Genomic DNA, 127,940 nt, shown 5'->3' on the forward strand with positions numbered 1-127,940 from the left:
CACAGTACAGGGATAATACACACAGTGATGTCACAGTACAGGGATAATAAACACAGTGATGTCACAGTACAGGGATAATAAACACAGTGATGTCACAGTACAGGGATAATACACACAGTGATGTCACAGTACAGGGATAATAAACACAGTGATGTCACAGTACAGGGATAATACACACAGTGATGTCACAGTACAGGGATAATAAACACAGTTATGTCACAGTACGGGATAATAAACACAGTGATGGCACAGTACAGGGATAATATACACAGTGATGTCACAGTACAGGGATAATAAACACAGTGATGTCACAGTACAGGGATAATAAACACAGTGATGTCACAGTACAGGGATAATAAACATAGAGATGTCACAGTACAGGGATAATAAACACAGTGCTGTCACAGTACAGGGATAATACACACAGTGATGTCACAGTACAGGGATAATAAACACAGTGATGTCACAGTACAGAGATAATAAACACAGTGATGTCACAGTACAGGGATAATAAACACAGTGATGTCACAGTACAGGGATAATAAACACAGTGCTGTCACAGTACAGGGATAATAAACACAGTGATGTCACAGTACAGGGATAATGTCACAGTACAGAGATAATAAACACAATGATGTCACAGTACAGGATAATAAACATAGAGATGTCACAGTACAGGGATAATAAACACAGTGATGTCACAGAATAGGGATAATATACACAGTGATGTCACAGTACAGGGATAATAAACACAGTGATGTCACAGTACAGGGATAATAAACACAGTGATGTCACAGAATAGGGATAATATACACAGTGATGTCACAGTACAGGGATAATAAACACAGTGATGTCACAGAACAGGGATAATACACACAGTGATGTCACAGTACAGGGATAATAAACACAGTGATGTCACAGAATAGGGATAATATACACAGTGATGTCACAGTACAGGGATAATGTCACAGTACAGAGATAATAAACACAATGATGTCACAGTACAGGATAATAAACATAGAGATGTCACAGTACAGGGATAATAAACACAGTGATGCCACAGTACAGGGATAATAAACACAGTGATGTCACAGAACAGGGATAATACACACAGTGATGTCACAGTACAGGGATAATAAACACAGTGATGTCACAGAACAGGGATAATACCACGTGATGTCACTACAGGGATAATAACACAGTGATGTCACAGTACAGGGATAATAAACACAGTGATGTCACAGAATAGGGATAATATACACAGTGATGTCACAGTACAGGGATAATAAACACAGTGATGTCACAGTACAGGATAATAAACACAGTGATGTCACAGTACAGGGATAATACACAGTGATGTCACAGTACAGATAATAAACACAGTGATGTCACAGTACAGGATAATACACAGTGATGTCACAGTACAGGAATGTCACAGTACAGAGATAATAACACAGTGATGTCACAGTACAGATAATAAACACAGTGATGTCACAGTACAGGTAATAAACACAGTGATGTCACAGTACAGGGATAATAAACACAGTGATGTCACAGTACAGGGATAATAAACACAGTGATGTCACAGTACAGGGATAATAACACAGTGATGTCACAGTACAGGGATAATAAACACAGTGATGTCACAGTACAGGGATAATACACAGTGATGTCACAGTACAGGGATAATAAACACAGTGATGTCACAGTACAGGGATAATAAACACAGTGATGTCACAGTACAGGATAATAACACAGTGATGTCACAGTACAGGGATAATAAACACAGTGATGTCACAGTACAGGGATAATACACACAGTGATGTCACAGTACAGGGATAAAACAGTGATGTCAGAATAGGATAATATACACAGTGATGTCACAGTACAGGGATAATAAACACAGTGATGTCACAGTACAGGGATAATAAACACAGTGATGTCACAGTACAGGGATAATAACACAGTGATGTCACAGTACAGGGATAATAAAACACAGTGATGTCACAGTACAGGGATAATAACACAGTGATGTCACAGTACAGGGATAATAAACACAGTGATGTCACAGTACAGGGATAATAAACACAGTGATGTCACAGTACAGGGATAATAAACACAGTGATGTCACAGTACAGGGATAATAAACACAGTGATGTCACAGTACAGGGATAATAAACACAGTGATGTCACAGTACAGGGATAATAAACACAGTGATGTCACAGTACAGGGATAATAAACACAGTGATGTCACAGTACAGGGATAATAAACACAGTGATGTCACAGTACAGGGATAATAAACACAGTGATGTCACAGTACAGGGATAATAAACACAGTGATGTCACAGTACAGGGATAATAAACACAGTGATGTCACAGTACAGGATAATAAACACAGTGATGTCACAGTACAGGGATAATAAACACAGTGATGTCACAGTACAGGGATAATAAACACAGTGATGTCACAGTACAGGGATAATAAACACAGTGATGTCACAGTACAGGGATAATAAACACAGTGATGTCACAGTACAGGGATAATAAACACAGTGATGTCACAGTACAGGGATAATAAACACAGTGATGTCACAGTACAGGGATAATAAACACAGTGATGTCACAGTACAGGGATAATAAACACAGTGATGTCACAGTACAGGGATAATAAACACAGTGATGTCACAGTACAGGGATAATAAACACAGTGATGTCACAGTACAGGGATAATAACACAGTGATGTCACAGTACAGGATAATAACACAGTGATGTCACAGTACAGGGATAATAAACACAGTGATGTCACAGTACAGGGATAATAAACACAGTGATGTCACAGTACAGGGATAATAAACACAGTGATGTCACAGTACAGGGATAATAAACACAGTGATGTCACAGTACAGGGATAATAAACACAGTGATGTCACAGTACAGGATAAAAACACAGTGATGTCACAGTACAGGGATAATAAACACAGTGATGTCACAGTACAGGATAATAAACACAGTGATGTCACAGCACAGGGATAATAACACAGTGATGTCACAGTACAGGGATAATAAACACAGTGATGTCACAGCACAGGGATAATAAACACAGTGATGTCACAGTACAGGGATAATAAACACAGTGATGTCACAGCACAGGATAATAAACACAGTGATGTCACAGCACAGGGATAATAAACACAGTGATGTCACAGCACAGGGATAATAAACACAGTGATGTCACGCACATGGATAATAAACACAGTGATGTCACAGTACAGGGATAATACACACAGTGATGTCACAGTACAGGGATAATAAACACAGTGATGTCACAGTACAGGGATAATAAACACAGTGATGTCCCAGTACAGGGATAATAAACACAGTGATGTCACAGTACAGGGATAATAAACACAGTGATGTCACAGTACAGGGATAATAAACACAGTGATGTCACAGTCACAGGGATAATAAACACAGTGATGTCACAGTACAGGGATAATAAACACAGTGATGTCACAGTAAAGGGATAATAAACACAGTGATGTCACAGTAAAGGGATAATAAACACAGTGATGTCACAGCACAGGGATAATAAACACATTGATGTCACAGTACAAGGGTTATGAACAAATCTAAAAGATAATTTCCACATTTGCCAAGCTGGGGTGCCAACCTAAATTTGTATTTTTTTCTGGATCATTTATCCCAAAATCACGGACAGCCAACATTTTTATGAACAAATTGGAAAACGATATGAACTATAAAGATTATAAGTAAAAATGAGCTGCTCAAGTACCCCCAGCCTTAAAAAAAAAAAAAAAAAAATCACAGACACATCTAATTTTTTTACGGACTTTCCAGGAATTCCTGGACAGTTGACAGCCCTGTTACCATCTCTGTCCAGGGCTGCAGTATATGTGAGCGCTGAATAAATATATACAATAGAAAGAAGAGGTAAACACTGTTCACTCATAGTAAGTGGTTGACGTCACATCATGGGTATAAAGCGCACAGTGACGTCACAGATCACGGATGAATTCATATAATTATGTTTCACTTGTCAGCTTAGATATTGCTCTAAAAGTAGTGATTTTACCTCGCATCGACCTTTTTGTACTGTGGAGGAACTACAAGGCGCCACTCGGTCATACTGTCTACATGCACTTACTAAGGGTGTCCACTAGAGTGCAGTATGGTACATTTATTCTTTAGCTGCAGTACTAAAGGAACGTCAGGAAGAAGGTTACAGTTTCCGAGGGAAGGAGTACAGAGCGCAAAGATAGAGGACACACGGTAACCATTATGATGTCTTCACGATCCGCGCCATTTTTGCTGAGGCAAATAATCGCTTCTCTTTAAGTTTTGGTCTTCTGAAATATGGCTGCCAACCCTAAACTACTACCCAAAACTTCCTGTATTGTACATGTTCCTCTTCTGGGGAGTCTCGGAGGTACATGAGGTTGGAGAGATTGTGTGGGGTTGGTTTCGCAGGGAATATGCTGGTAAGTATTATAAGGGTGCACTGGCCTGTAAATAACATTGGTGGCTGGTAATGTTTAGTGGCACTGAACGTTCCAGGGAGTCTTATTCCGGGTTGTCACAGTATATATAGTCCTGCTGCTCATTACAGCTACAGCCATAGTTTGCAAGACTAAGTTGCTGCTTCCAATTAAAGGGGTTGTCTGGGGGTGTTAAATATCGATGGCCTATCTTCAGGATAGGTCATCAATCGCAGATCAGTGGGGGTCCGACACCCAGCACCCTGCTGATCAGCTGTTTGAGGAGGCCATGTGATGGACATGATGTCACTGGCCCAGGAAGAGGCCACAGTCTCCTCACACAGCTGATCGGAGGGGGTGACAGGTCTCAGACTCCCACCAATCTGATTAGGGTTGTCACAATACCAAAATTTTGATTTGATTTCGATACCTTAAAAAAGTATTGCGATACTTAATACCATTCGATACCACGTGAAAAAAATAAAACACCAAAAAAGCCGCGTGCATTCCGCATTTTATGGAACGTCCGGCCCATAATAGAACAGTCCGATCCTGTTTTTTGGGGGGAGAACGTGACTAAAAAATGGTGAATTGCGCAGTTTTGATTATTTTTTATTTTTTTCCTGTTACGGCATTCACCGCATAGGAGATATTTTTTTATATTTTAATAGTTTGGACATTTTGGACGTGGCGATATGTAATATTTTATTTATTTATTGTTTTATATATTTAATAACTATTTCCCCCTTTTAATCCCTTGTCCTATTCAGCCTGATAGAGCTCTATTAGGGTGAATAGGATCACACCCTGTCCCTGCTGCCCTGTGCATAGTACACACAGCAGCAGGGAGATTACCATGGCAGCCAGGGCTTCAGTACCGTCCTGGCTGCCATAGTACATAACTCGCATAAGTCCAGCCCTTTAGCAGCAGCACTCTGCTGTATCTAATGGAGGGGGAACTGCCTATAACATCCTCCAAAAACCCACTTGCAAAAATAGGAAAAAGTGAGAAAATTTAGAAGAGTGCTACAAAGTTACAATAAATGTATGGCCATTGTTATACAAGAAGAATTACAAATAAATAGAGCTGCTGACATGGTGAGGCAGTGCACAGTTCCCTATGGAAGCCTTTATCGGTGTCAGCTGCGCCCCCGCACCATGACGCAGTTCACATTGCAACTTTTGAGCTCTAGGTTTTCTTTTTCTACTAAAGCCTTGTTGCTAATACAAAGAAATGTAATTTCATCCAACATTATTGTAACCTGATAGTTGCTGGATATTTTGGATGATCAAATAGACATTGGAGACTATATCTAAGGGCTCATGCATACGACCGTAGCCTGTTTTGCGGTCTGCAAGTTGCGGATCTGTAAAACAGGTGCGACACGGAACGTCCGGCCCTCTACAGAACTGTCTTGTACTTGTTCGTTAAATGGACAAGAGTAGGACATGTTCTATGTTTTTGCAGCAGAACGGACATATGGATGAGGACAGCACACAGTGTTTTTACACCGTCTTTGCCACTTGGGAGTGGTGGGGGCCAGTACTTCAGCTTCGGCAAAGGTACTAATATTTATATAAAAGAGGAATAAAAAGGGACTGGAGTAGTTTTTACTTCAGGCGCATGGATTGCCAGAGGTGAGCCTAATTTATGAAGCCTCGTCATAAATTAGGTGAATCCTCCGGCAGCACAGGAGAGAAACAAAGACCAGCGTAAAAGGCAGATCTTTGTAAATGACCCCCCCCATTGTCTTCCAGTTCAGGAAACCTGTGTGACAACCACTATGGGCTGTAATAGCTGCTGTTAGTGGTTGTCACTGTGAGAGTTTTGCAGCTGACGTCCTAATATTCCTTCTTTTCCTTAAGCTGATTGTACAACCATGAAGGAGAGACCCAAGACTGGAGAACCTGCCTCCTACACCAGGGTCGTGCTGAAGAACTTCTCTGAGTATCATTACCTGAAGGTCCAGCTGTGAGTATCCGTGTCCTGCTGCAGCTGCACTGAATAAGGCGACTTTCACACTGGTGTTTGGTGCGGATCCGTCATGGATCTGCACAGACGGATCCGCTCAGATAATACAACCGTCTGCATCCGTTCAGAACGGATCCGTTTGTATTATCTTTAACATAGCCAAGACGTCTCGAACACCATTGAAAGTCAATAGAGGACGGATCCATTTTCTATTGTGTCAGTGAAAACCGATCCGTCCCCATTGACTTACATTGTTTGCCAGGACGGATCCGTTAGGCTCAGTGTTGTCAGACAGACACCAAAACGCTGCAAGCGTGTCCGCCTCCAGAGCAGAATGGTGACTGATCGGAGGCAAACTGATGCATTCTGAGCGGATCCTTTTCCATTCAGAATGCATTAGGGCAAAACTGGTCCGTTTTGGACCGCGTGTGAGAGCCCTGAACGGATCTCGCAAACGGAAAGCCAAAACGCCAGTGTGAAAGTAGCCTAAATCACAGACCGCAAGTAACGGATAAAACTGTGTTGTTGTTTTTTTTTCTGCAGAGTATTTGAAGACAAGGTTGTCAAGATTTCTGCAGCTCAGTTCAAGTCATTTATTCTCTCAGCTTTAAAGGAATTGCACGGAGAGGTAATTTATGATACCGTTACTCCCCTCACTCTCACCGTGTGATATGCAGGTCCACTCCTCGGTGGCATCAGATCTCCCTCTACGTCAGACACGCACAAGCAGCTGACACTGGTGCTGAACACATTAGATGGAGCTTGAAGTTATGAGCCATAGTGTATATATACCATGGGGGCCGGATTCAGGTTAGGCTTCATGTCAACGGTCGTGTCTGTATTGCAATCCGCAAACTACGGATCTGCAAAATACGGACATGTTCCATGTGCATTCCGCATTTTTCTCAGTCCCATTCTTGTCTGCAACACGGACAAGATCCGTATCTGCCTCCGTGTGCTTACTGTTTTCTTTGTTTTTTGCTGACCCATAGACATGAATGGATATGGGTGCAATCTGTAAAAAAAGCAGATCGGACATGGATACAATATACGGTCATGTGCATGAAGCCTTAACCTTCTAACGGTGCATTCACATGACTGTTTGTTTTTTCGATCCGAAAAACCCATTGCGACAATGCCTATTCTTGTCCACAAAATGGGCAAAGAATAGGACATGTTCTATCTTTTTTGCGGGGCTGCAGAACGGACATATGAATGCGGACAGCACAAAACGCGCTGTCTGTATTTTTTGTGGCCCCATTGAAATGAATGGGTCTGTATCCGATCTGCAAAAAATGTGGATCGGAAGCGGAGCAAAATGAAGCCTAAGGCTCCTTGCAGACAAGCCTGAGCGGATTAGGTCCAGATGCGTTCAGGAAAACTCGCACCATTTCGCAAGCAATTGCAGTCAGTTTTGTCTGTGATTGCATTCCGTTTTTATCGCGCGGGTGAAATGCGCATTGATGCGTTTTTCACGCACGTGATAAAAAACGGAATGTTTACAAACAATATCTCTTAGCAACCATCAGTGAAAAACGCATCGCATCCGCACTTGCTGGCGGATGCGATGCATTTCTCACGCAGCCCCATTCTCTTCTATGGGGCCTGCGTTGCGTGGAAAAATGCAGAATATAGAACATGCTGCACAAGTGATGCGGGAAAAACAACGCTCATGTACACAGACCCATTGAAATGAATGGGTCCGGATTCCGTGCGGGCGCAATGCGTTTTCGTCACGCATTGCACCCGCCCGGAAAACTCGCTCGTGTGAAAGGGGCCTAAGGACTGGAAAGTCAGGGGCAAATTTGCTGTGCGCTGCCCCTAGAGGTAAAGTTGTGAAGCACACCTGTAAGGAACTCCATCATATTCTAGCGCCCCCCTCAAATCTGCTAAAGACTGTGCTGATAACTGCTTGTTTCCAGGTGGGTGCTTCTATCCCATTGGACCTGTTGAAGTTTGATGGACAGACGTTGTATGCCATACTGAGAATTAAAAGCAGGTATGTTGAGGTTTGTCAGTCAGCACATACATGTATGATACGCTGTCAGTATTTCTGAATAACGCCCCATGTTCTACTGAAAAAAATGCAGCGACCACATTGTGTATGTGTACAGTATATCTCCGTCTATTTGAAGGTGGCCTTGTCTTCATAAATCAGGAATGAGCCTTGGCTCTTGGTGGCTCTCTGCCAAGGATCAGCCATCACGTTAAAGTCTTGGAATCCCCTTTAACATTGACGCTTCTCCTTCAGGAATGTTCTGCGTGTTTGTAGATAAGGCAGAATATCCAGGTGTGGACAGATGTATTACCAGCAGAATCTGATCTTTCCTTTCAGTGGCCTCGTGAAGCTGTGGACCTCTCTGACCCTGCTGGGACAATACCAGGGCCACCAGTGCAGCGTTCGCGTGTTACAGGTAAACGTGCAGAGTGGCGACTCTTTGAAACACGTACAGGACCTCGAGAAACCATGATACTGGATGGACTTGTTTTTGTGGTCTTGCTACATACCTGAGGGAACATTTTATGTAGCGCGATAGTACGGCTTTAGGCACGAGGACCTTGTACCGGCTAAATACACATTCTCTCTCTATATAATCATATTTAGGAAGCTGCTCATGTTTGTTTTTTGTTTTCTTTCCTTCTATGTCGTTTCTAGGGACTGAGAAGACATTAGTACTAGGCTTGAGCGAATCCACCTTCGGATCTTAGATTCGAAGTTGATTCGTTCAAATACTTCGATTTTAATGCTGTTTCTGTACAGTATTAAAATGTATTGGATCCGTGGAGCCAAAGTCACGTGAGACTTCGGCGAATTACTGCTGTATTTATAGCTACGTCTTTAAAAACTATTTAAAATAGCAATCCGTAGCGGCCTTTGTTGCTGGCTGGTACCTAATTATACATTGAATTATTTTCTTTGTATTACTTGCAGGACTTGTACATTGACGGCTGTGTGCCTGCAAATGGGCCGCGCGGGGCGTAATGGGAGGACTCGGTCTAAGCAGACATGCACCGCTCGGCCCGTTTGTTGCTGCACAATTGGGAAATACAAGCGAATATAAAGATAAAGGTTCCGGATTGGTATCACCGTCCTTTAAGCTCTTCACTGGTCACGGTACAGTTAGGGCTGTTTCACATGAGCGAGTCCATCGCATTAATCGCGCTCCGTGTGTAAGTGCGATCCTCCGCTCTGGACTTGCAGGAGCACACGGCATTATCATGATTCTGTAGAAATAACAAAACTTAAAAATCCTGTAGATTATTTCTGTACAAGTGACATTTTGTTTTTCACAATTGAAAGCCCCTGTTAAAGATGACTACCAACACGCTGATCTCCACCTTTCTTTCAGACCTCTCCTTTCCTGTTGGCATTGGCTGGTAACAGCAGAGAACTGGTGGTAGACTAGATATTCCTAAGGATGCTCCATCACTTGGTCACCAGTGGCAGGGCACTTGGCGTCTCCTCCAACGTATCCAGGTTAAGTTGCTTCCATAAAGTAGCACGTGGGCTGTCACATCTGCAGGTTGGCGACTGCGCTGAGATCTCCAGGACCTTCACTCAGAATGACGTTAAGCTCTTCTCTGAACTGACTGGTGACACTAACCCTCTGCATCTGGATGAGGCCTTTGCTAAAAACACAAGATTTGGAAAACCCGTCATACATGGGGTACTTCTCAACGGCCTGGTGTCCGCAGTGTTGGGTACAAAGCTGCCAGGGGGTGGCTGTGTGCTGCTCTCTCAGGACATTCGCTTCCCAGCACCTCTGCATGCTGGAGAAGAGGTCGTAGCAAGAGCGCAAGTGACTGCATTAAAGAGATCGTTGGCCTTCATCAGTGTATCATGTATAACCGCTGAAAGCGGCCGGACCGTCATGGAAGGGATAGTTAAAGTGCTGATTCCTGGCGAGTGACCTTATGACATTTTTTAAAGGGGTTGTGCAGGCTACAGATATTAAAGGGCATCTGTCAACTGACCTGTTACATGTGCGCTCGGCAGCTGAAGGCATCTGTGTTGGTCCCATGTTCATATGTGTCCGCATGGCTGAGATATATGAAGTTTTAATATATGCAAATGAGCCTCTAGGAGCAACGGGGGCGTTACCATTACTCCTAGAGGCTCTGCTCTCTCTGCAACTGCCACACCCAATCTACTTTGATAGACAGGGCCAGGCATTGCAAATGTGATCATGTCTAGCCAATTAAAGTGCAGAGGACGCGGCAGTTGCAGAGAACGCTGAACCTCTAGGTGTAATGGTAACGCCCCTGTTGCCCCTAGAGGCTCATTTGCATATATTAAAACATCATTTTTCTCAGCAATGCGGACACATATGAACATGGGACCAACACAGATGCCTTCAGCTGCCGAGCGCACATGTAACAGGTCAGCCAGTGTCATAGGCACAAATCTTCTGACAGATGCCCTTTAATGACCATTCGTCATCAGTATCAGATTGTGGGGATTAGGCGCCTGGCACCCCCACCAATCGGCTGTTTTGGGCAGCCACGGCGCTGGAAGTTGTACAGTGGACATAGCTGGAGGCAGATGGCTCCTTACACTGCCTAGTGGCCATGCCGGGGTACTGCAGCTCAGCTCTAGCTGCAGGACGCCTGTGCTGAAATCTACAATGTATAGAGCCCTCTGCTTCCGCCCCGTACACTGAAGCTTCCAGTGCCCGAACCAGGTGATCATCTGTTGGATTCCCACCAATCTAATATTGACCTATTCTGAGGATTGGTCATTAATATCTGGAGTGCGGATAACCACTATGTTTATTTTAGGATTTTGTCTTTTCTTGATGTCTTTGTATACAGGTCATTGTCGGAGAGTCATACATTACAGAGACCCGCTCTCTTGTACTATTGCTGGATACGTACAGTCAGTCGTGATTGACAATTATAATAGTTTTCTGTTCATTTATGTAAAAACAGGAATCAGGCCGATAAAACCATCAAAGAGAAGACAACCTGTTGAGTGTATTGTACTTAAGGGGGTTGTCCAAGTTATATTTATTGATGACCTATCCTTAGGATAGGTCATCAATATCAGATCATCTGGGGTCCGACACCCGGCACCCCCGCCGATCAGCTGTTTGAAGAGAAGGCGCGCGCCGTGCCATCGCTGCCACCTCTTCACTGTTTACATCTGCATCTGCAGCAGTGAGCAGGTGTAATTACACCCAACCCGTCCCATTCATTTCAATAGGACGGATCGTTCCCATACACTTGTATAGGAGCAATCAGTACCATTGAAATGAATGGGACGGTTTGGGTGTAATTACACCTGCTCAGCGCTGCAGACGCGACGGCTAGAAGGTAAACAGTGAAGAGCTGGCACGGCGCGCGCCTTCTCTTCAAACAGCTGATCGCCGGGGGTGCCGGGTGTCGGACCCCAGCCGATCTGATTCTGATGACCCATCCTGATGATAGGTCATCAATAAATATAACTTGGACAACCCCTTTAATATGGTATCGTTGGCTTAGTAGCTGTTTACTGGTTATCGAGAGAACTAGACCAGTCATCGGGGTCCATCCCTCTAACGTAAACCACACAGATGGAGCAGAGCTGAGTGTGATATTTTTCAAAATTTCTGGTAATCTGTTCTGCAGGTAAAGGTCCGACATTACCTTCCCTCAGTGTTATCACAATGCAACACAGAGGGTTAACTGAACAATTCAGCTCTGCTGCATCTGTACAGTGTATTTAATATACAGATTATAATTAGGGATGAGCGAATCGACTTTGGATGCTTCATCCGAAGTAGATTCGCATAAAACTTAGTTGTAATACATTACGGAGCGGGCGCTTCATACAGTATTAGAATGTATTGGCTCCGATGAGCCGAAGTTATTACTTCACCGAAGTCTCGCCAGACTTTGTGTAATAAATTTGTGAATTAATTCTTACTGTAAAAAACCTTGATACCGAACTCTGGTACCACTTGGAACTAAACCCGAGTTCGGTATCAATTTTTTTTCCTGTAAATGGCAGAAAATGTAGGCTGGGGGGATTCTAATATTAAAGGGGTTTTCCGCATATTGATAGTCCATCTGCTATTAGGTAGACTGCATGCAGACCGCAAACTACACCCGGTTGTGTGAATGCCTCTGAGATCTGCACCTACAACATGAATGGAGCTGGGAGAGCGGTGACTGGAGGACCCCAGGTCTTCCGGGGTCCGGCCACTGCCAAGTGCTCTCCCCATACAAGTGCGCTTGCGTGGCCACCACTCCAAGCACTGGCTCGGCTATTTCCGTTGGCCCCATAGACATGAATGGGGGGCGGCTGCGCATGCGCAGTGCGCCCTCCACCACCTTTCCCCACTCTTGGTGTAAGTGCGGGTCCCAGAGAACCTATCAGAACATATCCTAGCTATATGCCCCCATTGTCTGTGATGGGAAAACCCCTTTAAATAGGACCTTCACCGGTTCTGACACTACCATATATAAATACCTGTCGGGGTAGGGCATACTGATGAGATGTGATATCGCTTATTTTTTTCCCGATGTGCTGCTCTGTTCCCCCTGTATGCTAATCCATACCATTGTTACAGGGAGGAGGAGTCATCCGTGTTTCTCAGGGGGCGTCACCTTCTCCCTGTGACGTGCTCCGCTGCGATTGGCCAGCTCACAGCCAGGGAGAAGGAGACGCCCTCGAGAAACACGGCCGTCTCCTCCTCCCTTTACCAATGGTATGGATTAGCATACAGGGTGGGAAACCAGAAAGGGGGCACAGCGGGGGGACGGAGTAGCGCATAGAAAACATAGTAAGCGCTGTAACATGACTTCAGTGTGCCCTACACAGCCAACTAGTTATATGATCATGTCAGGACCCGTGAAAGGTCCTCTTTATTGCAACATCCATTACTCACAGGATTGGTAATAAATGTTGCTTCCTTGGGCGATGCTTGACTGCTGGAGGCCCCAATGACCCTGAGAACAAGGGGGTCCCGAAGTCCTCTGCACTTCCATTTCTACATAACTCCCATAGAAGTTAATTCGACATGAAGACCTGTCTTGTGTAAGGGTGACACTTAGGGCTCTTTCACACGAGCGGATCCCGTGCGGGTAATCCGCTACGTGAAAGAGAGCCAAGCCCCGCTCCGGACACAGAGACACGGAGCATTCACATGATTGATGATGCTCTGTGCTTCTCTGTGATCTTTTTACTACAAAATCACGGTGGGCCCCATCTGCCTGGGGCTTCTGAGCAGAGTATAAATGTAGCAAGTTCCTGCACTGCCCTGAATATTGTAGCCTTAGGTAAGTCCAAGAGAGGCGGTATATTAGTATTAGGTACCCGTCTGTGGAAGCCACCTTGATGCCTGGTAGATGGGCCCTACACATGTTTGATCAAAAATGTTTGTATGTATGTGAAATGTTGCGCAGCCATTTTTTTTTTATCAACCATGTTTGCTTGATGGATATGCACCTATGAATGTGCTAGTCTAAATCTTCTTGTGTTGAGATAAAGTTGTCACCGTGATTTTGTAGTAAAAAGATCACAGAGAAGCACGGAGCATCATCAATCATGTTACTGCTCCGTGTCTCTGCTGTCTGGAGCAGGGCTTGGCTCTCTTTCACGCCGCGGATTCCACGCATGGGATCTACTCGTGTGAAAGAGACCTTAGGCCCCTTTCACACGGGCGAAATTTCCACACGGGTGCAATGCGTTCACCTCACGCATTGCACGCGCACTGAATCCGGACCCATTCACTTCAATGGGACTGTGCAGATGAGCAGTGATTTTCACGCATCACTTGTGCGTTGCGTGAAAATCGCAGCATGTTCTATATTCTGTGTTTTTCACACAACGCAGGCCCCATAGAAATGAATGGGGCTGCGTGAAAATCGCAAGCATCCACAAGCAAGTGCGGTGCAATTTTCACGCATGGTTGCTAGGAGACGATAGGGATGAGCAGCCCCGGACCCCATTAAAGTAAATTCACGGTATTATTTTCCCTTATAACATGGTTATAAAGGGAAAATAATAGCATTCTTAAAGGGATTCTGTCACCTCCCCTAAGGCAAAAAACGATTTAAAACCAGCCATGCAGCACAGCTTACCTGGATTAGGCTGTGCTCTTCTATCTTGAAATCCGTCCAGCAGTTACTTCAAAAAACGAGTTTGATCAATAAGGAAATGCGTCCTGAAGGTGCCCAGAGGGGCGTTTTTTTCTTCCTAGTGAGCCCAGTACCGCCCCTCTTACAGTGCCCACCCCGCCTTCCTTGTATTTTCTAACCGCCGCCCCCAGCCTGCCACAGCCTCCCCTCCCTCTCCTCCCCCTCCCTCATGCCGAACGAAGTCTCGCACAGGCGCAGTACCCACTGAGGGCTGCGCCTGTGCGATCATCAGGAGACTGAGGGCGGCAGCTTCATCTTCGTCACTGGGCATGCGCCGAGCCCAGTGACGTCCGATGCTCGCTCTTCCCTCAGTCAGCAGGGAAGAGCGAGCATCGGACGTCACTGGGCTCGGCGCATGCCCAGTGACGAAGATGAAGCTGCCGCCCTCAGTCTCCTGATGATCGCACAGGCGCAGCCCTCAGTGGGTACTGCGCCTGTGCGAGACTTCGTTCGGCATGAGGGAGGGGGAGGAGAGGGAGAGGAGGCTGTGGCAGGCTGGGGGCGGCGGTTAGAAAATACAAGGAAGGCGGGGTGGGCACTGAAAGAGGGGCGGTACTGGGCTCACTCAGAAGAAAAAAACGCCCCTCTGGGCACCTTCAGGACGCATTTCCTTATTGATCAAACTCGTTTTTTGAAGTAACTGCTGGACGGATTTCAAGATAGAACAGCACAGCCTAATCCAGGTAAGCTGTGCTGCATGGCTGCTTTTAAATCGTTTTTTGCCTTAGGGGAGGTGACAGAATCCCTTTAATACAGAATGCTTTCTAAAATGTGGCTTGAGGGGTTAAAAAATAGCACATTTTTTACTCACCTCATCCTCTTGATCGCGCAGCCGGCATAGTCTTCTTTCTTCTTTCAGGACCTGCAAAAGGACCTTTTTGATGACGTAATCGCGCTCAACACGTGGTTAGCGCAGGTCCTGCTAAATGAAGATAGAAGGATCACCACCACGATTACATCATCAAAGGTCCTTTTGCAGGTCCTGAAAGAAGACGATGCCGGCTGCGCGAACAAGTGGATGAGGTGAGTAATTTTCTTTTATTTTTTAACCCCTCAATCAATATTTTAGTGAGCATTCTGTATTAAGAATGCTATTATTTTCCCTTTATAACCATGGTATAAGGGAAAATAATAAAATCTACACAACACCGAACCCGAACTTCATTGAAGAAGTTGGGTTCTGGGTACCACATTCAGTTTTTTTTCACGCGTGTGCAATGTTGCTTTATTTCTTTACTTTAAAAAGAACCGTTCTATGACTCAGACCTGAATCGGTCGAAACACATCAGGAAATCATGGGACTACTACGGAAGAAATAAAGTGACATTGGATTTTTCTCGATCACTTTTTTTTCCCCACCCATGCTCCACAAAAGCCAGTATACCCCAAAAAATGGGCAGTAGATTCAGCGGGCCCTGCCAGGGGATAAATTAGGGCCCAGGTATTTGCTTTGAGCCCAGCGCTCCTGCACCAAACACTTCACGTCACGGGTAGAGAGCACACAATTCGGATCACACAGCAAGCCGTGCGTTAGATCCTTGTATGTATGGGGGTCACTTACAGCTCCCGGGAGCCCCCTCCCCGCCCACCATGTGCCAGTTATCATGCTGGTGCTGCCTTATGTCTCTTCACACGGGTTCACACTTGTTGAATGTGACTATGACGATCTACGAGGCTGATCCTGGGATGTGCCGCAGATCCCCAGGAGGATGAGGTGGCTCCAGTGGGGCTGTCCACCAAGCTCTGAGAATATGCAGCATGCTCCTTTATTCTTGCAGGGTTTTCTTTTTTCCTGCGGCACAGACAAAAATCTTTATTATTTTTTATTTTTTCCCCAGTGCATGTGAACAGGACTTGTTAGCATTTGTTCACATGGTTGTATTAGCGAGCTCGTATTGTTGGCACTGAAGACGTGCGTTTTCTTTGTGGATCTTTTTTTATTTTGCTTTTGAGGCATTTCTTGGTGTGGATTTTTATGCATTTTTTAGACCGCCCATTGGTTTCAATAGGAGTTTTCAGGTGCAAGAATTCACTTTTCCGTATGAACTACGCCGCAGGTGGCGGATTGAGACCAGCAGAAAATGCGCCAAAATCCATGCGGAAAATCCACTGCATAAACATGGCCTTATCTGATCTGTCAAGGATTTACTTGTGGTCTCCATTAAACTCCTCATCTCATCCTGAACCTGTGGACGCGTCCTATGGCTGCACCCCTGCATGCATGTTCCCTAGCTTCTTCCAGAGACCCCCAAAAAATGTTCATGTTTAAAATTCCAGTGAATGGGCAATACTCCCGATTCCTGTGGGTTGGTGAGAAGGCGCCTGTCGTCTAGACCCTGGTCCTTAGTCCTCCCTCTCATGGTGTGGAGGTGCCTGTCGCCTAGACCCTGGTCCTCAGTCATCCCTCTCATGGTGAGGAGGCGCCTGTCGCCTAGACCCTGGTCCTCAGTCATCCCTCTCATGGTGAGGAGGCACCTGTCACCTAGACCCTGGTCCTCAGTCATCCCTCTGATGGTGAGGAGGCGCCTGTCACCTAGACCCTGGTCCTCAGTCCTCCCTCATGGTGAGGAGGCGCCTGTCACTTACACCCTGGTCCTTAGTCCTCCCTCTCATGGTGAGGAGGTGCCTGTTGCCTAGACCCTGGTCCTCACTCCTCCCTCTCATGGTAAGGAGGTGCCTGTCGCCTAGACCCTGGTCCTCAGTCATCCCTCTCATGGTAAGGAGGCTCCTGTCACCTAGACCCTGGTCCTCAGTCCTCCCTCTCATGGTAAGGAGGTGCCTGTCGCCTAGACCCCGGTCCTCAGTCATCCCTCTCATGGTGAGGAGGCGCCTGTCGCCTAGACCCTGGTCCTCAGTCATCCCTCTCATGGTGAAGAGGCGCCTGTCACCTAGACCCTGGTCCTCAGTCATCCCTCTCATGGTGAGGAGGCTCCTGTCACCTAGACCCTGGTCCTCAGTCCTCCCTATCATGCTGAGGAGGCGCCTGTCACTTACACCCTGGTCCTCAGTCCTCCCTCTCATGGTGAGGAGGTGCCTGTCGTCTAGACCCTGGTACTTGGTCATCCCTCTCATGGTAAGGAGGCGCCTGTTGCTTAGACCCTGGTACTTGCTCATCCCTCTCATGGTAAGGAGGCGCCTGTCACCTAGACCCTGGTCCTCAGTCATCCCTCTCATGGTAAGGAGGCGCCTGTCACTTAGACCCTGGTCCTCAGTCCTCCCTCTCATGGTAAGGAGGCGCCTGTCACCTAGAACCTGGTCCTCAGTCATCCCTCTCATGGTGCGGAGGCGCCTGTCACCTAGACCCTGGTCCTCAGTCATCCCTCTCATGGTGAGGAGGCGCCTGTCACTTACACCCTGGTCCTTAGTCCTCCCTCTCAGGTGAGGAGGTGCCTGTCGCCTAGACCCTGGTACTCAGTCATCCCTCTCATGGTAAGGAGGCGCCTGTCACCTAGACCCTGGTACTTGGTCATCCCTCTCATGGTAAGGAGGCGCCTGTCGCTTAGACCCCGGTCCTCAGTCCTCCTTCTCATGGTGAGGAGGCACCTGTCACCTAGACCCTGGTCCTCAGTCCTTCCTCTCATGATGAGGAGGCGCCTGTCACCTAGACCCTGGTCCTCAGTCATCCCTCTCATGGTGAGGAGGCACCTGTCACCTAGACCCTGGTCCTCAGTCCTCCCTCTCATGATGAGGAGGCGCCTGTCACCTAGACCCTGGTCCTCAGTCATCCCTCTCATGGTGAGGAGGCACCTGTCACCTAGACCCTGGTCCTCAGTCATCACTCTCATGGTGAGGAGGTGCCTGTCACCTAGACCCTGGTCCTCAGTCATCCCTCTCATGGTGAGGAGGTGCCTGTCACCTAGACCCTGGTCCTCAGTCCTCCCTCTCATGGTAATGAGGTGCCTGTCACCTAGACCCTGGACCTCAGTCATCCCTCTCATGGTAATGAGGCGCCTGTCACCTAGACCCTGGTCCTCAGTCATCCCTCTCATGGTGAGGAGGCGCCTGTCACCTAGACCCTGGTCCTCAGTCCTCCCTCTCATGGTGAGGAGGCGCCTGTCACCTAGACCCTGGTCCTCAGTCATCCCTCTCATGGTGAGGATGTGCCTGTCACCTAGACCCTGGTCCTCAGTCATCCCTCTCATGGTGAGGAGGCGCCTGTCACCTAGACCCCGGTCTTCAGTCCTCCCTCTCATGGTGAGGAGGCGCCTGTCACCTAGACCCTGGTCCTCAGTCCTCCCTCTTATGGTGAGAAGGCGCCTGTCACCTAGATCCTGGTCCTCAGTCATCCCTCTCATGGTGAGGAGGCGCCTGTCACCTAGACCCTGGTCCTCAGTCATCCCTCTCATGGTGAGAAGGCGCCTGTCACCTAGACCCTGGTGCCCCGTCCTCCCTCTCATGGTGAGGAGGCGCCTGTCACCTAGACCCTGGTCCTCAGTCATCCCTCTCATGGTGAGGAGGCGCCTGTCACCTAGACCCTGGTCCTTAGTCCTCCCTCTCATGGTGAGGAGGTGCCTGTCGCCTAGACCCTGGTCCTCAGTCATCCCTCTCATGGAAGCCATTAGTCACTGACACTTCCTATGACTATTTACTTGGTGACCCGGCTGTCACAACTCTCCTTTTCCACGCCCCCTTCAGTGGAAACCACGCCCCTCTCGCATGACAACTCGGCCTTTCGCCCACCCCGTTTGTCACTGCGGCCCCGCCCACGTCCCCGTGGCCCCGCCCCTCTGCACTGCCGGGCCTGCGCTCAGTAGTGACTGCCTGCTTCTGCCGGGATGGCGTTCATGGACAAACCGCCGGCCAGCAGGCTCTTCCTGGATGACACGGTACCGCTCTCCGCTGTGATAGAGGCCAGCCAGAGCCTGCAGTCCCACACGGTGCGTACTGACCGGGGGTGCCTGTGTGTACACGGCTGTGTGTGAGGTGCTGACACATGTGACATGTATGTGCTGCAGCCCTGTGCGGTGTGGGCTTCATGTTGTGCCATCCCCTGTGTGTAGATATCACTGTATGTGCAGGACTGTATCCATAGAGAGCAGTATAAAACCCGTCTATAGATGGTAATATATGTGTGTGTATAACCTGTATCTACCTGTCTATAGAGAGCAGTATACATGTGTGTGTGTGTGTGTATATCCTGTATCTACCTGTATATAGATGGTAATATGTGTTTAAATAGACATCAATATATATATATATATATATATATATATATCTCTATCCTGCATCTACCTGTCTATAGAGAGCAGTATACATGTGTGTGTATATATATATATATAATCTTCTGTATCTACCTGTCTATAGAGAGCAGTATACATGTGTGTGTGTGTGTATATATATATATATATATATAATCTTCTGTATCTACCGGTCTATAGAGAGCAGTATACATGTGTGTGTGTGTATATATATATATAATCTTCTGTATCTACCTGTCTATAGATAGCAGTATACGTGTGTGTGTGTGTATATATCCTGTATATAGATGGTAATATGTGTTTAAATAGACATAAAAAAATATATATATATCTCCTGCATCTACCTGTTTATAGAGATCAGTATACATATGTATTGTGTGTGTGTGTGTGTATATATATATATCTATATCCTGTATCTACTGGTCTATAAATAAAAGTATGTATTTTACTTGTATATAGATAATATTTATATATGTATATAACTTGTATCTACTGGTCTATAGATGGCAGTATATATGTATGACTTGTATATACTGTAGATATCAACATATATAACTTGTATTTACCAGTCTATAAATCTTAATATACATGTATATGACTTGTATCCATCTATCTATCAATCTATCGTGTATCTTCTTGTCTATAGATGTCAATATACGTGTGTATTACTTGTATATAGACGTTACTATATATGTCAGACTACTGGATTTGATAAAGATGCAGATTTACCCATTGATCTCTTAGAGGGAAGCTGATGACATCGGTGCCCATACCCCTCCATACCCTATAGCAGGGGGCCTGTAGCAGTTATTTTGCCCCCTATGTTAGGACCCTATAGGTCGCTATATTGTTGCTGTGCCCGTCTTCATGATGAGGACCCACCGGACAGATCACCCTGACGTCTTTATCAATAGACAGTTATAGTTATAGTCATCAGGGTTGGGATTAGGGCTGCAGTAAACGATTATTTTAGAAATCGAGTATTCTAATAAGAAAAAATGAATTAATACACTGTTTTCCTTTATAAAAACTCATCAGACCCCCTGCCATCAGTCCCCAACGCCCTTCATTCTCCCCCAGTGCCATCAGCTCTCTCCCCTTGTGCCATCAGCTCAGCAGGGATAGTGCACACAGTGATGTCACAGTGCAGGGATAGTGCACACAGTGATGTCACAGTGCAGGGATAGTGCACTCGGTGATGTCACAGTGCAGGGATAGTGTGCTCGGTGATGTCACAGTGCAGGGATAGTGTGCTCGGTGATGTCACAGTGCAGGGATAGTGTGCTCGGTGATGTCACAGTGCAGGGATAGTGTGCTCGGTGATGTCACAGTGCAGGGATAGTGTGCTCGGTGATGTCACAGTGCAGGGATAGTGTGCTCGGTGATGTCACAGTGCAGGGATAGTGTGCTCGGTGATGTCACAGTGCAGGGATAGTGTGCACGGTGATGTCACAGTGCAGGGATAGTGTGCACGGTGATGTCACAGTGCAGGGATAGTGTGCACGGTGATGTCACAGTGCAGGGATAGTGTGCACGGTGATGTCACAGTGCAGGGATAGTGTGCACGGTGATGTCACAGTGCAGGGATAGTGTGCACGGTGATGTCACAGTGCAGGGATAGTGTGCACGGTGATGTCACAGTGCAGGGATAGTGTGCTCGGTGATGTCACAGTGCAGGGATAGTGTGCTCGGTGAGGTCACAGTGCAGGGATAGTGCGCTCGGTGAGGTCACAGTGCAGGGATAGTGCGTTCGGTGATGTCACAGTGCAGGGATAGTGCGCTCGGTGATGTCACAGTGCAGGGATAGTGTGCTCGGTGATGTCACAGTGCAGGGATAGTGTGCTCGGTGATGTCACAGTGCAGGGATAGTGTGCTCGGTGATGTCACAGTGCAGGGATAGTGTGCTCGGTGAGGTCACAGTGCAGGGATAGTGTGCTCGGTGAGGTCACAGTGCAGGGATAGTGTGCTCGGTGAGGTCACAGTGCAGGGATAGTGCGTTCGGTGATGTCACAGTGCAGGGATAGTGTGCACAGTGATGTCACAGTGCAGGGATATACCCACATCAGAGACTAAAAGGAAACAAAACCCAAACCACCCTGAACCAGCCACTAACGACGGGGTGCTCTAACACCCTATGCTGCCAATCATCAGCCCCTCTAAACTAGGCCAGTGAGCACTACTACCCCTATCATCCTCTGGCCATTCCGGCACAGGTGACACAGCTCTAACTAGACAGCCATGCTCCACCACTGGGTGGTAAACGTGTTATCATAGGGGTTCTCCGTGCTGGGACACACATGGCGAGCACTAATCACACAGTGCCCCTCCACACATGCAACCACTTACCAGCCTTCCGCCGACAACCAGCAGCCAGCAGTTCTGATCTGTACCGCCACTCGCGCCCCGCCTCCTCCGCCTCCTCAGCACACAGCGTCTGGTCACACAGCGCTTACGTGCAGTATGACCTGACGATGTGTCAGGATCCAGTACAGCGCGTTGCGGGCCGTCGGGTGACAACGGAGCGGTGAGTAATAGCAAGCGCTTCACTCCCGCTCCATGGTCACATGACACAAACGAATCCTCGATGCAAAAAATTTGCATCGAGGATTATTTTGTGTCGAATTACTCGATTAAATCGAGTAATCGTTTCAGCCCTAGTTGGGATTATTTTTGTCACCCTTTGGCCTCATGCACACGACCGTTGTGTTTTGCGGTCAGCAAATTGCGAATCCGAAAAACACGAATGGCATCCGTGTGTGTTCTGCAAATTGCAGAACGATTCGGACAGCCATTGATATAACGGACAAGAATAGGACAGGTTATATATATTTTTTTTTGCGGACCACTGAACGGAGCAAGAGATGCGGACAGCACACGGAGTGCTGTCCGCATCTTTTGCTGCCCCATTGAAGTGAATGGGTCCGCGTCCAAGCCGCAAATACTGCGGCTCGGATGCGTACCAAAGCAACGGTCGTGTGCATGAGGCCTTTGATCCATTTCTATTACCGAGCAATGAACTCTTACTGTATACACAGAAATAATGTGTGTTGTGTATGTACAGGAGCGGAGTGGTCATTTCTGGGGCCCCAAGCAAAGTTCTGTTATGTAGGTTGAAAACAAAAGACACGTCCTTTTAAGTACAACCCTTTTCAGACCAATTATCCTACAGTTAAAGGGGTCGTCGGCAAATGGCATTTATCATGTAGAGAAAGTAAATACAAGCCACTTACTAATGTATTGTGATTGTCCATATTGCCTCCTTTGCTGGCTTGATTTATTTTTCTACGCTGCTCATTTCCATGGTTACGACCACCCTGCAGTCCATTAGTGGTGGTCGTGCTTGCACACTATAGGAAAAAAAAAAGCCCAGGACCGCGGGAGCATGCATAGGCAGCTCTAGTCCCGGCCACCTGGTATCTGCGCTGCAGCTGTGGTCGTAAGCCCTGGAAACGAGCAGTGCATAATGTGATGAAAAAATGACTCCAGCCAGTAAAGGAGGCAATATGGACAATCACAATACATTAGTAGGTGCCTCGTATTAACTTTCTCTACATGATAAATGCCATTTTCTGAAGTGACACAACCCCTTTAATTATAACCCTCAATGCTGGGTGTCATTGCACCGCTAAGATCTGTGTTGTCACCCTGCTAAACTCCACCCCGTCTGCCCAGTCTCAGCTCAGCTGTGTGGCCTGGGCATTTCTGCCTCTGCTCTACAACGGGGGAGGGCACCCCTGGGCTCCTGTGCGGCTGTCTCTTTACCCTGGGTTCACACCTGAGCGTTGCGCAAACGCGCGTTTTACGCGCGTTTTTGTCGCGCGTTTTTATGCGCGTTTTTTGTAATAGTAAACGCGCGTTTGACGCGCGTTTGTGTCATTGACTGCAGTGTCCTATGGCCACAAACGCGCGTCAAAACGCCCCAAAGAAGCTCAAGTACTTGTTTGAGCGTCGGGCGTTTTACAGCGCGTTCGTACGCGCTGTAAAACGCCCAGGTGTGAACCATTCCCATAGGGAAGCATTGGATTTCATGTCTTGAGCGTTTTACAGCGCGTTTGAACGCGCTGTAAAACGCTCAGGTGTGAACCCAGGGTTAGGGTGTGTTCACACTGTCAGTGATTGTGAGTCAAAAGCAATTAATAATCTTTATAAAGCGCCAACATATTCCACAGTGCTTTACAATCTGATATAGTGCCAAAAAATATTACCGCTATACCTTATCTCTGTGTAAGCGCCACTCCTGGTTTTGACACCGTGAACGCACCCTTACAATTTTTTTTTCCAGCCAAACGCTTGTGGCTAACAGGCCCCCCCCCCCCCCGATCTGTGGGGCCCCAGGCCTCCGCTCAGTGTGTCTGGTAATAAAGTCCGCCCCGTGTGTATATACTGCATATATCTTTAGTATTAGGCTACTTTCACACCAGCGTTTTTGGTGGATCCGTCATGGATCAGCAAAAACGCTTCCGTCACGATAATGCAACCATCTGCATCCGTTAAAAATACATTGTGAGTCATGACGGATCCGTCTTGCTCCGCACCACATCACGGACAGCGTTAATCTGTCCGTGATGGGAACGCAACCAAACAGAGCGGAATGCATTCTGTTTCGTTCATTTCAGTTTTGTCTCCATTGACAATGAATGGGGATAACACGGAAGCGTTTAACCCCCGCTATTCAGATCCTATGATCGATCTCAATAGCGGAAAGGTAAAGCGCTGATGTTCACGGTAAAGTGCGGAAGGGCACGGACAGCCTTTAATATAACTGCCTATTCTTGTCCGCAAACTGCGGGCAAGAATAGGACATGTTGTTTTTTTTTTTCTGCGGAGCAACGGATGCGGACAGCACACGGAGTGCTGTCCGCATCTTTTGCGGCCCCATTAAAGTGAATGGGTCCGCATCCGAGCCGCCACAACTGCGTCTCGGATGCGGACCAAAACAACGGCCGTGTGCATGAGGCCTTAGACGCATCATGTCCTGTAATGTTCTTTATCAATTGTGACTGGTGAAGATCATTTCTGCTTTTTCTTGGCGCCAAACTTGTTCTCTTTGTGAAACCGGCTCCATTGTCTTCCCAGGAACAGGTATCGTCTGTGTAGGGAAATGAGATTGGTAATGACCCCGCTGCGGTGGCACGTGACGGCAGAGCTGTGTATGTTGGCACTGTGAAAGGACAGATAATAAATGACGACATATCGGGAATAATGGGAATCGGTCACCTGTGCTGGTTACAGGATGTTCTTCTCCGTTCATGGCTAAAACTCCGATTTCTGGATCACTCCATTGAAGTGATTTAAAGGGAAACCGTCACGTGATATTCATCCACCAATAGGTTACTAGCGCGCTGTTATATGACCTGTCTGATACTGAATAAGGTACGAAATGAACTTCTATTCATGCAGGAGTTGTAGGCACTTCACAGGTCACCTGGGGGGGGTGTTGTGTCCGTGAACCCTCATGCAGCCCGGGCAGTAATCGCACCCATTGTAGCGGGATCGGCGTCACCAGAATCTCTGCTGTAATCTCCATTAGGCCCCATGCGTATGACCGTGTCCGTTTTTCAGCCCGCAACTGGAGGATCCGTAAAACACCGTTACTGGCTGTGTCTGTTCTGCAATTTCCCGGACAAGAATAGGACTTGTTTACAATTTTTTGGGGGACGACGACGAGACAAGTGTGCTGTCCACAATTATTTTTTTTTAAGGCCCCATTGAAATGAATGAGTCCTAATCCAATTCGCAAAAAAATACGGTCATGTACATGGCGCCTAACGTTGTCCTCTGCCTTATAGTACATTCACAGTTGAGGCCTCTTTCACCCTTCATTGAATCTCGGACGTGCGCTGTCCATGGTCTCCACAGACCGCTCACCTATCCGTTGACTTTAATGTGTGGATCCACACATCAGTGGTTTTTCCACGGACCGTGGGTTCATGGTGATGCTCTATTTTTGTCCGTAATTACGGATCACTCAGGTACGTTATAGTCTATGGGTCCGTAAAAAAACACTGATACAGCACGGAGGCCATCTGTGTTTGGTCCATGCTGCTTACCGACCATTGGTAGGAGATGCTCTGAAAGACACTTTTCAGCCTTGCAGTGTCCGTGTAATACGCATGACACACGGAGGGGAAAAGCGGACACACGGGCGAAACACAAGTCCCTCACGGACATCTACATAGACTGGTCCGTGGGTGTGAATGAGACCTAAAGATGGGGCATGTCTGTAGGAGGCGCCAAAATTACTAGCCGCGGGTAATTTGTATAAACTTGCACACGAATATACATTACTTAGTATCAGACAGGGTATATAAAGCATGCTAGCAAAGCTATTAAAACCGCTATATAGTGTGTTTGTGGTGGTTTAGTTCCCTTTAAGGGCCTATTCACATGAAGGTATTGTGGACTTGTTGTATGTCCGTATTACTCCGCAGCACTGACCGAACTCGCGGGATTATAAGGACATGTGATGCCGCGAGTTTGTGGTCAGGCTGTAATTGAGACATATAATATGTTTGGAGTTCGTTCATGTGAATAGCCCCGAACAGAACAGTCAGCAGAATTCTGTATTTAGCTTTAGGCATGAACGGAGAAGAAGACGTCACGTGACTCAAAATCCACACAGGATCACTGAAGTATTCACACGGTTACTTCATGGTTTCCAGTATGAACAGGGTGCTGGGTGCAAATGAATGAGATGGGAAAACTCTTTAAAGGGGTTGTGCAAAAAGTGGGGGGGCGGGGGGGTTTGGCCAGACCTTTAAAGGGAAGATGACTTACCTGCTTCCCGGGGCTTTCTCTCCACGCGTCTTCTCCTCCAGGCCTGCGATGCTTCGCTGCGCTCCAGAGATTTCAAAATCCGGTTTGACATCAGGCCGCAGCGGTGTCTGGATCCCCTAGTGACTATTTGTCATGGCATAAAGGGAGCTGGACACTGCTGCAGCCAGTGCCAGTGATTGGCTACAGTGATGTCCAACCGGGTGTTGTCATCGCTGGACTGCAGCAGAGCATCGCGAGCGGGGAGCCAGCGCCGGGAAGCAGGTAAGTCATCTTCCCTTTGCGGGTCCATCCAAACCCCGCTCCCCTTCTTGCACAGCCCCTTTAAGGGTGGCTGCACACAGTGTGGATTATGTAAAAATTGCAACGTATTACAGTATCGGCCAAGTGAGTGAGATTTGACAAATCCTATCTACACTTAGCTTTTTTTCTTAGGTTCGGAACTTGACCTGCCGTGTGGATTTAGAAATCGGCAGGCATGTCAAGTGTTGCATTTTTTGTGCAGATTTCTTCGTTTTCAATGCAAAAATGAGATCCACATCGACTTCGAAAATCGCACAAAAAACGCACCAAAAATGCAATAAATAGTGCAGCCACTCTTAGAATGGTTTTTGTAATTTCAGATTCTGACTGGTGATCCAACTTCTGGGACCCGCACTGACTCCAGCATTGAAGGTGGCTCTGAACTCCTTTCTTGGAGGACTTTATGAAAACTTCCATAGACATGCATTGACTTTAGCGTACATCCACACGGGACGTAATTTGGTAACAAACCCCAGAATCCTCAGGATAGGCCATCAGTATCTGATCAGTGCAGTGCACAGAAAGGCTGAATCAACGCAGCATCATCTTCATTTTCAGGGTCAGTGAGGGTCCCAGAGGTTAGGCCACCCACTGATTAAGAAGTGATGGAATATCCTAGCAGTGTCACCCCTCTAAGAGATGGGAATACCCCTTTAATATCCTCATATACCGTAGCGCTCATTTCTTCAAGTTTTTTTTTTTAATGTAGAGCAAATGCACTGATGTTTTTTTTTTTTTTCCTTATTCAGTTACAAGGCCTCCAGTGAGCCATCTATAGAGTTTGCACATTTGAGTAATGATGCAGGCATGAAAGAGTTACACTCATTGAAATGCAGTGAATAGGGCGCCAGAGACCTTCAGGGGGTCTGAGGAATCTCTGTGCAGATGAGCACTGTGGGGGTCTTCCATTGGCTTCCTGTGCATTATTTTTTTTAAGTAGAGTCTCACTTTTTCAGTACAAACTTGAATCCTTTGGTGCATAAAGTTCGCTGGCTTGTGGTGGAAACGGTCAGTAGCATCAGCCTACAAGAGCTTGAAATAACAAAGGGTTAAAGATGTGTCCTGGGATTTCAAGTGAATTGAATCTGAATCTGTCCAAACGTGAGCAGATTCATTTCTTAATGTATCTTCCTAAAGCTCGGAGCTGCTTTTTCTTGACACAAATCTCAGATGGACATAGAATGAAATGATAACGTTCCGGCTTCCTGCTGCCACCACTAGAGGGAGCTTCTTGTATATGGTTCTCACAATAGACAGTATTCAGTAAACTGCCCCTAGTGGTGGTTGCCGGCGGCCAGAATGTCATTTAAAGGGATTGTCCTAGTTTATTTTTATTTATTTATTTTTGTAAAAGGCAGGGAAGTTATTGAAATAATAATATATATAAAAATAATAAAGAATACGTATACTCTCTTCCAAAGCGTCTCCATTCCACAACCACCACTCTGATCCTCCTCACCAGGCTCTGGTTTAATCTCTGCAGCTGTAAGGGGGCGGTATACTATATGTGACCACTGCAGCCAATCACTTGCTTCAGTGGTCTTGTGCCGTATACCTCTGAGGCTGCTGCGATTACACATATTATACAGGCACGTCATGGCTGCAGTGGCGGGGAGGATAGAAGCAGCAGCGCTGGGGTGTAGGGGGTTTGGGATGATAAGTAATTACTTCTCTTATTTTAATAGCATCCCAGCCTTTTTTTATTTAAATTAATTCTGACAACCCCTTCAAAGTATTGCGGAATATTTTTATTCTACACTAGCGGGAAATGAAAATAGGACACCGGGGAAATTTTAAAGGGGTTGTCCAGTGCTGCAATATTAATAACCTACCGTCCAGATAGGTCATCAATATAAGATCGGCCGGGGTTCAACTCCTGGCACCCACCGCTGATCAGCTGCGTCCTCTTCCTAGGCCAGTGATGTCACGTTCATGGCCTAGGTGCAGCTCTGTCCCATTCAAGTTCCCGTTCAAGGGAATCGGTCTGAGCGGCAATGGTTACCAAGCACAGCCGCTATCCACTGGACAACGCTCTGGGTGGCATCTGCCCTTGCTGTGGTACAGGCGGCCACTCTGGCGTGGTAACCGTCATCAAGATGCTGGATATCCTCCTGTGGTTTGTCCTTCCAAGCTCTTTTAGCTTGGACCTGTAGATCAGCCAAGGTTGTTGCATGGGAGATCCATCGCCACATCCAGTCCCAGACATCTTTGATGGGGGAGAGATCTGGTGATGGAGCTGCTTGAACATCTAACTGAGTCAACGGTAGGACTGGTTCCACAATGTCCTCGACATACCAAAGGCTGGTAAATGCTCCTTCCACCAATACTAGACAGAAATGGCCATGGTAGCTAATTGTGCCCCACATCATGCCACCTGGTTTTGGTCCTGTGTGTCTTCACATTATACATGATGGTAGTAGGCGCTCTCCTGCCAACTGTAATGTGGTCACCACAAAAAATCTGACAATGTCCCTGGCCTTCAAAAGTTTAGCAGACTGACTAAGGGGTTGTCCACACTGAACAATTCTAATTTGTTAGAAGAGTCCTCCAACCTAAGCTGGTCAAAAGGCGTTATAATGCAAAGAGAGCTGTAAAATATATGGAAAACTTAGTAAGTGTTCATCTCCCCTGCAGCGCCTCCGCAGGGGAAATCAAGTATTACATTGAAATCAATGCGCAGAGTCCTGCGGAGAGTAGATGGTTTTGTAAACCGGATACGGCCCCTTTAAAAAAAAAACATATCCATCCTAGTTACTGATCATGTGAAGTTTCCCGTTATAATTGATTGTCCTGATATGATGCGGCAGAAAAAATTCTGTTTCTGTAATTCGGACATGTCTCAGCCTGTGACTGAAGCAGATGGGAATAGTTGGATATTGCGACACATCCTCTGTCTGGGCCATGAATGCGGTTTTCACTGACACAGTACATCTTTTCTTGGAGGTAGCACATGAGCTCCGGGGCTTTGTAACTGAATATATGCAATCGTAACACATGTTCTGAAAAGGTTGTATAACCGCCTTGTATGAGAGAGGCGCTGTATTTCTGTGCCTCGCTTACAGCCCTGTAACTGGCCTAAGTGTATCTCAGTAATATTTTTGATCAGTCCTTCATTTTTAAAGGGCAGGTTCACATCCGAAATAGCGGCTGAGCCGGTCACTGGCTGTACCTGCGGGTCAAGCCACCATACCTACCTAAAACATTGCAGGGGTTTCCCAGGAGTAAAATATGGATTGTCTAACGCCAGGGTGGGTCATAAATATCTGATCAGTGGAGGTCCGGCACTGTCCGCCCATCAGCTGTTTGATGAGGCCATGACACTCTGCTGAGCGCTGTTGCCCATCCTAGGTCAGTGACGTCACGTTGGTGCAGCTCAGTCCCATTGAAGTGAGTAGTCCTGAGCTGCAACACCAAGCACAGCCACTGTACAATGCATGGCGCTGTGCTTGGTCCGAGCGATTTGGCCCTTTCATACAGCTGAACGGAGGTGGTGGTAGGTGTCGGACCCCCCCACCAATCTAATGTTGATGGCCTGTACTGTGGCAACAGGTGGACAGCTGCCTATAGGTGGCACAACTGCATCCTTCCTTCTAAATAGAGGAGCTACCTATAGGCGGTGTTAGACACATCTTCCTTCTAGAGGAGGCCAGTTACCTATAGGTGGCACTAGAGACAGCATCCTACCTTCTAGAGGAGGCCAGTTACCTATAGGTGGCACTAGAGACAGCATCCTACCTTCTAGAGGAGGCCAGTTACCTATAGGTGGCACTAGAGACAGCATCCTACCTTCTAGAGGAGGCCAGTTACCTATAGGTGGCACTAGAGACAGCATCCTACCTTCTAGAGGAGGCCAGTTACCTATAGGTGGCACTAGAGACAGCATCCTACCTTCTAGAGGAAGGCATCTACATATAGGTGACGCTAGAGACATTATCCTTCCTTCTAGAGGAGGCCAGTTACCTATAGGTGGTGCTAGAGACATCTTGTAGAGGAGGACAGCTACTTATAGATGGTGCTAGAGACAGCATCCTACCTTCTAGAGAAGGGCAGCTACCTATAGGTGGCACTAGAGACATCCTTCCTTCTAGAGGAGGGCAGCTACCTATAGGTGGTGCTAGAGACATCTTCTTGTAGAGGACGACAGCTACTTAATGATGGTGCTAGAGACAGCATCCTACCTTCTAGAGGAGGGCATCTACCTATAGGTGGCACTAGAGACAGCATCCTTCCTTCTAGCGGAGGGCAGCTACCTATAGGTGGCACTAGAGAGACATTCTTTCTTATAGAGGAGGGCAGCTACCCAACGTAGGTGCTTGAGACAGCATCCTTCCTTCTAGAGGAGGGCATCTACCTATACGTGGTGCTTGAGACAGCATCCTTCCTTCTAGAGGAGGGCAGCTACCTATAGGTGGCACTAGAGACATCCTTTTTTCTACAGGAGGGCAGCTACCTATAGGAGGCATTAGAGAGACCTCCTTTCTTCTAGAGTAGGGCAGCTACCTTTAGGTGGCCCTAGTGACAGCATCCTTCCTTCTATTTTGCATGCTTTTCCCAGGCAGCATGGCCATACACCAGCTGGGCTTCTGCAAGGAGAAACTGTACCATCCAACAGTTTGACGCTTTTACAATACAAGTAGCGCAATATCCTGCAGTGCAGCATAACCGATATTACAGCAGTATGCTATAAAGACTAGGATGAGGTGAAGTTCCTGCAGTTGTATTTTCAAGATGTTGTAGAGGAGAAAAACTGTGGAAAGTCAATAACCTTAAGCTATTACGTGTCTGCATTGTATTGACCTCCGCTCATGTGGAGATCTGATGCTTGACCTTGATATAACTTGATTTATCTCTACGAGCTATGGAGGAAGCAGCTGTAAACTCCTGCAGACCTGCCATAATACTGATCGCAATGATTAACACATTTTGCAGCCTGTTCTATCACAGTCTGATGACAACAGCTCTTTTGTGTACTGTTCCATATTCATGTTTGTGATCCGGCTTTTGGGCTAAGCGCACAGCTCCTCTTTGTCTCGAATGTTCCAGTGTTAGAATAAGAGTTAGCTGACTGTGGATTGACGCTTTTCTGGCTTGCTGGCGGTGGAAGAGACTTGTGCAAGACAAGTGAATAAGAGTTAGAGCACACAGCAGTTGTGGGAGATGTTGACCGATGTAAACCTCTAGTGCAATGAATTGTGTATTAACAGGATTCCGTGTAAATGGAAACCAGTGAAAGTTGAGTCGAATGTTTTCAATTATGGACAAAAATGCACCTATATATGTCTGAATGTTCACCAGATAATGCCATGATAGCTTAGAAGTAAGTAAATGTCATCATCTTGCCCAGCTCTGTGCAGCACAGTTGTTTTAATGTTGCTTGGGCTTGCTGGGGGTGGGATTACCAAAGTAATGGACTATAGTTCCTATCATTGCTCTCCCTTCTTACCTACATTACCTATTTGTACAGCTGCTTGCATGCTTCTCTCTAACAAGGTCTAATGTAGTGTAGAGATTACAGAGAACACACAGGGTGCTCTTCTCCTGCAGGATTTGCTGCCCAATGAAACATCACCTCCAGAGACCAGGAGGGGAAGAGATAGCAGGCAGAGAAGAGAACGGGTCGTGTGACATATCACATCAGGAGGAAACCTGTTTTAACATATATTGGTTCTTGTTTTGACTCAGAATTACTCCCAAATGCTTGTCAAGTTGTGTTTGCCCTTAGGCTAACCATATCTGGCCTAACCGGACTCCATTGACTGTAATGCCTTATCCACACAGTCAGTGTTCAGTATTGGAACTTACACAGAAACGAGGTATAATGGAAAGATCTGCACCTGTTTTGTGTTTAGAGCCTCACCTGGTTTTGGCTCAAAATCACTGACTGTGTGACTAAGGCCCCCTGCACACGAACGTGTGCTTCCCGTTGCCGTATTGCGGACCACATTTGCGGACATTGGTGACATTGGTGAACGGAACCCTATGGAAGCACCACGGAGTGCTTCCGTGGGGTTTCGTCCTGTACTTCCGTTCCGCAAAAAGATAGAACATGTCTTATCTTTTTGCGGAACGGCTGGATCGCGGACCCATTAAAGTGAATGGGTCTGTGATCTGCTGCGGCTGCCCACGGACTGTGTTCGTGCATTGCGGCCCGCAGCATGAGCACTGGGTGCACATGTTCGTGTGCAGGGGGCCTAAGGCTAAATGGGATCCAGCGGGATTTCAGCCGGCCAAAAACTGGTACATGCACTGGTTTTTATCCATCCGAAACCCGGTGTTTATATAGGAAGCCAGATGAATCCCTGTTGAGTTTCATTATGGTCAGTTGGCTCCGAAGGTGCACAGCCCTATCCTTCTAGGCTGGACACAGTAAACTCTTATAGCTTTACAGTAGTTGTGGAACTTAAAGGGAACCGGTCATCACCTTTATGCTGCCCGTACTAACTAAGTAGAGACAGGCAAGTTGATTTCAGCGCTCTGTCATTTCTAAGTTAAAAGTAAGTGGTTGCCGAGAACCAACATCACAATCATTGCAGACTGGGCCTGGAAAAGAGTCCCGGCCGCCTGAGAAGAGTCCTGGTTAGTCATGAATTCCTGCTCTCCTGCTGATGGCTGACAGTCTTCTACCAAGTTTTCTCCCTTTCCCTCTAGGAGAGAACTGCCAATCATCAGCAGATGGGCGAGAGAGCAGGAGATTATGGATAACCAGGACTCTTCTCAGGTAGATTTGACTCTTTTCTAGGCCTGGGCTGCAATGATTATGATGCTGGTTCTCAGCAACCACTTACTTCATGTTCATGAGTGACACACCGCTGACATCAGCATGTCTGTCACTACTTTGTGGCCCTAAGTGAGGTCAGCATAAAATCTATGACATGAATGCTGCATCTTCAAATGCAAGCAGCAGTTGTTTTCCTTGGGAGGTCCTGGACTTTTTCTGGATCAAAACTTCTAGAAAAGGAACATTTGGGAGCATCTCTGGCAGAGGGTCAAATTATGTTAAATGACCCATACAGGTCTATTTTGCAAGAAAACTATAACTGATTTTCAAGGTTCTAGTTATTATGGGACATAAATGTATTGATAGGAAGGAAAGGGGATCTACTACTAGTTGACCACTGCTGGAGTAGCCAGGCAAAAAACTCCAGAGACGCCAGTAGGGAAGCAAAACAATTAGTTTGACTCCATCATAAAATTTCCAGAGCGTTGTCTACCTGCCTGCTGGGGTTTGATTAGGCCTGGAACACGTTGGTATGTATCTCTCATAAGTGCATCCCCTGAATTGACCAGGAGCCCAAACCGCCCAGTGTATTCCTCAGAGTTATCATTGTCGTGAGCGACCTCTGTCAGGTCTTTTTGTGTAGCTCTTCTAGAGAGATGTTTCTATAAACGCTTCCAGGATATGGAAATGCAACTTTACTTCTAGCAATAATTAAGCAGAAGTTGTGGTGTCCACCACAATGTTTCTTTCACCCTGGACACTGGAAGGTAACTGAAACGGATGCGACTCTTGTAATTTTCTGGTTTTCTACGTGGATCGGCTGCCCACGCCATAGCTTGTTACATCTCATTGGAGGTTCAGTATGCTGCGAGGTTCCAGGAAACCAGCACGTGTCCTGTATGAATGTATTCTAAGAATACATGGGACTACCCTTTAATGTTAGAGGGGGAAAAAGCACTGATATTGGGAACATCTGTTGAGTAAATGCTAAGCACGGCTTGTATTTATCCCAGCTGTAAACACATAGGAGAAATGACCATTCATCATCAGGAGACCTTGCTGGGTCATGAATGGAGTCACCTTAAAATACTTTGCATTCATGTTGCATTCTTTTATTTGTATTGGTCTTCTTATTGCTCTTTGTCTTTTAGTATTTCGAAGCTACAATTTTTTTTTGAATAATCAATGGTTGTAAAAAAAAATATATAAGAATATTGGACAAATCTCCTTTCTAGGTTGATCAAACATGATGCCTCATAGGGTGTAGGTACCACAAGAAAGCGCGGACTGACCGTGGTATTTCATGGGGATTTCCCACTATTAGAAGTGATGTCATTGCTAAAATATGACATCACTTCTGGACTGTGAGGTTCGAGCGCTGGGACCTCCACCGATCATCAGAATGAAGGGCAGGGGAGAAGCAAAAGGGGCTTCGGTCCCTATAGTCAGGTAAGTGGCGGGGAAGGCTAGGCTTCATCAGTGATGAAGTGATGGATATCCTAGGTTTATGACCTGACTTTTCACCTTTTAAGATGGTTATTGCACAAAAAACGATAGCTGTAAATATAGTAATGGACACTATAATTTATTGTCTATTAATGCAAAAAAAAAGCCTCTTCTCTCCGGTGTAGTTTCCACATTTTTCTCTTTTCTTTATTCACATAGCTATCTCTTTCCTTTCTGTGGGTCGGCAGCAGCTCGTGGCTTGTAATAATAAAGTGCCGACATCTCCCAGGAGTGCATTGCAGGCAACTCTTGTTAACCCCTTCCTCCCCTATATAGAAAATAGTCCCTCACACGCAGCCCAAAAAGATTCCACTAAGGCCTCCTGCACACGACTGTATGGCTTTTTCAGTGTTTTGCGGTCCGTTTTTCACGGATCCTTTGTTCAGTTTTTTTGTTTCTGTTCTGTTTTTTCCGTATGACATATACAGTAAACATTAATCACATAGAAAAAATTGGGCTGGGCATAACATTTTTAATAGATGGTTCCGCAAAAAACGGAACAGATACGGAAGACATACGGAGTATATTCCGTATGTGTTCTGTTTTTTGTGCGGACCTATTGTCTTGAATGGAGCCACGGAACGTGATTTGCGGGCAAAAATAGGACATGTTCTATCTTTCAACAGAGCGGAAAAACGGAAATGGAATCCATACAGAGTACATTATTTTTTTAATTTATTTTTGCGGAACCATTGAAATGAATGGTTCCGTATACAGAACGCAAAAAACGGCACGTAAACGAAAAAAAAAAATGGTCATGTGCGGGAGGTCTAACAGCGCTATGCTATGTAGTTCAGTTTTCTTCTTCGCCACGGTCTTGAGAGCAAGAGAGGTAAGTAAAAAATTAGGCTGCATGCACACGACCGTATGCCCCCCCCCTTGGCCGTATTGCGGCCCGCATACAGCGGGTCCGCAATACACGGGCACCGGCCTTGTGCATTCCGCATCACGGATTGCGGACCCATTCAAATGGGTCGGCAATCACAGAGATGCGAAACGGAGGCACGGATCGGAACCCCACGGAAGCATTACAGCGTGCTTCCGTGGTGTTTCTGGCCGTGCCTCCACACAGCAAAAAAGTAGCGATCCGCATGCGGCTGCCCCATGGTCTGTGCCCGTGCATTTCGGACCGTAATTTTCGGTCCGCAGCATGGGCAAGGAGCCCTAACGTTTATGTGCATGTAGCCTTATTCACACTCTGGCTGTAGAATTAATTTTAATCAATTTTTAGAAAAGACAAATACATAATTTTTCGACCTAATCTCCGCTGCCACTGTTGTGCGCTCACGAATGTGTTACTTCAGTTCATTTGTAACCGCGGTGTGAGAAACAATGGCCGCCTCACTTGTGACCTGCACATAAGAAGAGGGATTTTTTATTTTTTTGTGATCTGTGGTTGTTGTGCACAGTATTGCGAACGTGTTTAGTTCCTAAGGCTACTTTCACACTAGCGCTTTTATTTTCCGGAATAGAGTTCCGCCCTAGGGGCTCAATACCGGAAAAGAACTGATCAGGTATATCCCCATGCATTCTGAATGGAGAGCAATCCGCTCAGGATGCATCAGGATGTCTTCAGTTCAGTCTTTTTGACTGATCAGGACAGAGATAAAACCACAGCATGCTACGGTTTTATCTCCGGCCAAAAATCCGGAACACTTGCCGGAATTTTTTTCCATAGGAATGTATTAGTGCCGGATCCGGCATTCAAAATACGGGAAAAATATGTATAAAAAAAATAAATGCCGGATCCGTTTTTCCGGATGACACCAGAGAGACTGATCCGGTATTTCATTGCATTTGTAAGACGGGTCAGGATCCTGATCAGTTGGCATACGCTTTGACGGATCCGGCAGGCAGTTCTGGTGACAGAAATGCCTACCGGATTCCTCTTCCGCAAGTGTGAAAGTAGCCTAAGAAGGGTGTATGAATGGATAGAGAAGTTCAAGGAAGGTCGTACAAGGGTCAGCCATGAAGAAGGAGCCGGATGCCTGTCCACAACTGACAGCATTGAGCGTGCACATAAACTGGTTCTGTTGGACGAGTGACAGAGGAATAGGTGGCAAATCATTTGCAAATAAGTCCCAGCAGTGATGCAGTCATCCACGACGGTGCATTTGGGGCTCTCAGCTCAGCCTAAAACATTTTTTGAATATATAAATGAAAACGCGTTGACTGACGGACAAAGTGCGTTTAAAAGCAGGGAGATGGTGTTGAAAAACGATGTATTTGTCTTTTCTGAAAGTTGAAATAAATTCTATAGCCAGAGTGCGGATATTTTTATGAATTTAGAAGTTGGAATGACTGAAAGCTATTTAGGCTTCTGAAAGAGAAATGGAGAGGGGTCCTGGGGAAGCTACTAGGCGTGTCGGTCTGGTGAAGCACTATCTATGAGTCGGCAGAGGTAAAGTCCACCATCTTTGTAACGTTTTGTCTTTCGCTTATTATTCAGTTTGATATTTTACAATGTAGAAACTGTCACCATTCTGGACGGCTGTTCAACGGATCTTAAAGGGCTTCTGTCACCCCCCAAAAGTCATTTTTCGTTTTTTTGGCTACTTAAAATCCTTAGGCCTCTTTCACACGAGCGTGGCGGATTAGGTCTGTTCAGTGAAACTAGCACTATTTTGCAAGCAAGTTCAGTCAGTTTTGTCTGCGATTGCGTTCAGTTGTTCATTTTTTTTCCGCGCGGGTGCAATGCGTTTTGATGCGTTTTTTTTATGCGCGTGATAAAAAACATAAGCTTTACAAACAACATCTCCTAGCAACCATCAGTGAAAAACGCATTGCACCCGCACTTGCTTGCGGATGCAATGCGTTTTTCACGCAGCCCCATTCACTTCTATGGGGCCAGGGCTGCGTGAAAAACGCAGAATATAGAACATGCTGTGATTTTCACGCAACGCAGAACTGATGTGTGAAAAACAACGCTCATGTACACAGACCCATTGAAATGAATGGGTCAGGATTCAGTGCGGGTGCTATGCGTTCACATCACGCATTGCACCCGCACGGAAAACTCGCTCGTGTGAAAGGGGCCTTATACTGCGATTTTTTTTTTTTTTTTATATATATAGGGCTCTTAGTCTTTTTTGTTCACTAGTTTCTTTAAAAAACGGACTTTTATAATATGTAAATTACCTCTCTACCAGCAAGTAGGGAGGTTACTTGCTGGTAGCAGCCGCATCCTGCTTTAAAAAAAACGCCCCCTCCTCCTGTTGATTGATAGGGCCAGCGATCGCTCTCATCCTCTGGCTGGCCCTGTCTGCGTTATAAATCTCGCGCCTCGCGCACTGAGGAAGGAGCGGCCGAGCGAGCGTCCTCCTCTCAGCGCGCCTGCGCCGACTGAAGACAGCGCGATGCTAATGTCGGTAGTGCGCTGCGGAATATGTCAGGTAAGTGCGTAAAATATATAAATAAAAAATAAATATGGCATTTTCTAATTGGCAATGCCACGTAGCATTACTAGTTTTGTCCAGGATGCATAGAGTAAAAAGTAAATCTGAGGAATAAAAAACTAAAATGTTACATTAATGGTGGAGTTCCCCTTTAAGCAAGTTGTCATTCTGTATGGGATATGTCGATATGCTATCTCTTAATCGCACTGACATTTTGGACTCTTGAGATTGTAAAATGTCAGTCATGTGGTCGGACCTCGTGTTTTTGTAGTCATGTGTTTTCCTTAAGGTATTTTTATTACTAGGTAAAGATAAAATCTTCCTGAGCGGTCTGTGACCATGGCCCGGATTACTGTGCCGGTGTCTGATCCTGCTGCCTGTTTATTCATTGCCTAGGCTCGGCGGGTGACCATAGCTACTTTCACATCTGCGATTCCCTTTCCGCTATAGATATCCGTCAGAGGATCTGAATAGCGGGGGAGGGGGCGCTTCAGTTTTGTCCCCATTCATTGTCAATGGGGACAAAACTGAGCTGAAGGGAACGGAGCGCACCAGAATGCATTCCGTTCCTTTTCATTGTGTTCCCATGACGCACAGAAAAGCGCTGCAAGCGCGGAGCAAGACGGATCCGTCGTGACTCACAATGTAACTCAATGGTGAAGGATCCGATTTTTTTTTCTTGCACAAAAAAAAACAGATCTGTCCTCCATCGACTTACAATGATTTTAGTGCTGGATCCGTCTTGGCTATTTTAAAGATAATACAACCGGATCCGGTCATAACGGATGCAGACGGTTGTATTATCGTGACAGAAGCGTGTAACTTTTTGTCGCGCGGCAAATGTCGTCGTGTAGACCTAGCCTAAGGGTCCATTTACATGGACAGAAAAACTGCCAGTAACGAGGACCGGCTGATGTTATAGCTAGGCCCTTGGCAATTATCTCCAGGGGTTTGCAGGAATGGTCATTTGTCCAATAGTTCCTCCACTATTCAGAGATACTGTATCTCCTTATGGACAGCGCCTAGGTGGGGGTCTTATAGGCTGGGCAGTATTCCTCTGGGATAAGGATATGCGAATCAGCTCTTAGCACACTGAGCCTCTAAGGCTACTTTCACACGTGCGGCAGAGTGCCGGATCCATCAAAACGTATGCAAACTGATGGCATTTGTAAGACTGATCAGGATCCTGATCAATCTTAAAATGCATTGAAATGCCGGATCAGTCTTTCCGGTGTCATCCGGAAAAACGGATCTGGTATTTAATTTTTTTCACATTTTTTCCGGTCTGCAAGTGTTCTGGAATTTTGGCCGGAGATAAAACCGTAGCACGCTGTGGTATTATCTCCGTCCTGATCAGTCAAAATGACTGAACCGAAGACATCCTGATGCATCCTGAATAGATTGCTCTCCGTTCAGAATGCATGGGGATAAAACTGATCAGTTCTTTTCCGGTATTGAGCCCCTAAGACGGAACTCAGCGCCGGAAAAGAAAAACGCTAGTGTGAAAGTACCCTTATGCCACCAGATACAATTAACATTTTTGTCAGAATCACACTCCCTGCTAACACGAGGGGGCGTACTGTCAAGAAACAGTCATTTTTGTCTGCTTAAAGGATCGTTCTGGTGACCATTGACCTGTGTAAAAGAACCTAAAAGGGGTTTTCCTACAAAAAAATTCTAGTTTTGAAACCAGCACCTGGATCTGAACCCTTTTGTAATTGCATGTAATTAAAAACTTAGCATAGCCACTAAGTTATTCAGTGAAATCTGTCTGTATAGCGCCACCTGCTTTTTTTTTTCCCTTTTTTTTTTTTTTTTTTTTTAAATCTCTCTGTCCTGCTCACTGGGATGGCCGCACATGCTCAGTTCCATCCTTCAACTGCCACCAGCTGCAGCAGAAAGGGCATGCCCCCGACAGCATAAAATAAATCTAGCAGAACAATGGAAGCAATGAATGGAGAGATCTCTGGACCCATGTGAGGTCCTACCTTTTGCCAATATCTGATCAGCGGGGGTCCGACACCCCTCCCACCCAATCAGCTGTTCGACCCTAGCTCCAGCCTTGGTAGTAACTGCAGCGCTGCTTCCATTGAAGTGAATAGGAACAGTGCTGCAGTAACCAACTCTGTCCACTACGCAGCGCCGTAGCTACCCCAGAACAGCTGATCAACGGAGGTGTGGGGTGTCGGACCCCCACCGATTAGATATGCATAGCCTATCATTTGGATAGGCCATCAGTAGTAAAATCCTGGACAACCCCTTTAAGGGTCCATTCACACATCCGCAATTCCATTCCGCATTTTGCGGAACGGAATTGTGGACCCATACATTTCTATGGGGCCGCACAACGTGCGGCCCCGATCTGTAATTGCGCACTTCCGGGTCTGCAATTCCGATCCTGAAAAAAAATAGAACATGTCCTATTCTTCTCCGCAATAGCGGACAAGAATAGGCATATTCTCTTAGTGCCGGCAATGTGCGGTCCGCAAAATGCGGAACGCACATTGCCGCTGTCCGTGTTTTGTGGATCTGCAAAACGCACACGGATGTGTGAATGGACCCTAACAACGGGGCTCGAGTATTTTCATGGCGGCCTGGTGAGCTATTTTTGTGACTTTCTTCTCACGTCCTATGCTCTCACCCAGCGCTCATAAATCTCCCCCGTGTGTTATATCTGCCGCTCGCCCGCTCTCTGTACTTAGACGGTAAACAACATTCTTGTTATAGTCGCTGGTGTTTTTTTTTTTTTACCTTTTGGGTATTGTCACTGATGCCGCCAGCCGTTATCCGGTAGGATGTCACATTAATAGCTTTGTAAATACGTTACATTAATTATCTTGTACTAATTCTGAGTTACATCCTGTAGAGTTCTCCAGTGCTGCATTCACAAGTCTGCAGACTTCAGAGCTGAAATCTCCTAATCTGATATAGGATAAACTTTAATTTTTTAGGTCCAGCTAAATATTTTTTTTTCCATTAGCAGCCACAATTTAGTGGCATTCAAAAATTAAAATATACATTAAAGGGGGTTTTCTCACTTCAGCAAGTGGCATTTATTATGTAGAGAAAGTTAATACAAGGCCCTTACTAATGTAATGTGATTGTCCATATTGCCTCCTTTGCTGGCTGGCGTCATTTTTCCATCACGTTATACCCTGCTCGCTTCCATGATTATGACCACTGCTGCAGCGCAGATACCAGGTGACCAGGACAGGAGCTGCCGCGTGTGTCTGCCTGTTCACGCTCCTACATACCCCTTTAAGGCCTCATGCACACGGCCGTTGTTTTGGTCTGCATCCGAGCTGTAGTTTTGACGGCTCTAATTCGGACCCATTAACTTCAATGAGGCCGCAAAAGATGTGGACAGCACTCCGTGTGCTGTCCGCATCCGTTGCTCCGTTCCGTCGTCCGCAATTATAATTTTTTTTAACTTGTCCTATTCTTGTCCACGTTTTGCGGACAAGAATAGGCAGTTATATTAATGGCTGTCTGTGCCGTTCCGCAAATTGCGGAATGCACACGGACGCCATCTGTGTTTGGCGGATCCGTGATTTGGTGGTGTGCAAGAGGCCTAAGGAGAAGGTTCCTTCGACCCCTCGAGATTCTCATTATGTAATTGTGTTGAATGCAGTCATAGCAATCTCTTCCGTATAGTACTTCTGCCACCTCTATATGAATGATGTTATCGTCTCCGCCATGATTTACACTGCTTTATCTCTTCATTACTATTTTGCACGTTTAAGAAATTCTTACAAACGTTGCATTTTCTTTTCCCGACAAAGAGTCCGGTTGCTCAACCTGCATAGGAAATAACGACGAGTTGTAAGACGCGGTCACAAGTTTCCTGCGCTTTTCCTATTTTTGTGAAGTATATCAAGTGCCGTTTGTTCTGTTTTTGTAGCCTTTCGCTCTCTTCCTCTGTGACCAGATTTCTCTCCAACTACCTGACTCAGCAGAAGTAGCAGTTTATAACCCCAGCATTTCCTGCATTTTCCCTGCGCCAGGATTTCACAATCTCTGGTCCATGTAACCCCCGGGAGGACAATGACCAGATGATCCACATCAGCTTTGGCCTCTTCTCGTAACATCACAGTCCATATAATATCTGCACGTTCTTAGGGAATTTAGACCTATATAGTAGGTGGAGGCGTCGTCTGTGTAGAAATGATATTTCTTTACATTTCCTCCCACGCGCTTTAGACCTTTGCTTCCCCCGGAACTGTGGGGCGGGAGTTCCCCAGAACAGTCTATGACCTCATACTTCTACAGGAAACGCGATCAGCAAATATACAATCTCTGAAAACGTTTTACCTGTCTGTATCCTTCGTAGAACTGGGAGTAGGGGGTTCATATGTAGCACACAAAGTGTCGGGTTCCCTTTGGAAATATGATGGGTGTCACTCCTTTAGACAATACAATTGTGGCGGCTGTAGCAGTGTGTATACAGTATATTTCGGCCTATATTTGTGCCGGAAAAGTGGCGTCAGGAAGTCGCTCATGGCTGGACCAGATATAACGTTCTGGTTCATGTTATTCCCATTGATCAGCTGTAGATTGTGGAGGGATCTGGCGGAAAGTGTTCAGTTTTCCTGCAGCTCCCCCGCAGGAGAAATGAGGCATTACACAGTTCTCACTGAAATTAAAGGGCATCTGTCAGCAGTTTTGTACCTATGACACTGGCTGACCTGTTACATGTGCGCTCGGCAGCTGAAGGCATCTGTGTTGGTCCCATGTTCATATGTGCCTGCATAGCTGATGTTTTATTATACGGAAATGAGCCTCTAGGTGCAATGGGGGCGTTGCCGTTACCGTCTCTGCAACCGCTGCGCCCTCTGCACTTTGATTTAGGCCTCATGCACACGACTGTTGTGTGCATCCGTGGCCGTTGTGCCGTTCTCCGTTTTTTTTGCGGACCCATTGACTTTCAATGGGTCCGTGGAAAAATCGGAAAATGCACCGTTTGGCAGCCGCATCCGTGATCCGTTTTTCCTGGCCGTGAAAAAAATATGACCTGTCCTATTTTTTTCACGGCCAACGGTTCACGGACCCATTCAAGTCAATGGGTCCGTGAAAAAACACGGATGCACACAAGATTGTCATCCGCGTCCGTGATCCGTGTCCGTGATCCGTGTCTGTTTTTTCCTATCATTTCAATGGCAAAATGACAAACATTTTTTTTTCATTTTTCATGTCCGTGGATCCTCCAAAAATCAAGGAAGACCCACGGACGAAAAAACGGTCACTGATCACGGACCTACGGACCCCGTTTTTGCGGACCTTAAAAAAAAACGGTCGTGTGTATGAGGCCTTAAGGAGATGCCAGGGCCACGTTTAGGCCTAGTTCAGACGAATGTTTTTTTTGCGAGTGTATGGGCCGTTTTTTTGTGTTCCATTCATTTCAATAGTTCCACAAAAAAAACATAATGTACTCCGTGTGCATTCAGTTTCCGTATTTCCGTTTTTCCGTTCCGTTGAAAGATATAACATGTCCTATATTTGGCCGCAAATCATGTTCCGTGGCTCCATTCAAGTCAATGGGTCCGCAAAAAAAACAGAACATATACGGAAATGCATCCGTATGTCTTCCGTATCCGTTCCGTTTTTTCTGAACCATCTATTGAAAATGTTATGCCCAGCCCAATTTTTTCTATGTAATTGCTGTATACTGTACATGGCATACGGAAAAATGGAACAGAAAAACTGAAACACAACGGAACTCAAAAACGGAACAACGGATCCGTAAAAAACGGACCGCAAAAAACTATAAAAGCCATACGTTCGTGTGAACTAGGCCTTACACTGCTTGGCTCTGACAATCAAAGTGGAGGGCACAGCAGCTGCAGAGAGAGCAGAGCCTCTAGGTGTAACGGTAACGCCCCCGTTGCACCTAGAGGCTCATTTCCATATAATAAAACTTCATTATTTCTCAGCAATGCGGACACATATGAACATGGGACCAACACAGATGCCTTCAGCTGCCAGGCGCACATGTAACAGGTCAGCCAGTGTCATAGGGACAAATCCCTTTAAAGGGGTATGGTTTGTGATGTCGTATAGCTAGTAAATACCCTCTATATTTATGATTGGTGTGGGTCTGACCCCTGGGGCCCCCAGCAATTCTTAGAATGAAGGAACAGCATTGCCCCTTCTAACTTTTTGATGCACAGTGGCTGTTCACTTGAATGGGACTAAGCTTCACTGCACCGCGGGTGACGGGGGAGGCTTTACAGGGGAAAAACAGTCACTGTGGCCCCTGAAGGCCTCATGATCTACGTGCTGGTTTAAAAAAAAAAATAAATGGAATATTTCTCATGGGACAAGACCTTTTAAGTTTAGAATTTGAAATTCGGATTTTTGGATTGTTACATGTGCTGGTATCTTGTAGCATTGTTTCTATGGTGTTTTTTCCCTTCTGTATCATTATACACCTACAATATGCAAAGACCTCGCTGTATTCCTGCCATAGAGCGGCTCTGTAGAAGCGAACACTTTGCATTCGGTGAAGCCGTGTTACAGCCCTGAAGGTTTGTGTTGTGCTTGGGCGTCCTTGGTGATGTATTTGCATTCTTACAAGATTTACCTGCTGGAATTCAATAACTTGTTATTTCAGCTTAAGAACATCGTGTTACAAGCAGTTGAGATTGAGCTGCTTTGCTCTGGGCGACCGGGGGTGGACTGGGAACTTAAAGGGCCCCTGGGGGGAAAAAAATAAACTAAAAGTGGCCCCATATTGTAGGCAAGTTCAAATTGACAGAAGGCAACAAAAGTAGGCGGGGCTAACATATGTAGGCGGGGCCTACAATACCGTGATGCAGCACACTATACTGCCCCAGCAGAACCAAACACCACAGTGCAGCACAATATACTGCCCCAGCAGAACCAAACACCACAGTGCAGCACAATATACTGCCCCAGCAGAACCAAACACCACAGTGCAGCACAATATACTGCCCCAGCAGAACCAAACACCACAGTGCAGCACAATATACTGCCCCAGCAGAACCAAACACCACAGTGCAGCACAATATACTGCCCCAGCAGAACCAAACACCACAGTGCAGCACAATATACTGCCCCAGCAGAACCAAACACCACAGTGCAGCACAATATACTGCCCCAGCAGAACCGAACAACACGGTGCAGCACAATATTCTGCCCCAGCAGAACCAAACACCACAGTGCAGCACAATATACTGCCCCAGCAGAAACAAGCAACACGGTGCAGCACAATATACTGCCCCAGCAGAACCAAACACCACAGTGCAGCACAATATACTGCCCCAGCAGAACCAAACAACACGGTGCAGCACAATATACTGCCCCAGCAGAACCAAACACCACAGTGCAGCACAATATACTGCCCCAGCAGAACCAAACAACACAGTTCAGCACAATATACTGCCCCAGCAGAAACAAGCAACACAGTGCAGCACAATATGCTGCCCCAGCAGAAACAAGCAACACAGTGCAGCACAATATGCTGCCCCAGCAGAAACAAGCAACACAGTGCAGCACAATATGCTGCCCCAGCAGAAACAAGCAACACAGTGCAGCACAATATGCTGCCCCAGCAGAAACAAGCAACACAGTGCAGCACAATATGCTGCCCCAGCAGAAACAAGCAACACCGTGCCGCACAATATGCTGCCCCATCACCATACTGAGGACAGTGATGCAGTTGAATTACAGATGTCTAATCTCCTGAGTCTGTTAATTACATTTCATGAAGTTTGTTACATCCCATTGCGGGTCCAAGCTGATAAGGTTGGGGATGCAGCCGCCTGGCGGTGCTGTGTACAATACGTCTATAGGTCCCCATATAGCCAATCTATAGAAGTGTTACATGGATAGATTCAAAAGGGTATCCAGAAACAGCGCCACTATCTTCTAATGGTCGTGTCTGGTATTAAAGGGAGTCTGTCACCAAGATATGACGATATACCCCACTTACATGGCTCTCTAGCACACCTATCCATGATTTAAATGGTGCCTTTGTAAGTTTATTCCATACGCAAATGAGGGCTCGCAAGTGCTCAGGGGCGGCTTTCGGTGTGTAGGAGCCCAGGCTGCTCTGCCTTTTTTTACATTACTCCTCCCCAGCAGTGATGGCCAGTTCGCAGTGTTCGCCAGCAAACACATGCGGGCTGCCATCTTGACTCACCCGTCCGGCGATGCACAGGTAAGCGCGAGCCGGTCTGAAATCAAATGCGGTCACCGGGAGCAGGCAGTTCCGAGAACAGCCGCCGGGGTCCTTCATCGGGTTGTTCTTGGAACTGCCTGCTCCCGGTGACCGCATTTGATTTCAGACCGGCACGGGCACAGGTAAGAGCTTACCTGTGCATCGCCGGACTTGTGAGTCAAGGTGGCAGCCGCTGGCGAACACTGCGAACTGGCCATCACTGCTCCCCAGCATCTTTCTTAGCCCGCCCTGCAAGTCCCTTGCGTCATCCACAGGACCGGGCGATATCCCACACGTGCACAGTGCACCTCTGGTGCTGGCATGAGCACTGTGATGCCCATTGTGGGAATGGCATCGCTACATGTAGTGCACATGCACTGGCATGAAACCAGTGACTAGGGGGTGGACCAGAAGCAAACTGGAGGCCGGCGCATGCACACTACATGTAGCGATGCCGTGCCCACAATGCTCGCTCCGGCGGTGCACTGCGCACGCGCGGGATATTGTCCGGTCCTGTGGATGACGCAAGGGACTTGCAGGGCGGCCAAGGAAGATGCTGGGGAAGAGTATTGTAAAAAGAAGGCAGAGCAGCCTGGGCTCCTACACACCGAACGCCGCCCCCGGGCACTTGCGAGTGCTCATTAGCGTATGGAATAAACAGCGTTTTTCCTGCTTGTGAAAGTCAGAAGAAAATTAGAAAGGTACCATTTGAATCCTGGATAGATGTGCTAGAGAGCCATGTAAGTGGGTATAACGTCATATTTGGTGACAGACTCCCTTTAACATAGTAACATAGTACATAAGGCTGGAAAAAGACATTTGTCCATCCAGTTCGGCCTGTTATCCTGCAAGTTGATCCAGAGGAAGGCAAAAAAAACCAGTGAGGTAGAAGCCAATATTCCCCACTTAAGGGGGAAACAATTCCTTCCCGCCTCCAATCAGGCAATCAGAATAACTCCCTGGATCAACGACCCCTCTCTAGAAGCTATAGCCTGTAATATTATTACGCTCCAGAAATACATCCAGGCCCCTCTTGAATTCCTTTATTGTACTCACCATCACCACCTCCTCAGGCAGAGAGTCCATAGTCTCACTGCTCTTACCGTAAAGAATCCTCTTCTATGTTTGTGTACAAACCTTGGGGGTCATTTACTAACAGATATACGCCACTTTTTGGCCTATATCTGTTGCAAATAACCTTTGCTTCACAATCTGTGACTTTCCCCCCTCTCACACCAGGTCTAAAAAAATAAGGGGGCATGGTATGGGTGGGGAAGGGGGCAGTCTGGCTGGCTCTTTTATTTACTATTTTTGACGCCTGTTTTAGGCTTAGAAAATTGTCGAAATCTACACCAGCAAGGGATCCGCTGAAGTTATCTAGAGGCCGGTGCACCCACCTGCAGCTAAAGGGGTATCAGCCTACAGCTGGGCATTGTGGGAGTTGTAGTTTTACAACAGCTGGAGGGCCGCAGGTTGAGCATGGCTGCTCTAGATGTACTGGATGTCCCCTTGTATTGCAGCTCCCAGCGGTTGGACCTCTACCGATTAGATACTTATTTCCTATCCTGTGGATAAGATCTCTTAATGGGACCTGCACACGGGTGGCGGTAGTGAAACAGAATTTCCCGCATGGATTTCTCTGTGATTCTGCAACAAAAACCGCATGTGTTACTTGGATTTTGCTGCAGATTTGCTGCAGATCATCCCCTTTAAAAATCCACAGAAACAATTGACATGCTGCATATTTTAAAATCCGCACCGTCGGTCAGTTTCCACAATCTCGCTCACCGTGCTGGTACTGTATTACGCTGCGGTTTTTCTACACAAAAAATCTGATATCCGCATAATTTGCAGTTACTCTAAAAGGGATCTGCTCTGAATTATAGACAAAAACGGAGGGAACCAGCGGCGAGGGTGTCCTGGTAGTGCCATGAAATATAAGGTCAAGTTTCCTTCCCTCTACGCCACCATCGCTATCTAGCGAGCGTCGCCTTTCTCTTTTCTTTGCCCTGTATATGCTTGCTCCATGGTGTAATTTCGGCGTTGGCTCTGCCTCTGACAGTGTCGTTTGTGGATAATTATGGCGCATTACTCAATTCTGCTGTTTTTTCTCTGAACAGGAGTACATCATACGTGTCCAGCGAGGCATATCCATGGAGAACAGCTGGCAGGTAACCCATTAATTTATTTGCTCCCGTCTTCTACATTGCAAACACGTCCCAGAGTCACAGCTAAAAAAAAACAGGAGACCATTAATAATGCAGCCCGCTAGAACATTGTGTATCGACGTGATGGCGGAAACGTAGCTACATAAAAAAATAAGAAACGGCTGATGCAAACTGCACAGGGGGGCACGAAGGGTTAATGTGGTCGCTTGTCGTCTGATCGCTGCGGGGCTTATACGGATCAGAGTGGACGTTCCCTTTAAGCCATAGGCGTAATAATAATCACGTTATTATACAGTTATGGCTCCGACCAGTCAAAACTTTTAAAAAATTTGATGTAGTCGCTTCAATCACAGCATCTAATCAGTGACAATCGGTCCGATTATTATTATTTTTTGCACCTGAAGCGATCCACTTTCAAGCGATGAAAGGTATCAGACTATTGGCCTGTGTGTGACCAGTTCAACTGGAACAAAACATCTAGAACTGCAAGTCCCAGCATGCTCAGACCCAATCAGACATTCCCGTGTGAGAGTGACACTCGACACCGTGCAGCCTCTATGCGATGCGACCACGCCGAGACGGTACGGAAGTTCTTAGGACCTTAGTGGTCGCTGCAGTACATTACAGCTTCTAGGTAGTTTCTTGTACACGCTTGTTACATATGAACCCATGAGGCCTATAGGGATCAGTGCACAAATTCCGCAGATGCAGGGTATAGCTGTGTGGGTTATACTGCAGTAGACCGTCTCGGCGTCTTTTCCTCTGAAGCGTAAAATTAGAGGGGCCGGTTTGGTAAATGTAATAGGAGCAAGCAGGCTGGTAGATGTAGTGGCCGTGACCGGGCCGCAGCTCCTTTGATATATTTTTAATGGAGGCATGCTCTAACCTTCTAATCCCCCAGGCTACTCTGTCTTCTAGCTAAGAAACTTTAGGCCTCATGCACACGACTGTATCTGTTTTGCGGTCCGCGCGTCGTCCGCATTGACTCCAGTGGTTCCGTGCTCCATATTTTACGGACATGTTCTTTCTTTTTGCGGAACGGACATACGGATGCGGAAAGCACATGGATGGATGATCGGCGTGTTTTCCGCATCCGTATGTCCATTCTGCAAAAAGAACATGTCCTATATTTGGCCACACAAGGCAGACCACGGAGCCGTTAAAGCCAATTAGTCCACAAAAAATGAGGATCTAACACGAGGGGTATCCTTAGTTTGCGGATCCACAATTTGCAGACTGCAAAATACATAGTTGTGTGCATGAGGCCTTCCATGGCCTCTGTTTCTGTGTAGCTGAAGCTAGAGGGGTCCGCTTGTACCATAGATGGCCCGGTGCCCGGTGTTTCGCACTTTCATGTATGATTTGTGTTATGTCTTGCAGATAATTAGACGATACAGTGACTTTGACATGCTCAACAACAGCCTGCAGGTAACGTGTGCCTCATGTTGTGTTACAGGGTTTTCTTCTGCTCTTTATGGATTCTTTTTACAAGCCCTCTCCACCTCCCCTCTTGGGATCCCTCTCCACCTCCCCTCTTGGGATCCCTCTCCACCTCCCTCTTGGGATCCCTCTCCACCTCCCTTCTTGGGATCCCTCTCCACTCCCCCTCTTGGGATCCCTCTCCGCCTCCCCTCTTGGGATCCCTCTCCGCCTCCCCTCTTGGGATCCCTCTCCGCCTCCCCTCTTGGGATCCCTCTCCACCTCCCCTCTTGGGATCCCTCTCCGCCTCCCCTCTTGGGATCCCTCTCCGCCTCCCCTCTTGGGATCCCTCTCCGCCTCCCCTCTTGGGATCCCTCTCCGCCTCCCCTCTTGGGATCCCTCTCCGCCTCCCCTCTTGGGATCCCTCTCCGCCTCCCCTCTTGGGATCCCTCTCCGCCTCCCCTCTTGGGATCCCTCTCCGCCTCCCCTCTTGGGATCCCTCTCCGCCTCCCCTCTTGGGATCCCTCTCCGCCTCCCCTCTTGGGATCCCTCTCCGCCTCCCCTCTTGGGATCCCTCTCCGCCTCCCCTCTTGGGATCCCTCTCCGCCTCCCCTAAGGCCTATTGCACACGGCCGTTTTTTTTTCCCGTTTACTGGCCGTTTTTTGCGTTCCGTATACGGTCCGTATACGGAACCATTCATTTCAATGGTTCCGCAAAAAAAACGGAATGTACTCCGTATGCATTCCGTTTCCGTATTTCCGTTCCGTTTTAACATAGAACATGTCCTATTATTGCCCGCAAATCACAGTCCGTGGCTCCATTCAAGTCAATGGATCCGCAAAAAAAACGGAACACATACGGAAATGCATCCGTATGTCTTCCGTTTCCGTTCCGTTTTTTCCTGAACCATCTATTGAAAATGTTATGCCCAGCCCTATATGCCATACGGAAAAACGGAGCGGAAAAACGGAACAGAAACGGAAACACAACGGAAACAAAAAACGGAACAACGGATCCATGAAAAACGGACCGCAAAACACTGAAAAAGCCATACGGTCGTGTGCAATAGGCCTAAAGAGGATGTTCTAGATGCCCCGCTCCTTAATTTTTAATCTTATCACTCGTCTTCTGTACTTCGGAAACTGCGTCGTCCTAATCGTCTTGGTACATGAGCAGAGTCCTACAAATCCTAAAGAGACAGAGATGTGTGCAGAGCAGTGGATCTTGGCTCTGTCACTTAAGACGCAGATTACCTTGCCACGTGTGGTATAACCCTAGAAACTCCATAATGACTGGGATGTTACTTTAGAGTCTTTTTCTAAGGATTTTTCTTCAGTATCCCGACTTTACTTTCAAACCTGCCCCAATCTGACATTGCAGCGGTGCCCATGCCGATCCCCGTTCTTCTCCCATAGCTCGCCGTCTCATTTACCACCATGTTCGCTCTCCAATGTGCCTCATTCCGGGTGTAATTGGATTTTCGGTCGCTTGTCAGAACTGATCATTTCCTTGGCTCAGATCCGGCGTGTAGCCGCTGCTCCATGCTTCCTATCCTCTGCATTAGAGCGCCCTGGCTTTTCTTCGCTTAATGTGCACAAATTGGATTTTTTAGGACAGATGGTTAGGAAATGGAGCACAAATGCATGAAAGCGGGACGCGCGATCTCGCAGGCAGTTCAGGTTACAAGCTGGTGGAGAACATAATGGTTTTTTTCATATCAGATGGGACAGTTTATTTTAAGGTCTGTCCCCGCAGACACGCGTCTCTTCAGCTCCTCTTGAAGCTGTCCTCGCCGACGCTCATTAAACTGGAAGAACGCTTTCATCCGATATATTTTTTTAATGAGAATGAAGCCTGGAATCGGCTGTTATGGAGCAGTCACAGGGTCCGGGGCGGCAGCGGGTCATAATCCTATCAAACAGTCATTTGTGATGTGCTTACAGTACATTATCTCTGCGCGCTCTGTCCCCTCTCTGATCAAAAGACTCTCTTTATTCCAGCGATCCGGTTTTCTGATTGAGTTGTGACTGTGAAATCAGATGTTAAAAAGTCTATTGACACCTTTTTTAAATGAAGCACACGGGCGGCTTGTAGGGTTCAACTCTGTGATTAAAGGGAACCTGTCAGCGGGATTTTGTGTATAGAGCTGAGGACATGGGTTGCTAGATGGCCGCTAGCACATCCGCAATATCCAGTCCCCATAGCTCTGTGTGCTTTTATTGTGTAAAAAAATGATTTTATAGATAGATAGATATATATATATATATATATATATATATATATATATATATATGTGTAAATGAGAGGCTACTAACGTTTCCGCAGCCGAACCACACCCACTGTGAAGGAGCCCAGCACTGCCCCGCATCCTCCGAATTTCCTCCTTGCTCCCCTACGTCAAGAAAGAGCGCCGTAATCTGGCAATACGCGAGCTAGCGCATGCGCAGTTTCGGCATAGTGTTCCTTCCCTGTGCTGGCATCAGCCTCAGGGAACGAACTGCGCATGCGCTAGTTCGCACATCGCGAGATTACGGCGCTCTAGCTTTGTGACGTCGGGGACCAAGGAGGAGATTCGGAGGACGCGGGGCGGTGCTAGGCTCACAGTGGGCGGGCTGGGCTCACAGTGGGTGGTGCTGGGCTCACAGTGGGCGTGGCTGGGCTCACAGTGGGCGTGGCTGGGCTCAGAGTCGGAGAACGCTGGACTCATCTCTGAAGCATGGAGGAGACAGGACTCATCAAAGGTTCATTTACATATCTATAAAATCGTTTTTTTTTTTACACAATAAAAGCACACAGAGCTTTGGGGACTGGGTATTGCGGATGTGCTAGTGGCCATCTAGCAACCCATGTCCTCAGCTCTATACACAAAATTCCGCTGACAGGTTCCCTTTAAATCCAAGACTCGCTCAAAACTTGAAATTTTGATTTGCACTTCACTCGCCCGATGTCTGTTTTAGTAGATACTTGCATTGTCGGTTAAAAAAACACAAAAAAACTGCAGTGTTTTTTAGAATTTTGTCGTTCCTCTGTTATTCTTCTTGGAAATCTAAACATAAATGGACCAGGGGATATTACTATTTCCTCTGTCAATAATGTGGGTGTATCAGAACCAATGAATCAGAGTATGTGGGGACACCCCCTTTAGACACGTAGATTGGCAGCTCCTAATTGTCAATTTATTTCCAGAAAACATTACAGAAGAAGGGCACAGTGCTGAGCTTTAAGGGAATCTGTCATCGACCTCTGTCATCGGCACGTGGCCGTGCTTCACCTGATCAAAACTCCATTCCCAAACTATGACACTTTTTCTTAATACGCAAATCAGGCATTTGATGCAATGAGGGCGTCACCATTGCTCTCGTTGCACCCAAGCTCCGCTCCTTTCTGTGACCAGCCCCTCCCTCTCTGTTTTGATTGACAGGGCCAGGCAGCCAGAGAGGGAGCTGGCCACAGTAAGGGGCGGAGCTTGGATAAAACGAGAGCAATGGTGACTCCCTCATTGCACCAAAGGCCTAATTTGCATATTAAGAAAATGTGTCATAACTCTGGAATGGAGCCTCAGATCAACAAAAGGAAAAACAGCGTTTTGATCAGGTGAATAGGTACGGTTTCAATAGTCTGAGACTATAATCCTGTTTCTGGACGTTTTTTTTATTTTTTAAATATAACTTTTATTTCTATTTTAATAAACAATATAGCCACAAAAACATATAAATTTAAAACAGCATATGGAGGGCAAAGTGCTGTTAGGGGACTATAGGTTTAGCAACCACTGCTCAGGTTGATCAGGTGAAAGCACAGCTGTGTGTCTATGCCAGGAATGGCCAACCTGCGGCTCTCCAGCTGTTGCAAAACTACAACTCCCATCGTTCCCGGACAGCCTACATCTTTCAGCCTACAGCAGGGCATGGTGGGAATTGTAGTTTTGCAACAGCTGGAGAGCCGCAGGTTGAGCATCCCTGGTCTATGCAAACAGCTGGATGGGGAGGTCGCTGGGGGCCGACTCCACTGCTCTAGAATTTATTTCACAAAACATGTCCGGAATGATGAGGCGAGTGAATATTTATAGTCTTCATGAAATAGCATTTCTGGAGTATCTCCATATTGCACTGCTCCCCTGTTATTTCTCCTAGAAGCAGCTTGACGTCATCCTTTGTGCCTGCGTGGGCGCCTGCACAGTCTGATGATGTCCAATCAGTATTGTCAGTGCCAGACTGTGCAGACTTTGACAAGGGGAATGGAAGCGCCCAGTTGTTAATTTATTCATACCTTTCTAGTAGGAATAACAGAGGGACAACACTTCACAGAGTTATGAGAAATGATGCTCCAGAATTTATGGGGTATACAAGTATTTATTGAAGCTGACATATCAGAAGAGGCGACCAGTCCTCTTTAAAGGGGTTGTCTTGTCTACTGAAAGGAAATCCCTTACTCACCGTCACTGCAGAAGCAGGGAGCAGCAACCTTCGCCGCTCCAGCTGCGGTAAAACTACAACTCCCAGCATGCACACTTGACAGGTTTTTTTTGTAACTCCCATAGAAGTGAAAGGAGGATTGCTGTTTACTGCTTGGAGGAACCAGTAGCTAAAGTTAACTGGATAGCTGGGGGTCCCACCTCTGGGACCTGCAGATATCTCAGGAGTGGTGGTCCTCTCTCCTTTCATTTCAATGGGAGTAAGCATGCTCTCTAATCACAGCAGCCATGAGGCAGGGGTTGGGGGACCCCCGTTATTGAGATAGATGGAGGTCCCACCTCTGGACCTGAATGCAGAGCACGCAGAACCTCTGCCCACAAACACCCCCTGGTCCCAGCCGATCTCATTGCACAACTTTGGAGGTTTGTTTTTCTAGGTTCTTTTTTCGGTTTACTCTGATTTTTCTTTCCAGATCTCAGGTTTAAGTCTACCTCTGCCGCCCAAGAAATTAATAGGGAACATGGATCGGGAATTCATTGCCGAGAGGCAGAAAGGACTTCAGAATTATCTGAACTACATCACCTCCAATCATATCCTTAGCAATTACGAACCAGTGAAGAAATTCCTTGACCCCAGCAACTATTCCGCAAACTACACTGGTACGTGATCAAGCCGATTGCGCTTTACTAGAATTGCACTATACTTTACTTACTGGTGGCGTGTTGCAAGGACACACCATCAATCGGGTCCAACTCGGTGTATCCTTGCACAGCGGCGCTCTTGGCCGCCCATCACTTGGCTGGCGCTATATTGCACTTCCATGCACAGCAGGTGTCAGGCGGCACCGCCGTGAAGGAGAAGAGTCCAGAGTCTGAGCGCTACAAATCAGAACGTTATCGCATTCTGTGGTAGGAGTACCCCTTTACGTTCATACAAATGGTGGAGATCACTGAGGACTCCTCTGGCCAAGTAATGGCAGAAGGCCCCAGTCCATGTGGTTTTACACAAGTGACAGAGCCTCGAGGTGACCTCAGGTACTCACAACAAGACAGAATTTGGTGCTTTGCACTTTTCAAAACAGAATTCAGCTCCTGCAGAACCTCTTTTTAGAGGAATGGAGGGTGAGCAGTCGGTGGCTGACCTAAATCTTCATTTTTATTTTTTTTGAAGAATAAAAAAAATGTCAGCAACTGAGGTGGAAATAATGGGATTCTGTAGTAAATGGGATTACGACCCTCATAATGCACGGACCAGCTGCTGCAGAAGCTCTTTGAAGGGCATCTGTCAGTAGATTTGTACCTATGACACTGGCTGACCTGTTACATGTGCACTTGGCAGCTGAAGGCATCTGTGTTGGTACCATGTTCCTATGTGTCCACATTGCTGAGAAAAAAGAAGTTTGAATATATGCAAATGAGCCAACAAGAGCAACAGGGGTGTTGCCATTACACCTAGAGGCTCCGCTCTCTCTGCAACTGCCACGCCCTTTGCACTTTGATAGGCAGGACCAGGCATGATGATGTTTTCACTGCTTGGCCCTGTCAAAGTACAGAGGGCACAGCAGTTGCAGAGAGAGCAGAGCCTGTAGGTGTAATGACAACTCCCCTGTTGCTCCTAGGGGCTCATTTGCATATATTAAAACAATTTTTCTCAGGTGTAACGGCAACGCCCTTGTTGCTCCCAGAGACTTATTTGCATATAATAAAACGTGACTTTTCTCAGCAATGCGGGGACATATGAACATGGGACCAACACAGATGCCTTCAGCTGCCAAGTGCACATGTAACACGTCAGCCAGTGTCATAGGGACAAGTCCGCTGAGCCTCTTCAGGGTATGTCCACAAGGGGCGTAATTTGCAGCAGCAGAATCTGCATGAGTTATGTGCGAATTTTGCACCTTGCAGAGAGTGAGATCGAAAGCAAAAATTTACATCCTGTGGATTTAAAGTCCATTCCGCAGATAAATTTTTGCCGTGGATACCCAGTCCCCATAGCTCTGTGTGCTTTTATTGTATAAAAAAAACGATTTGATGCATATGCAAATTAACCTGAGATGAGTCCTGTCCCTGACTCATCTCACATACAGGACTCATCTCAGGTTAATTTGCATATGCATCAAATCGTTTTTTTTTTTACACAATGAAAGCACACAGAGCTATGGGGACTGGGTATTGCGGATGTGCTAGCGGCCATCTAGCAACCCATGTCCTCGGCTCTATGCACAAAATCCCGGTGACAGGTTCCCTTTAAACACTCATGCCACTTGCAGTGCTTCAGTCCCGAGGACACACCCTTAAAGGGGACCTAAACCTTTTCTGAAACCGCTAAGGTGCAGCAGTGATTCTTGGAGCGCTCTACACCTTCAAGTTTCATCAGCTCTGCTATGTTTTCCCAGTGTGCGGAGTATGAATCCCGTATACCTTAATGGATCTGTACTCTGCAAGCTGGAAAATCCAAGCAGAGGACGATGCAAGCCAAAGGTGCTGAGCAGAAGCGCTTGGTCACAATACATTTCTGATAAGCAGCATTGTATTTGCAGTCGGTTCCTGAGAACACGTGGATTTCAGCTGCTCACTATATAAAGGGCCTGTCTGTTCCATTCCTCACCACACGATGCTATGGGAATACTAGAGGAACAAGAACAGATGATGCAGCTGCCTCTGGTCTGCAAACAATCCCTTTTCAGACGCCGAAATATCTTGTTTTCATTATCAACATTTGTCTGTCTGACTATTCCATAGAGCACCCTAATAACAAGTCATGTTTTATAAGGCAGGTGGCTGACATGGAAGATGTGAGAATGCTTCCTCCACCCACAACATTTTTGAGTTGAATATTACTGAGCTGCAATATCACAGGCAACCTGTAAAAAGGGTGTGGCGCTGTTTTAAAAAGAAAGCAATCGTGTTTATCTAATCCTGAGCAGTACTACGAATGGGAAGGAGCTGAAGTCAAGAGCAGTAATAAAATGAGGTCTCAGAAGTGGCAAAGGTCTTAAAGGGAGACTGTCACTTCAAAGTCAGTAAGCATACCGCTATGTAGGGTAGGTGCCCTGTAACATTTTCTTGTGAAGATCTGGTCCTCCAATCCTTAGAGAGGATTCATTTTATTTTTATGCAAATAACTTTTTGGTGCACCTTGGGAGGAGCTTTCCCTATTTTGTGCGTTTTTCACGCAACGCAGGCCCCATAGAAGTGAATGGGGCTGCGTGAAAATCGCAAGCATCCGCAAGAAAGTGCGGATGTGGTGCGATTTTCACGCACAGTTGCTAGGAGACGATCGGGATGGGGACCCGATCATTATTATTTTCCCTTATAACATGGTTATAAGGGAAAATAATAGCATTCTTTATACAGAATGCATAGTAAAATAGGGCTGAAGGGGTTAAATAATAATAATAATTTAACTCACCTTAATCTACCTGCTCGTGCAGCCGGCTTCTCTTCTGTCTTCTTTGCTGTGCACAGGAAAAGGACCTGTGGTGACTCACAGTGCTCCTCACATGGTCCAGTCACATGATCCATCACCATGGTAAAAAAAGATCATGTGATGGACCATGTGATGCGCGCAGTGACGTCATCAAAGGTCCTATTCCTCACAGATGAAGACAGAAGAGATGCCGGCTGCACGAACAAGTGGATTAAGGTGAGTTAAATTATTTTTAAAATTTTTTTAACCCCTCCAGCCCTATTGTACTATGCATTCTGTATTCAGAATGCTATTATTTTCCCTTATAACCATGTTATAGAGGGAAAATGATACAATCTACACTACAACTAACCCAAACCTGAACTTCTGTGAAGAAGTTCTGGTCTGGGTACCACAGTCAGTTTTTATTCACTCGCGTGCAAAACATATTGCACCCGCGCAATAAAAACTGAACAACGGAACGCAATCGCAGTCAAAACTGACTGCAATTGGGTACCTACTCGCGCGGGTTTGCCGCAACGCATCCGGACCTTATCCGGACACGCTCGTCTGCAAGGGGCCTAAAGGCCTAGTCCAGAAGTGGTAGCAAATTTGCAATTTAACAAGGAACAGTTTGGTCCCTAAGGCAAAATCGTAAGAGGGTTTGGATTGTATTATGGAAGCTTGTAGGACAAGAGATTGGGTCTGCAGCCTGTACAAACTGACTATTTCAGGCTGGTCAGACAAGGTCTTATGTGTAAGGGATCCTGGTGGTACGTTAAGTTGAAGAAGCCCTTCAGGAAAGGTCCACCTTCAGTTGAAGGGCTGGTCGTGGTGGCCACATGGAGGTTTACAGACACTCACCAACATGAAGTCTTTATGATAATTTGGTTTGTACTGAGGAGTCCTTGTGGTCGGGCATTCAGAAAACTTGCTTTACTCCAGTAGGACGCTCTCCGGATTTCCACGCAACATCCCTGACACTTCTACTTCTTTCCCTGCAGAAATTGCCTTGCAGCAAGTCTCCATGTTCTTCCGATCAGAGCCCAAATTTGAGGTGATCGAGCCCTTGAAAGGACATCGGTGAGTATATACAAGTCGTCCGTGGCAGCGGCAGTGACTTGAAGTTCCTTTCTTGCGCACGTTGTCACGTGTTTTCTATTTTACTCCTGCAGGTTGGAGACTCCGGAAAAGATATTTCCTGATGAAATGTAAAAATCAACCAAAAGAGCCCCTGGTCTTAAGCTGGGTAAATCCTTCACGCTCTTCATTTACTATGCCCTTTGACTGAAGCTTCTACCGGTGATGGTGGTACGGCTCATGTTTGGCGTGTGGGTATCATGAGGTCAGATTTTTCAATGATCTGCACCACATCTTCTCTTACGCACTCGGATCCCCCATTTCTGAGATGGTTGGATTCCCCCAGCCTGGTTTTGTGAGTGGGGCTGTGACGTCAGGCCATCGATATCAGATCAGCGAGCATCCGACACTCGGCATCTTTGCCGATCAACTGTTCGGAGGGGCGGTGGTGCTCGGTAGAGCGCTGCAGCCTCCTGAGTGTTTGTCTGCTCTCCTCTACATTGTGCAGGGTTTGTCTCGGAGACTTGAATTGGGAAGAAGCTGTAATTACCTTGTAACATCCATGACTTTGACCCCCACTGATCTGATATTGATAACCTATAATGTGAAGTCGGATTACCCCTTTAAGCTATATTCACATTTTATGCACCGGTAAGGCCGTACTACTACCACTCCATTCAAAACCACAAGGTATTGTCCGGTTACAACAACTTATCCCCTATTCAAAGGATAGGGGATAAGTGTCTGATGGGCTGGGGCCCTCACCGATCTCTAGAATTGGGACCCATGTTCAACCGTTTGAAAGGCACGATGTACGGGCAAGAGCGCTTCACTGCACGTAACCCTGTGGGGGAGACAGCAGAGCGCTTGTACTCGGCTATCTTCAGCAGTCCTATAGAAATGAATAGAGTGGTGTACATGTGTATATCTGCCACCCTGTTCAAACAAGGGAACGTGGCCCCACTTCTTGTGACCAGCAGGGGTCCCAGCGGTCAGACTTCAACCGATCAGACACTTAGGGGGTCATTTATTAGGCACCGGCGATTTATACGCCAGTCTTCATACCCCTGGACTGGCAGTGGATGCGCCTGTGTTATGTAGAGGCACAGGCTTCTACTTAACTTTGGCGCTTGTTTCTCAGTTTCTCCCTTGCTGGCGTAGTTTAAGACCATTTTACACACCAAAGGTGGCGTAGAAAATGTTAGATGAGATGGGCCGCCCAGCCCGCCCTCTTCCCTACCATTTGCGACTAAATCTGCACCTCAAATATGCCAAAAAGTGGCATATTTTTCTTAATGAATGACCCCCTTAGTCCCCATCATGTGGGTAGGGGATAAGTTGTTGTAGCCATCTTTATTAGAATGAAGCCCTACAAGTGGGTGAAGCTGGTGAATGGGCGTACGGGTAGCGTGGAGATCCATAGATCCTGCACTTGACCATGGCAGTCCTATGGGTCCAATGCGTCCTATCCTCTATTTAAAGAGGGGCTTCCCTTCCCAAAGCAGAAGTAAAGTAAAAGCATCTTTAGTGGCTTTCTTGGTAGACGTAAGGTCCATTCTCATCATCATGAACACCCGGCGGTGCTGATCTCCTGGAATCAAACAGGAAAATTCCATCCAGTAAATATTTCGATAGCGGCCTCCACGGGATCGAATCCACTGTACACGTGACCTTCCTTTTGTATTTTAGGCTGATTTGGGACCTGATAAATTCCTGCAGGATAAAGACTTTCAGACTGCGATAAAACTGCTGCCCTCGTGGACTGTGAGTATAGATCGCTTCTGGCGCTGCAATCATCCTGCGCCATGAAAGACGGAAACTGCAGAATGGGTCGCTTCATGGTCCTGGCACTTCGCGTTTCAGCATGCACATATCCTAGAGAGTGGCACCCAGAGGTTGGCATCTTGGACCTGTAGGCACGCCTCGTGCCACTGCGAAGTCCACCCTAATGATGCTTAGAAAACGTTTAGCTTCCCAGTTAGTTACCAGTTGCTAAACCTTGGCCTCATGTGACTTTTTAGTTTTAGTGTCCCTTTAAAGGGGTTATACTATTTCTGAAACCTCCCCCCCCCCCCCATGTGACGGGCCCCGCACAGGTAAAAGTCTTACCCCACTCCCCACTACTCACTACTCCTGGTCCCCGCACCGCCGCTGCTTCCCCCTGCACACCAATGAAAACATCCAGTGTCGGGGGAGCAGCCAATGGCAGGCGGGGACGGGGGCGCTAGGGAGGCTCGTCCCCGTCTGCCATTGGCTGTCCCCTTTTTTTTTATCCGTGTGCAGGGAGAAGCAGCAGCGGCGGCGGTGCGGGGACTGGGAGCGGGGTAAGTACAGGGGTCGAGTGGAGTGGGAACGGCGTTCCTGCACATTTTTCATGGCAGGAACGCCGTTCCCTTTCAGCCTCAAGCCAGGAGAACGCGGCTGAATCAGAATCGGATTCACAGGGGGAGACGGAGCGCACTGTGCAGGGCAGGCTAAGGGAGGAGGAGCGGCTTCAGTTGAGAGGAAGCTGTCTGTGCGGTGCTGCTGCCTGCAACTGCCTCACTGTGACTCCTCTCATGGCGCCCCGCCCCCTACTGACATCATCTCCTTCACTTCTTCTGTCGGCCAGATACGCTGCGAGTATGTTCAGTCACTTCGGGCAGAGCGTTCGCAGCTGACACATAGCTACGAGATCATTTAGAATGTCTTTCAGAAAAGTTTGTCCTGGGATTCGAACTCACGACCTCTACACATCAGAGGAAGGCATTTACCCTCACAGCCATGAAAGCTGTCTAGGTAGTTGCTTAAAAAAAAAAAAAAATATATAAGACTTCTACTTATACCTAGTGTACTGATACCTAGTGTACAACCATACACATGACAGCTGCCCACTGTGTATGGATGTAGCAGAGCTGGGTGTGTTGGGGCAGCTGTCATGTGTATGGTTGTACACTAGGTATCAGTACACTAGGTATAAGTAGAAGTCTTATTTTTATTTTTTTAAGCAACTAGCTAGACAGCTTTTATGGCTGTGAGGGTAAATGCCTTGCCTCTGATGTGTAGAGGTCATGAGTTTGAATCCCAGGACAAACTTTTCTAAAAGTGTTTTATTTTTATTTTTATAAGACTTCTACTGATACCTAGTTTACTGATACCTAGTGTACAACCATACACATGACAGCTGCCCCAACACACCCAGCTCTGCTACATCTATACACAGTGGGCAAAGTTACCTACAGTAGAAGTCTTATATTTTTTTTTTTAAGTAACTAGCTAGACAGCTTTCATAGCTGTTAGGGCATATGCCTTTCCTCTGATGTGTAGAGGTCATAAGATCGAATCCCAGGACAAACTTTTCTAAAAGTGTTTTTTTTTTTTTTCTTTGTCCGCAGCGACACAAATTACAGCATGCTAGATTTTCTGTGCTTTTTTATTTTTTGGAGGGGGGGTTGCAGTGGATCTTGGGTGAGTTCCCACACTTTTTTTTCCCAGGACTTGACCCCTGGGTAAGTATATTACCTGTGAGGGGCTCCGCACATAGTGGGTTCAGAAATCGGATAACCCCTTTAAGTCTGGAACACAGAGCTGGAAAGTTCTGCATCATGGTAGAGGAGTCTTTATGAGATCTGACCTTGTTTCTTTCCATGACATAATGCTCCGGAAAAATGTACCAGTTCTGTAAACCAGTGTTTCACAATTCGCTGGCATCATGAATGTTTATAGCACAACTCATGCAGCCTGAAAAATCCAGTTCAGTCACATAGTTGAGGGTGAAAGATTGAGGAAGACTGATGTCTCTGTGTGAGGTCCTGGCGATTATTGCACCGACCAGTGAATGTGTTCTCCAATAGGTCACTTATTTAGTGTCTGCAGTGCCGTGTGGTGTGTGCATGCCGATGGGTATATTATGATATCCCTTTTAAGTTTCAGCCTAATTAATGGATAACCGCATACATTTTGCCCTATTTTGGCAGCATCCGTACATCCACCGCGTCACGTTTACCACAGCCAGCGAGTCCTCCGCCCTAGTTATCAGGCCATTCAATGAAAAGGGAACCTTAAAGGATCTGATCTACAAGGTAACATCTAGAAGACAAGGTCCTGTCCTCTAAAATAATAGTCAATCACTGGCCTCAGCGGTTGATTGGAAGCATATGACCGTGCCCATCACTTCTGAATTGGCGGGACAAGAACAACAATAGTGGAAGGGGGGGGGGGGGTGTTTCACCCTTCTTCCTTCCTTTCCTTTCTTTCTTTGTTTTCTTTCCTTTTCTTCCCTTTTCTTTCCTTTTCTTCCCTTTTCTTTCATTTTCTTCCCTTTTCTTCCCTTTTCTTCCCTTTTCTTTCCTTTTCTTCCCTTTTCTTTCCTTTTCTTCCCTTTTCTTTCATTTTCTTCCTTCCTTCTTTTCTTTCCTTTCCTTTCCTTCCTTTCTTCTTTTCTTTCCTTTCCTTTCCTTCTTTCCTTTCCTTTCCTTCTTTCCTTTCCTTTCCTTCCTTTTCTTTCCTCCCGCTCCAGCCTTTGCTTAGTTTTACTTTTTGGTCGGACACCCGCTTTAACAACCAGATGTTGTATTGTTTCAGTGCATCTAAAATGAATAATGAAGCATCTTGCAATAGGTTTTGTTTCTGCAGCTCCTGTGCAGACCTTTATGTCTCCATGGTAACAGACAACAAACAGAACCCTGTGTAGTCTGATGCTGCAAATATAATTCCCTTCTGTCTTTATTTCTACCCACCAAATGTTTGTCAGTATAACGTTGTGAACAGATGGGCGTGTGACTGCAGGATCAGACTACACAGGGTGTGTTTGTTGTCTGTTACCATGGAGATGCATAGGCTGCATTGGAGCGGTAGAAACTGAAACAAAGTGGGTTCATTTTTCCTTTTAGATATTTTGGGAGAAATTTAAAAAAAATATTGCCAATGGGAATAATTAATACATTGGATACACTGGAAAACCAACAGCATTGCAGAGAATTCCCAATATATCCAGTAGGAAGTATTTTCATGTTCTGTGCAGCTATTTGAGTCGCGGTATCTTGGTCTGTAATCCATAGACCCCGAGTGCCGGATACATCCCCCCTTTTTTTTTTTGTTTATCTAGCTTTCAGGGTTTGTGGAAAGTCAGTAGATGGATGTTCCTCCGCAGTTACCACCATGCTGTCACTGTGTCCATTGGTTGTTATAGTTCTGCCATCAGGTTTTCTTGTATCTGCCCCTCCTGGTTGGTTTGTAGCTTCTCTTTATTCAGGCCGAGTGTCCTTTTTTTTCTAGGCCAAACCTAAAGATCCCTTTCTGAAGAAATACTGTAATCCCAGAAAAATCCAAGGGCTGGAGCTGCAGCAAATCAAGACATTTGGGAGACAGATTTTAGAGGTACTGTTATTTCCTGTAGAAAGCGTGAAAAACATCATCCAGCGAAAGACTACGAATGGCTGATTTTTAAAGGGAACCTGTCGTCGTGAAAAGGCAGTGCAATCTACAGGCAGCAGGTTATAGAGCAGGAGGAGCTGAGCAGATTATATATAAAGAGAACCTGTCACCGTGTAATCTGCAGGCAGCAGGTTATAGAGCAGGAGGAGCTGAGCACATTATATATAAAAAGAGAACCTGTCACCGTGTAATCTGCAGGCAGCAGGTTATAGAGCAGGAGGAGCTGAGCACATTATATATAAAGAGAACCTGTCACCGTGTAATCTGCAGGCAGCAGGTTATAGAGCAGGAGGAGCTGAGCACATTATATATAAAGAGAACCTGTCACCGTGTAATCTACAGGCAGCAGGTTATAGAGCAGGAGGAGCTGAGCACATTATATATAAAGAGAACCTGTCACCGTGTAACCTGCAGGCAGCAGGTAATAGAGCAGGAGGAGCTGAGCAGATTATATATAGAGAGAACCTGTCACCGTGTAATCTGCAGGCAGCAGGTAATAGAGCAGGAGGAGCTGAGCAGATTATATATAGAGAGAACCTGTCACCGTGTAATCTGTAGGCAGCAGGTAATAGAGCAGGAGGAGCTGAGCAGATTATATATAAAGAGAACCTGTCACCGTGTAATCTGCTGGCAGCAGGTTATAGAGCAGGAGGAGTTGAGTAGATTATATATAAAGAGAACCTGTCACTATGTAATCTGCAGGCAGCAGGTAATAGAGCAGGAGGAGCTGAGCAGATTATATATAAAGATAACCTGTCACCATGTAATCTGCAGGCAGCAGGTTATAGAGCAGAGAAAAGATTCTTCTAAAACTACATATCAATCTGCTCAGCTCCTCCTGCTCTATAACCTGCTGCCTGCAGATTACAATGAATGGGGACAAAACTGAAGCGGTGTGCTGCGGTTTTGAGACCCTGTGCCGAATCTCAAATGCGGAAAGGAAAACGCAGATGTGAAAGCGGCCTTACAGCGAATTTCTGGGCTATAGATATCAGAATGCATTCCGTTCCGGTTTGTTGTGTTCCCATGCCGGACGCAAAATCGCTGCAAGCAGCGTTTTTGTGTGCGGCATGGAAACCGGAAGAAGCTGAATCCGGTGCCAAAAACGATGTAACTCAATGGTGGCGGATCAGTTTTTTTTTTTTTAAATGGTTTTAGTGCTGGATCCGGATTCTTCATTTTTTTTCGATATAATACAACAGGATCCATTCTGAATGGATGCAGATGGTTGTATTATTCGAACGGAAGCGTTTTGCTGTGGTTTCGCGATCCTCTACTGGATCTTAAAACCGGACAGCATAAACGCATATGTGAAGGTAGCCTAAGTAACGCTAGGTCGAGGTACCAGAGCAGAGCTAAGATGACCACTGCTGAAGGGTAGGGGTTACAGAGTGGGTTCAGTGCCACAACTAAGCATCGACCTTTAGTCTGCTTAAGGGCCCTTGCACATGACCGTATGCCCTCCGAGATATACGGTCGGTGAGCGGGCCATATGTCCCGGAGCGGCATTGATTGTGCGCACGGGAGTACAATGATGCTGTGCACGTCGGGCCGCCCGCAGGGCTATTGTCCCGCACTTTTATGACCTTAGCCCTGCGGGCAGCCCGACGTGCACAGCATCATTGTAATCTATGATGCTGTGCACGTCGGGCCGCCCGCAGGGCTATTGTCCCACACTTATATGATCTTGCGGGCAGCCCGACGTGCACAGCATCATTGTAATCTATGATGCAGTGTACTCCCATGCGCACGATGTATGCCGCCCTGGAACATATGTCTCGGAGGGCATACAGTCGTGTGCAAGGGCCCTAATAGTATTAGTTACTTGTTAGATACTTTGCATCGAAGGAAAGATTGGATGTTATCTGTCCAGTTCTGCTTCCCCGATATGAGCGGGGTAAAGGCTGCAGCCAGGCAGGCGTCTACTGTAGCCTCCAGCCAGTATGGGAGATGCATTGTAAATTCAGAGAGCTCTGGATTACTTGCTAAGCGCCATGTATTCTTTCTGCTTTCATGAAGAAGTCTTCTCGTCTTTATGTGACTGTCACTTTTTACCTATATCCCCCAGGTACTCAAGTTTTTACATGATCGGGGTTATCCCTACGGTCATCTTCATGCTTCCAATATTATGCTTGAAGGAGAGACGTGTCGCCTGATGGACCTAGAGAATTGCCTACTCGGATTACCGTCCTTTTACAGATCTTATTTCAGACAATTCAGAAAAATTCATGTAAGCCTTTTCTTTGAAACAAAGCTACATTGAGCCGTGTACCTCACATGGATCCAGAGATCTCCCTGTTTATTGCCCCAATTGTTTGGCTAGATCAGGGATGCTCAACCTGCGGCTCTCCAGCTGTTGTAAAACTACAACTCCCACCATGCCCTGCTGTAGGATCATCGCTGTAGGCTGTCCAGGCATGCTGGGAGTTGTAGTTTTGGAACAGCTGGTTGGGCATCCCTGTGCTAGATCATCTTTAGGTTGGCATCTCACAGGGTGTGTCCTTTCTGCCCCAGCTCTCACTATCACAGCTTAGGGGGGTGTCCTTTCTGCTGGCACTCTCTCCTTCCACAGCTCAGGGGGAGTATCCTTTCTTCTGCAGCTCATTCCCTATTACAGCTCAGCGGGTGTGTCCTTTCTGCTGCTACTCTCTCCCTATCACAGCTCAGGGGGAGTATCCTTTCTGCTGCTACTCTCTCCCTATCACAGCTAAGGGGGAGTATCCTTTCTTTAGCAGCTCATTCCCTACCACAGCTCAGCGGGTGTATCCTTTCTTCTGCAGCTCTCTTCTTAAGGCAGCTCAGGGGTCATGTCCTTTATGCTGCAGCTCTCTCCCTATCACAGCTAAGGGGGAGTATCCTTTCTTCTGCAGCTCATTCCCTACCACAGCTCAGCGGGTGTATCCTTTCTTCTGCAGCTCTCTCCCTACCACAGCTCAGCGGGTGTATCCTTTCTTCTGCAGCTCTCTCCCTATCACAGCTCAGCGGGTGTATCCTTTCTTCTGCAGCTCTCTCCTTAAGGCAGCTCAGGGGTCATGTCCTTTCTGCTGCAGCTCTCTCCTGTAATTGTCACAGCTTCTGTGTCAGTAGATGTAGCTGGTGACAATTGAAGGATTGGCCTGAGCATGTGCGACCGCCTCAATAGATGGACGTGCATATTAGTATACAGATTAAACACCAGGGAGGGCGTTCTAGTGAAATAAAGAGGATATCTCACAACTAACAGAAATTAAATGACCAAAATAACTAGTTTTTCATGTTGAATGATATTACAATAAGTTTTACCGGAGGCACAGCCCCTACTCTGCTTGTAGAAATCCCTTTAATGGGGACCATGTTCAAATGCCGCTGATCTTTGATGATCTGCTCCTCATTTTCAGACTTTGGAAAGCATCGACGTGCACTGCTTCGGCCACTTACTATATGAGATGACGTACGGCCGACCCCCTGATTCTGTGCCTGTGGACCAGTTTCCGCCGGCTCCGTCCATGTCAGTGGGTGAGTAAGAAACGGACTAATCCAGTGATTGCAAATGAATGCGTGAGCTGCAGGCAAGCGACGTAACGTGTGGAGACTTGGAAGGCAGAGCCTAAGCAAGCTGATGGTTTCCAAGTGAATATCTGCCCTGTGTGCAGGATTACACCGCAGATATTCTACATTTCAGACCTTGTCTGCAGTGCACCCACCCCGGACAGTGGCATAGACTGACAGCATGACGCTCTCCTGTATGGAAGCTGTAATACTGGTGCATTCCTCCAGCCACAAGATTACGAGGTGCCAGGGCTCCATGTCTGGAAATTAAAAGTCCATTTTGACATTGCAAAAAAATGTCTGCTTTTGTTCCTCTTCCTCCAAACCAGAGGAGGAGGACGCAGTAGGAGAGGAGGGCGGGCGAGAGGACGGCAAGCGGAGCGGTTATCTGGACACATAGCTGAGGGGCCTGGGCACTGGCGGCTGTAACTTGCGACAGCTTATTTGCATACCTTTTTATAAAGTACCTTTTTCAGGATCTCTATGTGGGACAGACACAAGAGAGGTACTATTTTAATGGGGGGGAGGGGGGGTGGCGGCAAACGTTCTGTAATGCAATCTGAGCGGTCTAAAACACCTGGGCGTTCTGCTAGATCATCTTTAGGCTGGCAGCTCACCGGGTGTGCCCTTTGTGCTGCAGCTTTCTCATTACCACAGCTTAGGGGGGGGGGTCCTTTCTGCTCTCACTCTCTCCCTATCACAGCTCAGTGGGAGTATCCTTTCTGCTGCAGCTGTCTTTATCATCTGATACATTGTGGAATATTGCTAGTATATCCCACCGGGTCCCAACTCTATGTCCAGAACTGGCCCCTGAAAGTGAAGGAGAGGGCTTTCCATTAATTTCAGTGGGAGTTCCGAAAATAGCTAAGTGAGCTTGGTCGACTATTTTCGGAAGTCCCACAGAAATTAATGCCGAACACACCACCCATGCGCGGCCACCGCTACATTTACTTTTAGGGGACGGCCAGAGATAGCCGAGCATGCTCGTCTGGCTATTTTCGGAACCTCTAATATAGTCGTATACTTTAACCCCTCCGTGCACTCTCACCATGTCCCCTCGGGTGTTGTCAGCCACAGCCCTGTGTAGGGACCAGTTTACCGTACTGCTGCGTCCGTGTAGGAGGGAATCCCTTACAGGAAAACTGGTCAGCACAGCATTATCAGTAATTGGGAGCCGTGGGTGTTTGGATCTGTGTGGAGGAAACGAGGGATATATCGCTGGCGCTGGAGCCGAGCGGTTACAGATATAATATGTCTCAATATCTGCGTGTCACTGTTAAACGGATAATCCGGCCTGAAAGCAGTTCACATGCTGCTAAGTACATGAAACGATGAGAGGTGGAATGAGTTGCTCTCTGTTCTGTCTTTTACTTACCGACGCCTTGTGGAGTCTGCAGATCTTCCTGACTGCCGAGAAAATTTCATTTCCCGGCAGATCCGTCGGGGAACGTTCCCTGTAATTAGATAACAGGCTCCTGATACCTTTTCATTATTCTGTGCCTCCTTCGTCTTGTAACCAGTTATGAACATGTAGAGGTAGCGGTAGTTTGGCGCGCAGCAGAACCGCGTGCGGTCTTGCCATTAATTGGAACGCTTTCCTGATGGGATCCGCGGCTGAACGGCTTGGGCAGGTGAAGTTTATGGTTTCACTTGTGATTCGCTTGTCCTGGCTGCAGTGACCATGACCTAAAAGTGTGCTGATCTAGCAGTAAGACTTGGCATTTTGGGGTGCACTTTCAGTGCCTCTAGGGGTGCCCTCAGCTTTGCTGAACCAGCAAAAATGTCACACTACAGTGTTGAAGACTGACATTGAGGAGAGCATATCCTAGTCACAAGTCTGATTTGGGCGTGTGAAGAAAATCCAGCATGCTGCTCCTGACGGCAAGAGAGCGACCAGGGAAAACGGGCAATCGTCGGGCGCTGCTGGCGGAAGGAAGTTCAAGACAATCCAGAAAGCATTGAATTAATTTTGTTTGTTTGTTGAGTTTATTGGCTACGCGTTTCGGCACTGAACCAGCAGCTTCCTCAGACCACTATCGATTATGGCCTGAGGAAGTCGCTGGTCCAGTGCCGAAACGCGTAGCCAATATAGACACCATTTTTTCAATACTTTCTTGAGGTATGTTTAGGCAGCTTTAAGCCTCATCTATCTACCTTTTGAGGGGTCAAAAGTGCTGACAGACTCCCTTAAGTTTTCCCCCCCAAAAAAATTAAAAGTTGGATCCTGTATTAAGTAAAGTAAAAAGCATTACTCATCCTTCAGATGTGCCAGTCCTTGCTAGTCCTGCAGTGATAACGTCACATTTGTTGTTGGCGTGACCTCTGCAGTCAGTCGCTGGTCTCAGCAGTCATACTCTGTTGATGCACACGTGACTGTTGAGCCCAGTAATTGGTTGCAGCAGTCATGTGATCGCAGTAGAAGAAGAGCAGCGGACACTGGTGTGACCGCGTATTCCTCTGGTTTGTGGAGACCAGGAAATGCTCCTGGAGGTTGAGTGAAGCTGTAACAGTGGCCTCAGGCCAAAATGACAGTTACTTTTGACTGTTGAGCGATTGGTCTAATGAAGTGATGATGGAAGTGCAAAACGTCTGCTTGTGTTTTAGTGTCTGTCCTGGAGTCCATCTTGTCATGTGAAGCCTGCAAATCTGGCATGCCGTCCGTGTCCCAGCTCCTTCAGATGCCGTGAGTCTCCTCCTTGTTACGTCTTCAGATCATATGGTTTGTTCTAGGCAAAGAATAGGTTGAGCCATTTTCTAAAATTATTCCCATTTAGAAAATGCTATGGTACAAATTAATCTATACATGAAGCCCCCCCCCCCCCCCCTTATATGTTACCAGCTATAAGAAATGATTAAAAAAAAAGTATGTAATTGATCGTTGTCAGATGTCGCCACCTGCAGGTTAGTCAGTAGTATTACATACGGTTATCAAATCTGCTATTATAATAATAATATGTAATAATATTCACAATAATACCTGTGATTATCACTGAAGATGTAGAACAGGCATCCTCAAACTGCGGCCCTCCAGCTGTTGTAAAACTACAACTCCCACAATGCCCTGCTGTAGGCTGATACCTGTAGGCTGTTCGGGCACGCTGGGAGTTGTAGTTTTGAAACAGCTGGAGGGCCGCAGTTTGAGGATGCCTGATGTAAAACCATATGAAGTCCCTAACAAACTCTGCTGCCGCTGCTGGGAATACCCCTTTATGATGAGCAGTTTTTAGTGGATGTTTTCTCTTTTTTTTTAGGTTATTTAGTGACGTGGTGCTGATGAATACGGAAAAACCTCAGTTTAAGGTAATCTATGGAGATGCATGTCACTGCCGTCATGGTTCCATTCACCTAATATCGGGTGGGTCGATCGCTCTTTAATTTCTATTATCTATATATTTGCGGGATGATGGGATACAAGAACATGTAAATTTTGCACGCACACAAAGGACTCATTTATTAAAAGTGCCCAACAATATAACTTACATTTTCAGCTCCTAAAAACCAATCCATGGGAAGCTAAACCCCAGCCGTATGTAAGGACGTTCTGGTGGTTTAGTGGCCTCAAAGCGATATAAATTGCTGATAAAGCACATTTTCATAAGACAAATGCGCCATCTGTAGGTAGAATGATGAAAGCACACTACTGATATCTGTCGTGGGCAATTCTGGTGAAAACTGTGCTTTCTCATTATAAGTATTCATTAGGGATAGCCTGGGGTAGTTTTGGTGGCTGCCTAGAAGGACGTAGAGTTGTCTATTTGGGTGTATACCCCCCTCATAGGTCAGATCTCATAGCGCCCAATAGTAAAACAGTATGGGCCCCTCTGCCCCACCCAGTACGTCCCCCCAATGCAGAATGCACTTCGCAAGGGCCCAGATTTCTGGCAAATGCACTTTCTTATTTTTTATTAAGCAAAATAAATTTTTTGTTAATTAATTGTAATTAATAAAAAAGAAAAAAGTTGCCCTTGGCTTCACCTACTTTATCTGACTTTTACATCAAATGCTTTAAAAATACAGCGCTTATTCTCAACACCGTATTTCTCTAATGTATTTGGCCTAAACACACTGATAAGTCTCCCCCATACAGCTCTAAATCACTGCTTCCCTTCAGGTAATATGTTATTAACTGGCTGACGGAAGCCACCACTAGGGGGAGCTCAGTGCATAAAAATGTATGCAGTTACCTTATTAAAGCTGTAACGATCTGAACGCACTGAGCTCCCCGTAGTAGCCACTGCATGAAAATGTATTCATGCCAGGTAGAAATGTTGTTCAGCGCCGGGCCCCCACCATTCCCCAGGCCTGTAGCATTCCCGTGGACTGCCTCCATTGAAGGTACCCACTGGGTGGTGGTCATTTATATTGTATAATATTTACTAATTGTCCTGTAGACAAATGAAAGCCCCTTTGCCCTGGTTGTGAATGCTCATCAAGCACATTCAGCATGTTCGCCTCTGTACTCCTGAAGCACAGTCCAGAAAAGTGGGTGCTGCTCCTCCTGTGCCGTAGTGGGGTGGGGTGGACTGGCCCACCGGAAGGACAAAGGGAGAAACCAGAGCAGGGGGAATCTAATGTTTTTTTTTTGTTTTTGTTTTTTAACCGTCCAGATTCCTACCAAGTTAAAAGAAGCCCTGAAAACAGCCAAAGAATGTATGGAGAAGAGGCTCGTGGAGGAGCAGAAATCGGTAATGTCCTGTGGGTTATTAGAGAGGAAGCCATGGTCATATCCAGTCTTTTAAACATAAGTTGTAGATCTTTCGGCACTGCGGTTTATGGCGTGGCGGTGCACGTGTCCTAGGGCATATAACAATGGTAATAAAGGACCGGCACTCTCTCTCTCTCTTGAAATCTTGCAGATATTCCTTTATTGCCACATATGTATCTGTGACGCGTTTCGGCACAAGCTGTGCCTTTGTCATGATGTTTGACAAAGATGTTTGACAAAGGCACAGCTTGTGCCGAAACGCATCACCGATACATATGTGGCAATAAAGGAATATTTGCAAGATTTCAAGAGAGAGCGAGTACCGGTCCTTTATTACTATTGTCTTTTAAACATAAATGATGTCTCATGATCAGACATTATGTTGCCCATCATGTAAGAAACTGGAGACCAGTTTATTAGATACCAGTGGTGCAATTACAGGATGAAGAGCTTTCTGCAAGTAAATATGACTTGACCTTCACTTTTTCCTTGTGAATGACAGGGGAATTTTTGTTCCTCTTACAACATAGACTACATTCACACGACAGCGAAAAACAGCCCGGTGGCGCCTGTTTTTTTTTTTTAACTGCCGTCATACAACCGGTTTTAGAAACTGGGGCTAATTTAATATATATATTTTTTAACAGCTAGTAAATAGCGGCCATTAACAAATAGGACGTGTTCTATTTTTGGTCTTTTTCTCGGCAGGATGGACCCCATTGAAATCAATTTAGCTATTTTTAACAGCCGTTAAGACAGGGGTGCACTATTCAGACCCAAGAACAACACAAGGAGAAGTGGGGGGCATTATTAGTACTAGGAGCCTTCAATAGGGTCATTTGTTATACTGGGGGGCATTCTTTATACTCGGATGGCACTATGGGGGGGACATGTGATGTCCAGGGAAATGTTAAAGGGGTTGTCTCATCATGGAAAATGGGGGCATATTGCTAGGATATGCCCCCATTGTCTGATAGGTACGGGTCCCACCTATATCGAGAACGGAGCCCTGCAAATAAAGGAGGGTGCACTGCGCATGCGCAGCCGCCCTCCATTCATTTTCTATGGGGCTGGTGAAACTAGCCGAGCACTGGCTCGGCTATTTCCGTCGGCTCCATAGAAATTAATGTGAGCGGGGGCCGCGCATGCGCAGTACGCTCCCATTCACTTCTATGGGGAGCCAGCTTGGTGGTGGCCGGACTGGAGTCTTCCAGCCACCAACTTGCTTCGTTGTCTATATAGGTGCGGGTCCCAGCGATGGGACCCACACCTATAAGACAATGGGGGCATATCCTACCAATATGCCCCCATTGTCTATGATGAGACAACCCCTTAAGGTTTACTTTGTAGCTCCATAACTGGACAATAGTGGGAGAAGGATTTATGATGTAGACATGTATGTGTGAAGTGTACATATTGCCGTGCAGATCTACCAGCACAGACGACTGACACGAGCACAGTCACATCACGGGTCAGAGGAAGAGAAGAAAAAGAGGAAAATTTTGGCACGAAAGGTAAAAATTAAATATTGACAATGTGGATCCTAAAACTTTTATATAGAGGTTGTGACCTGTTTACACAGCAGTTTATACTGCCAGAATTTTGGGGCGTACCCTGCACCAAACTTTCATCAGCGGCTGCGTGGTGTCTGCCCCCTACTGTTCTCAGTGGGAGGCAGCAGTGCAGGCTGCAGTTTAAAACAGTGTTCCTTCTTCACGTGGTGGAAGCCGCAGCCGGTGTCTGCTTGTGATTTAGCTCCACTTATTGGGGCTAAGCTATGAGTGAGTCCACTGCATTCAAAGTGAACCGCCGCAGCGTGGTGTGAACATACCCTTACTCAGCTGCACACATCTGTTTTCTAGTTTGCTACAATGTATCCTTCTGGAGTCCAGGAGGTTTAGGCTGAGTTCACATCAGCTTTTAGCATTTCCGTTCTTCTGCTCCGTTATGGGACCAGGAGAACGGAAAGGACGGATTCGGCACATAACTGAGCCAAACGGAACCTACTGGCCCCACAGACTGTAATGGGGTCCGTTAGGTTCCGCTCAGAGGAAGATGAACGCTGATGTGAACTCAGCCTTAACTCACAGAGCATTGTCTACACTGGATACAATTGTATCCACTTCTGAGATGAGAGCATGACCAGCTATATACAAGTTTACTGCCTCTAAATGGAAGCAAGAGTGGGCTCATTCACTGACTTATCGCAGCTGTCCATATTAGTGACCAAGGACTCATCCTCTATACCTTGTTCTTGTGTTTCCTAGAAGTCAAAGCGCACAAACTGCGAATCTGGAGAGGAGCAGTCAATGAAATGCAACAACTCAAATAATTCAGGTAAGTTACAAACTTAAAGAGGTTTTCTGGTTATGTTACGTTAACCCCAGTATAGGATAGCTGTTAGATTAGAGGGGGTCCAGCATGAATCACAAGAGCGGGGGCCCCATATTGAACGGTGGGCACTCCATACATTTCTATGGGAGCTCTGGAGATGGCCGAGTGTTGAACTCCCATGGAAACTAATGGGGCAGATGCAACCAAGTTCATTTTGGGGAGCTCTACTGGGTACGGGGCCCAGTTTCATGATGAGTGGTGGTCCCAGTGGTAGGATTCCCGTCGATCTAAGTTATTCTCTCTCCTGTGGATAGGAGAGATCTTTACACAACTGGAATACCCCTTTAACAAATTGACTTCACCTTTATGCTGTGTTGTTACCTACCCTAAACCAGCGGTGGGCAACATGTCTATCCAGCTGTAGTGAAACTACAACTCTCAGTATGCACATCCAGTTGTAGTTGAACAAGAGCCAAATGCTTTAGGCATTCGATGTGTTTCTTTTCCTATTACACTATACATCCATAAATATGTCTCGATCCTTTCTGGTTTGCAGGCTCTGGAACGAGTTCTCCTCTGACATCGCCCTCGTCTCCTACACCACCTTCAACAGCAGGTCAGTATAAATGGCGATTTACGTCTTTCTGGATGACTGTTCTTCCTATTGGTGTGTAAACACTATGGTGGATTTATAAGACTGGTGTAAAGTAGAACTGTCTTAGTTGCCCATAACAACCAATCAGATTCCACCTTTCATTTTTCACAGCTCCTTTGGAAAATGAAACGTGGAATCTGATTGGTTGCTATGGGCAACTTATCCAGTTCTACTTCACAGCAGTCTGATAAATCTCCCCCTATGGCTCCCATTTACTAAGACTGGCGGTTCTGACGCCAGTCTAAGTAAAGGGAATAGCTGGACCCAAAATGTATTAAAAGTTCTATTCTTCCTAATAATTTGACAACCAACCCTATCCCTGCCTTAAAGGGGTTATCCAACCCCCTAAATGCCTGTGCCCCTCACACAGATTGTAATTACCTTGCTCCACAGCACCCACGTCGCTTCTGATGCCGGCACGGCCGCCGCTCCCTACCATCGCAGGTCACGCTAGGGAGGCTTGTTCCCGTCGCAGCCTGCTATTGGCTGCCCCCCGGCGGAGGATGTTTTGGGGAGATGCAGCGGTGGCCATACGGGCATCAGAAGTATCACAGGTGCCGGGGAGCAAGGTAAGTGCAACCTGTGTGAGGGGCCTGGGCAATTGGGGGGGTATTTTTGGGGTTGGATAACCCCTTTAAGCAGCTATTAGTTTCAGTGAAATTTACACATTTCTCAGGCTTTTTTCTTAAAGGGGTTTTCCAAGGCTCTGATATTGATGACCTATCCTCAGGGTAGGTAATCCATATCAGATCGGTGGAGGTCTGACAGCCAGGACCCTCGCTGATCTGCTGTTGAGGAGGCAGCGCTGTTCGGCGGCCTCCTCGCCGCTTACCAAGCCCAGCGCCGTACATTGTATAGTGGCTATGCTTGGTACTGCAGCTCAGCCGCATTCACTTCAATGGGACTAACCTGCACCTAGGCCACATGACTGATGATAGTCTGGGAAGAAGCCACGGCGCTCACCGAAGCATCACTACCTTTTCAAATGGCTGATCGGTAGAGATGTTCGGAGTCAGAACCCCCCTGATCTGATATTGATGACCTATCATGAGGATGGAAAACCCCTTTAATAAATTTGACTAAAACTGTTATCCTTTAGAGAACGCATCCACTTTAATTGTCACTTTTCCAACATGGTGGATGATGACAAAAGAGGGAAATTTAAAGGGGTATTCCCATCTGAGACAATGGGCGCATATCGCTAGGATATGCCCCCATTGTCTGATAGGTGCACCACCACTGGGACCCGCCCCTAATATCGAGAACGGAGCCAGCAAAGTGGTGGCTGGAGGACTCCGGTCCGGCCACTACTAAGTGCTCTCCCCATAGAAGTGAATGGGAGCGCCCCGCGCAGTACCGGCCACCGCTCCCATTCACTTCTATGGGCCCTCGGCTCTTTTCGACGGACCCGTAGAAATGAATGGAAGGCGGCTGCATGTGTAGTGCGCCCTCCACTACTTTCGGGGCTCCGTTCTCGGCGTAGGTGCAGGTTTCCGAGGTGGGTCCATCACCTATCAGACAATGGGGGCATATCCTAGTGATATGCCCACATTGTCTCAGATGAGAAAACCCCTTTAAGCACAGATTTGTCGGACATCATCATTTGTGACCCTGGGCGCCACAGTTACTGCTTAGTCAGTGCGGGCCAATTTATTTTGCGCTGTTTTTGAAGCACATTTTTTTTTAGCTGCTCTGTTGCATTTAACCCATGAGAATGCAGTGACTTCCCACAGATTTTACAGCTGGCACCATGCATGACCTCCAGGTTTTCCACCACTTCTTGGAGTGCGGTGCTCATGGTCTCTATTGGTCACACTTTTCACTCAACCACTTCTGGCATTTGCCCTTCTATGGCCACCTTCAGTTCACCTTGTAGGCGGCAATTCCAGGCAGTGCCAGTCACTAGAGGACAATGACATGTATAATATAGAGAAGCACTAGTTCCTTGTGCTTTCTTCAGCTGCTAACCCATTCTGCTTTCTAAGAACGAGTACTTGTACGGTAAGTCGACCATATGACGTGCTTCACACTAACTGCTCTTGTCCGTCCGTGTCCCCTCATGCACGCTTTGTGTTCACACATTGCATCTCCGGATCACTTACATCAATGCGTCATTGACTTACCTGAAATATCCTGCACTGTGATATTTTAACCCTTTTATTGTGGTGGGCTGGAATAAAAGGGACTTTGCTTAGAGACATGATTTGCAGTGATGGCAGCTTTCAGTTATACTATTTACTTTGCTATTTCGGCATGTGTTAGGATACTTTAAAGTAGCCCTCAGGTTAAAAAAAAAAAAATCATATTAACTAGGGAACAAACAGAGCACTTACCTGGGGTCCTCCTTGTCATCCTTTCAGCTGTAGATCCTTTGATTTCCAGCCACTCTGCTTCTCTGTCTACCTGATGCGTGCTGTGCATTTGGTGATACAAAGCATTTCCTTCTGGCCAGCACTGCTCACGAGTCCAGTGGCCCCCGGGCACCCATCTGTGCAGGGAACTGCAGCCGGCCTTATTTATGTGAGTGGCGCTGTGCTGCAGTACCTCTGTGCAGGGAAGAATACTGACGGGGATTCGGCACTACTCCAGCCCTGCATCCCTTACATTCTTGGGAACAGTCGGCATCCCAGCCATCATAATTTCTTGACATGTCCTAGCGATCTGCCATACCACTCACTACAATAAATACAGGCAGTAGTTAAAGGGGTCCTCTCACTTCAGCAAATTGCATTTATCATATAGAGAAAGTTAATACAAGGCACTTGCTAATGTATTGTGATTGTCCATATTGCCTTCATTTTTCCATCACATTATGCACTTCTCATTTCCATGGTTACAACCACCCTGCAATCCAGCAGCGGCGGTTGTGCTTGTACACTATAGGAAAGAGCACCGTGGGAGCTTGCATAGGTTGGTGCTTTTTCCAGTAGTGTGCAAGGATGACCACCACTGATAGATTGCAGGGTGGTCGTAACCCCTGGAAACGAGCAGTGTATAATGTGATGGAAAAATGAATCCAGCCAGCAAAGGAGACAATATGGACAATCACAATACATTAGTAAGTGGCTTCTATTAACTTTGTCTACATGATGAATGCCATTTGCTGAAGTGAGACCACCCCTTTAAGATGTACATGTTCTATACACTCCTGCATGTCCAAAGAGGACAGTCACAAGTCAGAATCCTCTGTAAAGTAATTTAAAAGGGTTATATAAGGTTAGAAAGACATGGCTTTTTTTTTTTTTTTTTTTTCCAGAAACAGCTCGACCTATGTATATAGGTGGTGTGCTGTATTTCTGCTCGACTCAATTTACTTAAATCAGCAATACTAGACTGACCTAAGCATAGGATCCTTATGTTGTGTGAGTTCTGTCTTGTGTATGTTATAGGTTAATGGTTACAAACAATCACCTCGTCATGGAAGAGCTCCCAGTGACATTCTGCACAGGACCCATATACATGTACTTAAAGGGCCTGTATGGCCAGTGCATTTTTTGAAAAAAAATAAAATAAAAGAGTTAGAATGGCTTAAAGGGGTTATCCCATGATTAATGTAAAAAAATGAAAATCAGAGATCATGATAATCTCTTTCTAACAAAGCTAGAACCAGCCCTGTTCCTCACATGGATCCAGAGATCTCCCCATTCATTGCTCTGCCAGATTTATATCAAGCTGGCAGCTCAAGGGGAGGGTCTTTTCTACTGCAGCTCAGGGGGCGTGTCCTCGCTCTACCTATCACAGCTCAGGGGGCGTGTCCATGCTCTACCTATCACAGCTCAGGAGGCAGTTGAAGGTTGGAACTGAGCATGTGCGTCCACCTCGGTGAACAGGACAAAGAAATAAGAAAAAGACAAACTGGTGGTGCTATACAGATAGATTTTATTGAATAACTCGGGGGCTCTACTAAATTGTGAATTACATGCAATTACAAAATTATTCAGATCCAGGTTCTGGTTTGAAAACTGTAGAATATTTTTCATGGGACAACCCCTTTAATAGAAAAACAAAACAAAAGTCACAACTGATCACCTGGAGCAAACCAGCCCTTGCAACAAAATTTGTAACACTTCTACGCTAAAACCCCCCACTGGTGTAGAGCTGCAATAAATGACCCCCGCTGTGTGAAACCATTCTAACGCAAAAGAAAAAAAAAACAATACACTATGTAAATCTGATCAAAAAGCTGTGACCTTCATGGATTCTGGATAATTGCTTACTAGGACTGCTGTTGTGTAACCTACGCCGCTTCTTTCCATGATGCTGTCATGCTTGGACATTGCCTGCCGCGCTTCTGCCGTATTGCCTGCCTGCCCGACCCAACAAGGAGAATGTTGTCCTTCCTGCTTGTAAGAAACGTCTTGTCTCGAAACATTCTCATCATTGCTGTCTATAGGATTACATTCATGTCGGCTGTGCGTCTTAGAAAGCTCTGTACCATTAAAGGAACACTCCGTACAAAACGCATACATTGTGTTAGGCCTAGTGCGGGGGGGTTGGCGCGTTGCACGACACGGAGATCCTCTCTCTGGTGATGAACCCTTGTCTTTGTCGTCTCTATGTATCCTAGAAGGCTTTCATGTTGTCATCTGGAGCTCGTAAATATAAAATATGGGCTTGGAAAAATGGGTCAAACTTGGGCTGTTTTTTGTCTCGAGTGAAACCAGCGGCCACCTTGCCACCCGGGCATGGCTGGACTGTCTACATTACGGCACCCCACCACGTCAATACTATGATCATGTTTGACACTCTGAGATGTATATTTGCTGCCAGCCCTAAGTTTCCAGAAAACCGTATCGCAAAGTACGTGGCCTTTATGTAACGGTGTACAGAATGGGGGGGGCGCGTTACAATGGCGGGAAAGAGGGAGTGGTCGAGTGAGTTTCTAACGTTAGAAAACCCTTTAAATCTACACCAGTGATCTGCAACCCGCGGCTCTCCAGCTTTTATAAAACGGCTCCCAGCATGCTGAGGGAATCGCTGATCCGCAGCCCAAAGAGTAATTGTCGTGTCAAGTTTTCTTCAAAATTCAATAGTACAAATGACACTTTAAAATATGTCTTGTTACAGAATTCCTCTTTCGCTATGTATCACTCCACTTTTACTCCTGATCCCCCACCTCACTAAGGGGATGTTCACACAACGGCTTTTACGGTAGAATTTTGAAGTGCACAGCCGTGCAGAAATTCCGCAGGCGACCGCGTCCATTCTGCATCCCATACTTCTCCAAGGAAGGCGCCGCTGGGGATCTCGGAGCGGCAGCTTAGTGGCTGCGCTCGTGAATGGACATTTCCACATTCTGCTGTGAAAAGCCGTCATGTAAACATCCCCTAAGGGTGGCTGCAGGTGGTGCAAATTTCATGTGCAGAAAATCCATGTGAAATCTGCACCAAAAATGCACTTATTGCGTTTTTTGGTGCAGATTTCATGTGGATTTTCCGCAGTGCTCACCCTTCAATTGAAAAGGGGTGAGATCCGCATAGACAAAGCAACAGTTGAACAAGCTGCAGATTTCAAAATACGCACAGCAGGTCAATTTCCGGATCGAAGTGAAAAAGCAAAGTATACATGAGATTTGTCTAACCTCATGCACGTTGCTGGTTCTGTACTACGCTGCGGTTTTTCCACATGCAATCCGCATTGTGTGCAGGCACCTATATCGCTCTCTATTCACTGTTCAAACCAGTCTTCAACAAAGACGAGTTAGTAGCTGATTGCAGTATGAGATCACATCCAGCCCATAGAAGTCTATGGAGGAGCTGGCTCTTGTACAGGATTTACTGTCTCACCCTAGCGTTGTAATCACAGCTAAACAGCACGAGCCCGGCACTGCTGTATAATGCCCTCCATGCTGCTTCTGAGAGCTGCAAAACACGGATACCGGCCGTGTGTCTTCCGTTCTGCAGAATGCGGAACGTCCTGCCCTTTAATACGGACAAGAATAGGACATGTTCTATTTTTTGTGCGGGAGGTGGGACAGACATATGGATGCGGACAGCTGTCTGGTGGTGTGCTGTCTGCATCTTTCGCAACCCTACTGAAGTGAATGGGTCCACGTCCAACCTGCAAAAAATGCAGATCGGATGCGGCCAAAAACAGTCGTGTGCACTAGCCCTTATTCTTTGTGTGCTGTGTATGGGAGACATCTTAGCTAGATGGACTCCACTGAGCACAGGGAAAACAGAATTTGGGCTGATTCACACGACCGTGCTCGGTCTGGGAAACATGGGCCGTGTGTGGGCCGCATCTGTGGCTCCCTTGACCTGAACTGACTGCATATGACGCTGGGTTCACACCTGAGCGTTTTACAGCGCGTTCCTACGCGCTGTAAAACGCACAACAGGCAAGAACCAATGATTCCCTATGGGAAGGGTTCACACCTGGGCGTTTTACAGCGCGTACGATCGCGCTGTAAAACGCCCGACGCTCAAACAAGTACAGGAGCTTTTTTTGGCGCGTTTGACGCGCGTTTGGGCCATAGACTCTTTGGACAACACTGCTGTCAATCACCCAAACGCGCGTCAAATGCGCGTTCACTATAAAAAAAAACGCGCATAAAACGTGCAGAGAAACGCGCGTTTGAGAAACGCCTAGGTGTGAACCCAGCGTTAATGTTTTATGATAGTCGAATTCTATTAAAACGTAGCTCTGTTGTCCTGTATGGATGATGTGAGTACATTAGAGCCAGGATCAGATAGGAACTATGATGCAGTGAGTTCGGGAGATGCTGGCGGCGCACGGCCCATGTTTCCCAGATCGAGCACCGCCGTGTGAATCGGCCCTTAGAGACTGGTGAAAGTGCAAAGTACCGGTCTTATACTAACCAGGATATAATAGTATTCCCCGTGTACACACGGCAGCTTAGTCTGGGAAGTCACTTGACACGGCAGGTACTTTTTGGCCTTACTCGGACCAGTCTCCCTATTGCTGATGTATGAATATTCTTCTATACAGATTTAGCTGGAGAGCCTCTGAAACCCTTCCCCTGCCTCCCTTGCTGTTTATGCTTATCAGCGGGATCCCAAAACTTGCCATTACGGTCAGCTTGTCACTGTCCATATTTTATTTGGAAGACCACAGCTAGCTTCTGTTGCTTGCCGCCATTTTTATTTAGCGCGGAACTAGTCTTCTATAAAATAATATATGTCATCGGCATCTAGCGGCGCAGTAGTGAGCCAATACTCTTCTTTTCACGGGAAGAGTATAGTCTGTAAAGAGAAGTTGCTTGTTCATGGCTGCCCTTATGTAATTACTAGGTACTGATGGATAGGAGGCGAAAATAACAAAAATTCAGGGAGTAAGGGAATGGTGACAGAATAAAGCGCCCCGCTCGTGTACACAGGACTTTCTTTTTAACAGATGCATAATACTGTTTGTTCGTGTTTTTGTCTCTAATATGTTAATATTGATCGGTGTCCCTCTTTTCTCCCCCTCTGCTGTCTTCAATGTAGAGCATGCATCATTTTGAACGTGAATTATCGATAAAGTAAGCAAAATGCTTCATTTGTGACTAAAAGTGCCACTTGTGACCACATGAGGGCAGTGCAGAGTACCGCCCTCCCACCACAGTGCATGATGTCCATTAATTTTGAGTTCCCACAAAATGTTAATATTGTTTCTATAAACTCATGGATACCATTTACATTTCACCCGTCTGTGGTTAGTAAGATTTTAGCGCAATGCGACAATTCATATTAGCCAACTGAAGGGGTAATATAGAGTGAGACAACCCCTTTAAGAATTAACTTAAAGGGGTTATCCATGACCAATGTAAATAAAAAGTAGTCGTCATATAGTATACGATTCCCTCTTTCTAACAAAGCTAGAACCAGCCCTGTACCTCACATGGCTCCAGAGATCTCCACCTTCATTGTTCTGCTAGATTTATATCGCTGACAGCTCAAGGGGGGTGTCCTTTATACTGCAGCTCAGGAGGCGTGTCCATGCTCTCCCTTTCACAGCTCAGCTCAGGGGGTGTGTCCATGCGCTCCCTATCACAGCTCAGGGGGCGTGTCCATGCGCTCCCTATCACAGCTCAGGGGGCGTGTCCATGCGCTCCCTATCACAGCTCAGGGGGCGTGTCCATGCGCTCCCTATCACAGCTCAGGGGGCGTGTCCATGCGCTCCCTATCACAGCTCAGGGGGCGTGTCCATGCGCTCCCTATCACAGCTCAGGGGGCGTGTCCATGCGCTCCCTATCACAGCTCAGGGGGCGTGTCCATGCGCTCCCTATCACAGCTCAGGAGGCAGTAGAAGGATGAAACTGAGCATGTGCGGCCATCTCAGTGGGCAGGACAAAGAAATAAGAAAAGAAACAAACAGCAGGTGGCGCTCTACATGCCAGGGGGAGAAAAACAGAACTGGATCGCACATCCACAATGCTAGGCTTTGATCTAATCAAACTCGCTTCTCAGCACCATGTTGAAGTGCACAGCCCCCCCCCATACTGCATGCTGTACAAGAGGCATTAGTGTACATTTTGATCAAAAAGGCATAAGCCCCCTCACCACGCCAAGGTCGCCTCTTTGAGAGGGACCTAATCTGACAAAAAGGCGTAGCGACAATGCGGTGACAAAGCGGCACTGCCCTAGTAGGCGGCGGGACCCAGGAGTCAAACAGCAACCCTGCTGTCTGACAATGCCACCCATGGCACTTGGTCCCACCAACCCACCAGTACAGCACCACAAAAAAAAAAAAAAAGGCCACCACGCAGTACTGCACCATGTGAACAGTTGTCTAACACAACATGTCTATAGTTATCAGGAGCTACAGGTCAATGACCACTTCATGCCGACTTCTGTGATTGAAACCACCTGTTCCGAATGGGAGGAGTGCTGATACCAGTAGTAAAGAAAAAGATAGTCCATTAACATGCCAGGGGGAGAGAAACAGAACTGGATCCACAATGCGAGGCTTTGATCTAATCAAACTCTCTTCTCAGCGCCATGTTGAAGTGCACAGCTCCCCATACTGCATGCTGTACAGATGGCGCTCTACAGATATATTTTATTTAATAACTCGGTGGCTATTCTAAATTTTTAATCACGTGCAATTACAAAAGTATTCAGGTCCAAGAGCTGGTTGGAAAACTAGAATATATTTTTTTTGTGGGACAACCTCTTTAACTGGACAAACCACGGCCAGCCAAGTATTTTCCCTGCGGCAGAAGATGATGCGCAGTGTGACGTGGCGACCATTCGGCTGAATAGCTGTCCATGTAGAACCTGGAGCACGCTCAAGACTGACCATAGCAGGAGGTGCACTTGCAGAGCAGAGAAGAGAACTTCCCTCTATGACGTCCATGTGCATATGGAGAGAAGTTGTCTTCGTGAGACAACCCTTTAAAGAAGACCTGTCAACAGATTCATTCTGCTCTAACCGTGGCCAGTATGAAGCAGCATCAGGCTCCCCCATTCCAAAGAACTCTTCTCCTCTGATGTCTCTCCAAACAAGCCCAGCTGGGCTGTGGGATCTGCAAGAGAGCCGCTCAGTGGACACTCATCTCTGTCCCTAGCTCTTTCTAACAGCTCATGCACGCAAATTAATTTTTCTTTTCTGTGTCCATTCCTTTTTGTTCTTTGAGGCCCTTATAAGGAACCATTCAACTTAATGGGGGCCGGGAAAAAAAACGGAATTGACTCCATGTCTGCTCCGCAAAAAAAAAATAGAACATGTCCTAATATTGAACTCATAATGGAAAAGGATAGCTTTGGTTTATTAGGGGCCAGCCATTCCGCAAAATGTGGAACGCACACGGTCTGTATCCATGTTTTTGTGGATCTGTAATTTGCGGACTGCAAGAGTTGTATTTTCTCTGAAATGCTGCAGCCTGTCCCTGTTTTTTGATGCCCGTGGTCCCTGTTTTTTGATGCCCGTGGTTAGAGAAACATGACTCTACGCAAAGGATCCCTTTAAAGAGAGTCTCCGGGAATAAAAACGGTCTATACTGCCTGCAGCCTTCCTCCGCACTGGCTCCTACATGTCCATGTTCCGTTCTGGCGGTGCATGGGTATGGTAACCTGGCCACAAGCGGCACATCACTGCTGAAACCAGTTATTGGCTGCAGTGGAATATGTGACCACGCCTGTGCACTGCTGGATGGAAACAGTGCGGGGAATGGAACATGGACATGTGGGAGAGTCAGTACAGCAGGTAAGTATAAATCATCTTCTGTACTGCCCACAGCCTGGCTCAGTAAGACGTCCCAGAGAAACCCCTGCAAGGCAATGCCTGGCCTCACCGGACAACCCTAATTCAGCGGGTGCCTTCGTGGTTTACTTTGAGGCGGAAAATTTGTACGGTTATGGGAGGCTCCCACCAGTACCACCGTATAACAGTACTGCTTGTAGTCAGCATTACTTGTTCAGGATGGATTGTCCACCTCGGGGAGTAAACAATCAAGGCTTCCATTGGACCACAGCAAGCAGAGTTCTTAAACTATGCAGTATAAGAGTAGGTATGTATATACTTTGATCAGTGTCTACTTACAGCTACTCGTTTAATAGTAAATTTCATAATGTGCCTTTATTAGTGCTCTTCTCATCATTGTATTAATTCAGGTCGTTGCAGGAGACGGGCAGCGCTGCGGCGCCATGTTGTCGGCCGTGTTATAGATTTTAAGGAGTTGAAAGAGTAGACGCTGCATCTTCAGTGCTACATGTGGATTCAGGCCTTCTTACCCTCTTCTCTTCTACTTTCTTTGCTGGAATAGATGTGGACGTCCTCTGTGCATCTGTAGTTCTATAGGGGATAAAGTGTAATGTGTAGCTGCCGTTTAAAGAGTCTCCTTAGCAAAGCTCTGAGGAGTCTTCAGTGTTTTACTGAGCGCTGAAGACTCCTGTGTGTAACAAGTCAGACAGGGAGATGGGCAAGGGATAGGTAGGGCACATGTACATAGTCCGGGACCGGGGTAGTGACAAGAACCTCTCTATGTTCCACACCGCTGTCCTCAGCGTTCAGTAGACATTGAAGACAGATTCTCCTTAGCAACTCTGTTAGATCTTTCCCTAATGAAGTATATCATAAAAACGTTTAAAATCCCTCACCCTACACTATATTAAAAATAAACTGAAGCGACAATTACACTTTAAGGGTCCACATGAATGTTCAATTTAGCAGAACGGTTGTGGACGCCTTCATTTCAATGGGGCCACAAAAAATGTGTATCCGCATCAGTAGTTCCGTGGCCCAAGCAAAAAAGACAGAGCATGTCCGCAGCCTCAGACAAGAATAGGTATTTCTATCATAGGGCCGGACATGTGTTTTCTGGACTGCAAAACACTTGCAGACGTGTGAATGGATCCTAAGGGTGCGGCTACATGGTGATCTTGGTTACGCCCAAGTATTACAGTGTAGCAGGGCAGCCATGGAAATGAATGGGGTTGGGCAAACATGATTGCCGTGTAGACGCAGGTTAAAGGGAGTGTCTGTTTTTTTTTTTTGTAAATTACTCTCCCCAAATGTAACCTGTGAAGAGAATTAGACTTAGGGCTCTTTCACACTTGCGTTGTCTGGATCCGTCGTGTACTCCATTTGCTGGAATTACACGCCGGATCCAGAAAAACGCAAGTGAACTGAAAGCATTTGAAGACGGATCTGTCTTCAAAATGCGTTCAGTGTTACTATGGCACCCAGGACGCTATTAAAGTCCTGGTTGCCATAGTAGTAGTGGGGAGCAGTATACTTACTGCCCGTGCGGCTCCTGGGGCACTCCAGAATGACGTGATCCATGCGATTCACGTCATCCATGCGCGTGGGGCGCCCTGACGTCACTCTGAAGCGCCCCGGGAGCCGCACGGATGGTAATTATACTGCTCCCCCGCTCCCCACTACACTTTACCATGGCAAACAGGACTTTAGCGTCCTGGCAGCCATGGTAACCATTCAGAAAAAGCTAAACGTCGGATCCGGTAATGCGCCAAAACAACGTTTAGCTTAAGGCCGTATCCGGATTAATGCTTTTCAATGGGCATTAATTCCGGATCTGGCCTTGCGGCAAGTCTTCAGGATTTTTAGCCGGAGCAAAAAGCGCAGCATGCTGCGGTATTTTCTCCGGCCAAAAAACGTTCCGGTCTGGAACTGAAGACATCCTGATGCATCCTGAACGGATTTCTCTCCATTCAGAATGCATTGGGATAATCCTGATCAGGACTTTTCTGGCATAGAGCCCCGACGACGGAACTCTATGCCGGAAAAGAACAACGCAAGTGTGAAAGAGCCCTTACATGCTCCCACTTCTCTTAAAAGTTTTTTTTCTCCCCTCTAAAAAAAAAAAAAAAAAAAAAAAGCCTTTTAAGAGGCTAACAGGCAGTACAAGGTGTGCTTTTGGATCTGGTCTGCATTGGACAAGGCATGTCGCCAGCTATTCTTCGAAATCAGCTTTTTCTTTTTAGCCTTCCCTTCTCTGTAATCTTAAAGCCTAGGGCTTTTTTGACATGACGCTCCCAAATAAAACCCCCCCCCAATGATTTCACTCGTCGTGTACTCTAACTGTCCACTCAAAAAAAATATTTTTATCCCCCTGTGAAACTCACAGGGACCCAGGAAGATGACACATGGGGGAGAGGTTGTGAGGGTCCTCACATGGTATAAAGCACTTTTCTAAGTGCCGTAAGGCAAAGCAGGAACCATATTCTAGAAGAATTAGGCCAGACACAGACGAGCGAGTTTAGTGTGGCAGTGTGAGTTCCCAGTCTGACCTCCGCTCCTCTGACAAGATCGCACGGCATTACAGTGATTTATAAGGCTGTGTGGCCCTGAGAGTCCTGAAATCTGCAGAATTAGGCCTCATGCACACGACCGGTGTGTTTTGCGGTCCGCAAACCGTGGATGGCGTCCGTGTGCTTTCCGCAATTTGCAGAACAGCACGGACAGCCTTTAATATAATTGCCTATTGTTGTCCGCACAGAGTGCTGGCTGCATCTTTTGCGGCCCCATTGAAGTGACTGGGTCCGCATCCGAGACGTCAAAACTGCGGCTCGGATGTGGACCTAAACAACGGCCGTGTGATATAATGCTGTCAGAACGGGAACTCACACTGCCACATGTAGCGCGTTTCTCACATTGAACTCACTCGTCTATCTCTGGCCTTACTCAAAAGCAGGCCAAAAAGAAAGCCTCGATCTCTGCTCTATGAGCTGCCTAAAAAATAAAAAGTCTCCACCATCAACCTCCATGTCCATCCACGATTATTAACATGGCAACGCCAGTATGACCTGATCATGTGGTAACGTACAGAACATTTGTCTTTAGACTGGATTTTGAATTTTATCATCTTTTGCTAATATTTTATTTTTCATTTTGTTAAGGGACGTCAACATTTCCGATACCAGCAGCCCCCCCTCCTCCTCCGCCCCCTCCACCAGTGGCGCCTCTTTCTCCTTCAAGCAAAGATGTGTCAACTAAATTGGCCCTGCCCTCTGTAAATGGTGCAGGCCGTGGAGCCTTACTGAATTCCATCGCAACCTTCAAGAAAGGAGGGCTGAAGAGAGCGGTGACAAATGACCACAGTGCCCCCCGGATCAGCTGAACCTGGACGTGTACAGCCCGTCCTGTTCTCTAGTCACGTGTTTTATAACAGGATGTCATTAATGAGGTCACCTTACGTTTTAAGAAAGGTTGAGAGTAGAAAAAAAAAATATATATAGATGCTCCTATTAATTCTCTCCAGTATACAGTCCAGGGATGGCCAACCTACAACTCCCACCATTCCCTGCTGTAGGCAGACTGGGCATGCTAGGAGTTGTAGTTTTGCAACAGCTGGAGAGAGCCGCAGGTTGGCCATCCCTGATATAGTCACTGTGCACAAAAACACCAGATATTTTACTATCTAGGAAAATAGTAGTATTTAACAGGACAGTGATGTTTCATAAAGCAGATGTGGGAATGATCATCTGTCCCCTTCCCCCCAAAAAAGAGGGAGGGGGGGGGGAAATAGTTCCAATATTGTTCATTGGTCACATCTGGTATTGCAGTTCAGCTAGATTAACAGGGATGTCAAACTTGTGGCCCTCCAGCTGTTGCAAAACTACAACTCCCATCATGCCTGGGCATACTACAGCTATCAGGGAATGATGGGAGTTGTAGTTTTGCAACATCTGGAGGGCCACGAGTTTGACATCCATGAGCTAGAATACCAGATACATCTATAAGCACTGCATGGGTTCTAGGGGAGAAAATCTGACGTATGGAGCTCTGCCTTATATCTATCATCTCAAACCATTACATAGCTGAGACATGACATTGGACCATCAGGTAGGTGAATGGGTTCCAAGATTGTTATATTTGTCAGGGAGCTAGTCATCATTCTCGTGACTGGGGCCTCAGTGGTGACATGCTCTTCATGCACCTATGACCACAGAGGTCAGCGATTGGCTGTAGCAGTCATGGTAACAATGTCACCAGTACAATTCAAGCAGGGCATGGTAAAAGGCGAGTAAGGGCCCTTTCACACCTGCGTTATAGTCTTCCGGCATAGAGTTCCGTCGTCGGGGCTCTATGCCGGAAGAATACTGATCAGGATTATCCTAATGCATTCTGAATGGACAGTCCGTCCTTCAGGATGCATCAGGATGTCTTCCATTCCGGAACGGAACGTTTTTTGGCCGCAGCAAATAGCGCAGCATGCTGCGCTTTTTGCTCCGGCCAAAAATCCGGAACACTTGCCGCAAGGCCGGATCCGGAATTAATGCCCATTGAAAGGCATTGATCCGGATCCGGCCTTAAGCTAAACGTCGTTTCGGCGCATTGCCGGATGCGACGTTTAGCTTTTTCTCAATGGTTACCATGGCTGCCGGGACGCTAAAGTCCTTGCAGCCATGGTAAACTGTAGTGGGGAGCGGGGAGCAGCATACTTACCGTCCGTGCGGCTCCCGGGGCGCTCCAGAGTGACGTCAGGGCGCCCCAGGCGCATGGATGACGTGATCGCATGGATCACATGATCCATGCGCATGGGGCGCTCTGACGTCATTCTGGAGCGCCCCGGGAGCCGCACGGACTGTAAGTATGCTGCTCCCCGCTCCCCACTACTACTATGGCAACCAGGACTTTAATAGCGTCCTGGGTGCCATAGTAACACTGAAAGCATTTTGAAGACGGATCCGTCTTCAAATGCTTTCAGTACACTTGCGTTTTTCCGGATCCGGCGTGTAATTCCGGCAAGTGGAGTACACGCCGGATCCGGACAACGCAAGTGTGAAAGAGGCCTAAGGCCTGTTTCACACTTGCATTGTGGCTTTCCCGTTTTGAGATCCGGCAGATGATCTCAAAACCAGATTAAAACGGATCTGTGCCGTTTAATACATCTGGATGCATCCGTTTTGGCCGGATCCAGTTGTATTAAGTCTAAACTGAACAAACCGGATCCAGTATGAAAATCATTGTAAGTCAATGGGTACCAGATCCTTTTTTTTTTTTCGCTAACAGAAAAACTGGATTTGTCACCATTGACTTACATTGATTTTCATGCCAGATGCAGTTTGTTCCATTTTGCAGACCGGTAAAAAACAGGGAACGCATCCTGATCTGTTTTGTCTCCATTGACAATGAATGGGACAAAACTGATCTGTATTGGCCCAGTTTTGAGATCCTTTGCTGAATCTTAACACTGGAAGGCCACAACACAAGTGTGAAACAGGCCCAAGGAGTTTTCTTTAGTAATTTTTACTTCATTCCCTGCCAAATTTTACAAAATCTTGGAAGAACCCCTTAAACTTGAAAAGACACTTTCAGGCACCATACACTAATTTTACTCAACTTTCCCCCCTAGAAAAGTACGTTCTGGCACACAGCCTTCTCTCTGATGATAGGCCTGGGGCCCAGATTTACTAACCCTATAGATGATGTACACCGACAGCACATTTATTACAGTGCCTCAGGCTGGATGATAGACACTTTTGACTAATGCCATAACCAACTATTGGTTGGCTTACTTTTAGACAGAATTTTGCACCAGAATTGTGGTGCATTTTTAGGCTCCACTTTTTTTTTTTTTAGCAAGTTGGGGGGAAAAGAGTGGAGTCCCTAGTTTGGCTAAAATTGCACCAATGTGCAACACTAGACACATCCTAGGTGCAGACACTTTATTGGCCAGCACTTAATATCTGGCTGCTGTGGGGGAAATCCCCTCCAAGATGGCCATACATTTTAGGGGGCAATCACACGACTGTATTCGTTTTGGGGTCTGGAAAATATGGATGTGGTCCAATTGCATCCTGCACTTTTTGTGGGCTCCATCGTAACAATGCCTTTTCTTGTCTGCAAAACACAAGACTAGGACAGGTTCTATTTTTTTATTTTATTTTTTGCAGGGCCACAGAATGGACATGTGGCTGCACACAGGGTGCTGTTTGCATTTTTTTTTGCCGGCCAATTTAAATGAATGGATCTTTTTTTTTTCCGGATCAGACAGAACAAAAATACGGTCGTGTGAATGGGGCCTTAGACAGCTTTCAGCCAAATGCTTGTTCAGCTGACTGCTATTAGTCCTGGAGCCAGTGTGCAAGCGTTCAAAAGAGGGGAAATAAACTGCTGCCAGGGGTCTGACAGCTGCTTATACCCTGCAAACAAAGGATCAGACATGTTGATCCATTCCTTGACATTCATCTCATGTGTGGGCACTCTAAGATGACATTACCACAGTACCGACATCCATAAGGGCTCATGCACATGACTGATTGGCCTGGGAAACACTGTCCGTGTGTCTGGGTCTTACTGCAGCCCCCCTGACCCAAACTGGCTGTTTCATAGTAATTTGATGCAGCCAGTCTATCTGATTGCTGGACTACTGCCGTGTACTCATGTCATCATGTGAATATACTGCAATAGCCCCATGATCAGATACAAAGTCACTATCACCACTATAATACAGTCAGTTTGGTTCAGGGGAGCTGGAATAGGCCCAGCAGATGCAGCCGATACATGGAATGTGTTGCCCGGCTTTTCAGTTGTGTGTACGAGCCCTTACTTGCAGTACTGAGGATAACACCTAGGACAACAATAGAACATTGCAGGTTGGCCCCCAAGGCAGCATGATTTAGGAATCTAGAGTTTTTGCATTTCTTTAAGGATAGTCAGACATGTTTACATTGTTCCCTCTATTACCAAAATCCACGATCTGATCCGGGCAGAAGAGATGGTCTTGCTGTAGGAGGTACAGCTGGTGAATCAAAAGAAACTTTTCTTTTTTTTTTTTTGCACTTTAAAATCTGATTTCAGAGGGATCTTGTGTATGATTATTGGGTTAAGTAATGCAATGTATATTCCGTCATATTTTTATTAAAAATAATAAACCCAACCTTTTGGCCTGATGTCAGTTTGTAGTGTAAAGGAGTCTTAGCAATTGGCCTTGTATATTCTGGCTGCCGTGGTGTAACATAATGAAAGGACTCTGAAAACAGCGCACTATAATCAGACTACCTGTATCGAGTCAGAGGCTACGCTGCTCCACTTTGAAGAGCCGTGCTCGCCAGTGTCCATCCTGGCTTGATGGCCTCTACTTCATCTGTGCGCGATGCCATTAGCGCTGTTGCCGCATGGCTCTTCAGAGGAGAGGCATCATTTCTACGACTTTTCACAGGTAATTTAAGTATGTGCCGTCCTTTTTCCACATTATGCTGCATCAGATAGCAGATTAGAATACACAAGGGCATCATGCACACAGTCGTATGTATTTTGCGGTCCACCAAACACGGATCCGCAAACAAAAATTGATAACATCCGTGTCGCATCGGTTTTTTATTGCGGATCCGTTGTAACAATGCCTGTCCTTGTCCGCAAAACAGACAATAGGGACACACCTCCCTAGCGTCACCCGCAATGATAGGGAGGGGCGTTCCCGTCTGCCATTGGCTGCTCCCCAGACACTGGATATTTTCATCCGCACACGGGTAGAAGCAGCTGTGGCGGTGTGGGGACCAGGAGCAGCACGGGGTAAGTATATTCGGCGTGTGTGTGTGCAATAAAATCAAGCTTTTTCGACATAAAGGTAAAAATATTTCTGCAACTTTCTATCAGACTTTGGACCCCAGCTTTGAGATCTCTGCTTTCTGTCAGTGCATGGAAACATTCAACAAGTACATCCAGAGAATGAAAGTCTGTCCTGATCACAAATTTACAAAACTGCATGTCCTGTTTAAGTTCACACATCGCAGTCGAACGTCTTAATAGTGTATTAAAGACAAGCCGTTCACATCAGCGCGAAGTAATCAGAACACGGTATCTTTCTCTGGATGTAAAAGTTAATGTTGTCATTTGCCGGCCACAGATTTATTGTAGGGGGGATGCTGTGGTAGTCCCTATATTAAATCTGCCACCTCAGACTTCACTGCCAATCAAAAGTGGGAGAAGAAAAGAGGAAGGAAAAAAAAAAAAAAGAAAAAAAAGACTGAATCCCCTAAAAATAAATTCCAGGTTTTATTCATATACAAAGCAACATTGTACAGGCCCTCATGGCATACAGCATGTGGGCAGCCAAGCTGTTCATACAGAGGTACGAGTTATTAATAAATAGCGTAACATGTCTCCAATACGCGACGTGGGGGGAGTGTCTTAAAGGGACTGCATATGTTTAGAAGACGTCTAGGGCAGACCATCCCCCGATTCATCTTAAAAAGGGTTTGTCCAGGATTAGATGCCTTCTTCCAAAAACGGTGCAACACCTATCCACAGGCTGTGCCTGGTATTGCATCTCAGCTCCATTGAAGTGAATGGGGCTGAGCTGCAATATCACACACATCCTATGGACAGGGGTGGTGCAAGGCGGCAGACATGTTTTTCTAATCCTGGGCAACCACTAGAAGTCTGTTTTCCAACAACAACAAAAAATGAAAAATACCCGGAGGACAATGAAAGATGCTGATGGTAAGACGTGGTTTAAAATGACATGTTACCTCTGAAGTGAAAGATCATCTGATACCTAGATAACATTAAGGGTCTTTTTAACAGCAAATATAATGTCCTTCACTTGTGGTATGCAGTTATCCTCCAATATCTTGGCATAAGGCATCGGAACATCGGCACCAGTCACGCGGAACACAGGGGAATCCAAGTAATTGAACGCAGGTCCTGGAAGATACAAGTAATGAACAGATAAATTCAAGTAAATGGGGCTGAGCTGCAAAATGAGATGACATGTCCCATTCCTGGAAGAGGAGAGTCCTGGATAGGGGCTACCCCCTCCCCCCCTTGCTTCTATTAACTACATTGTATTTGTAAACAGACAAACCCTTTAAAACACCTAGTTTAGAGTAGAGTATACTACTTTGCATTCCGTATTGAAGAGCACCTTTGTTAGCAGGATCAACCCTTTTAAACCAGACATACTGCCTGGTAAGGATGATCTTGCTCAGTTAAATGAAACATGTCTTGTGAAAACTGGTTGAAGCATTCCCGAGAAGGAAAAGACATTCTTTATGTAAATCGGTGTACCAAGTGGAAGTGCACCCAGGAGTTAGGCCCCGCCCCTGGGTGCACTGATGTCCTCATTTACATAAAAGAATAAAAGTTTTTTTGAGGGCCAAAACTGATTTTTCACAAGGACGTTATTTTACTTGGCAGGATCAACATTTCCAGGCGGGATGCCTATTTTAAAGGGATTCAGCCTGATGACAGGGGCTCTTTGAATACCAACTGTTCTTTTCACAAGCACATATGACTCCCATTTCATCAAGTATTATTGCCTCAATATATAAAGTTTGTGCACAGCTTTATCAGGACTTGCCTTCCATGATCTTAGCGCAGATTTCTGATCCTATTCCAAATTGTGGCCACCCTCCTTCTACAGTCACTAGATGGTTTGTCTTCATTACACTGGCCTCAATTGTTTCAGTGTCCATGGGTCGGATTGTGCGCAAATTGACGACCTTTATAGAAAGACGTACATGACTTTAATCCAATGACAATGTGAAGCTAAGAAAGGATTGTTACAAGGGCATTTTTGATGCATTTATAATAAGCTCATAATTAGGGTGCAATATATATATTATATATAATGGCCGTTTACCTCACAATCGATTCCCTCTTTCGCGAGCACACTGGCAGCCTCTAGACAATGACCCACAGACCGGGAATGGGAAACCAGAGTGAGCTGACTACCTGTTTTGGGAGAAAGGAGAAAAACAAACAAAAAACAAGCCAATATTATACATATGTAAGAAACCAAAGAAGTCAATGGAAATGTCACAGTATTTAGACCATTGATAAATACGATACAGGTTGCGGGGGAGCGGGGGCTTTACTCTCCTGCAAACCCTTCATCAGGGGAATGCGACTTTACAGGGTAGTATAGAGCCCCTTTAAACAGAAACTATTTGTATTATAAGTCTGCACTTTGTGTTTGGGATTATGGGTTATCTTTATGTTTTTAGTTTATGGTCATGAATCAGTGAAAGCAGGTTTTTTTTTTTTGTTTTTTTTATATTACAATTGTGGTTGTGGAAGATGCCGTATATTTATTGTGGGTGACCTTCACCCCGATCCGTTATCTTTGGGAATATCATATGTATCAATAATTTTTTGAGAAGGGGGGACGACGACAAGTTTTGTTATTTGTAGAAGGTTTTAATAATTGTCTTTCGCCTATTTCAGTCCTATCAGGGAAGACTTGAACGCTCGATTTTACAATAGGTGTAGAGGGAGCCTCTGCCTAACCATTTGGATGTTGAATCGCATCTAAAAAGAAAAGGTCAGAGTCACCTGTGTAACACAGCCAGCGCCCCCGACAGGTATGGTGCAGACTTGGCACCCTACCCCACTCCATACACTCCCTTGCAATCTACATCACATGTCGAGAAGGGGTTATCCCATTAATCATTTTAATAACAAATACCCCGTTAAGAGATGTTAATAGCTGTTTCTAAAGTAATTTCCAGAGCAAAAATATATATATGTTTGCATCACTGTTGCTGCTGCTAATCTGCACTAAGGACAAACTCTGAATAGAATCAGTCTACTTCTCCCTCCAGCATCTGATAATTTAGTCCCTCCTTATTTAGTTATACTGTCATACAGAGGCTCTGGTCCTACTCAGTAAGCAGAGGATCACTATGCAGAGACCCGGCTGTGGGGAGCACCTCCATTCAGCTCTCTAGGTGGATGTACACATTGCTATACACTTTGAACACCAGGTGGTGCCATACTATGCAAGTACTGCAAATGTCCTAACCGTTCGCTGCATCATTTTTCACCATTACGCTTATTTATACAATGAAATTTTTAACTGTGGGACAGCCCCTTTACATCAGGCATAATAAGCAGCAAACAATTACTTGTTTTTGTCACTCTTGCAATGAATAGATGTTGAAACCAAAATTAAGAGAGAAAGCAGTGGGGCACACTACCACCTCAATGCTGGCTCTCCAATTTCTGGGAAAGTGGAAGAACGTTCCATCCACAGAGTTTATCTATGTAGGGAAAAAAATAAAAATAAAAAAAATGTACCTTGTCGCTCTATCTTTGCCTTTCCAATGGGGACAACAAAGTCTTTTGATAGGGCTTCTTCAGATAGTTCGAAGGGGACACCATACATCAACTCATTCTCTAGCATGACCACTGAAAAAACAGGAGCAGATAAGCATGGATGCAAAGTGCAGGCACTAAAACTAGATTTTTGTACTTGTTCATTGGGGGACACAGGCTTGACCATGGGTATAGCTGTTGCAGCTAGGAGGCGGACAATAAGCACACAAAGTGTAAGCTCCTCCCCTTTAGCTATATCCTTCCTACAGGGAAGCTAAATCAGTTAGTGCAAAAGCAATAGGAGAAGCAACACAAAAAAAATTATAAAAAAATAGCACCACACAGGCCCGAAAAGGCCCCCAAACAAAAGAATGGGGAGCTGTGTCCCCCAATAAACGGAAGAGAAAACGATTTTACGGTAAGTACACAAATCTAGTTTTCTCATCTATCACTGGGGGACACAGGCTTGACCATGGGACGTTACAGAGCAGTCCCCAAGGGTGGGCATAACAAGCAACCCTCCAGTCAATCAGATAACCGCCGTCTGCAAAACTGTACTGCCCCAGAGAAGCGACGCGTCAGAAGACGCAAAGGTGTGCACTCTGTAAAACTTGGAAAAAGTGTGCAAAGACGACCAGGTAGCCGCTTTGCACACCTGAAGGGCCGAAGCCTTGTGATGCACCGCCCAAGAGGCCCCCACTGCAGGAGCAGTTTGAGCCAAATGCTCAAGCGGTGAAGACTGGAGAGCGTGGAGCACTAGATTAAGATCCCAAGGATCCAACAAAGGACGGAAAGGGGGCGCAGCATGCGCCACCCCCTGCAGAAAAGTCTGAAACGCAGAAAGTGAAGGCAAATTCCGCTGAAAAAGAGTTGAGAGCTACCCTCAAGTCCATGCCCAACTGCAGTAAAGACGAGAGTCGCGGCAAAGAGAACCTAACAGAAGACAGCTGACGCCGCTCGCACCAACTAAAGTAGGACTTCCAGGTCCGGTGGTAGATTCGGGAAGACTTTCTGGCACAAATCATGGTCTGGACAACGGCATCCGAGAAACCCGAGCCTTTAGTACGGCAGCTTCAACAGCCATGTCATTAAATGTAGCGACCCTAAATTCGGGTGGAAGATCGGCCCCTGCGACAGGAGGTCCCCCGAAGAGGAAGTCTTTGACCTTGTTGTTGAAGCAGGAGGCCATGAGATCCACGTCCGGCCGACCCCATCACTCGCAGATGGCCCGAAAAACCTGCGGGTGAAGAGCCCATTCGCCCGGAAAACTTCTATCAGGAAAATCCCACTCCTTGGAAAGAGAGGAATCCAAATCCTGGTGGTTGGGGAAACACTTGTGCGAGCGACGGGACCTTCTAAAAAGGAAAAACCCGAGCTGGCCGATGATGGTGCGGGGTCCTCAACCTGCAACATCTCAATAACAGCTGTAATAAGATTGTCCACCATGGATGACAGTTTCGACGACTGACCCTCCGGAGAGACAATATCTTAATATGAACCCCTCTCCTCAGAACATGCCTCTTCCACGGAGGACACGTCAAAGTGCAACTCTCTGGTAGGAGGATTAGAGGCTGAGTAAACGGGACACACAGACACCTTTTTGGGGTAGGATGTTCTGAACAGTTTTGCAGGACGGCTGCGATGGGCATGAGCCCTATGGTCCCCAAAGTCAGACTGGTCAGAGGACTGCCTTGCCGACAAACGCCCCAATATTTCCACAACAGATTTGTTGGTATTGGAGACATCCTGTACCATCCTAGGCTAGGCAGTAGGGGCGATTGGGTCCGGGGCCGAGCCACTTGACGGTGGAGCAGCACAGGCAGAGCAGAGTGGATCTGATTGACCGGATGGAAATTTTGTGCGACAAGCAAAATGGCGCACAGAAGAGACCGCCTGCTTCGGAGCCTGGGATCTGGGCTCAGACATAATGACAACCCTGCAGTGACAGGAAGGAGGATGACGGGGTAGGTTAAACGCTGTAGGAAGGGGAAAACAGCACTTACCCAGCCTGTGTCCCTCCACGCAGCATGTCCAGAGGATCCTTGTCAGAGTCCCGCAGCAGGTGCATTTAAAATCCGGCTGTGGGCGGAGCCAGCACCCAGCGTTCAGATTCAGCTCAACTGACGGCGTGGGAGAACTCATGCCCCGCCCCCCCAAAATGGATCCGGCCCCCAGCGCAGGCCCTGCTAGCCTCTGTCTACACCCCGTGCTCACCACAGCCCATGCGGGAGTAGGCCAGAAAGAAGCCGGGGCCTCAATTGGCAGCGGCCACGGCGGCGCCCCAGACCGGAGACGACACGCCAAACATTGAAGGGCCTGGAAAAGGACGCCCTGCACCAAGCCCCCCCCCCCCCCCCCCCCCTCCCCCTCCCGACAGCAGACAACTCCTGGAGGGGAACCAGCACTGTGGTGAACAGGTAACCTGAAAAAGGGGGGCACTTTGGGGCCAGAATTTTTTTTTATACTCACCCAGCCGACGTCTTCTGCCCCCCTGGCTCCAGCCGGATCACCACCATTCGGTGTGCGGCCACTTGGAGAGGGACGCTACACAGGAAACAGAGGGGACTTGCGGTGGGCGGCCGTGGTGATTCAAAGGCTGGCGGGATGCAGAGGCTTTTAGGAACCTCTGGTCCTCCTTTGCTTCTGGAGAATGGGAAGGAGCAGCGAGCTTGGGGGACCCAATGGTCTCCAGTCTTCTGGGTGGGAGTACAGGCAGCTTTTAGGACTGCCTGAAACTCCCGCTAGAAGAAAAGAAAGAAAAAGCAAAAAAAAAAAAAAAAAAAAAGAAAAAACCAGCAGACCTGCAACGCAGGGAGGTCTGCCTCCTACAGACACCAAGTCAAAACGGATTTAGCTTAGTCCCTGCAGGAGGGGTATAACAGAAGTGGGAGGAGCTTACAGTTTGTGTGCTTAGTGTCTGCCTCCTAGCGGCAACCCATGGTCAAGCCTGTGTCCCCCAATGATACGATGAGAAAGGCAGAGTTTTGTAAGACCCTCAGCCCATTCACCTGGGTTATCATCTCGGATTGCAGCTTTCAGAAGACCTCTAGCATCTTCAGCACTCCAGGGGCTCAGCACCTTCAATCCAGGGCAGTGTCCGTACCAGGCTGCAAAGCATTGGGAGTGTTGGGCTGCAACGCCAGCTGACGCGCCATTTGGGCCCCGGAACACAATTGGGACAGACACGCGGCCCGCAGACATGTAATAGGTTTTAGCAGCAGAGTTAATGACTTGATCAATGGCTTGCATGGAAAAGTTGAAAGTCATGAACTCGCAGATTGGCCTCAATCCAGCCTGTTAAAAAAAATATTATAATATATATATATATAATTTTCCTTTTTTTTTTTCTCCAAAGTCAGTATGCTTCTTCTAGGACAAAACTCAGCCACTTACCATAGCAGCACCAACAGCAATCCCAGCAAATCCCATCTAAAATGGGGAGAGGAGCGAAAAAAAGAAAAATAATAATTACATATATTGCCTACTGGAGAGGCCCAAGCATCAATGTGTCTTGGCTTGTGAGGCCCCAGCAGAAAATAAATTTAGAAGCCCAGGTCTACAGTATAACATTTTTTGGTCAACATGCGCCTTAGAACACTTCTGACATGTATGATTTAACCTAAAAACATTTCCTATAAATAGGGGCACACTTTTGCAAACATTCATACATCAGATAAACACTTGCTCTAAAGCAGGCATCCTCAAACTGCGGCCCTCCAGCTATTGTAAAACTACAGCTCCCACAATGCCCTGCTGTAGGCTGATACCTGTAGGCTGTTCGGGCATGCTGGGAGTTGTAGTTTTGCAACAGCTGGAGGGCCGCAGTTTGAGGATGCCTGCTCTAGAGTCATGGGTTATTTTTGGGAGAATCAATTATGATAATTTAAAGGGGTTAGGCAACTTTCACACTGGCGTTTTAAATTCCGTTTGTGAGATCCGTTTCAGGGCTCTCACAAACAGTTCAAAACGGATCAGTTCAGCCCCAATGCATTCTGAATGGATAAGGATCCGTTCAGAATGCATCAGTTTGGCTCCGTTCCGCCTCCATTCTGCTCTAGATGCGGAGCCAAACGGATCCGTCCTGACTTTCAATGTAAGTCAAGACGGATCCGTTTTGACTTAGACTTTTCTTTAAAAGAATAATGCAAATCGCTCCTCTCCGTACTGTGTTGGAGATCACTGCAAGTAAATACAGCGGTCTCCTTCACTGAAGAGCAGTGATTGCCAGGAAGGAACACTTCCTTTCAGACAATCGCCTGCAAAATTGGCCTTAAGTGGAAAATCCTAAAAAAATAAAGTCTCATACCTCCGATATAGGGGTATCCATAATCCTTTTATCACCATACTTTTTCCAAAGACCTCTGCTGACCTGAAAAATGGAAATGTATGGTAATTAACTCTGAGACAATTACACACAAATCAGCAAAGAGACCGGACAAGCGAAGGTCCCAGACCTCACCAAGCGTTTCTCCGGTATCTCTGACAGTTCATGCACTGGAGATTACATCATAGCAAAGGCAGGTCATACAGGTCCAGAAACCATGACCTGGTGGGTTTACCGAGACGCTGGTTCAGAACAGATATATAATGACTCCCGATGAAGGTGGAATAATCAACTACAAGGATGAATGTGTTGTGCTCCAACATAAGAATAGACAATTCTTTATACAGACAGATATACATTAAGAGGATCTGTCGCCACTCCTGACATGTCCGTTTTAGTAAATAGTTTCCCATGTAATAATGATTCTAAGCATCATTAGAACTATGATGCTGTTCCTCTTTTATTCCATCTGGAAATATATAAATCAGGCATCCTCAAACTGCGGTCCTCCAGCTGTTGTAAAACTACAACTCCCACAATGCCCTGCTGTAGTCCGATACCTGTAGGCTGTTCGGGCATGCTGGGAGTTGTAGTTTTGCAACAGCTGGAGGGCCGCAGTTTGAGGATGCCTGATATAAATGAATTGAAAAGTGGGCATTACCATCCCTCTTGTAAATATAGTGTGTCGGTACACAGGCCGATGTGTCAGCACTGAATGGAAGGTGTCAGCCTGTGTAGCAAGATATCCGACGAGGGTAATTTTAACATTAGTTATACACTTCCAGGCGGACTAGAAGAACACCACAAGTCCTAAGAAAAGATTCTCCAAAATCGTTATTTCTAGGGGATTAGGCATTTCACAATACAGACTCTTTAACCCCATTATGGTCATCTTATAAATGCCCTTATTTAAATGGGTTGTTCCATGATAACAACTTATCCCCTATCAACAGAATAGGTGATGAATGCCTGATGATCAGCAAGGGACCAACCACCGGGGCCCCGCCGATCGTGTGATTGGGGGGGGTCTAATGTTTCATCTGTTTAAGTGTAGTGGTAGTCTCACATATGCACTGCCATTCAATTCAACTCTGTGGAACTGCTGAAGATAGTCAAGTGCTTGTTGAATGGAGAAGCAGGGCACATGCATGGCCACCACGTTCTCTTGATTCCGCGGAGGCCCCGGGGTATGGACCCCTGCTGATCAGACACTTATCCCTTACCCACAGGGTGGGGGATAAGTGTTTGTCATGGAACAAGACTTAAAACTAATCACATTGCGGCTCACCTCAAATAGGTGTATTGCAACAAAAGTGCTTGGCAATAGCCGCTGTCAGGCCTGTCCTCCAGACAATTTATAGAAATGTTGAACTGCTCCCCCAAAGGAGTTGCTCTTTTAACCCTTTTTGGCCATAAGCACCACTGTCTCATGTTAAAGGGGTTCTGCAGTTTGTTTAAATGGTGATCTATCCTCTGGATAGATCATCAGCATATGACCGGCGGGGGTCCGACACCCGGGACCCCCGCCGATCAGCTGTTTGAGAAGGCAGCGGCGCTCCAGCAGCGGCGCGGCCTTTTCACTGTTTACTGCTGGCCGAGTGACGTCACGACTAGTATCACTGGCCTGGGGGCGGGGCCAAGCTCTGTTCACTTGAATGGAGCTTAGCCCCGCCCAGGCCAGTGATACCAGTTGAAGTCACTGGGCCAGCGGTAAACAGTGAGAAGGTAGCGGCGCTGCCGGAGCGCCGCTACCTTCTCAAGCAGCTGATAGGCGGGGGTCCCGGGTGTCGGACCCCCGCCGGTCAGATGCTGATGATCTATTCAGAGGATAGATCATCAGTTTAACCCCTTCAACCCAGCTAGCTAAAACCCCCTTAATGACCAGACCACTTTTTACACTTCTGCACTACACTACTTTCACCGTTTATTGCTCGGTCATGCAACTTACCACCCAAATGAATTTTACCTCCTTTTCTTCTCACTAATAGAGCTTTCATTTAGTGGTATTTCATTGCTGCTGACAATTTTACTTTTTTTGTTATTAATCGAAATTTTACGATTTTTTTTGCAAAAAAATGAAATTTTTTACTTTACGTTGTAAAATTTTGCAAAAAAAACGACATCCATATATAAATTTTTCAATAAATTTATTGTTCTACATGTCTTTGATAAAAAAAAAATTTGGGATAAAAGTTATAGCGTTTACAAACTATGGTACAAAAATGTGAATTTCTGCTTTTTGAAACAGCTCTGACTTTCTGAGCACCTGTCATGTTTCCTGAGGTTCTACAATGCCCAGACAGTACAAACACCCCACAAATGACCCCATTTCGGAAAGTAGACACCCTAAGGTATTCACTGATGGGCATAGTGAGTTCATAGAACTTTTTATTTTTTGTCACAAAATGATGATTTATTTTTATTTTTATTTTTTTCTTACAAAGTCTCATATTCCACTAACTTGTGACAAAAAATAAGAAATTCTAGGAACTCGCCATGCCCCTCACGGAATACCCTGAGGTGTCTTCTTTCCAAAATGGGGTCACTTGTGGGGTAGTTATACTGCCCTGGCATTTTAGGGGCCCTAATGTGTGCGAAGTAGTTTGCAATCAAAATGTGTAAAAAATGACCGGTGAAATCCAAAAGGTGCTCTTTGGAATGTGTGCCCCTTTGCCCACCTTGGCTGCAAAAAAGTGTCACACATCTGGTATCGCCGTACTCAGGAGAAGTTGGGGAATGTGTTTTGGGGTGTCATTTTACATATACCCATGCTGGGTGAGAAATATCTTGGCAAAACACAACTTTTCCCATTTTTTTATACAAAGTTGGCATTTGACCAAGATATTTTTCTCACCCAGCATGGGTATATGTAAAATGACACCCCAAAACACATTCCCCAACTTCTCCTGAGTACGGCGATACCAGATGTGTGACACTTATTTGGGCCGCTTTGCGCATCTAGGCTGCAAAATCCTTTTAGGAGGGCATTTTTAGACATTAGGATCCCAGACTTCTCACGCTTTCGGGCCCCTAAAAATCCAGGGCAGTATAAATACCCCACATGTGACCCCATTTTGGAAAGAAGACACCCCAAGGTATTCAATGAGGGGCATGGCGAGTTCAAATTTTTTTTTTGGGCACAAGTTAGCGGAAATTGTTTTTTTTTTTTTTGTATTTTCTCACAAAGTCTCCCTTTCCACTAACTTGGGACAAAAATTACAATCTTTCATGGACTCAATATGCCCCTCACGGAATACCTTGGGGTGTCTTCTTTCCGAAATGGGGTCACATGTGGGGTATTTATACTGCCCTGGCATTTTAGGGGCCCGAAAGCGTGAGAAGAAGTCTGGAATATAAATGTCTAAAAAATGTTATGCATTTGGATTCCGTGAGGGGTATGGTGAGTGCATGTGAGATTTTATTTTTTGACACAAGTTAGTAGAATATGAGACTTTATAAGAAAACCCAAAAACCAAAAAAAATAAAAAATTTCCGCTAACTTGGGCCAAAAAAAATGTCTGAATGGAGCTTTACAGGGGGTGATCAATGACAGGGGGGTGATCAGGGAGTCTATATGGGGTGATCACCCCCCTGTCATTGATCACCCCCCTGTAAGGCTCCATTCAGACGTCTGAATGATTTTTACGGATCCACGGATCGGATCCGCAAAACGCATACGGACGTCTGAATGGAGCCTTACAGGGGGGTGATCAATGACAGGGGGGTGATCAGGGAGTCTATATGGGTGATCACCCCCCTGTCATTGATCACCCCCCTGTAAGGCTCCATTCAGACGTCCGTATGCGTTTTGCGGATCCGATCCATGTATCCGTGGATCTGTAAAAATCATACAGACGTCTGAATGGAGCCTTACAGGGGGGTGATCAATGACAGGGGGGTGATCAGGGAGTCTATATGAAGTGATCAGGGGTTCATAAGAAGGGGTTAATAAATGACAGGGGGGGGGGGGTGTAGTGTAGGTGGTGTCTGGTGCTACATTACACAGCTACCTGTGTCCTCTGGTGGTCGATCCAAACAAAAGGGACCACCTGAGGACCAGGTAGCAGGTATATTAGACGGTGTTATCAAAACAGCGTCTAATATACCTGTTAGGGGTTAAAAAAAAAATCACATCTCCAGCCTGCCAGCGAGCGATCGCCGCTGGCAGGCTGGAGATCCACTCGCTTACCTTCAGCGCCTGTTCACAGGAAATCTCGGGTATCGCGAGATGACGCGCCGATGCGTTGTTGAGCGCCCAGCTGCCGCCTCCGGACCGCAGATCTGCGCTAGGCGGTCCGGAGGCGGTTAAACAAACTGCAGAACCCCTTTAAACTTGGATACTGTTCCATATTCCTGCTCCTTAGTTACACCTCAGGTAAGAAGTGCTGCCCTGTGTCCTGGCTGCATATGACACAGGCTAAGAAGGTACCTAAGAAAATGCACTGCCTACAAGAAAAGCTGCAACCACGCAACCTGCATGTTGGCCAGCCAGATGTCTTAGACTCTCCTCCATCCTCCAGTGCAAATGGTGGCGAATAGGATAGAGAAAGGCGCTCATAGGGTAAGTATGTTCAGTAAAATTAAAACCCTACTATAAGAGATGGTTTGCTCACCTATTGCAGTTGCACCAATTGGGCGCAACCACAATGAAGGCCAAAAGAAGAGAATTGCAACGGTTGGTGCAGCCTAGATTTGTCCGATTGCCTTGGGCAGGAGCCACCCTGCCGCTCGGGTAACGGTAGAAGAGAAGAAACGCTGAACTTTACGTTGAGCGTGTGGACCTTAGTAGTGCGCCCTCTAAGGTCCACACGCTCGACGTAAAGTTCAGCGTTTCTTCTCTTCTACCATCCTCCAGTGAGATAGACGCCTTTCTCCATCATTATAAAAAAAAAGAGGAGGAGAGACAGTTTGTCGGACTCTGGAAAGGCTTACTAGCCGGTAGAAGACCATATTTCTCAATATTACCATATGTGTATTTGTTATATACAGACATATAGCCATTTATAATACAGAGCTATACATTTACTGTACCTTATAGGCGCCGTCATATTGTGCAACCTCCTCGCCCAACAGAAACACTCTTTCATCTCTTTCTATCTCTTCATCCAAAGCCTGGTTTAAGGCGTCCCGCACGGTGATCTAAGACAAGAAATACCTTGAGTTACCAAGTTAAATGCACCAGAGATCTAGCTGGATTTGTGCCAAACTCGTTTACATAACCAGGGCTTTGCGACTTTCTGGCTCACCGACACAACTACCACTCACTCCAGTACTAAGAAGTGGGTGGGAGAGTGGACGTAGTTTGCTATATTTATTAATGCATTTCACTTGGAAGTTAACAATGCAATTTTTATTTTTTCTAGAAAAGTTGGAAACTCCAGTAGAGGGGGGGGGGGGGGGTGCCTCCATACTAAACGGCATGTAGGCATGTATGACAGGCACCCTTTAACCCCCTCAGCCCCCCTAGCTTAAACCCCCTTAATGACCAGACCACTTTTTACACTTCTGCACTACACTACTTTCACGGTTTATTGCTCGGTCATGCAACTTACCACCCAAATTAATTTTACCTCCTTTTCTTCTCACTAATAGAGCTTTCATTTGGTGGTATTTCATTGCTGCTGACATTTTTACTTTTTTGTTATTAATCAAAATTGACCGAACTTTTTGCAAAAGAAATTACATTTTTCACTTTCAGTTGTAAAATTTTTCAAATAAAACTACATTTCTATATACATTTTTCTCAAAATGTTTTGTTCTACATGTCTTTGATTAAAAAAAAATGCAATTAGTGTATATTTATTGGTTTGCGCAAAAGTTATAGCGTTTAGAAACTATGGTACAAAAATGTGAATTTCTGCATTTTGAAGCAGCTCATGACTTTCTGAGCACCTGTCATGTTTCCTGAGGTTCTACAATGCCCAGACAGTAGAAACACCCCACAAATGACCCCATTTCGGAAAGTAGACACCCTAAGGTATTCGCTGATGGGCATGGAAGTTTTTATTTTTTGTCACAAGTTAGCGGAAAATGTTTTTTTTTTTACAAAGTCTCATATTCCACTAACTTGTGACAAAAAATAAAATTTTACATGAACTCGACATGCCCCTCACGAAATACCTTGGGGTGTCTTCTTACCAAAATGGGGTCACTTGTGGGGTATTTATACTGCCCTGGCATTTTAGGGGCCCTAAAGCGTGAGAAGTCTGGAATATAAATGTCTAAAAAATTTTACGCATTTGGATTCCGTGAGGGGTATGGTGAGTTCATGTGAGATTTTATTTTTTGTCACAAGTTAGTGGAATATGAGACTTTGTAAGAAAAAATAATAAAAAATAATAAAAAAGAAAAAAACAATTTCCGCTAACTTGTGCCAAAAAAATAAATCTTCTATGAACTCGCCATGCCCCTCAAAAGTGATTTTTTTATAGCTGTGTTTTTGCAGTGATCAGAAAAAATAAATATTCTGTCACTGCGGTGGGACAGACTGAACGCAAGTGTGCGCACAAGATCAGGCCTGATCGGGCGAACACTGCGTTTTTTGTAGAGCCTATAGAACATGTCCTATTCTTGTCCGCGGACAAGAAAAGGCATTTTCTATATAGCTCTGGCAATGTGCGGATCCGCAAAATGTGGAGAGCACATTGCCGGTGTCCGTGTTTTGCGGATCCGCAGAGTCCGTGTTTTGCGGATCCACAAAACACATACGGACGTCTGAATGGAGCCTTACAGGGGGGTGATCAGGGAGTCTATATGGGGTTATCAGGGGTTAAAGGGGTTCTGCACTTTCATTTCACTGATGATCTATCCTCTGGATAGATCATCAGCTTCTGATCGGCGGGGGTCCGACACCCGGGACCCCCGCCGATCAGCTGTTTGAGAAGGCAGCAGCGCAGCAGCCTTCTCACTGTTTACCGCCGGGCCGCCCGCCCACTGACGTCACGACTTGTATCAACTAGAGTGGGCGCGGCTAAGCTCCATTCAATGAACAGAGCTTAGCCGCGCCCACTCTAGTTGATACAAGTCGTGACGTCAGAGGGCGGGCGGCCCGGCGGTAAACAGTGAGAAGGCAGCGGCGCTCCTGGAGTGCCGCTGCCTTCTCAAACAGCTGATCGGCGGGGGTCCCGGGTGTCGGACCCCCGCCGATCAGAAGCTGATGATCTATCCAGAGGATAGATCATCAGTTAAATGAAAGTGCAGAACCCCTTTAATAAGTGACAGGGGGGGGGGGGTGTAGTGTGGTGATTGTGATTGGTGCTACTTACAGAGCTGCCTGTGTCCTCTGGTGGTCGAAAGAAAAAATATAAATAAAATCGCATCTAAAGCCTGCCAGCGAATGATCACCGCTGGCAGGCTGTATATCAACGCATCCCTGCGTTAGGCGGTCAGGAGGCGGTTAAAGGTGTGTTCTCATTGCAGACAATGGGGACAAATCGTTAGGATATGCCCCCATGGTCTAATAGGTGCGGGTCCCACCTATATCGGGAACGGAGCCCTGCAAAGTGGTATCTGGAGGACTCTGGTCCGGCCACCACCCAGAAGTGAATGAGAGCGCACTGGGCATGACCGGCCACCACTCCCATTCACTTCTATGGGGCCTGAGTTAGCGCTTGGCTTATTTTTGGCGGTCCCATAGAAAATAATAAAGGGCGGCTGCGCATGTGCAGTGTGCCCTCCACCAGTTTTGGGGCCCCGTTCTGAATATAGGTGCGGTTCCCAGAGGTGGGACTCTCACCTATCAGAGAATTCGGGAATATCCTAGCGACATGCCCCCATTGTCTGTGATGAGACAACCTCTAGCCTCTGACTTGTATGACATTCGGACGCTGCATTGACCTCTGATCACAGAAAATCAAAAGGTCAAATTCCGATTTCACCAATAACATTCCCCGATGCACTTGACCTCAGAGAAATTCCTGAAGACAGTGTTGCCCGTGGCAACCAGTAATTGCCCAATTCTCATTTTCTTAGTTATCAGCACTATCAGGCTGTGTTCACACTGCCCTTTAGGTTCCACAGGGTGCGGTTTTTAGAACATGCAGCTAGCAGTCGCTGAGGGTGAGAGAAGTGTCAATCACAGCCATGGTCACTGTACCTGAAGGGCGGCAGGCGAGCTCTTGTGAAATTCTCTCCGGAGGAGGACGGATACGTGGCTCTGTGGAGAGAGGAGACGGTTACAGCAGTCCTCTGGCACACTCCATGTCACACAAGCCCCTTTCCCCTCCTCACCTTCCCCCCGCAGAGCAGTCTCCTCAGCGCCGCCATCTTGCCTCTGTCCTCTGACAAGACGTCGCCCTTCGCCAAGAATTCCTCCAATCAGGGCGCGGCGTGAGCTCAGCGGACCTTCCTGCCTCAGGTGACCAGAGTTGACCAATCACAAGTGACGTACGGTACACGCCTCTGTCACGCCTCCCCTCAGCGTTGGGGGCGCGGCGAAAGAAGTGGTTGCCGTGCGACCGCCAATCACAACGCGCAGCTTGGAAAAAGTGTACGGATCGCGAAAAGGACCATTTATATCATTTCTCACGGGTTTTGCAGGAGGAGCCGCTGGAGTAGGCCTTACTGTACAGACTGTGGTGAGGATCTCCCCGCGGAAGTACTTCTCATCCAGCCAGACGGCGATCAGGTGAGGGCGGGGTCCCGCCACCAGTGCGATTCTTACTTCCAGAGGCACTTACCTCCAGGCATCTGCCTCACCCCCTGACGGTAGGTACATCAGTGGGGCCCCAGCTGTGTATTTGTACACATTGTCTGAAAACGTTCGACCCCCAACCAGTGAAAATTGGTGCAAGGTTTTAACTGGCTATCCATGATGGTTTCAGTCCAGATGGTGGCCATCTTAAAGGGGTCCTTTGCTTTAGACATCTCCCTTAAAGGGAGTGTGTCACCAGGAGATTCACTGATAAACCAGACACAAGGACTTATAGGGCTTCCTCAGCTGAGTGTAATGATACCGTTCATTCATTCCGTACTAATAACATGAATCCTAAGCTGGCCTTATTAAACCTGCTGGTCGCTCTATTAGCCCAAAAAACTGTTTTTTATAACCTGTCAATCACCTACCTAAGGTGCCCAAGGGGACGTCCGTTAATACAGGGTGCCCGGCCGCACCCATCGATGTCTGGTGCCTAGCGCCGCCTTCCCTGTCTACAGTGCCGCCTTCCTCACCTCAGCGCCACCTCCGCAATCCTCCCGTCCCTCTGTCAGATCCCGCACGTGCGCACTAGGCTCAGCCTGATGTGCCCATGCGGACTCCTGGCAGCGGCTTCGTTGAGCGAAGTGCGCATGCGCCGGCCTGATGCGCATGCGCACTTCGCTCAGCGAAGCCGCTGCCAGAAGTCCGCACGGGCGCATCAGGCTGAGCCCAGTGTGCGCACGCGCGGGATCTGGCAGAGGGACGGGAGGATTGCGGAGGTGGTGCTGAGGTGAGGAAGGCGGCACTGTAGACAGGGAAGGCGGCGCTAGGCACCAGACATCAATGGGTGCGGCCGGGCACCCTGTATTAACGGACGTCCCCTTGGGCACCTTAGGTAGGTGATTGACAGGTTATAAAAAACAGTTTTTTGGGCTAATAGAGCGACCAGCAGGTTTAATAAGGCCAGCTTAGGATTCATGTTATTAGTACGGACATGGGCACATGTTTAGGTTATAGGGGTAAAATCTCATGACAGAATCCCTTTAAATCTAAGAACTGCCTTGAAGCCATGCCGTACGTGATGTGAGGAGACGTATTTCCTCTGATTCCAGCAGACGGCACCTACTGGGTTTTCAGAGCGTGAAATGGATGACTGCTGAGCTAGAAAGGCCTCCTCCTATATCGGGAGCCGTGTGGTCAGGGTCCTTCTAGCTCCCGCTCCATTATATTCTGCTCTGGTGCCAGGCGCTGATCCATTGGTGGTGATATCTGAAGCTACGAGTCTTGACCGACATCTGCAAGGACTGACGAGCCGGACGCTGGGAGAAGAAAAGTGCGGCCGAGCACCAAGGTGAGTGATGCACTGACTACAAGGGCCTCAGTATGTCCCTGGTGGTTTTGATGTGTCTTTGGCTTTCCAGTTGTCATTGTAGATACCAGCATGCAAATGCTGGGAGTTGTAGTTTCGCCATAGACGGAGTCCATGCAGTTTTACCGCAAATTGCCGTGGCTGTCAGATTTGGTTTTTAATGGCCTCCTGGGTAAAATGGAGGTCGACTTCTGATTCATAGACTTGCTGTCATATCTCCCGAAGAGAAAATGTAATGTCATTGTGTATACCAGTGCAGAGGAAACCTAAGGTGTAGAGGAAACCTAAGGTCAGCAACCAGTGCCAGGCGGCTGCTGCCAAGGCAAATAAACTCGTGGGATGCATCAAGAGAGGCCTAGAGGACAAGAACATGGGTGTGCTCCTATACGAATCACTAGTGAGACCGCGCATGGTTATTGTGAAGAGATTTTAGGTGTAAACACCAAACCGTCCCCCCCCCCCCCCGGACCTGTAAAGGGGAGCTTACTTACCTGTTTCCTGACGCTGGCTCCCCGCTACTTCTCTTCTCGGCCAGCGATGCTCCACTGCGCCCCCTCGCTGAAAACATCCGGTTTTGCATGGCTGCTGCCAATCGGTGGCCGACTCCCCTTATGTCATGAAATGATCACATGGCGCAAAGGGGATCTGGTCACCGCTGCAGCCAGTGATTGAATGCAGCCATGTCGAACTGGATGTTTTCAGAGAGGGATCGCAGCGGAGCATCGCAGTCCGGGAGGAGAAGCAGGTAAGTAATCTTCCCTTTACAGGTCTGGTAAAGTAGGGGGGGTGTATCGTAACTTCTGCAAGACTGGTTATCAAACTTGGGGCAATCTACTTACAAGCCAAAATATATGAATGAACAGAGATCTTTGTAATGATTTTTTACACCTAGGCCTGTAACTCTGACAAGGGGGCGTCCTCGATGTCTAGAGGAAGGACGGTTTCATCAACATAGACGGGATTCTTTACTGTAAGAGCAGTGAGGCTATGGAGCAGAGGAGGTTGTGATGGTTAGTTCATTGTGCAAGTTCCAGAGGTGCCCAGACGCCGATCCATCTAGTTATGGGTTCTAGATTTCTGGAGATGAGATGTCAATCCGATTTTTCTGGTTGCCAGGAGTCGAGAAGAAATCATTTGGGGCAGTGGCATTCCTCATTTATTTTTTGCTTTCCTCTGGATCAACACAGTAGGAGAATAGGTTGAACCTGATGGCGCTGTGTTTTTTTTTTTTTCAGCCTTGTCGACTATGTTTTGCAGGCGCTGGACAGACGGACCGGTGTATGCATTCCGCGGCATTCAAGCGTCGGGTTCATTCCAAGCATCAGTCATTTGATCAAATGGATAATGGAGACTGGGGATACGTGGTATGGAATAAAAAAAAAAAAACTGAAAACGAATTATGAAACCATTTCTTGATTTTCTTCATTGTAAAATGTATTATGCTTATATAACACGTAACGTATGGTGGAAACATATGCGCCATTTTTAAAATGAAGGCATAGCCCGCCACCCACACGTTATCTGTACCAGCCCCCAATATTTGCTGCATAATCTACAATCTGAGAGAATTAGTCTGTGACTACATCAGAAGTAAGAATATGAACGGACAGCTCACTAGTTCTTCACCGCTGGTAGCAAAACATGTTGCATTACGGGCATTTTTACCGAACTGATGCGACCAAACAAATCTGAATTACAAATGGCATTTAAAGGGCATCTGTCAGCAGATTTGTCCCTATGACACTGGCTGACCTGTTACATGTGCGCTTGGCAGCTGAACGCATCTGTGTTGGTCCCATGTTCATATGTGCCCGCATTGGTGAGAAAAATGATGTTTTAATTTATGCACATTAGTCTCTAGGAGCAACGGGGGCGTTGCCATTGCACCTAGAGGCTCAGCTTTCTCTGCAGCTGCCGCACCCGATCCACTTTGATAGGGCCATGCAGTGAAAACATCCTCACGTCTGGCCCTGGCAATCAAAGTGCAACAAGCAGAGCTTCTAAGTGTAATAACAACGCCCCCGTTGCTCCTAGAGGCTCATTTGCATATATCAAAACCTCATTTTCCTCAGCAATGCGGACACATATGAACATGGAACTAAAACTGATGCCTTCAGCTGCCAAGTGCACATGTAACAGGTCTGCCAGTGTCATATGTGCAAATCTGCTGACAGATGTCCTTTTAAAGTTTTTTTTTCCAGGAAATTAAAAGCCTATCCTCAGGTCAGGCCATCAATATAAGATCATGGGGGTCCAACTCTCAGCATCTTCTCTGATCAGCTGCAAGAAGGGGCTGCCTGCTCATGTTGCTTTCTCTTCATTGTTTACTTGGCTCCGTCTACCTACCTGCTGTTTACTTACCAGCGTTGTCCTATTCAAGTGAAATCTGCAATACCCTGCACCACCACTATGGGTAGATAGAGAGGCAGGGCTAAACAAAGAAGAGGCCACAGCCCGTGCACGGTGCACCACTGCCCCTTCAAGCAGCTGATCAGCGAGGCTGCCGAGAGTCAGTTTTATTTTCTGTGTAGCGATGTACACCTTCTAATTAATGTTCACCTCTCTCTTAGACGACCGATCCAGTCACGCTCAATGTTGGGGGCCACGTGTACACAACCTCACTCTCAACACTAACTCGTTATCCGGATTCCATGTTGGGTGCTATGTTTCGGGGTGACTTCCCCACTGCTAGAGACTCCCAGGGCAATTACTTTATTGACCGCGACGGATCCCTTTTCCGCCATGTGTTGAACTTTCTACGGACATCAGAACTTACTGTTCCCGTAGACTTCAAGGAGTTTGATCTGCTGCGGAGAGAAGCCGATTTTTATCAGATCGAACCTTTAATACAATGTCTTAACGACCCCAAACCTTTATACCCTACGGACACTTTCGAAGAAGTCGTGGAACTGTCTAGTACAAGGAAACTGTCAAAGTATTCCAACCCGGTGGCGGTAATCATCACTCAGCTTACCATCACCACCAAGGTGCATGCGCTGCTGGAGGGCATCGCCAACCATTTCACGAAATGGAACAAGCACATGATGGACACTCGGGATTGCCAGGTCTCCTTTACTTTTGGGCCGTGCGATTACCACCAGGAGGTCTCCCTTAGAGTTCACCTTATGGAGTACATAACCAAGCAAGGTTTTACCATCCGAAACACCCGGGTCCACCACATGAGCGAAAGGGCCAACGAGAACACCGTGGAACATAACTGGACTTTTTGCAGACTAGCTAGGAAGACGGATGACTGATGTAGGCACGAGCGAGATGCCTTCAGCTTTAGATGAGCTCTCTGCGTGCTCCTGCGCACATCCTTATTTATTAATAGCCACCACGACTGGATAGTCCTACCGTGACTCCTCCATTGTTCTGTTACCCAGCACGCATGCATGTGCCTATACATGGAGCAATATCCATGCTTCAACATAGGCTTTTAAACCTTAATGCACATTACCCTCCTCAGTGTTGATATGTGAACGCTTATGTACAAGAGGCTCTGAAGATCATTGCTGGAGCTTCACGGATCATCTGAAAGTTTCAGCCTCGTGTCCGTCACGAACAGCTTTCGTGAAAGGTCAGATGCAGGACCTTGAAAAACGTTGACTTAAAAAAAAATAAGCTACAGAGAACAAATTGTGGGAGAGACTTTGAGCACTGACGTGAGATTTCCGATATGCATCCTCTTAGTATAATTTAAGACTTAGACATCTTCAGAAGTTTACAAGCCGACTCACCCTGGCATTGGCCAGACCGCCATGGCCAGATACTCTCAGATTGAAGGCATTTCAGAAGCATCTGGATCGTACATGGCTTTCCATAAGGCTTGCAGATAACCACTGTCTATGTAGCATCACCTGCCGGTCACAAGCGTACGTGATTCGGCTCATCAGCTCGTGTGACCATATTGATATCGGCTCTTGTTATTCTAGAAATATGTCTGAGCTGATTGAAGGGGTTAATCCAACCCCATAAAATGTCAAACGGACCGCTGATAGTTATATAAGCTCTCCTGTGATTCTTTCTTTGGTCCACCGACTATCTCTGCTTACCGAGCCCCAGTGATCACATCCTGTGACTGCCGCAGCCGATCACTGAGGTCACTGCTGCAGGAAAGTGATTGGCTGCGGTGGTCACACAATTCTCTGGAGCCGGCTGGGGATCGGAGGAGACGCAGGGTAAGGTGCTGAGGATTATTCCTTTTCTTATTTTATATGATTATCATCGCATAGAAAAAAATAATATGCGATTGGGCAAGAAATACTTAGTTGGCCTGCCGGCAGTTTGCACTTTCTGATGGTGGCCATAGGTGGATTCTAGCCAGTCCACCAATGGTTAGTGTGATGATGGATATGACTTTGGTTGGATGTGACCAATTACATATTTGGAAAGATTGCAGAAGGGTTTCCAGTTTGTCCAACCATGTGTGATGAGCTCACCCAGTTGACTCCCTCTTTCACGCCAGTGCCAGGAAACATGAACATAGAGAAAAATCCGTCTCCGGTAGATGAATTTGAAACTCTTGATGAATTGATGTATGTACACACATGGAAAACACTCCAGAGAAATCGCTTACGCGTTTCGACCGGGTATGGTCTTAATCATAGCATATTTATGTAAGTATGCTATGATTAAGACCATACCCAGTCGAAACGCACAAGAGATTTTACCGGAGTGTTTTCCTTGTGTGTGCATGTATCAATAAAGTATTGAAGAGTTTTTAAATTCATCTACAGGACCCAGACTTTTTCCTGAAACTGGACAACCCTCTGGATCAAGCTGCAAGGAAGAAGGGAGAGGTACTTGCCTACCAGATCTTGCACTGCTGCTCCGGTTCTCCTGGCCGGGCTCTATTTAACCAGCTGCAGTGGTGATATCACGTCAACAAGACATGACTGCTGCAGCCAATCACTAGCCTCTTCGGGTTCACCACGGAGGCCAGCGAATGGCTGCAGCGTTGACGTCACATGTTGTAGACATGACATCACTGCTGCAACCGGGTAAATAGAGTCCGGCCAGGAGAACTGGAACAGCGCCGCAGGACCTGGCAGGTAAGTCCTTCCCCATTCTTCGATACAGGTTGTCCGGTTTCTTTTTTCATCCTGAAAAGATATAACTGGTAAGGGCTCATGCACATGACCGTATGCCCTCTGAGACTACGGTCCGTGAGCGGGCCATATGTCCCGGAGCGGCATACATCGTGCGCACGGGAGTGCACAGCATCATAGGTTACTATGATGCTGCACGCATCCGGCCGCCCGCGGGACTATTGTCCTGCACTCATAAGATCATATCAGTGCAGGACAATAGTCCCGCGGGCAGCCAGATGCGCACAGTATCATAGTAACCTATGATGCTGTGAGCTCCCGGGCAAAATGAACCCTAAAGAATTCTTAAGAAATAGGGCTATTCGCCAAGGTGGGATAAACTAGTGACCACACTGATAACGGGGAGCACTAGATTGCTTTCAGCATATGGTTTGGAGCCTGACGTCATTGCTGGCTATCCTTGTGTTAGGAAAGTGATGACTATTGACCAGTGAACTGTACAACACTTACTACAAAAAAAAAAAAAATATTGCATGAAGTTCCCCTTTAACTATATCAAATCCACTGGAAGAAATATTTATAAAACTGGTATGCATGAAAGCACAGGAAACCTGCCAACTTTTATTCGGGTGTAATATTTCATGGGCCGCCTCCTCTGCCCAAGATTACCGGGATTGCCCCATGCCAAGCTGAAGATTGGCTCAGATTTCAAGCACAATTGTCGCATCCACTGCCCAGTTGTTAGCAGTAATTCTGCTGGAGGTTTTATACCGCAGCGCTGTCGGTCTCTTCGCACGTAAATCAGTATTAGACCCTTCAGTACGAGCCGTGTACAGGTTTGATAACCGAATCTATGCATATACAAGTGACCAATCCCCACTTTATTCGCAGATTAGAACTTTTTTTGGTTTCTAGATAGATTTTAAACCTAAATGGTGGATTTTTTATTTTATTTTGTAAATCTGGTTCAGTAGTAAATAAAAATGTATTGCCTGCTTATGGTATTCTAATAATAAAAATAAAATTTGCCTGTTCATTTCTTACATTGTGATCATTTTGCACAGTTAAAAGGCTATTCCAATCTGACCCAAAAGTTCACAGCAGTCTATGGGGAGATGTCTCTAGAACCTGTAAGCCAGGGTTCTGACAAAATGTGCAACTTTTTGCCCTCTTAATAAAAATAAAAAATTAGCAAGACGGGGCAGGGATGCCCATGCACTGATAGATTTACTGCACGCTGGCATAGATTATGGCTCATGTCTAAACTAGCTTGTCGCATAGGTTTGATATTCTGGTGCACAGAGTGCCAGAAGATGCAACAAACTTATTAAAAGGGGTGTCCAGGACTTGAAAAACATTTCTGCTTTCTTCCAGAAACAGCGGCACACACTGGTTGCGGGATGTATTACAACTCAGCCCCATTGACTTCAAGGGAGCTGAGCTGCAATACCAGGCACCACCACTAGACAGGAGTAGCGCCGTTTTTTAAATAAAGCAATTCCAATCCTGGACAACCCCCTCTAAGGGCCCGGCCTCAGATTTGGTGCCATATTTCAAGGTTAAGTTTGGCATATGCAACACCAGTCTCCCTAAAGTCCTCCCTATGCTCGCTATAGACCTATTATATATACTGGTGTGTGTGTGTATAATATATATATATATATATATACACACACCGATCAGCCATAGCATCAGCTCACTGATTCCACGCCTGCGTGCACAGTTTTCAAAGCTCACAGTTAATTTCTTTGCAGTTTAAAAGTCGTATATTGGGGCCACGGACTGTTGAAGTACATAACATGGACTGACTCATGACAACGGCACCAGACAAGGGGAGGGTATATACTTGGCAGCAAGAGTAAAGTCAGTTCTTGACATTAAATGTGTTGGAAAAATGGGGGAGAGTGTTAGAAAAGCGAAAGCTAATGCCCATGGCCATAAGTGTTTTGCGGTCTGCAGATCGCGGATTCCAGTCGTTTGCATGCCACCATTTATTTTATTAACTTCTGTAGAAATGTCCTGCTCTTGTCTGCAAAACGGACAAGAATGTGCTTTCCGCATCTTTTCCGGCCCCATTGATATGAACAAGTCGGCATCCTACGGCTGTGTGCATGAGGCCTAAAACTAAGGACAGTGAAGCTGTATGCAGCCACTTAGCCTTTGCAGATGTTTCAGACAAACCCACACGGGTGCTGGTTTCAAAAGAGAAAACTCATGCAGATTTCTGTGCATTTTGCAGATTCTCCACATATCTTACCTTTTGCATTGAAAAGGGGGAAATCCACAAAAAAAAACATACAAAAAATTAACAAGCTGTGCATTATCAGAATCTGCACGGCAGGTCAATTTGTCACTTGACAATTACAGGGATGCTCAACCTGCGGCCCTCCAGCTGTTGCAAAACTAGAACTCCCAGCATGCCCTAATAGCTGTGCGCTGTGCAGGCATGCTGGGAATTGCAGTTTTGCAACAGCTGGAGGGCCGCAGGTTGGGCATCTCTGCATTAGACAGTCTGAATGAAGCCAAACAGTCACAATCTGGTTTGCGGCAATAAAATTGATTCTTTATTTTATGCTGGTAACACATTTTCATAGAATGTGGGTTTAGTGTCCATATTAAAGCCTCAAATCCCAGATTTCCTGTAGGTTTAATAAACCAGATCAGCATAGAAACCCACAGCGGATATCCGGGTGCTGCGGGGGCAATATGATGCTAAAATGCACCCACATGACCGTCATCTGATGGCAGCCTAACATAGTGCAGTAAAATTGCATTTTTCTTTTGGCAACGGGGCAGACAAGACACGGGTGATAGTTGCCACAAAGGGGGCAGTTCTAAGACGCAGTGGGCCCCTGATGATCCGTTGACTAAATCCTGATATTCTACAGGTGAAACTCGAAAAAATTAGAATGTTGTGCAAAGTTCATTTATTTCAGTAATGCAACTTAAAAGGTGACACTAACATATGAGACTCATTACATGCAAAGCGAGATATTTCTAGCCTTTATTTGTTATAATTTAGGTGATTATGGCTTACAGCTTATGTAACCCCAAAGTCTCAATTTTGAGGTCCCTTTGCTCAGGGGGTATGGGTTAATAAACTGACTAGAGTCCGACACTTTGAGCCTAGAATATTGAACCTTTTCACAAAATTCAAATTTTAATTGTAATTTTTCGAGTTTCACCTGTATACAGTCATCAGGGGTTGCAAAACTGGTGCAAAAAAAAAAGTGGAGAAGTTTCCTATAGAAAGCAAAGCTCTCATTTTTAGAGGCCCTTTTAATAATAATCTTTAGTTCTATAGCGCCACCATAGTCCGCAGCGCTCTACAAGTCAGAGGGTTCATGTACGAATCAAAAGACATCACAGAATTACAGGCTAATATACAATCGGAACACCAGAAGTGGGGACCCCGCTGACAAGAGCTTACGTTCTATGAGGAAATGGGGCGTTTTCTAAAGCGGTCCGGCCATCATCGCAGTAAAAAGAGCAGTGCAGATGGCCACCATCATTATCCCTGCCTATTTCCCCCCCAAATCCCCAGGAATAACTGTCATTAGTTTTAGGAGTCAATACAGCCCCAGGGTTGTCTTTACAATCATCACTATCCTTTATGGACCCTTCATACTTGTTCTTATGCTCCCATGACACGTTATGTAGAGTCCTTTGTATCGCCACTATAGTATCCCTGGGCCAGTGCAAAATAGACTAATACTGGAAAATCAAAATCTCCTAGATGAAGTTTTCGGACTTTCTTTCTGGCCCACTTCTGTCCATCAAAATCCCATACTCTGACAGTGTTGTCCTTTTTTGCAGTCAAATTTGGCCTGTCACCAGGGGGGCTCTACCCATCCAGCAATAGGAAGGGGCACTGCAGTAGAGTTAAACTTAAGACTTTCATTCTCTGATCTTCAAATGGATAAAAAAAAAGTCTCTACAGTTTATGTTGGCAAGCTCTAACCACAGTACCAGGATCGCTAAATCAGGCATAGTCATTCAACTCACAGGACTGAGTACAGATCCAACAGTTTTTATAATTGTCCGCATCTGTCATATTCTTTAACATGACCTGATAAAGCCTAATAAAGGGCATTGTCCCAGCCCCTTTTTAGGTTCACATGTAGAGCTTGGATGCTCAGAGCCAGGAGTAGCAGTGCAAGGATCTCCATCCTCAGGGTTTGGCACGTTCTTGCAATGTGAGGCGTGAATCCAGTTAGGCTTTCCTTCCACCTTTATGGAGGTTGCAGTTTTCAACAGGACTTGGAAGGGACCATCAAATCTGGGCTCAAAGGTTTTCCTCACGTGCCTCTTTACCACCACCCAATCTCCAGGCTGAAGACTGTGTGTACCTTCTACTGAGTCGGGATCTGGAATGGAAGCAAACACTTGTTTATGAACAAGTGTCTTTTTAAGGTCATATTAAGGTCATAATCTTTTTAAGGTCATATTATGCCACTTTGTTATACATGTATTTGTAACACTCTTTTTCTCTCAGGAATCTAATTATTGTACCTGTAGGGTATCATTATATGTATATGATCTTTCCAGTATATGATCCCTCCTCTATTCTTGTAAATGTCTCTACAAATATTATTTTTTTGTTGTTGTTGTATTATAGCAGCCTTCAGGTGAGAGCGCCCTCTCTTATATAGAAACGACCTTTATAAGATCTCACTTGATCATGCGACGTCAGGTCGCAAAAGCGCAAGTCAGGCGGCTCTCTCACCATTCAAGCGTCCCTGCAACTAGGTAACGGCTCTCACATGATCGGAATCTGCCCATGTGATGTGGGCCACGTGACGCCAGGCCGAGCGACGTGAGCCAGCTTCCTTACAGAGGACGGCCCCCTCACCATTGATACTACTCTGTAAGTAACGGTCCTCACGTGACCAGGATCCACTCATGTGACACAGGTCCTAGACTCCTGATAGGACTTCATCATCATCTTGCTTGATTAGAAACCTGTGATGTGCTCGTTAATGCACACTCCATAGGGTCGGCCCCCATATGGGCGTATTGTTTTGAGATCTTTTACAAAACGGACTGTTTTTCAGTGCGTTTTTTCTGCTTTATATAATATAAATGTGTTTAGAATGTGCACATCGGCGGCCCATAATGAGAACCTGCTGATATGCACATTATATTTGCCATTGTTCATTTAAGCAACACCCAAATCCCCTCCCTTTTTGACCTTGTGACCCCCTTAAGGCGGTATGTTTGTAAGTATAAATATGTGTAGCTTTGTGCTGTTACCCTTGTGCAGCTTTTTGTACCTGATGAAGGGGAGTGATTCCCCGAAACGCGTTGTATCGCTGCAATAAAAGATTCCTTCTTGATCCTGGTGACTGGCTGACGGTATTTCGCGCCGTGGGACGTGTTTTGTTCTCTTGTACTACTATCTTCTTGGGGGCTCCAGGCTTCTCCGTTTGAAGATTTTTTGTGGTCCCGTGGCTGCAGACCGCCATATCCAGACATCCAGGCTTGTTTGACAATACCTACAATAGTGTTGTGCCTACCTTTGCACAACCATATAAGGTGAGCCTTACCAATTCTTTCCGTATACCACCATACACCCACAGAATTACCCTATGGTGCGCCCATCTGTGTTTTTTTTTACAGATTTAAAACCAGCCTGTTATATTACATATATCAGAGGAACAGGGAAGGGAGACGCCTCCCTCCCCTGCCCGGCCGCAGCACAGCTATCTGTATCGCTGTCCTGAGGACGGCGATACAGATCACTATGAAGATGAACGCTTCCACAATGGAAGCGTTCATCTCCCTGTCACCTGCCGCGGGCCCACACTTGAGTTTGAGTGGCACTACTGCAGGGGCCAGGGGTCCCCAGGCGGCCGGGTCCCCTGGAGTGCCGGGCCCGGTCGCAACTGCGACCCCTGTATGTACGCCACTGGTCGAGGGAACTACAATCCTAGCCTTGGGGCACTGCCAAACAATACCTCAAAGGCGGACAACCCTGTCTTCTTGTTTGGTGTGGTTCTTATTGAGTGCAAGGCTAGAGGCAAACACTCTGTCCATGGTCTACCTGTTTCTTGCATGGCTTTCTGAATTTTTTGTTTTATTGTCCCGTTCAAGTGTTTTACACTGCCGCTGCTTTGTGGGTGGTACACAGTACGGAAGGCTTGGGTCACCCCTAAAGCTTGTATAACCTCTCTCATCACTTCACCTGTAAAGTGGGAGCCTCTATCTGACTCAATAACTTCAGGAACACTATACCTGCATATCAGTGCACTGACCAGTTTCTTTGCGGTGTTCTTTGCATTTGCCTTAGACACAGGATAAGCTTCCGGCCACCCTGAAAAGAGATCAACACACACAAGAACAAACTCCTATACTCCTACCTTAGACAGTTGTATATAATCTATCCACAGTCTCTGGAACGGGTAAAACGGCCTCTGAGTCTTCACCACTTGACCTGGATTATTCAAAGCACAAATCATGCAACTTTGTACAAACCTGCTTGCCATGGTGAACCCTGGAGCTATCCACCTTTTGGCCACAGTGTTGATCATAGGACCTTTTGCCTGGTGCGTCACCCCATGGGCTTCTTGGGCCATCATCGGATACAGGGCTCTGGGTAGGCAGAACTTCCCATAGTCCCTGCTCATTTAGGGTAGCGCCTCTCTTAGTCCAAGATTCTTTTTCTTCTTCATCTGCTTGAGCAGGCAGTTTTACCAAAACCTCCACAGACATCTCCTGAGGTTTAAAGGCTATCACTGGTACAGTCTCAGTGTCTCTGGACTTGAGGGCGGCTTGTTTAGCAGCTTTGTCAGCAATGTTGTTTCCTTTTCCTTCATTAGTCACTTGTTTTGTGTGGGCTTTTACCTTTATGACAGCCACTTCTTCTGGTAACAATAGAGAGTTTATTGGTTCAAATAAAGAGTCTTTGTTTCTAATGGGCTGGCCTGCCGATGCCAAAAAGTCTCTGGCCTGCCAAATTGGGCCATAATCATGTGCAATACCAAAAGCATACCTGGAATCCGTGTAGAGAATGCCTTCAGCTCTGCCTCCTGTGGGGACATGTGAGGAGGGAGTGGTTCAGCAAGTACTACCTCATGCTGTGTGACCACCGCATATCCAGTGTGGAACTGGCCACCCTCTCCCATAAATCTGCTTCCATCTACAAAATACTCAAAATCAGGGTTATCAAGAGGTTTGTCATGAACATGTGAAAAAACAGAGGTTTTTTGTTGCATCAAATGCTCACAATCATGATCTTCTATTTCCATTAACTCTGTAAGCAATGGACCTGTACCTCCCTCCCCCATTTCTGAATCTGTGATTGGTAACAAAGTAGCAGGATTCAGAGTTGTGCATCTTTTAAAGGTAATGCTATCTGGCATGAGGAGGGAACATTGTAACCTCAGTTGTCTGGCCATAGAAATGTGTTTTGGCTGAACTTGACAGAGTATGCCTTGAATGTCATGTGGTGTTTATACCACTAGAGGGTAGTCAAGGACAACGTCAGATGTTTATTCCACCATGAGCTGCCACAGCTCTGACACATGAAGGAGCTCCCCTGGACACACAATCTAATCTGGAGAAATATGCAACTGGTCTGTGCCCATCACCATGTTTTTGAGTGAGTACTGCTGTACTGTGTCCCTGAAGCTCTGAACAAAACAGGTTAAACAGTTGATCATAGTCTGGGATTCCTAACACCGTTGCAGACAATATTGCCAGTTTCAGAGTGAAAAAGGACTCAATTGCATGTTCCGTCAGACAAAAAGGTTCTGATGACAGGCAATCATACAAAGGCTGCATAAGCATGGATGCGTGCCTTATCCAGGGTATGCAGTATGAGACCAGACCCAAGAACATCCTGAGGGGTTTTGGCCCCTGAGGGAGTTTTATGTCTTTCACCGCTTGTTTTCTCTCCTCAGTAAGGTGCCTTGCACCCTCTGAGAGACAATGTCCCAGAAATGTAACTCTTGACTGGCAGTATTGCAGTTTTTCTCTGGAGACTTTACATCCACTTTCTGCAAGAAAGATCAGCAATGACAGAGTGGCTTCCCTGCAAACTTTCCAAGTTCCTGCGCACAAAAGTAAATCATCAACATATTGCAACAGTACAATGTCATCAGGAATTTGCCATCCAGATAATACTTACTGTAAAGCTTGTGTGTACATAGTAGGTGAATTCGGTGCTCCTTGGGGTAAAACTGTCCATGCATATTGATTACCTTTGAATGTAAATGCGAACAGGTATTGACAGTCTGGGTGTAGTGGGAACACTGAAGAACGCATTTGTCGGGTCTATCACAGTGAAGTGTGTAGCAGTTGGTGGTACCGGTGATAACAAGGTGTGTGGGTTTGGTACAATGGGAGTCTGCAGCACCGGGACTTTATTGACCTCCCTAAGATCATGAACCATCCTGTATGTTACTGGTTGTCCCTTTACTGGTTTCTTCTTAACTGGGAACAGGGGTGTATTTGCTGGTGAACTGGTCCTTACTAAGACACCCATTCTCATATTGTTTCACTTCTAAGGCTACTGACTGCTCCTGGGCATGACTCAAGGGGTACTGCTTAACACGGGGTGGTTGGCAGCCTGGTTTGAGATGAACCATGAAAGGGGTAACATTAAGTTTCCCAATGTCTAACTTTGTGGATGCCCATAACTTGTCCGGGACCACCTGTAACTCCACACAATCCTTGTAGTGTAAATGGCATCCTATCTCGGGCTCTAGGTACAGGGCCATAACTTGACCGAGAACCCCATCCGAGGCTCCTAGATGTACCTGTGTGGTACCGTCCTCATTAAAATGAATATGTGCCCCCAGTGCCTGCAAAACATCAGTGCCTAGCAGATTAAAAGGAATATTTTCTTTGACCAATAACTGTGTTACCACCGTGCTATCTTTAATCTTCAACTTTATAGGCAATGTTTTTGGAACATAGACTACTTCCCCCATGAAACCAGACGCAGGTACACGCTGTGCACTTATCTGCCATGGTTTAACATAGTCCGCATTTATCACTGTTTTGGCTGCCGCCGTGTCTACCAGAAAGGGAACTTGTTGATTCCCCACCTGAACCGGTATTTGTATTTGACATCCTGCTTTTGCTGTACTTAAGCACGGGGTTGCCGGCCTCCCATTGTGAACCCACAGAGGCAGGGGTGCGCGGGGAGGATCGGACTTGGTATGCCCCTGAGTCTGAGGATCCTGGTCCTGTTGAGGCTGTTGGGGAGGGGAACGACAGTTTCTCCGAATATGTCCTGGTTTTCCACAATTGTAACATTTAAAATTATTCCTCCTGTCTCCCTTGCTGACCAGACCATGGTCTCTGTTGGCCTTGGACCATGTTCATCTTTGAGGGCTTGGAACTAGACATGACCAGCTCCAGACCTTTAGCAGCAGCAGCAACTATTTGAGGTAATGGTGTTACCCTCCACTCTGGTTTGCAGGCTTTCAATTTTGCCAGAAAAGCAGGTCTCAGTCTTTCCATGAAGGCAGATGTCAACAGTTTCTGTCCCATTGGTCCTGTCCTGTCCCATCCCATGTCTGTCCACACAGTCTGTAGTCTGGATTCAAATGAAACCACGTCCTCCTTGGTCTCCTGTACTACATCCTTCAGGCTCAGTGCACTGTCATCTTCTTTTGTTCTTGCCCATTTCCCAAAAATTCTACAGTATTCTGTCCCTGAGACCTCAGCCTTCTCCCAGTCCCCCCATGCTAAATTTTGGTCATTCTTCACTCTCTCATTAAACAACTGCTCCTTAAGGGGGCTGTAAGAATATTTTCCCATTTTTAAAGCCATTAAATCATTTAAGTCAGCCCATGTCGCTCTGTAAGTGACTTGAATCTGCTGTAACATACGGTGGGTGGGCATTGGTCTTGTCAGTGGGTCAGGGACCCTACCCAGAAGCCCCATTTGGTCCTTAGGACTCCATGGTGCGTATGTTACTATATGCTGCTGGGCGTACTGGGGTTGGGCAGGTGGTCCCTGAGGAGCCCGATTGTCCCCATCCCCACCACCAGCTGCACCGTCGGCCAGAGGGGGAGGCTGTGGGACAAAACCTGTTCTCACGGTTACTGGAAACAGTCCTGCACGATGTTGTCTATGTCTTGGTGCTCCACAGACCCTACACACGTCAGTCCAGTCAGGGCTTTGAGTGAGTGTCAAAACTGTCCAACTGGCCAGTCCCGCAACCATCATCAGATAAGCCGGTGGTGGAGCAGGAGGGGCAGAGGGAAAACCATGCTCCCCCTTCTTTTTCCCTTGAGGATCGGACTTGGTATCGTAATACAGATTACCTCTAATATGTCTGCACGCCCAGTGCTGATTCGCCACATGATTTGTGACTTTACACCAAGCGTTCACCATCTCCTCACATGCATGATCCTTTATCCATCCTCCATTTAACTCTTTAAACTTCTGCCATGTTCTAGGGTTTAAATTTCCATACTTCATACCAGCCTTTTCTAACACTTTCTCTGTCTTTTTCTTATCTTTTTTACCTTCCATATCCTCTACCACTTCCTTAGCCAGTTTGTAGCCCTCAGGGATTGCATGGGAGTTTCCCATTTTACTTTCCAATCCCTTAACTGAATGCACTTATTATCTCCAGATGTCTGTCTTTTTAATTCCCTGCTTGTCCCTTCCTCGTGGTGCGTCCCCACTAGACTTCCTTCCTCTAGTGTACACTACATAGGACAGCAGAATACCAACCCCTAACTGCTTTCAGCAGCGCTTTAAGGGGTTCCAGGGCTCCTGATTGCCCTGTGCTGCATTCACTGATTCTATACAAAATCCAGAGAACTACAAAGACCTATATCACGATACCAAGTGCAAACCCAAAGGTGTTCCAAAAAACAATATTATCCATACCCAGTGATCATAGGAATATAGTGGTTGGGGTTTTTACCTTTCAAATATGGCTCGACCTTAAAGGGAACCTGTCACCTAGATTTTGTGTATAGAGCTGAGGACATGGGTTGCTAGATGGCTGCTAGCCCATTCGCAATACCCAGTCCCCATAGCTCTGTGTGCTTTTATTGTATAAAAAAAACGATTTGAGACAGGGACAGGACTCATCTCAGGTTAATTTGCATATGTATAAAATCGTTTTTTTTACACAATAAAAGCACACAGAGCTATAGGGACTGGGTATTGCGGATGTGCTAGCGGCCATCTAGCAACCCATGTCCTCAGCTCTACACACAAAATCCCAGTGACAGGTTCCCTTTAAGTAGACCTTTTATACTTCCCCACAGTCCCAATCCCAGTCACAAAGGCAAAGGAGACACAGATAGATTTGTAAGAATAAGCTTCTTACCTTAACAGCGCTGTTTTTA

At 46.5% G+C, this 127,940-nt stretch overlaps 5 protein-coding genes across 9 annotated transcripts; 4 read left to right on the top strand and 1 right to left on the bottom strand.

Annotated features, from left to right (window-relative positions):
• The first annotated feature begins 4,376 nt into the window (after window positions 1–4,376).
• On the top strand, window positions 4,377–9,953 carry RPP14 (ribonuclease P/MRP subunit p14). Its single transcript, XM_044301595.1, has 6 exons — window positions 4,377–4,502; window positions 6,366–6,471; window positions 7,015–7,099; window positions 8,394–8,470; window positions 8,807–8,885; window positions 9,822–9,953. Exons 1-6 carry the CDS (start codon window positions 4,424–4,426, stop codon window positions 9,876–9,878), a joined length of 483 nt encoding a protein of 160 aa, XP_044157530.1. The 5' UTR covers window positions 4,377–4,423; the 3' UTR covers window positions 9,879–9,953.
• On the top strand, window positions 9,891–10,514 carry HTD2 (hydroxyacyl-thioester dehydratase type 2). Its single transcript, XM_044301594.1, has one exon. The coding sequence runs from the start codon at window positions 9,891–9,893 to the stop codon at window positions 10,380–10,382; it is 492 nt and encodes a 163-aa protein (XP_044157529.1). The 3' UTR covers window positions 10,383–10,514.
• An 8,797-nt stretch (window positions 10,515–19,311) lies between these two features.
• On the top strand, window positions 19,312–89,763 carry PXK (PX domain containing serine/threonine kinase like). The gene is given in 19 exon segments (XM_044300663.1): window positions 19,312–19,469; window positions 48,786–48,836; window positions 50,214–50,261; window positions 55,141–55,327; window positions 59,081–59,148; window positions 59,150–59,159; window positions 59,252–59,325; window positions 60,846–60,920; window positions 63,113–63,217; window positions 64,413–64,514; window positions 66,640–66,801; window positions 67,949–68,066; window positions 70,704–70,782; window positions 71,351–71,399; window positions 72,707–72,784; window positions 74,232–74,318; window positions 75,072–75,141; window positions 75,695–75,754; window positions 89,098–89,763. Coding segments are annotated over 19 exon segments (1,746 nt in total). The 5' UTR covers window positions 19,312–19,367; the 3' UTR covers window positions 89,319–89,763.
• A 4,414-nt stretch (window positions 89,764–94,177) lies between these two features.
• Window positions 94,178–109,893, bottom strand: PDHB (pyruvate dehydrogenase E1 subunit beta). The gene is made up of 10 exons (XM_044300948.1): window positions 109,797–109,893; window positions 109,663–109,722; window positions 106,599–106,706; window positions 101,550–101,612; window positions 100,637–100,672; window positions 100,252–100,537; window positions 97,226–97,336; window positions 95,790–95,881; window positions 95,508–95,649; window positions 94,178–94,852 (listed from the first exon to the last, which is right to left on the bottom strand). Exons 1-10 carry the CDS (start codon window positions 109,830–109,832, stop codon window positions 94,704–94,706), a joined length of 1,083 nt encoding a protein of 360 aa, XP_044156883.1. The 5' UTR covers window positions 109,833–109,893; the 3' UTR covers window positions 94,178–94,703.
• Window positions 109,894–110,065: 172 nt separating this feature from the next.
• Window positions 110,066–116,128, top strand: KCTD6 (potassium channel tetramerization domain containing 6). 5 transcript variants are annotated; one of them, XM_044301197.1, is made up of 4 exons: window positions 110,159–110,193; window positions 111,448–111,553; window positions 112,829–112,935; window positions 114,142–116,128. In XM_044301197.1, the coding sequence occupies exons 3-4, from the start codon at window positions 112,852–112,854 to the stop codon at window positions 114,826–114,828; spliced, it is 771 nt and encodes a 256-aa protein (XP_044157132.1). In that variant the 5' UTR covers window positions 110,159–110,193; window positions 111,448–111,553; window positions 112,829–112,851; the 3' UTR covers window positions 114,829–116,128. The 5 variants fall into 5 exon arrangements, with proteins under 5 accessions (XP_044157128.1, XP_044157130.1, XP_044157129.1 ...); XM_044301193.1 differs by lacking the exon at window positions 111,448–111,553 and having other exon boundaries at window positions 110,066–110,193; XM_044301195.1 differs by lacking the exon at window positions 111,448–111,553 and having other exon boundaries at window positions 110,103–110,273; window positions 112,807–112,935.
• Window positions 116,129–127,940: the final 11,812 nt, after the last annotated feature.

The sequence above is a fragment of the Bufo gargarizans genome, chromosome 7 (assembly GCF_014858855.1).
Source record: "Bufo gargarizans isolate SCDJY-AF-19 chromosome 7, ASM1485885v1, whole genome shotgun sequence".
In the NCBI taxonomy this organism is placed as follows: domain Eukaryota; kingdom Metazoa; phylum Chordata; class Amphibia; order Anura; family Bufonidae; genus Bufo; species Bufo gargarizans.

What these genes read in the sequence shown, in the direction of transcription:
- RPP14 (XM_044301595.1), top strand. Translation starts at nt 4,424, where the DNA reads ATGTTCCTCTTCTGGGGAGTCTCGGAGGTACATGAGGTTGGAGAGATT. An exon ending in GTTTCGCAGGGAATATGCTG is followed by an intron (nt 4,503 to 6,365) that starts GTAAGTATTATA and finishes CTTTTCCTTAAG; the next exon opens with CTGATTGTACAACCATGAAG. An exon ending in CATTACCTGAAGGTCCAGCT is followed by an intron (nt 6,472 to 7,014) that starts GTGAGTATCCGT and finishes TTTTTTCTGCAG; the next exon opens with AGTATTTGAAGACAAGGTTG.
- HTD2 (XM_044301594.1), top strand. Translation starts at nt 9,891, where the DNA reads ATGCTCCATCACTTGGTCACCAGTGGCAGGGCACTTGGCGTCTCCTCC.
- PDHB (XM_044300948.1), bottom strand. Translation starts at nt 109,832, where the DNA reads ATGGCGGCGCTGAGGAGACTGCTCTGCGGGGGGAAG. An exon ending in GACTGCTCTGCGGGGGGAAG is followed by an intron (nt 109,723 to 109,796) that starts GTGAGGAGGGGA and finishes CTCTCTCCACAG; the next exon opens with AGCCACGTATCCGTCCTCCT. An exon ending in GCTCGCCTGCCGCCCTTCAG is followed by an intron (nt 106,707 to 109,662) that starts GTACAGTGACCA and finishes TTCTTGTCTTAG; the next exon opens with ATCACCGTGCGGGACGCCTT.
- KCTD6 (XM_044301193.1), top strand. Translation starts at nt 112,852, where the DNA reads ATGCATTCCGCGGCATTCAAGCGTCGGGTTCATTCCAAGCATCAGTCA. An exon ending in ATGGAGACTGGGGATACGTG is followed by an intron (nt 112,936 to 114,141) that starts GTATGGAATAAA and finishes CCTCTCTCTTAG; the next exon opens with ACGACCGATCCAGTCACGCT.